This window comes from Argiope bruennichi, chromosome 9 (genome assembly GCF_947563725.1).
Source record: "Argiope bruennichi chromosome 9, qqArgBrue1.1, whole genome shotgun sequence".
NCBI classification, from domain to species: Eukaryota; Metazoa; Arthropoda; class Arachnida; order Araneae; family Araneidae; genus Argiope; species Argiope bruennichi.
The window spans coordinates 121861462-122005640 of NC_079159.1; the positions used below are offsets into that span (position 1 = coordinate 121861462).

The 144179-nt window shown below is 31.1% G+C and overlaps 3 protein-coding genes across 3 annotated transcripts; all 3 read right to left on the bottom strand.

Moving 5' to 3' along the window:
• Positions 1-1772: 1772 nt before the first annotated feature.
• On the bottom strand, positions 1773-30469 carry LOC129984794 (uncharacterized). Its single transcript, XM_056094750.1, has 5 exons — positions 29781-30469; positions 6904-7099; positions 5107-5235; positions 4939-5001; positions 1773-1933 (listed from the first exon to the last, which is right to left on the bottom strand). Exons 1-4 carry the CDS (start codon positions 30392-30394, stop codon positions 4975-4977), a joined length of 966 nt encoding a protein of 321 aa, XP_055950725.1. The 5' UTR covers positions 30395-30469; the 3' UTR covers positions 1773-1933; positions 4939-4974.
• Positions 30470-48625: 18156 nt separating this feature from the next.
• Positions 48626-110366, bottom strand: LOC129984793 (paramyosin-like). Its single transcript, XM_056094749.1, has 16 exons — positions 110126-110366; positions 94197-94253; positions 88157-88243; positions 86440-86606; positions 82047-82125; positions 79275-79520; positions 77737-77933; positions 76029-76161; positions 74458-74674; positions 67819-68059; positions 56739-56934; positions 55583-55711; positions 54411-54575; positions 53774-53980; positions 50858-51058; positions 48626-49859 (listed from the first exon to the last, which is right to left on the bottom strand). The coding sequence occupies exons 1-16, from the start codon at positions 110231-110233 to the stop codon at positions 49659-49661; spliced, it is 2631 nt and encodes an 876-aa protein (XP_055950724.1). The 5' UTR covers positions 110234-110366; the 3' UTR covers positions 48626-49658.
• Positions 110367-132872: 22506 nt separating this feature from the next.
• On the bottom strand, positions 132873-140491 carry LOC129983628 (uncharacterized). Its single transcript, XM_056093164.1, has 2 exons — positions 140368-140491; positions 132873-133251 (listed from the first exon to the last, which is right to left on the bottom strand). Exons 1-2 carry the CDS (start codon positions 140383-140385, stop codon positions 132955-132957), a joined length of 315 nt encoding a protein of 104 aa, XP_055949139.1. The 5' UTR covers positions 140386-140491; the 3' UTR covers positions 132873-132954.
• Positions 140492-144179: the final 3688 nt, after the last annotated feature.

Below are 144179 nucleotides of genomic sequence, written 5' to 3' on the forward strand. Positions count from 1 at the left end.
TGCGTTTTATATGCACATATTTTACTAGCAATCTTCGGCTAACAGCTGGTTCACCAGGAATATTGATTGTATTTAAGTTAAATTAAATCCCTTATATTAACTTTCATGATCTCCAGAAAAAAATATTTTTAAACTTCAAATTGTGATAGATTTTTAAATTCGTGTTATTTTATCTGTTTTATACTTGAACTCATTGTCCAAAGGAACCTTCCTTAAGAAGTCGTCACGGTATCACAGTGTTATTTAAAACGTGCTTATCTGGGCAATCAATAATTGCACAACATCTTTCACGATACGCTTGCTTATTCCTGAGGTTATAAACAGAATCTTTATCTGCCCTAATAAAAGAATGTTACGCGATTAAATATTTCATGAAAGAGTGAAAGCAATATCAACTTCAAAATTTCGATGAGATTGCAACATTGAGATATATTGTCGGAAATTACACATTAAAATATTTTTTTAATTGGCAGAATGCAAGAAAAATTAATTGGAAATTAAATATTTATGATTAAAAACTTTTTTTTTTTTTTTGAATTTTTAAACGGATTGTAAATAATTTTTGAGTCGTAATATTTAAGGAGATATCGCGGTATGATGTCAAGTCCTCAATAAATTTTTATTAAATCAAAATAAAAAAAAGAGTTTTAAAATAATACATATTTCCACGCTACAAAATCTATTTGTACCAAATGTGGTTACATTTAGGTGAAACGGCCTGACTTAGAACGGCAATATACGCACGAACATCTTCCTTTATTATTAGAAAAAATGGAAGCGAACTAGCAGCCTTTGGCGAACAGTTCAATCGGACAGTTTATCCACTTATTAGGTTGTTAAATGGTTATTTTGTTATTTGAAATGACCGAAAACACGATTTCAATCAGTACACTGCAAATTAAAAAAAGTATCTATGTTACGAAATAAAAGCTGAAGTGAAAATTCTACTACTGATTTAATGACTGGCAAAAATTGATTGTTTTGATATATGGTTTGAATTCTTTCATTTTTTAAAACTTTAAAAACATTTTTTCTCTATAAAACGTTTTTTTTTTCAACTAATGTATCGAATTGATTTAAAAATATTATTTCTTTTATAGAGGAAATTGTCCAGAAATGAAATTGATATCATTAAAGATATATTTTTTTGTGTCTTAAGATAATACAATTTTTTTTATTATCTTACAAAAAAATTTTTTATAATTCATAATTATATATCATAACGATACGGCTAGACTTAAAATTAAGGTACGATAGCCAAAACTGAAATATTTTGGGACGATTTGTCGCCAATTTTTTTGCAATCTCTAAAAGTAATCTGTTACCATTTCTGGTATCCATCCAGAATGGCAGTTTCTAGACAAGTTTTTGGACGATTGGCCCGATTTTGATGTGCTTGTGGAGAAACCGTTAATTAATCTGAAACTTTACCACGATTACTTATATCGAGATGGTCAAGCCTATTTATGCGCTCGATTAAACTTTTTGTTTGAAATTTGTTTCTTTATTTCATTTGTATCTTTTTTCCCTGACTGAATGCACTTTTTGGCGAAACATCTTCAACCATTAATTAGCTGAGCGAAATGTTCGATTTAACACACCTGTAAAAATATTCAATGAATGAAGCAGTCTGAAATTCGTAGGGTGGTTTGTTAATGTTTGAATGTTACTACAGTAAATAATACGCGCGATTCCTGTGCGACAATTTTAGCGTTTTATATAAGTGAATTCTGATAACTATTGTTTAAAAAGTAGCTAAATAAAAACCCAGATTAGAAAACTAAGAGACATTTATTATAGGGTTACAATCCAGCATTCGCATGCTTCTTCAAGAAAAATAATTGGTTCTCCTGTTTATCCATGATTGCTTCAGAACAGCAGACGAATACCATTACTACGGCAGCGTCTAGAGTCAGTACACCATGGGAGGAACCTAAAGAAAATAAAAAAATGGAGGCAGAGATCCTAAAAGACGTTTATTAAATTTTTTGTTATATAGTTCGTTTGTGTGATGCTGGAAATAACTTAATTTGCCATCTAACATTAATATTTCAGTACGAGGAAGACTCAACTTAGCTCGGTAATTTTTTTTTTTTTTTTTTGAGAAAATATTTAGATACGAATCACCTACTGATTAATTACATATGGATATTTTTTTCAATTAAACTTACATATGAACTGGTCATTTAAATAAAAAAAAAATCATGAATGTTCTTAATTTAATTTGTTATTCGAAACGATCTGCTATATTACAATATTCATTTTACAGTTTATTTATCATTACTTATATTTTTGAACGTTCTTATTTTGAGCTGATAGAAAAAGGCTCTAATAGTTAGTTACAATTTTTTTTTTTTTTTATGTGTGTGTAAAATCACGTTTTTTTTTTTTTTTTTCGGGAAAGACACTTATATAAGCTTAATAACCAAAAGTAATGAATATAAATACATAAGTAAAAAATAAAGCAAAACTCTTGACTCGAGCCGAGGACCCGCAGCACACGCGTCATTCTGACCACAGTTCGAAGCGGAAGTTGAATATACTATATACTTATTCTAATAGTTAGTTACAAAAAACTTTTTTTTGTGTGTGTGTATGTGCGTCAAATCTCGGGTTTTTAATAAAGATACCTTAAAAAGCAAAATCTTATCTAAATATATAATTTGATCCAAATCATTAGAGCCGAAGCACACGAAATAAATGTATACATATACAAGAATTGCCCGTTTAAAGATATACATAACTGGGATCAACTAATAGAAAAAAACTTTGTTTAATTTTGTTACAGGTAATTATATGGAAAGAACAGAAAACTACTTATTATTATTGAATGGCTTAATTTGGTTTAGTTCTATTAACGTCCCGTTCTAAAGTAACATTAGGGCCATTTTGGGACGGATTTCGTAATTTTGAATCGCGATCAGATGACGGGGAGGACACCCTTCTCCAAGCTTCCACACCACGCCAATGGGAGGACGTTTGGCCCCGACGGATTTAGCGTGCACCAGCCTCACCTACACGGCGGTTCTTGGGTGGAATCGGCTCTCGAACCTGATATCTTCTAGTTACGAAGCCGAAACCTATCCGACAGGCTACCGCGACCCTTGTTGTCGTATGAGAGAAAGAGCCTAGGGAGAAATATAGAGATTGATTTGGGCAATGTGACTTCCAGCCATGAAATTGGCGGTTTTATGGAGCATGTTTTGCTCGGGGTTTTTTTTTTTTTGGGGGGGGGGGGTTTCGGTACAGAGTTATAATATATATATATATATATATATATATATATATATATATATATATATATATATATATATATATATATATATATATATATATAGGTTTTTGTGTTTCTACCTGTGAGTTTTGTTCATATGTGTACATCTAAAATAAGAAGAGTTAAGGCTAATCACTGGTGTTCTTCTACGAACCAAGTCAATGTAATGTTTATCTAAGCTTATCGAGGCTATAGATAAGTAGTAATTTTAAATACAAATTTTGTTGTTCAAATTATTGATAAGTACCTGGGAATACAAGCTTGGTGCGATATTTTTTTTATTATTTATTATTATTATTATTATTATTGCAAAATTGCAGGTGGGATCCTATCCTATGGCTTGTTTAAAGTTATAAGCGAAAACTAATTAAATTGCTAACGTGATATCGAATATGAGAAAAATGCTTGGGATTCTCAAGCCCTTATGACTAATCACATCTGACACGCTTATGCAGGTCGTGTATAGCCATATGTCAGTATTTAATTATAAAAAACCTTTTGTGTGTAAAATCGCTTATTCTCAGGGAAGACAACTATATAGATACACCTTAAAAGCAAAACCTTAATAAAATTTGATCCAAATCATTAGGTCAGTTTCCAAGTTAAAACGAAATAAAGTTTTATATATACAATAATTGCTCGTTTAAAGCTATATTATTGTTTTTTAAATTTAAATTTCGTTGTTACATTATAAACAGAGAGTAAAAATACATACGTATACGAGGACCTTCGTATTCTCTCCTAGAGCATTCACTGGCTGCCCAATTGTGTTATCTTACACTGAATGATAACGTCATGCTCTTTTTTTATAGAGCAAAATCTACATTTATTCTGAAATTAAATCGCCATGATATACCTAATTCATATTATGTAAACATGTGGTTTGTTAGTAATTAGATTTGGATCTTTTATAAGAGAGTTCTTTTATATTTTATTACTAAGGCAAATATCTTTCTATTTTTTTGCTTATATTTTTAATTTGCGATACTTTTACTTCATTTCTTTTCCTCAATAATTTTTGCACGTAACTTTAACATCTTAGCATAATCTACTGTAAAATGGGTGGATATTTTTATATTGTAATTATCAATAAAACTTTATTAATATGCTAAAATCTTTTTTGTGAATATCATTTTTAAAATTTATTACTTTACTCATAGAAATAAGATAACATTATGAAATTAAAGCAGCTTTTTATAGATAAAAACTAACCACTTTCGACAACCATATATTAGAATATTAATTTATTAATGGCAACTATTTTCGATGAAAACCATCTTAAAACTCTAAATATGAGCATTTTAATTTATACTTGTCCAATAAGCATAGATCATCATGATTAATTAGTTAAACTCACACAGTGACAAATAAAAATTGGTGAAATCGGTCCAGTTGTTGAAACTGTGAACTGTTTCAAGCTCCTATATCTCTCGAAAATGGAGAGCTTTAGAAGGCACGTCATCACTGGTGAAATATCTAAAGATCATGAGCATTCACAAGAAACAGAAAGTGGCGAAATTGGTTTTTTAAATCTATTTTAGTTTTACGATTTGATTGCATAGTAAAGTCAAATATGGCTCTTGCGCCCATAAACCATACAGCCAACCGAAAGTTGATCATAGTTGGCACATTATCGTAGATTTTTATCTCACTGTATCACTTACTTGAAAAGAAAACGGTCTGGTGATATTCAAAATCCCTTAATCTTTACTTTTTTTCGTCAACGCCTGCCAAATAATAGAGAAAAACATTTAAGTATAGATTCGTTGTAGAAATAATCAAATACTAAAAAGGTTCAGAGAGAGAATGAAGATATAACAAGAATGACTCACCAATTCGACATCCTGTCTCAACCTATCCATCTCTTTCTTGAGCGACTTGCACTTGTTCTGCCACAGATCCACTTCTAGGAGGATGTCCTGTATGTTCCTCTGGGCGTCTTCGTAGGCCGACTGTAACTCCTACAAGGAAAGAATAATTTCGAGTGATATTTTTAATGGGTATTCTAAGAACCAGTTCATACTCTTGGATTCATTTTAATGTCATTCTAATAACGATGAAACTATCAACGTTACAAAATCATTGGAAATATCTGTGATGTCTATTTAATACTATGAACCTGGTCCAACCCTTCGTTGAAAAGTCTATACTCATAAGCCGTTTTGGGACCTGTTTCTGTTTCAAACGAAAAATCCAGGAGGCGAAATTAGCATTCTTAGTAATAACTTGCTTTACATCCTGCACCTCTCGTTTGAGAGGTGCAGTATGAGTATGAGTATAGTATAGTATAGTATAGAGTATAGAATTTCCACGGGAGGGTTAGCAGTGAAAAGTTAAATCAGGGCTTCTTGAATTAGAATATTCACAATTGATGAAGGAAAGAAGGACTGATCGCTCCAATTTCTCAACGCTTTCAGAGCAAATACAAAAGAAATTCATTGTGGGGATTGCATATTTATTGAAAATTTTGAAAGTACAAGCAAGCCATTCCTTCCCATTTCTATAAGGGTTGTCCAAATGAAAAGTGAAGACTTGCGATTGCGTCAGAATGACTGCAGCTATAGCAGCGTCACCGAACAGAGATATAAAGTGCGGTAGGAGGTGTGCACTGCATACGGCGTTCAACAGTGAAAGCTGTTTGTATTAGAGAAAACTGGTAGAAAGTAAAGTCGTTCTATACATGGATGCGTCCAAATCGGAACAGCGTACGGTAGTACGGTTGTTGATTCATCTATTGCCATGGACCAAGTTTGATTGATTTCTTGCTTCAAGGAAACACTATCAATTCAGCACAATACTGCAGTTCTCTGATGAAACTACGGAAAGCAATAAAAAGCAAATGACAGGACCTTCTCACACAACAAGTGATTCTTCTCCATGACAATGTCAGCCCATACTCTCCCGTGAAATACAGAGGACCTGAAAAAATTCCTTTGGAAAGTGTTAGAACACCCGCTGTACAGTGTGAATTTGTCACTCAGTGACTTTCACATCTTTTGGCCACTTAACTGCATTATAGGAGACACATTTCCATTCGGAAGACGAAGTAAAGGAAACTGTGCAGGACTTCCTCAAGAATCAACCACCATCTTTCCACAACAAAGGCATAGACCTGTTACCTAAACGGTGGAATAACGCCCATGCTAATTTCTTTTGATTTCCAATAAAGGCATTCTTTTCATTCAACTTGTCCACTTTTCATTTGGGCAATCCTTTTATTAGTTGAAATACACTGAAAGAATGCACTTTCTCTTAGCACTACTACATAATTTTATTTTACTTTTGCTATTTCTTTTTAGGGAATAAGGGCGGCCATTGTTTCTCAAATCGCTATAGAACAAATAAGGGTATTTGCCATATGCACAGGAATTGCAGCATATTGCATTTGCCATATGCACCTGCTTGAAACTGATTGTTTTGTTATACTATATCTATCCTTAAAGTTAGTTGGAAATCTTTTGAATCTTATTTTGCATGCAACACATGTAGTAGTAAAATCTTTTCGGATGGAAGTTGACTTATTTATGGATAATAATAAATCTTGATTTAGCTTCATGATTTCAAGAAGTTTTTTAATGCCTTGATTAAAGATAATGCAATACTCAGTGTAATAAAAATAAATACTTTACCAGCAATTGATTGGCCTGTCTCTTGCAAAGTTTTTGCAAGTCGCTCACTTGTTGAGAGGTGTTATCGACAATGCTACTGAGATCGGTCACTTCAGAATGGTACTTGGATTTGAGGTTGGACAATTCTGCTTGCAGCTTACTGCTGGCGCCCGAGATGCTATTTTCTAAAGATTCCACCTGGTTTTGCAACGTACGGCTGAAATAAATAGAATGAAAATATATATATAAACCTCAGTCGTCCAATTCATCTTGTCATTCAATGAGGGCTGAAGAAATCATTCTTATGTTGGAAGAAATACCCTTCTCAGATTAAAATTTCAGATTTTCCATCTGCAAGAGATCTAGTAACGTTCGAGGGATAATGATGAATTTGAACATTTTTCATTTAAATTAGATGCAAAATCTTTACACCTCGTTCGATTCATTTGTTATATTAGTATATCATTCTGAATCTATAAAATAACAGATGAAAAATGCATGCATAAAAGGTGAATAAAGTAATGGAATCTTCATATCGTCAAGATATTAGACAGTCCAGAAGAAAAAAATGTCCCACTTACCTAAGAAATATAATGATGGTCTTATGATCAAGTAAATGAAACCAGAAAAGTTTCTGAAATGTGGTTAAACATTCCGCAATATTTTTGAAGCATTCAATTCTTCTTTCTAATAAATTTAATAAAAGCCAAGCTAATGAACCCATTTTATTCAAATTTATTTTTTATGCACATTTTGTGATTTTATAGTATTATTCTCTTCTATTTCAGATTCTATACTTTACTACATAGAGTAATAGAAACTCTTTTTTTCTATCACCTTGATAATTTATTACTGCATCCTGGATCAAAATTTATCACTATAAGAAAATAAACACATATAGGAGAACTTTTCTACAGTGGAGTGTTTTTTCGGAGTTTAAATCTTTAGATAGAAACGATATTTTTATTTATTTCCATTTAATTATATATATTTCTATTAATTTTTAAGTAGTTTTATTTATTTTCATGTAATTATATTTATTTCTAAGTATTTTTATTTACTTCTAAGTAATTTCACTTTTTCTAATCATATTTTAGATGAATACATAAATTTTAAAATTCAAATTTAATCTCCAGGTGTTTTTTTAATAGATAAAGGTGTGAACAAGATTTGCAATTAAAAGATTGGGATTTATTCATGCTCACGCAATGGACACTAAAACCGATTTCTCATTTTAAATTTGGAATGAATTATCCTTTTTGCAGAAAGAATGTGATGTTACAGCCCAGCGTCAAATGATATGCAATTGCATATTAGATACCATTTGTTGACAAGCTTAAGTTGATATATGCGTTGATTTATCATTCTCATTGTCTCAATTGTAAAAGTCTTTTTATTTAAAAAAAAATGTGTTTCTGATAACGTTTACATTTTAAGAAGAAATAAAAGTATATGCCCAAGAGACACGAATTAATGTTGTTACAAGAAATTCCTTTAAAGTAGAAATATTATTTTCTGCTTCTTCGAATCCATTACTTTTAATGAAATTTCTTTTAATCTGAGATAAAACAAATATTACATAAGGAAAATTACCTATGAATCTCAGTCATAGATATTCTGAGGAAGATATCAAGTATCTTTGTTTAAATCTTGAAATGAAAAATCATTCTTCCTTCTATGCTTTTAATTTCTTTAGCAAAAATAGTTGAAAATCTTTTTTTTCTATCAGAAACGTAAAAAAATAAAATTAGTTCTTGATAGTTTGATTGAGGAAAAAAGAAACCACCAAAATCAATTATCGCATTATGTAATAAATATTGAAAACTCAAACATAAACACAAAAACATAAAACCAAAACAACAAAAAGATTAAAACCAAACCAACTATATACATATAATTAGATTAAAGACCCATATGAGATATCCCTCTTTTGTCTACAATTGTTATAAAAAAATTTTAGTACTAAATCGTATATGGTGTTTCACATAGAATTCATGAAATTTCACAGAGATCCACTAATTGTGCTCTCTCATTAATATAGTTAGAGTCATGTCAATCACTGCTAATTAATATAGTAAGAGTCATGTCAGTCACTGCCAATTAATAAGTAAAAGTCATGTCAGTTACTGCCAATTAAGGCTATGCTTCCTTTCTGGTCATGTAAGTTATTGTTGATCGGCAGTATGTTTTTCATTTACAGCGTATCAGTCAGCTAAGAATGATAATAAAAAAGTTATAAACTTGAACCCCTATTCGTGAACGAGGCACAATTCGTTCACGAATCTCATTCGCACTGCGAAAAGCCCTCATTAGGTGAAACAGTTTTTTCTAATAGGAATCCAAATAAAATATTCAGTGTGTTCCATACCGAAAAAAATACCCAGACAAGTTTATGATAATGTAATTTATTCCTTATAATCATGCTCTTTTGAACAAGAACATTGTCTAAAGACATTTGTCTATGGCTATGTTTCAAAATTTTTTCGAAAATGAGGCGCAGCATTATCGTTAAATGAATTTATAGCACGCATATCTACAGACTTATCAGGGTGTTGCTTCTCAACATAAGATACAATAATTTCTCATGCTTTTCCCATCTCCCTTCTTTGACTAGAAGACTGTTGCTCTATTGCGTCTATTATTTCTACCTCTAGTAACCAAATTTCTTTTTGTGATCCAGAATGCAGTTCTACAAGTTATTCGGTATTTTGGCTAGGTTCTTCCACCAGCTTATAAATACAATTTCTATTCACCTCAAGTCCCAAAATACGGGCAACAGGCAAAATCTCGTCGCTTAAGGCTCTACAAGTACTTGCTCAATCCCCTAAGGGTCTCGTGTGACAACGCTATCCGGCCAAAAGTTATTCCATGTGGATGTAAGGGCTCTCAACACAATCGGCTGATCCGGCATGCTATCTCCTCTCCGAAACATTGCTCGTTAAGCGAGTCACTTTTTTGTATTTCGTTGTGCGGATCTCTTCTTACACGAGATGCTCGTTAAGTGAGGTGTGATTGTATTCTTCTATTATTAAAATTTAAATAATTCGGGTATTAGAAAAGAATGTACTTCAGTGTTATCTATGTCTCCCCTAAAAAATGTCAGCGATTGCTCTTAAATTGCATTGGAGCATGAGCAACACATACAACTGAATACATATAATTGATACATATAACCGGGCACATACAACTGATTGTTTAGACAGTATTTCTAAGAGAACACAAAGAAAAGATCGCAATAAATGCTTATCAGAAACTTAATAGGAGTATAATGAGTTGTTACATGTTGTTTATTGCAAACTTAACAGATCTAGAGTCATCAGTATATCGATATGGCGGGCTAAAAGAAAAGGATACTCAAATCAGTTTGGTTTTTAAAGGTGGTTTACACGCGTCCAGTTATAAGACGAACTGTAAGACAACGCACGCTCAGAAAGGGACTGATTTATGTTTGCCACAATTTCTTAAGTTAGATTCGGCATTTCATACTTGGCTATAAATTGCCGTTTTGGCCTCCCTAAATTTTTCTTTCTCCCTGCGTATCGTATAAAAAAAATCAGCATACTGCAGAAAAAAAAAATGGCAAAATAAAATGTTTAAAAAAAAAAAAACCGGCCTTGCATAAAAAAAAGCAAAAAATGTTGGAATTAATCTATGAAAAGTGATCAATTTTTTCATGCCAAAAAACCCGCCAAATTCTATAAACGCATACGCAGTAAGAATAAAATACAATACAGTGGCCTGTTGTCCCGTCGGGACAAGTACTTGCCATGAACAAACAACATTTTTCAGCCTTTCTACGCATGCGCTGCCTACTCGCCGTCTTATAACTGGCCGAGTGTAAAACCCATCTCAAGATTTAACTGGGGATCGACTAACCAATGCCAATATTTAAATCCAAATATTAAAATATTATCTGTTAATATAATTATTCCCGCCAGATAGAAAGTTAATTTGTAAGATTGAAATATATTATCTTACTATTATTAATAGTTATTATTTATTATTATTACTATTTATTTAATAGCTTGTAAAATAAATAATAATAATAATAAAACAAATAGAGTATATGCCAATAAAGCCTCCCTATAGGTCAGAAACCTCCACATGGATCAATCCCAAGACAATAAAAAGAAATAAATTTAAAAATCCGAAATATTAAAACAAACTTTAAGTCAGTATAAATTCAGAGATAAAATTTATACACTAATTCAACAATTGTCACCATAAGGATTAGTTCTTAATGTTTTTACAACTGAAATTTTTGAACACAATGGACTGTTAATTTTGAGCAAAATAATTGATAAAGCTGAAAGTTCAAACAAATGACTTCTGTAAACCAAGTAAATTATATTAAAATAAAAAAATGAAATTTGCTTTCCAAATTTCAAGTTATCAAGTGAGAACATTTTTTTTCCGATGAATTGCTTAGAGCTAGAAAGCGATATTTCAAACTCAGAATCGAAACTGAGACGTTTTGCGTTGAACGTTGTGATTCAAAATCCAAATTGACACGTTCTGTGTTTGAAGTTGAGTTTTGCGATTGAGAATCTTCAACACACTGCATACGTTTAAGCTTTCTTCGTTCCCGTAGTAAAGTTATTTTACGTTCATGTTTAATTCTATCAGCTTCTAATTTTAAATTTTCACCATTCGTTTTTGTTGATTGAAGGTTTTGTCTCTGAAGGTTTGATTGAAGGTTTTGTTCCGACCTCTGTTTGCTCTTTCGTTCCCTTTCTTTTTTTCTTTGCAAGGCTTCATCGGGTGAAAGTTTAGAACGCCCCATTTATGATTTATTCATTGCCTACGCGAACTTCAAACTCCCCTAACCAGAACAACATTATGTTCTTTTTCCGTTCTCGTTTCCGTTTCTCGGCTCCTAATAACGTAAGAGACGTAAATGTGGTATCGTTCGATAGAGGACATCGAGTAAAGTGTATCGATGTCAGTCGTAAAGTAAGAGTTTTAGTAAGAGTTTTTTGCAAAAACGAAGTCGAAAATCTAGCCCGAAAATTCAAATTTTTACAACTTTGAGAGCCCGTATCTCGCGAATCACTCGGAGTGGCAGCATGAAACTCCTATTGTTACGTACATTTTGGCAAGTTCTATCCAACCATATGAGCAAATGTAATGTAACTCGTCCCCTATCGAGGACACGAGTTTCGGTAAAAATGTCATTCGACTCTATTCATTGAGACGAGTGTATAGATGGGTCGTACTCGTCTCTACGTTGCATAGAAGCTGATATATAACAACTTCCGGTCTGACCGGAAGTTGATATCATCGACATCCCGAGACCCATAGGAACTGTATGGTATTGATCTGACATTGATTTGACCAATACTAAGCAAAATACGTACTGTATATGCGCAATGGATCCAAAATTTGGGGGGGGGGGGGCTTAGAGGACCCCCGGGGGATACTTCTAAGTGAAGTAAACGAAAACCATTTGCGCATGTGCAGTAGATGACACCATGGGGGATCTTCTATAGCCCCGTAGGATTACTATGGTGAAAACCCCATGTCTCTAAAAGCAGGTCATCCTTTTATAAATGCATCTTTTTTCAAAGAAGCATACATAATAATAATACAATACTGGTAAAAGCAGGTGTAGCAGGTGATGATGAAAATTGCAATTTATGCTTTATTCATTGCCTACGCGATTTCAAGCTTCAATTATTCGTTGCCTACGCGAGCTTCAAAACTCCCTAACCAAAAATAATATCATGTTCTCACATGATAAAAAGTGAGAATTCTTCAAACAGTTTAGATAAAAAATTGAAATCAAAAATAAGATTCAAATGTTTTAAGCTCATCTTCAGGGATGCATCAATTCAAACTTCAAAATTTGTTAAATTAATTAATAGTCAAAGTAAATATAATGTTAAAAGAACTATAAATGAAAGCAGTTAGCTAATTTTCAAATACTGATTTAAACTTCTTGTTACATTATTAACACATAGATTAAGACATAGATATTAATTTGACACATTTTAATTTCATGTAAAAATGACATAAAAAATAAGAATGTGATATCATTTGAAATGAAAAAACTTAATAATCCCTATAATTTGAACTATTAGAGAATATTCAATAGGTGACCATGAGCAATCAGAAAACATTTATTAATTTATACAAAAAAGCATTTATTTGGACAAAAAAACTATTTAAATGCCATTTATTTTTCACCATTCATTTTATTCTATCTGTGGTATCTTAATTCCTCAGTCGCAAATCATTATAGTTATAAATATTTGTGAAATATGATGAGAATTAAAAAAAAAAAAGATTAACATATTTGGTGACTCATTCTCTTAAAAAGTTACAATGGCGCCATTCCGGCCATTCTCTGAAAGACCAATTAATTATTGAAGTAATTTGTAACGTTATTTTTGAAGTGAAATATTTGTCCTTTTGCAATTCTTACTAAATGAATTTATTCTAACTAAAATCATACATTCACTGTTCATTAAAATCACCTGCTTATTTTCTGTTCAGAACAGAAAATAAAAAATTAAAATCGTCTGCTCGAGCTTTTTGAAATCGTCTGTCTTTATTTCACTATTTTGTGATCTTATCATTCTAACGGAATTCTTTTTGATTTGTTGTTCTTTTCGTGGATTTCTCATGATAATTCGATCCGTTCGAATCAATGACTGGAATAACAAGAATCAATATCTAATTATTGGGATGATCATAAATATTACGACTATAAATATTTGTAGGAATATTATATTGGAGAATTTAATGCCATCATGGCGGAGTTACATATCGCGTCGACAACAACAACAAAAAATGTACAACAACAAAAATGAATTATTGAAAAGTTCCGCTGTGTTTTTACAGAAATTTTGTCCCTGTTCAGATGAAGAATTAGTCGAGCCAAGTAAGTGCACTTATTGCTTAAAATTTTTTTCTCTCTAATAACGAAGCTGTTAGAAATGGATGCTTTTTTTTCAGTCTCGTTGCTGCTTCTATTATGCTCAAAATTTTCATTTTTAATATGCAAGGTTCCAACGCCAGCTGCTAGCGAATCTTAGAATTTTTTATTTTATTTTTATTATTATTATTATTATTAAAAGATTTACGCCTAAGGCATTGCGTGCTGGGATTTTACTGCCTAAAATATAGATCGGCATAGCCAGTTTGCAAATGTTCTTTATGTCAGAATTCAAAGGAGATTCAGCAATAGTGATATATAAAAGCTCAAAAAAGAAATCTTCGTTGATAAAACAGTCTATATCAATAAAGTTCACTATTTTTTTTTAAAGTGCTTATTATATTTTATAAAGTGCTTAAATAAGGGTAACTATAAATGTTTCACATTTTTGTTTATCTGGTTAAAATATTGAATCAAGTGTAGCTGTAAAAACTTTCAATGAAGCAGCATGAAACGTTGAATGACGCTTTGTTTACATTTAACTGTCATCTACTGTTGCCAAGCTAAAACTCAACAATATGTACAATTTCTATGGCATATACGCTATCATTATACTATGATAGCGTATATATATATTTACAGATAAGATATATATATATATATATATACACACATTTTATCTGTAAATATATATATAGTATAATGATAGCGTATATGCCATAGAAATTGTACATATTGTTGCGTGTGTACATTGTGTGACATTGTATGTGTACAAAATTTCGAAAGTGGTGAAAAAATTATTCTTGTATAATAGTGTTTTCGAAATTTAATAATGACAAAATGACCGAGGACGTTGAAATTCGACTCAATTTCTAAACAATTAAAATTTGTCACAGAAAGATAAACATAATGTCGAAAATGTGTTTTTTGAACTTAGAGAAGTCTAAAACTTGGAGTTTCGTTAAAATCTCAATTGCGAAGTTTTTGTCGATTTTAATTTGTCGAATTTAATATTTTAATTGAAAAAAAAAGGGAAATGTGTAGCGCAGTTATGTACAGCTCATAAAGAATCGGTTATTGCAAGAGATTATATTTCCGGAATGATTAACGCAGATAATATTTCAAATTAAAATGAAGCGAAAACTATATCATTTCGACATATTTTTATTCCAAAACAAGCAACTTTTGTTGCCAATTTTAAAAGACAAAATTGCGAAACAAAGATAATAATATAAAGATATAGTTGCTACAAATGTAACAAAATATGTGTTCCAGGTTTACGTTGCGTATATTGCAAAGCATCAAAAGCATTTATTTATACACACACACGAAGACATTACAGTAAATTATAAAGAAAATAAAGGATGGTTAGGAACAGCATCGAATGGATTCTCAATCATTGAAGAATATACATATATATGATGTAAACGCCTATCGTCTAACTCACATCCAGTTTTGGCAGCTTACTCAACGATTCTACTTTAGAATAATGCCGGGTTTACACTCGGCCAGTTATAAGACGGCCAGTAGGCAACAGATGCATAAGAAAAGCTGAAGAATGCTGTTCGGTCCATGGATTGTGATTGTCCCGACGGGACAACAACATGCTGCTGTATTGTATTTTTTTCTTATTGCTGTCAGAGCATTTAGGACATTAATAGTAGTTGTTTCGTAAGCACGGCTAGCTTTCAATAAAAGTATCCGATTATTGGAATGCAGTTGTCCCATTTTTGTTTTATTTAAATCCTTATCCCTAATTTCTGATCTGCCGTTTTCAGTAAACACAATTTTAAAATTTAGATTCAGGTTTATGCATGTGTCTATCCATTTCTAACTTCTTTGGTCCCATTTTTAACTAACAAAATAAAGTTTTTTTTTTGTTTTTTTGTTTTTTTGTATTTGATAACATAATTACAAATATATCAAATTTGCTAAAGATAGAATTTCAAAAAAAAAAAAAAAAAAAAAAAAAAAGAAAGAAAGAAAGAAAGAAATAGTAAGTTTTTTTGTTAAATAAAATCTTTGGCAAACTTAAGACATGATTATAAATTTATAAGAAAATGGAATAAATTACACAAAAGTTACAATTGAAATAGGTATACAATTATTAGAATTTAAAACTAGATATTTAAGCTTCTTTGAAAAAAAAATTCCGGTATGATGCATTTGAATATCCTTTCATATTACATTGAAATACACTTTTTTTTTAAATCAACGATGTGTTCTGGAAGAAAATATGTGAGCATCTCAAACTTTTTTTTCCTCTCATGGCTTTTTTTATGAGTGAAAACCTTTTCAGAACTCATTTCCGTCAGAAAATTTCTGCTGGATCCCAAAGTTGGAAATAAATATGAAAATGAAGCATGAATGATGATAGAAGCTAATTTAATTAAAAATCTTATTTTGAAAATTGTGATGAAAGCTTCAAATTAAAGTATCTTCCTTATTTATTTTTGCTCACAAATGTAAAAAAAAAAAAAAAGACAATATGAATAATTGCACAGTTTCTGTTGGAATCGCTGCTCAAAGTTTTAATCAGTGGGAGAAGTTTTAATCAGTAGTCTTCCCGAAACTTTCTCGCATTCTCTTCAATAAAGGGCTTATTCACCCATTCACTCCTCCACCCCATACAAAATTGAGAACTTTGGGCAAGGTCACGAATGCCTTGCTTGGCATTGGACAGTGGTGAACAATACTTAAGAAATATAGATTTTTGACGAGGATCCACCGTTTTTACAGAATTTATCGAGCCAATATATGGACGCCTTTCTTGCCGACCCATTGAAACCAAACTTTCATCTAAAATTACAGTTATAGTCAAAAGTCTATATACCGAATTCTATCGATTTAAATTATTGCGTTTAGGAATTACTGCATTTACATGAACACAACCTTTTTAGCACAAAATCTGATAATATCTATAATTTAGATGCTAAAAAAATACCTAGTACCAAATTTTATCTATTTAGCTCTTTGTATTTTGTAGTTATCGAGTTCATTTGACTAGCCCGACAAACAGACTTTCTGTGACTGGATTTTGCTCAAATTTGTTAGAAATCTACAAATTTGGTCCCAGGTCTGTATACCGAATTTCATCTTTCTAACTCAAAGCGTTTCTCATTTATCACGTTCACAGACAGACCAAAAATGTACTTTTCGAATTCAGCGAGATCTGAAACATCAAGATTCATTGTTCGGATTTCTTGACGATTACAATGCCTCCTTTTTTTTTCTTCCCCTGTATATTTCATGTACAAGAATGAAAAAAGGTGTGGATAAAAAAAAATGATGATGAAAATAATGAGATGAATAAAAAAAAATGAAATGTAAATCTCATATTAAATTAAAGAAAATGGTTCGGTTTCATTTGAATGTGAATATATTATTACAAAATTTATATAAAAAAATAAGCAATTCGGATACATTTTCTCCAAAAGGACTGGCATAAATTATAGTATAACAGAATATATCCAAGAAACGAAAATTTAAAAAATAAGCTGAAAATGTAATATTATTTTTTTTTTTTCAAGAAGTGAATTAATTTTGAGAAAAACTTAATTTGGAAAATTTTGGAATTGAATTTTTTATACAAAGGAAAGAGAAAACAAAAAAGTAATGGGTAAAGTTTATGATAAATAAAATACAATGTTCTTTGTTTGCCTCCATAATAATGCTGTGACTTAATAATTCCTTAACCCTTACCCTGTATAAATTTTGTGAAGGAAAAATCCAATTGAGTTATGTAATAAAAATTATTGCACCGCAAACAATGTAAAAACACATAAATTATTATTCGATTTTTTGCACTTATAAAATTGTTTGGAAAAGATCTATTAAAAATAAATAAATAGCGTATAATAATATAATTCTGCATCAGTTCAGTAGTACACTTTTCAATCATGAGCAGGCCTGCGGTGGCCTGGTGGTAAGGCCTCGGTTCGTGAGCCGTAAGGTTTCAGGTTTAAGACCCGATTCCACCGAAGAATCGTCGTGTAAGGGGGTCTGTTGCAAGTTAAATCCGTGAGGGCCAAACGCCCATCCTCTGGTGTGCTGTGGTGTGGAGAGGGGGAGTGCCAGATCAGATGTCGTCCTCGTCATCTGACAGCGGTTCAAAACTGCGATGTCCGTCCCAAAATAGTTCTTGTGGTGCTTTAAAGCGAGATGTTAATATAACTGAACTAAAAAATCAATTTTAAGCACAAAAAAAGCGATTTAAATTCATCATCTTATTTGAATTTTTTATTACACTGTATGCGATTCTCTCAGAAACTTTTAAAATGAATTAAAAGTCATTATAAACCAAGCGCTTCCAAGTATTTTTTTTTTTTTTTTTTTTTTTTGCATTCTTGTATATCAAATATTGTTATAAAATTTTAAAATATACAATAAAATATTTGAAATGGAAGAATGCAATGCATTAAAAAAAAAAATTCTAATTGTGTAGAAAGATTTAGTGCTATTTTTAAAATAATTTTTCTTGCCAAAAAGGTGGTAGATAAATTCAAAAGGAAATTATTATCTTACAATTAATTAAATTAATTGATGAGTGGCTTTGCATAGTTTAAAATGCATTTCCATAGCTAGTTAAAAATAATTATAAAAAGTAATATCATTGAGAATTTTATTAGTATCACTATATTATCTGCTTCTGTTAGTATCCCTTCTTCTTTTTTTTTTTTTTTTTTCCCTACAATTTGTCCGAACAAATTAAAGTTTCATGTTTTACTTATCTCTAAATTGGCTTTCTGTTTGTTTCAAAACTATACTGGTTTCATCGTTGTATGGTTTTAACAATGTTTGAATTGGTTATTTCTGTATGACGCTGACGTCGAGATTTTGTGATAACAACCAATCGAAACGAGTCGTCTCGTAACTTACTTTTGCTTTGCACCAATCAGACCGATTTCGAACGATGACGTCTTTTGGAACTGGAGAAACGCAAAAGTACGTAATTTTAGACCGCCGTCGAAGCTGAATGGATGCAAGTTGTTATGCTATTTCTTTGCCGACGAAAATAAATGAATGAGCCTTGAGTCTGGCCTCAAAACAGAAATGAGTGTGTTTGTTTTCGTCTGGTTGGAAATAAGAAAGCATGGCATTTCAAGTCGCGGTAAAATAGCTGCAGAATTCAGCAACGGTATTATTATTAGAGGATTCGGCGGATACTCGAATTTGGGGTGCGTTAGCACCGTTTGATGAATTCAGCAAAATTTATTAATATGTCTACACAGACATTTAAAGCACTGAAAATAGAAATGCTAGTTAAAGAAGACATATTTGAAGAAAATATACAGGGTGTCTGATTACACAAGCACTAAATTTATGTCGATAGCTCTCACATTATTAAAAAATCACAACACAAGAATAAATTTGGACTCTTTTTCCTTTTATTCTGGTCATCATTGCATACTTAGCAGGCGCTGCCCTGCTACCGCACACACACTCGCTAACGCTACACGATACACTGAAGAGTTTTTTCCTTTGCCGCAAGAGGGCAGCACAGTGACAGGTCGCAACATACCGCCCGCCTTGACATAATGTTGTCAACACACACACACAAGGAAAAACTATGAAATATCACAATTCAATGCACAATGCTGAATAAAAACACACAAATTCAGATTTTAAACACTACACATTACAAGGTAATAACATTAATCACACAATAAAGAACACTAATATTAGATTACACATCAATAGGTAAAATACAAATTTTTGAAATGGGTCTTTTATAAACTCCAGATTGAGTTTTAACTTTTACAACTCTGACCCTTTTATCTTCACCCAGATAACACTCAATTATTCTACCTAATGCCCATTTTTGAGGGGGTAGGTTTTCATCTTTAAGAAGCACTAACTCATTGATTTTTACATTATCTTTTTCTACCTTCCACTTGGACCTCTGTTGCAAATTATTAAGATACTGTATATGCCATTTTCTCCAAAACATTTGAATTAATTTTGTCAGTTTTTTCCAATTGGATAATCGATTGTCTTTAACTTCGATTAAATTTGGCTCTACAACAGTATTTAAGGATCTACCAATTAAGAAATGAGCAGGGGTTAACACGTCATACACATCGGTATCGGACGACAGAGGTGCAAGTGGTCTAGAATTTAGAATTCCTTCTATTTGCGTAATAACTGTTAGGAATTCTTCATAGCTCAATTTGGAATTACCTAAAATGCGTTTGAAATGATATTTAAATGCTTTAACTCCACTTTCCCAGAGGCCACCAAAGTTAGGTGCTCTAGGTGGAATGAAGTTCCAATCAATTCCCTCTGTTGACAAATAACTAGCAAGACTATCGTCGGGTTTTACAACTAAATTGTATAACTTAGAAAGTTCCTTATTTGCTCCTATGAAGTTTGTGCCGTTATCTGAAAATAATTTCGAACATAAACCTCTTCGAGCCACAAATCTCTTTAAACACGCTATGAAGGCATCTGATGTTAAATCAGTGACCATCTCGAGGTGCACTGCCTTAGTAACTAAGCATACAAATAAACAGACATACACATTATGATAAGTGCCCTTTCTTTGATGTTTATAATTCACAAGAAATGGGCCACAAAAATCTACTCCAGAGCAATTAAATGGGAAGTCAGGAGTCACTCTCTCTTTCGGTAAATCGCCCATCAATTGTTTAACTCCTATGGGTTTAACTCTGAAACACTTAATACAATCATGCACTACTTTCCTACACGTTGCCTTACCTTGAACTGGCCAGAAACGTTGTCTGACATAATGTAGTAAAGCAGTAGGGCCTAAATGAAAATATCTTTTATGAAAGAATTCAATAATAAGCTTAGTTAATTTATGACCTTTAGGCAAAATAATTGGGAACTTACAGTTAAAATTTACATTACTATGTCTTATTCTGCCATTGACTCTTAGTAAACCAACCTCATCTAAAAAGGGGTTTAAACATTTTATCTTACTTTTGTCAAGAACAGGTTTATTTTTATTTAAACACCTTAACTCTTCTGAAAATTCCCTACTCTGGATTTCCTTTATTATGAAGGTTTCAGCCTTCCTAATTTCCTCTGTTTTCAAGGGACCCAGTCTCCTTTCAGTTGGACTCCTCAAGTTGTGGAGAAATCTGAAAACATAACTTATTACATGCAATATTTTAGTATAACTATTACTACAATTAAGAATATCAGTAACACATGAATTGTTCAATGTAGTAACTAAAACACTTTCACAGTCAATTTTTTTGAGTTCACAGTCTACATCGTCCTTTATCACAGAGTCAGAGATTTCTCTGCACGGATACTCACTGTCTTTTAGAAAGGCAGGGCCTTCCCACCACAAGTTACTCTTGAGCATTTTGGACGGATTTACACCACGACTGATAAGATCAGCTGGATTATCACCTGAAGAAACATGTCTCCACTGCTCCTGACACGAAAGGTCTTGAAGTGTGGCTACACGGTTTGCCACGAAGGTTTTTAACTGGGACGTCTCTTTTTTAATCCATGACAGCACAATCATACTATCGCTCCAGTAATAGATATTGGACACTTTCAGTCGAAGAGCCGACTGGATACGCTGCATCAATTTCACCAGCAGCACAGCAGCGCAGAGCTCCAATCTCGGGATCGTGAGCTTCTTCAGTGGAGCCACTCTGGATTTACTGGCCACCATCTTGACAACAACCTCACCAGCAGGTGTTTGGGATTTGCAGTACACAACAGCTCCAAAGGCAGCTTCAGAAGCGTCGCTGAAACCATGAAGCTCTATAGCTTCGACGTCGGAAAATGGAAGAATACATCTGCTCACCTTGATGTTGTTAATGCACTGTAACTCGGTTGAAAACTTCTCCCATTCACTATGATTTTCAGGAGGAAGCTGATCATCCCATTGAAGATTCAGAAGCCACAATTTTTGTAGAAAGATTTTCGCTAGTGAAATCACAGGACCAAGGAGGCCCAGAGGGTCAAACAACTTGGCTATTGTGGATAGAACTGTTCGTTTAGTATGAACATCCGTTGAAGTTATGGACACCTTAAAACGAAAACAGTCATTAGTATGGTCCCACGTGACACCTAAAGTTTTGTTATCACAGTCTGCAAAGTCGTAGTTGCATCCAGAAGTGGTAGACAACTGAGGATGATTGCCTCGCCATTTATGCAAGTTCATGCCAGCTCGTTTTAACATGGAAGTGAGCTGCTGTTGCATCTCTATGCATACGGGTAAAGTCTTAGCACCAGATAGCACATCGTCCACATAAAAATCTTTCTCAACAACGGGTGCTGCAAGGGGAAAATTGTGTCCCTCATCCCTTGCAATTTGAATTAGCGTTCGAGTAGCTAAAAATGGGGCACTAGTAGTACCGTAAGTAATTGTCGACAGTTCAAACGTTTTCACTGAACCATACTCACTGTCCTTCCAAAGTATTCTTTGTAGGTTCCGCTGACTAGGATGAATGTAAATCATCCTATACATTTTCTCAATGTCCGCAATAAATGCATATGGATGTTTGCGGAATCGCATCATAATTGAAATTAAGTCCTCCTGCACAATTCCCCCATTAAATTGTAAGCTATTGAATGATGTTCCATTCGTGGTTGCACTAGAGGCATTAAATACTACACGAAGCTTAGTGGTCATTTTCTCTGGTCTATATACACCATGATGGGGCATGTAATACACTGTCTCTGGTTCTGTCTCATGCGTCACGTCTCTCATATGTCCCAACTTTTCATACTCATTAATAAATTCTTCATACAATTTTAAATAAGTTTTATCACTAGATAGTTTACTCCAAAGTGAATTTAATCTTTTTAATGCTATACTTTTAGACTCGCCTAAACAACTAGGTTCCTCTTTAAGTGGGATTGTGACTACATATTTTCCACTAGGCTCTCTAAAATGAGTTTTAACAAAATGTTCCTCAGCGATTTTTGCCTCATGGGATTTAGGGGTCTCTAACTCAACAGTTTCTAGTTCCCAGAATTTTTTCATGGTATTGTTGAAATCTTCATCAATAATTAACCCACAATGAATTTTTGGGGAATCAAATTCCATTACACTACCGCAAGCCAAAAATCCAAAAACACTATTTTGAAAAAACAACTCTGCATTTGATGAGTAGATCTTTTCTGGCCTCAACAAATGATAGAACGATTTAGCACCTAGGAGACAATCAACTTTTTGGGGAACCATAAAATTATCAGCCAAATTAATATTAGAAGGAATTTGTTCTTTAACACTTAAATATTTAACTGGGGTTAACTCAGTGATTTTATCTACAACAAGAAACTCAAAATTTTGCTTAAAGCTCTTATCAGCATTTGAAATTTCAGCTTTAATAAATTTGGTAACAGTCATTGAGGAATTATTTAAACATGAAATTGTTACATTTATTTTTTCTTGTTTTAACCCTAATCTGTTTGCACACTCCGAAGTCATAATATCGGACTGACTTCCTACATCCAGCAACCCTCTAACACATTGCAGATTCCCAAATTTATCTCGAATATAAAATTTAGCCGTGCTTAACAATACAGTTCTCATTTGTTTATTTTCAACCGTACTCGTAGCTGAAAATGTCGATTGCACATTTTCATTAGTTGCGCAAGAAGTTGGATAAAAGGAATTAACTTCCGGGTTTAAAGTTGAACTTTCCCCTTTATTAACTATGGTACTAGTTTCGGTTTTACCACTCCCACTGAAACGATCAAACTCTCTGGGATAATGAAGTAACCTATTATGAGGTTTATTACAAAAGCAATTTCTTGCAGAACACTTTTTCACATTGCACATTGGTGAGAGGCATTTAAAACATAAGTTTTGGGATTTCACAAATGCAACTCTATCACTAACAGAAAGTTTTTGAAATTCCTGACATTTAAATATTGAGTGGTTGTTCTGGCACATAACGCATTTAGAATTAGTATTCGATAAGAACACTTTAGAAACATTTCTATTACGATTCTCAAAATTTCCTTTACCGAAATTCCTTTGCTCATTTTTACTCGTAACGATTGCGCGGGAAAACTCAGTTTTGGTTCCGGTTTTAGAAGCCACAAATAAATCACATTCTCTACTTAATTCCTGCACATTAAAAACAGATTCTCCTTGTTTAATACTGATATGACTTTTTAAATCTTGAGGAAGAGTGCTAAAAATCTGATCAGAAACCATTAACTCGCACAATTTAGAAAAATCATTCACATTACGAAGTTGAATGTAATACTCAAAAACAGATCTAACTCTTGAAGCAAATTGCACATAATTTTCTGTTGGCAATTTTACTGCACTTTTAAATTGTTTTAGACATTCTTGATAAGTTGGTTGAAATTGTTTTAAGACAATAGATTTAATTTTTTCATAGTCACTCAACTCTTCTTCTTTGATATAAACCATTAAATTGCCAATTCTATCCCCTAATAGATTTAATAGAATTTCCGCTTTAAATCTATCACTAACTGCTTTTGTTTTGAAAGCTTTTTCGAGCGAATTGAAAAAGAGATTAAAACATTCAGCATTTTTGGGAACAGGAATCGTCAAAACTTTGATACTCTTAATTAAATTCTCTAAACTAAAACTCTGTTCATTATCGCTAAGCTCACACGATGAGGATTTGAGCTTTAAAAGCTCTATTTCTTTCTCTACACGCAAAAGCGAAAGCCTTTCAATCTCCAATTTTTGTTCTAATGAACGCCTTTCGCTTTCGGCTTGATCAGAATTTTTACTTCTTTCGTCTGAAATCTCTTTAATTAAATTTTTCACAACCTCAATTCTTTGCTTATAAATGTCACTATTCTCAATTATACTTATCAAATCTACAACTTTAGCGGAAGATGTAAATTTAATATTTAATTCCGTACACAAACTCTTTAATTCGTCTTTCTTCAAACTAGACAAAGACATAATGAAAATTTAAGTAATTGAACACTTACCCACAATAATTATCCTTGAGAATTGGGACGAGAGAATACGCGAAAACACAGAGAACAGAAACAGAAAACACCACTCAAGCAACAACTTTCGTTTCCTAAGCCTACGCTAATCCACTTCGCATATTTTCACACACAAAAAAAAACGTAATCCATTGCTGATCGCTATTTCCACTCCTCCGAGACGGACCATATGATTACACAAGCACTAAATTTATGTCGATAGCTCTCACATTATTAAAAAATCACAACACAAGAATAAATTTGGACTCTTTTTCCTTTTATTCTGGTCATCATTGCATACTTAGCAGGCGCTGCCCTGCTACCGCACACACACTCGCTAACGCTACACGATACACTGAAGAGTTTTTTCCTTTGCCGCAAGAGGGCAGCACAGTGACAGGTCGCAACAGTGTCCCTAAATTCATGGGCCAAACTTTAAGTGTAAGTAAAATAATATAAAGAAGCATTTTTTGTACAGCAATATGGGATTGGAAATGAAAAGTGTAGCGGAACAAGTAAGTGTAAGTAAGTACAAGCAAAGCAGATCTATGAGACTCCAATTGACTCTATGTGGATCACAATGCCAAATTTCTGGTTGCTGCTGCAACTGTTTATGAAACACAGATATCCACGAAAGAATATGCCAATCAGTTGCTAGATTCTACTAGGCCTGTATCGATGCTGGTGATGGCATATTTGAACACTTAATGTATTATTAATTCTCTTCATTTCCTCACAATTTTGATTTTTCCGCGAAAACTTTTCATTCCTGATCCCTCATTGCTATACAAAAAAAAAAAAAAAGTTTTTTATAGGTATTATATCTGCGTTTAAAGTTTGGTCTATGAATTCAGAGACACCCTGTATGTAAGATATGTAAAACTGCTATGAAAAGTACTGCTTATGTTATTCGGCTTCACAATTTAATTAAAAAGGTAAATAATGATTGTATTCATTGGTATTTACATGACTGAAAATAAGCTATTTGTAGAAAATGTAACGAGAACAAGAAGAGAAAAATTAATGTCAAATAATGCACAAAGATTAAAATTATTATATTGAATACTAAATAATAAATGATGCTATTGAATAATAGAAATGCTTGTCATCAGCAACAAATCAGAACGAAAAGGAAGTTTTGCAATGAACCTTTATTATAAAATACATTAGAATCGCATGCACGCATTACATGTCGATTAATTTCACTTGATTTCTTTTTGAATTCCTAGAGCAAAATAATTATTGCAGATGTTCGAAATAAGGAGGAAGTAATTTTAAATGAATACATTCTTAGATTGTACGCGTCATCTAAGCGAAACTCAAAAAATTTCAAAACAAAAGTGTACGATTCCTTGCTTAGCACCAGCCGGTGCGATTCTCCATCCTTCTACTTCTAGAAACTTCTACGTCTAGAAAACGAGATCCTTTCCGTCGACAAAAGAAACTGTTAAAGTTTTTAGGTTGAATAGTTGTAAGAGAATCTAAAAGTAAACAAATAATAATTTCTTTCAGTTGATTTATAAAAAAATCTAAAAATCTGATCATTGTGAGTTTAATGATGCTGATATAATCAAAAAAAATTTAAAAATCAAAATGTCATGGTATTTGTTTTAATGACAAAAAAAAAGAGAGCAAAAAAAAAAAAAAAAAAACGAATATATAGCTTCTACGAATTGTTGCGGTTTGTTTTAAATTTGTTTCATTTCTACCTCTTTTTCTCTTAAAAGAAATAAAAAGGTATACAAGGTACTGAATTTTTTTTCAATTTTAGATGCCATGTAACAAATTAAAAATTTTTTCATTTAATGTTAGATCAGAAAATTTTTTGAATTCATGTTAACACTGGAAACTTTGCTTTCCAATACAGAATAAAACTTTGAAAAAAAATAAAGATAGAGAATAATAACAAACTTAAATGATAAGAAACTTTTATTAAAACTTATAAGCCTTACAAGATGCATTCTTACTATAAATTATCCTTATTATATGCTTATTTATTGATAAAGTCATATACAGAAAATTTACAATTCTATTATTTAAATATAGATTTCAAATTTTTTAAATGAAAAAACTATTTAGGCTGTTACTCTTATTTCTTTGCATATGGATCCGAAAGAATAAAAAAAAAAGAAATGAATTCGATTTCCCTGTTAATGATAGCTATTCAATATAATTATTAGGTAAACGTTTGATAATAAAAGATTTTAGAAGTACAAAGCAAAAAAACTTTAAAGAGATTCTATCTAAAATTTTCTTAATTTTGAAAGAGAAAATTTATTCATTTATACAAATTTATTTAATGTTTTTTGCAGTTTAAGCATTTAAATATAAAATTATACTAGAACACCAAAAATTCAGTAAATACAGAAAGATTTATAAACAACGCATTATGATATTGTTTATCAGTAGAGAAAGCAAATTAGTAACTCATATTATTGTTGACAGCTGACTCACGGTTGTTTTTAAGAAGCGAAAAGAAATCTGTGACGTAATTGAAAATAGTGCAAAAATATGTGATCATTGATTATTTCAGGATTATTTTGGCACTATTTTTTTCTTTTTCTCTTTCAAACTCACACTCCGATCTTGACTCAAAGCACATCCTTATATTTTCTTAAAATGTAACCCTCGTCCTTGTTCTAATGCAAACACAGAGCGTCTAAAGGTGAGCGAATGTGTCATTCGGAAAGAATCTGCGTGGACATTAAGGAAATTAATTGTGAGCAAATGCTCGTTTTGACATCTAAAAATAAGCCGGCCTTCCTATAATTAGAAAGCAGTTCTTCAACAGAAGCGCTATTTTTCTATTTTGCTTATTGTAGACAGATAGAGAAAACTCGCGGAAAGAAAATATTCAGTATCCTTTACTTTTAGTACTCGGCAAAATTATTAATTCTCTTTTTATAATATATTATTTATCTTTAAAATTTATTTTCTGGTGTATTGGTTATTGTGTTGAGAGAGGCGCTCTTCGTTTTTTGTTGAGGTTAAAAATGAATACATATATAGGCTTTTAAAATAAATATCTTGCAGAAATGTATACACGATGGTTGATAAATCACCTAAATAATTTTCCAAAGAGAAAACTAAATCATAACTATTACTTCAAATTTTGCAATTAGTTATGGAATTTAGAATCATCTCCAAAACACTGTTTTGGGATGCAGTTATTTTTGTAAAATATCATTGAAAAATTCGGATGGAGGATTTTTAAAGCTATATTTAGTTTGTTATATATTAGATAAGAATCGTTTACATTTTGCATAGCAATCTGAATACATTCGCGATTCGATCTGTTACGCTTCACTTATTAATCATAAAATGCTAATTATTTACCAGATGGAAAACTCCATTTATTCAAAATGTGTTATTATATTATTCGATTAAGATGGATTCTTAAAAAAGAAAAAAATATACAAAAAAATAATTATTTCGGTGTTAATACTTATTTTACAACTTTACGAAATAATTACTTCATATTATATTCATTTTTTTACACATTCTAGGAGGATCTACAAAGAAAGTTCATTGCGATTTACTTCTAAGATGTTACATAAGAAAAATATTCTTCTGGGGAACTATATTTTATGTTCCCAAATGAGTTCCCATAGGGGGATTGACAAAGAACGTTCATTGTGATTTACTTCTAAAGATGTTACATAAGAAAAAAAAATATTCTTCTAGGAAACTGTATTTTATGTACTCATTTTAAAGATAAAATGATTGTTTGTGTTTATTTAGACAACAAAAAATATATCTTAGTGTAAATTTTTCATCCGCTCTGAAATGTTCGTATAACTATTCCATTACTAAGATTCTAATATATATATTTGTAAAAACAAATCATAATTTGAAATTGATAAAAGGGTAATTTATTTATTACGACAAAAGGAAGTAGTATTCTTGGTTTGAGCAGCACCCAATAGAAACGATAATTAAAATTTTCAATTCCTGCCAGTGATTCAGCATTTATTAAATAAATACAAATAAAACTATTGCAAAAGTTGCTTGGTTAAAAAGTAACAAAGAATTGAAGTCTATTAAATTTAAAAGAAATTTTTTTTTTGTTTCTTGCAATTTCAAGTTAATAATTTGCAACCTGCTGAAAATAGAATGATTTCTTCAGTGTAATAAATAACAAACGACAGTTTAAAACCATTATTTAGTTAAATAAAAAAATAAATTTAAAAATTGCTTATTTTTCAAAATTCCACAAAAAAAAAAAAAAAAGATTTTTGTATTTATGATTTTAACCATTTGCCCTCGTATGACGTACTTGATTTATCATTCTGAAGGAAACAACGTTTCCACATTTTTATTAGAAAATGAGCATTATAAAAGCTGTATAACAGCTACATCTCATTAGTTTTTAAGAATTATAACTAAATTTTTGAGCTTCCTAAGCAGTAAAAGGAAACCTTCCACTCATATATGTGTAAATACGCATCTTATTACTTTTTGAAGTACAAAAGGTTAACTTAATAGTAAAGCTGAATTTAGCTGACATATATGATAGTGAGATAGTTTTGAAGGTATTCAATTCAGCCTTCTTTTTTTTATTTTGAAATTAAATAAGTTATTCTAAGTCATTCTCGACAACGATTACATACTCTGTTTTCGTTATTGCCGTAAAAGATATAATTAGAGGATCGCTCTCAAAATTTTATAATGGCATAGGTTATAATAAAAAAATTTGATTATATGGGCAGAAATACTTCAAAAAAGGGGTAGGATCTTTCTTTCATATAGTGTTTACTTGCATCAAGATGTTCCCATGGATCTTGCTTAATGTTAATAAGTCAAGTGACATTAGTTTCTAAGAAGATTTCAGTATTTCCACCCATTTATCTGGGATTTTTTTAATGTTCAACGGAGTCTATCTATCTGTTGCCAAATAATTTTTTCCTACTAATAAAGAAATTTTTTTCTTATTTTTCGCTCTTTTAACAAAAATTATTTTTTTTCAGATACCCTCCCCCTCCCCTCCGGCTTTATCAACTGCATCTTAAAATAAAAAAATTTTTAACTTATATAAATGATAAGTAGGATTGTTTTGTTTCAAAAGAATTTTCCATCTCTAAGTTTATTTAGAATGCAAACATTCTCTCACCTTTTCTCTCGCCAGTGGTGAGAGCTGGGACCGTTGGTGGAGGTGGTGTGACCCCCGCTCGTGACTTTCCTCTTGGTAGTCAGGGATGATTCCACGTCAAAGTCGCTGCTGTACTCTTTGGTTGTTTTGGGCAGCGAAAAGAAGGCGGCATCATCATACAGGTTGACGCTCTTGGGTCGTCTGTCCTCCCTTGACATAAATTCATCCGCCCTGCGCCCCTCCTCGCGGATCGAATCAGCCATGGCCGCCCTCATTTTATTTCTCCTATTGATGACATTCTGAACTTCATCATCTAATTCATATGAAGTGGCGTCCAGTCGACTTTCCAAACGACTGGACCTGTCCTCCGTTCGTGATGTCTGACGGGCCAACGATTCCCTTTTGCTACTGGTACCATCTCCGCCAGGGGTAGGGGAGGACGTGAGAGTTGACCCGGCGAAAGTGGTGAAGGCGAGGTCGGGCCTGTCCGATCTCAGCTGTGTCTTGGAGAGCGAATTGGAGTATCTTTTTTCAATGTCGGACAAAGTATCCGAATAAAGTCCCGTGCCGTATCGGTAATTATCATTGTAGATGGAGGTGTAGGGCCTGCGCCAGCTGCTGGTTGTGGGTGCCATACTGCGTTCGAGCGAAAGTGAGGGAGAGAGAATCGGAAGAGAGGAGTTTTACTTCAACTTGACTTCCACGCCAGGGAATGTTCCGCCTCCTACTCTTGCGACGCAGCGCTTTGTGCCTTTTTTTTCCTACCTCCTCCTGTTCAATTCTCTCTCTCTCTCTTTTTTAAAATCTCGATTTCCTCTTTCAAAGCATACTCCTTGTTTTCGAGCTGTAGCATTACTTTCCCTTTCGGATAGCTTTAGTTCACTCACTTTTATGAGCCTCTGTTGTTGAAATTGATCTTGACTTTCAGAGACTATAAAAGTGAGCTGAAAATACCATCTTAAAACCTTAGGGAATTTATTGAAAGGACAAGGTCACTTTGGAAATGATATAGAGGCTCTGCAAGAAAATCTCTAATTGATTTCAAAGAAAAATATTGGTTAAATATTAATAAATATAATTTAAACATTGCAGGTTCATTCACGTTTACTTTTTACTAGTCGCCTTTGGCGACCAGTCAGTTAGCCACTATTAATGCTCGCTAAAATTTTCATTTAGATATTTTATGTAATTTGGTTTCTTAACAGTCTTTTCAGCAAAATATTTTTGACTTCAAATTTTAATAGCCATATAATTCACTCATACTATTATGAAGATCTTAAGCCGTTCCATCATAGTACAACGTATCTCTCTCTAATTTTCTATCTGTTCCCATAAAATTTCAACAATAAATTAAAGTGGAAATAATTAAACTGCAATTAATATTAAAACCAAGTATGCTTTTTTTAACGTGAGTACTGAAACTAGAATCATTCGGTCTTGAGTGCACTACGGAATAATTTTCATAATTTATGTAATATCTCAAAGAATTATTTATCAAAAATTTCTCATCATAAAATTCAGTTTTCAGTTGTATCTTTAAAGGATATAAACGTTGTCAATAATAATAATATTTTGTTTTCGCTTGGGTCTCTAAATACACTTCAAAAGGCTATGAAGTCTAAATTTTATGCAGTCTCTTGGTCTTAAAGAATCATATCCTGCGAAATATTTTTGACACTCCAGCTTTTAAGTAAATAAATAAACGTTTTTATCTTATACGATCAAATCTGGCCGATTTATCAAATTTTGAATATTATAATTTTAGAACAATCAATATTTTCATAACTTTTGGCCAATCATTTTTAAGGAACCCTGGGAGTTGATTAGCCTATTTTCTTTGAGATAATCGATGAAATAGCCTGAAATCGCCTGTTTTTATAAAATAGTGGTAATCAAATTTTCATAAATCACTCAGTTTTAGTGATTCATTTAGCTGATTGTAATTCAAATCTTTTTTATTTAAAATTCGTTATTCATCAGACGTTCGTTATTATTGACTCAAGTTGCATAAAATATAATTATTTGCGATATTTAAACCATTTTGTTAACAAATGTGTGTCTATTACTAAAGGGCTATAAATTAGCTGCTGGACCCTGATTAGGGTCGATATCATGTATGTACTATACATGACTTAATTAAAATTGAATTATTGGTTTAATAATATAGCTATTTTAAAGCGTCAAAGAAAACTTCTCGTGTTCATTTTTTAAAGAAAATATCACATTTCTTATTTATTCCATTTCACATAAACACGAACTGAACATTACACTTTCCTACATTTAATTTTCAGTAAGAGTTAACTTAATCTTTCATTTTGAGTCTTTGTCTGCGTGTTGGCAACGCGCCGATAAAAATTGATTTTTCCCATGCGATTATAACTTGCTCGTGGAGGTTAAATTTTATTTTCATTTTGCGTGAAATAAATTTTTGGGAAATATAATACAATGTTTTTTAAAAATTCATTGAAAATAGAAACTTTTTTATAATTTATATGCAAAAACATTGATATCCTTCAAAAGATTATTTTTTTAATTCTAAGATGATATAAAAACCACTTTTGTGCTGTAATATGTTTGAATGCTTTCTTAACACGATTATAAATTTTCGCTTAATATTTAATCAATGAAAATTATAATTAAAATTCCAAGAATATCGCTCCGAGGTGCACATTCCCAGCCTCGAAAGTCTCTTTGTGCCAAGTTTAGTAGCTCTAGGTCAAACGGTCTGGCCTTTAGAATGCCAAGACACACACACACACACATACTCATCTTTATTATAAAATAAAGATTAAGAACATGGCGATGTTTTTATTTGTTTAAGAATTCGAACATCTCTGTCTATCGTTAGAGAACTTAGGCAAACTTTTTCTACTATACTGATCGATGTTTTTCATCAAACATAATATAATGAAAACATACCAAATTTTCTTACTGTCTGAAACATTCTGATTTTCATTATGAAGTGTAAGAAGAAAACATAAACAATTATATTTTCATGCATATCTGAATTCAGGAATGACTTAGCAATCATTTTATTCCGGATTTAATATTTTGATTGCCTTATCAAATGGAATCCTCAGATGCTTTAAAATTGAAAGTATCGCAGTTAACGAATATCTCGACCTATTATTACTTATGAAAATTCGGAGTCGATATAAGTAAATATACAGATTATAATGTGCTATCTGCAGACATTTATTAATGAGTTTAGAAATTTTGAATTTAGTGGCCTTTTTATACATTGTTCCTTAAAAATGACAAAGTTTTAGCTTTAAGCAAAACAATCATCAATTGAATCGATTTTAATGGCACGTTTATATGTTAAGAGTTTGTCGGTTTTTCTTTTAAAACTTCTTTCAATTGTTAATGATTGTCCAAGCTTTTGAAAATCTATTTAGATCAAATGAACATTTTAAAAATGTTAAACTTTTAACTTTCCTATGGAAGCAATTAATCTGATAAACATACTTTCTAAGTTTTATAATGGTGGTTTCAAATAAATTTATTCAAACAAATGCTATTTATGACTCAAAGAGTTCCGTTATTATCTGATTTAAATTATCCAAGCTTTCGTTTTAAACCCATCCAAATATAAATTTATTTCGTTATAAATCGAAAAATATATTGTTTAAGCAATAAATTGAGTGCTGATTTATTATTTGAATAGTCTGGGGTTAGCAGCGATGAAATAACCAGCATCAGTGGTAATGAGCTTTAAGAACAGATTAAAGTGAAGCATAGAAATTAATTGAAGCAGCCTTGAAATAAATTAAATAAAGGAGAAGAATGTCAAATTCGGACAATATACGGTTAACAAAATGGCGAGAAAAAAAACCCATCAAGTGATATTGAAACTAAAAAATATCAATAAGTATATTTATAGTGATGGATAATTAGTTTAAAACAGGATTTATTATTGTAATAACATTGTAGGTTATTAAATAAAAGCTAAGTCATATCACTGACTCTTCGATCCGCCCAAAGGCACACGGATAAAGAAAACTGAATGACCGGATCGCCGCAACAGCAACATTGGTGGGAACTGTGGTTGGGTCCTAAGGGCCATCACCGGCCCCGATACAACCCTTCGCGAAGGAAGTACGTCCTGTCATCGATGGGAGGAGCCAGACCCCCGCCTATTTATGTACCCTCCAGGGTGGCGAGATCCAACGACCATACCAGAAGCATTTCATTCTCTTTTCTAGGCGCTCACCCGGGGAGATTAAATAAAAGGTGAGCAAGATAAGCGTCAATCAAGAACTAAATCTATTTTATTACTTGCGCACTTGACTGGTTGTTGCCAGATATGTTTACTTAGACACACAAAAGCAGATAAATATGTGGCTGGGATCATAGTTCATTATAAATATTATTACGATTATAAAACGATGTTCCGGCCTTTTCTCCCGCATCTTCAGAATGAATAAGTTTCTATTACACTGAGTTTATATATATATATAATGATATTTTAATTCTAATTCAATTTACTTAATTTCCAAGATTTTATCTTAATTTAGCCCATAGTAACTTCATTCTAAAATTTATTTCTTGATTCAGTTCTACTGTCTCTACTTAATTAATTCAAGAGAAGCTATCTAAAACTGCTGAATCGGCTAAAAGCAGCCTAACTTTCCCACAATCCGCGTGAAGGGACAAAATACCGCTGACGAGACAAATTCTATTTTGAAAGATCCCTGTGTTTTTCCTTATCTCGTGGACGCGTATAGCAAGAATCCCTATCGAAATCTCATTATATATTAGCACTATGAAGAAATATTTTCCCTATTAATTTCTTAGGTTATATAAGACCAGGGATAAAATGTCAAAGAGCTTTATCCTCATTCCTTTCTGTGTCGTTCTGTGTGTTCATCGCTTGTACATAATACCTGCATCTTCAAGATGAAATAAAACGACTTCACGAAATAGAAAGTCTTTTCCCTGACTTCAAAATTGCATCCTGCTTCACTTAAAATAATGCTTACACACACACACACACACACACACACACACACACACACACACACACACACACACACGCACACACACACACACACACGCACACACACACACACACACATGTATATAAGCGCACTTTTTCAGCTCCGAATTAAACCTGGTAATATCTCGAATAACAGTTAACGCGTTTTACGCGCAAACCGAGTATATTTATGCCTATAATGTTCTTTGTTAATTTTATAATCTTCTTTGTACTGATTAAGGGTACAATGGCCGATGAAAATAAGAAAAATCGACTAAAAGTGCGAATTTTTTAATTTTATCTTTTAACAATAGATAGATTGTAAGTAATCGCTTGCAAAAAGAATTAATTTTGATAGCCTCATTAGTTTGTTAAATATTAAAGTCTTTGTAGTAATATTAGACTGTCATCCCCTTTTGTTTAGATCTAGACAGCAACAGTATGACAAGTTTCGTTTTTATACATATGAATACTATATATGCATTTGCATATATTTTATAAATGACATTAATTCTTTTTATAAAATTTTATATTTAACAGATGTAAGTTGTTTTAATTAATTTTCTGTTCTATATGAATCATTTAAATATTTCCCAGCTTTTTTGTAAAATGACGTTTTATCATGCCATCCAAATTTTAAAATACTACAGGCGCTTCATATTTTTAGTTACAACCCTGAAATTTTTCTGTTACACTGTATAAGCATGTAATGATATAAATTTGCATGAATAGATCATTTGTGAATGTTAGAAATTTTTATTGAAGAATTCGAGTAATATTATTACAATGATTTTCAAATTTTGCTTCAAAACCTATCAAGCGATTCTAGTTTTCATGTAAAATTTGTAATTCTAAAAAAGTTAGGCATGCAAAATATTGTGTACGATTAAAATATCTATCTGAAAAGTCTGAAAAAATAGATATATGTTCTATTCTAATGCGCATTGAACAATTTGAAGTTTAATAATATTGTAACGTTTTTTTTTTTTTTTTTTTTTTTACCAAAATAATTCAAAAAGTTACCGATGAATTTTGATAAACAAAATTTTTTACAACGTTAGATTGATATAATAAAATTACCATGCTATATTTCAGAAAAGTTTTGTTTCAACGTCCATTGTATCCTTCAATAATTCACCTACATGTGCATATAAATAATATTTTGAAATAACCATGCTCATATTTTTAACTTTTACAGTAACTCAGGGTTTTTATTTCAGTTTGTACATATATAATAAACGCCTTAATACTGAAATATTTTTTATTAATGCAGACACGAACGAGGCATTCAAATATTTTCTATATTCTAAAATGTACGCATTCTTTGTAATCGAAAATACACATATTCGATTACGAAAAGAAGAAAAGTATGCCATGATAGAAACTAGTGATTTTCAAATTCAAACATTTACTCAAAATAGTTATTTTAAGAGACTCGTCCCTCTTGAGCATAAAAAGAATTCGAATCTGACTGCGGTAAAGGAATGACGTCACTTTGTGTTGGGATTCGCCACACACCTTTCTGATACATTTCATCAACGAGATGCAGATAACTTAAGATAAATGTGGGCTGTGTATGTTCGCGATTGTGATGCACGTGAAATGATTCCAATATAAATATAATGCTCCCTCGAAGTAGTCTCGACAAAAAAGATAAAGCAAACACCATTATGTAATGAGCTGAGACTGACTATGGTAGGGGCATACGGGGCAGTTGCCCCGGGCCCCCACATTAGAGGGAGGGCCCAAATAGAATAGAAAGTTTATTTTTAGTTTATTTTACTTCAGTAATGAAGTTCGGTTCTTCATTACTGAAGTAGTGAAGCAGAGTGGGGCCCTCAAAGAAGTTTTGCTCTGGGCCCTTGTTAGGCTAAGTCGGGCCCTGGTAATGAGAGCTTTTTATATCGTCCTTCCTTTCCTGTGGTAGCAAGATTCAAAAGTAATGACTGACATTATTGAAAAATAAGGCGCTATCTTAAATGATTGAAAAAGAGATAATGCATAGTTTGTTTTTTTTTTCCTTGGAGCACTCAAGCTAGAGGTACATCGAGACGTGATATATGAAAATCTTCGCGTTCAATGCAAGAAATCATTTCCAGTTCAATTGAATCGTGCCAAAGAATTCACCCGTTCAAAAGGCTTATAAAATGATATGGTTCCCAGAATTATTTTAAAGTTCATGGTTCAAGAAGGTCATTTTAAACAGCTCTGCAGATTTCTGAAACAGTGCACAAGGGAATACACATTTTTGTTCGATCAGAAGAGTTCGAATATTCTCAAAAGTTGAATTCATGGAGCGCTTTAAAATTATCCATTGTGTACAGACGTACTCTCGACACCGTAACCCAGTTGTAACTGTAGTGATTGTTAATAAAGTTGGCGACAGTTCTGTGTATTGGATTCTTTTTAATCCTCGTTGCAGAGAGTCCTTGAACGGTGCTGTAATCGAAATCTCGCAGTCAGCCCACACGCCTCGAAGGTTTCGACGGAAATAGAACTCTCTCCTTCCTTGCTAGTAACGATGGCACGAAATAAAAATAACGACAAAGAAGTTTTTCTTTCATTGTAATAGGGTTGGTGCTTGTTTTGGCTGAATAACAGTGTTTTGTTTCCATCGGAAGATCAAACAACTATTATAAAAAGGCACAAAAATTGTTCAAAAACTCAGCGAAAAGATTACTTGTATTACTATAAGCCTACTAGGTTCGCAAACTTATTTTTTAAAAAAAATGATATATAAAATTTTTTTATTGGAGCAAATCGTTAAAACAGACTTGAAAAGTAACTATTAGAAGAAAAAAATAACACTCGTTGTCTTTAGTGTTATAAAAAAAATGATTATTTAAGGAAAATTTATCAAAATTTTCAATGTTAGGAAAAATGGAATAAGTTAAAAAATAATGGAAATATTTTATTTTTATTTCACCTATATATAGCTCAAAATTCATAAGATATTAAAAAAACCAGAAGATAAAAATTATTTTAATAAATAAAAATTTCATGAGCATTTGAAGTTGCTGTTATAGATTTGTCTATATGTCGAAATTTGTCTATGTGTTTGTACTTAAAGTGTCTGTGAGATATGTTTAAATGAACTATTTTAAAACATGCAGTCTATCACACTCTCAAAGGGTTTGGATAAATGGATACCAAATTTCGTGCAACTTTATTGAATTGATTTTGTGGTATCATGTTTCCCGTGAATCAATCGTAATGAAATATTCATTCTTCAGAAGTGCATTTAGATATTGTACTTGTAAATCAGTTCATCCAAATGCGCTGGAAACGAATGTAGTTTCTACGCTTTTTTAACAGAAATGCCACAAAAATAAGCTAACTATAACTGAGCAGAAGGAGATTTTTTATAAATACATCAAATATTATTTTGGAGAATTTTACGGTAAAAATAAAATAAATGACTCATTTTCGGTTAAAAATACCACTGTTTCAGATTTCACTTTTTATTTGTTGTGTATTATTGAAATTATTTGTCTATAGTTCTATCTTATTTATATTAAAAACAAAGTCTATTTTAGAATCTATGACTTTATTTTTAGATTATAAAAAAAAAATTCACATTTTTCTGGAAAAAGCCTCTTTGCAACCTAGTTGGATACCTTAATGTATGGAATATGATATTATAAATATTTTTAAGAATTACGAAAGAACTACGTCATCAAAAATTTATCCTCAGTAAAATAATTCTCATAAAATAATAAGAATAAAATTTTATTCTACTCAATAGAAAAAATAATTTGTCCTAAAATTAAATTATATTTGTAAGGTAAAAAGAATTATTTTACTATGGCAGGCAAGTCTTCGTTCAGATATGACAAAATGTAGAAACCATGAAAAAGACATGAATCAATCGTCCAAAATCCAAAAAAGAGTTTTTCGGGATTTAACAGAAATAATTCTGATGCTGTATTTATTATTAGATTGTAATAATTTATTGGGCAACTAATTGTAGTTGGTTCAGTATTGCACTGCAAATTACACATATAAAGGAAAGATTTTGAGTATTGGAAAAGAAATCCATAAAATTGTGTCTAGTTTCTGATTATGTAATAGCATCTGAGAAGCAGCAAGATGTAAAAGAACTGACATTTGTATAGCATCTTTTTGTGGTGCAGATTTGTCAGTTCAGGTGTCGTCCTCGTCATCTGACCGCGGTTCAAAATTATGAGGTCCGTACTAAAATAGCCCTAGTGTTGGTTTACAACGGGAATTACAAATTAAATTTAATAAATTACTTTTTATTAATTTTTGCATAATAAATCTTCAAACTACGATCACAAATTTTACTGTGTGATTCATTTAGCCTTGAATGCATGCATTCAATTCGAAAGGTGGGTATTTACTCTATCTATACAAGAGAAAGGAAAAAATTCTTTGTAATACTCAAAGAATGTGCAAGTTAAAATACAAAAAGACAAGCAATGTTTTAAATTCACGTACTAGAAATTACTTTTCAGTTTCAGAGGAAGGTCGAGAATGCTGAGGTTTTCCTGTTTTTCTCCCTTTCTGCGATTTAAAGGAAGATGTAGGTCAGTGAGAGCATTGGTTGTTATATTACTGGAAAATATTTCAAGTTCTTTTAGAATCTTCTAGAAGGCATTCCGGCTGTAAAGGGATCAAGTATTTACTACAAAATATCCATAAATAATAATTTCTTCTTAAAAGCGGGAAAAATAACAGGAAAAAAGCTTCCTTTTTCTGAGACGATCTCATTTTCTCGTATAAGTAGGATACACAACGAAAGAACTCCATGGAAAAACTTCCAACTTATCAATGGGATTTTTAGCTTATTTAATAATCTTGCTGGAAATAGAAAATTCGCTATGTCAGGTGAAAGAATAATGTTCTATCATCGCCCCGGGAATCAAGACAGGAATAGGTTAAAGATCGTAACTCGGTTCAACTTATTTCAATATCTGATAAACGACATCATATAGAGAGATGATCCGAAATCGATTAATTTGTAGAAGACGGAATTGCAATTGCATGTAAAATCAATCAAAGAATTAATTGCAATCGATATAGTGAAGCGGTTGTACCAACAATTATTAAAACATTGACAGTTTCAAACGTCAAATCGACTACATTTCTTGTACAGGAACATTACATTAGTACAACTGAATTTATGCAGGGACGATAGCAAAGTCAAGATCTCTCACGATAACGAGGAACTGCCCATCTTGGAGTTCCCTAGATAGAAACCTTATTTTTAGAAATCGCATTGAAAATATTAAAAATAAAATCAAGGACACTGAAATAAGATTCTAGCTTCGAAGAATTAGCATTCCGAACTCTAAGAAAAACAAATACATTATTTCTCACACTATGAAAATTCCAATAATTAATCATATATCACCGATATAATCACCAGGCACCACTACTAACAATGAATCATGCAAAACTAGACTTTTAGTGGCATAGCCTTGATTGCAAACATATGAAATCTGCCATTCATAATATTCTCAAAAAGTTGTGAAAGAGATTCTTTGAACCTTTTCTTGATTCTTCACTAAAGAAATCCAAAGAATGAAAAGGAGACAAGATCATTGTTGACAGGATGATTTTCTGCCGCCTACTCTTTTGTGAATACCGTTTCATTGATAAGAAAATGTTGCGTAAAACAGACTCGTTATATCCTATTTTTTAGTCATTTTATTTAAAAGCAAAATAAGTTCTAAATAATTTAAATTTTGTTGAAAAAAATTATAAACATAAATTAATTTGATACCTTTGAAGTCTATAATGTCTCAATTTTTTCTATGAGCAAGAATTGTAATTGAAATTGTGAATTCTAGTTCTTCTATTTAAGTTCATCTAATAATTTTGACGATTTCTTTCCGCTTAACATGCAACTGTAAGGATTTTGTTTGTTTGTTGTTGTTGTTGCTAACATGGTATAATTAATTCACATCTAAATTATAAAGCAGAATATCAAATACAATATCATATTTCATATTCTGTTTTAAATACAATTCGCATTTAAAGAATTCTTGATTCCGTGAATACTCTTTCACTCCATCCATTAAGTAAAAGATTATCAAGCTCTTTCCTCACATGGTTTTGATGAATTAACTCGTTTCGATCTTCATAAGTCAAAAAAAAAAAAAAAAAAACAACATTCCGGAATTATGTTAGAGTTCCTACCTGTCCCTTTGTGCGTGAGCACAAAAAACACAACAAACTAGAAAAATGAGCTTTGGTATGTTTAAATAAAAATTGTAGATAACAAAAATGTAATTTTGGAATAAATTCGCCAACTGCAAACATCACGTTTGCAAGCAGTTTATTCCTCCCACTGAAGATGTGCAATGGATTTCAAATTTAAATCGGCGTACGTATTTTATGAGCGTACTTGAACTATGAGTTGACACTGAACTGTAGATTCCATTAAAAGTCGATAATTCAATTAATACTAGGTTTGATATTTTAGCTCATTGAGATATATTAATTGGAAATTTACTTATTTGTGAATTATTCGTATTAAGATGGTTTTTTTCGTTGGATACAAGCAGTATTTAGTAGAATAATTAATGTCTCATGTCTCTTTATTTTATTGCTACTTAGAATGTGAAATTTTTATAGTATTTCTTGTCTTCAATCAAGCGTTTGTTAAATTTCTATAGGGGTGAAGCATTAAACATATTTTGGGGGAAAATCATTTAAAAATATATTAAAGCAGGGTTATCTGTTCAGATGCATATCCCGCGATTTCCTCGGGTTGGCAATCAGTTCATTTTCTGTTGCATCCTGCGTTTTTCGCCGTTTAGAGTGTTTATTTTTACAATTACAGATTTTTATTATATTATATTATTATCGTGTAACATATAGTATTAGTTCACTTTCTTTGAAAAATATTTGAACTTATTTGCAAACATTGCATCTAAATAGAGATTTTAAAGAATTACGCAGCCAGAGGGTTCATTTGTATCATTCTGTTTACAATTCTGTCATTAGCCACTGAAGAACCTCCCCCCCCCTCCTCTTTTATTATTCTGTCATAGTATTCCCGAAATATTCAATCATATTTTAATGAACATTCGCGTAAAGCCATTTTTAAGATTTTCTTCATTATTATAATCATTAGAGAACCAAAGGTCAGCAATTTATGAGTTGCTTTTTAAAGTTGTCGAAAATGAGTTTCTCTTTGTGTGCCATTTAAATAAATGCTTTTTATATGCTTAAAGCTTAAAAAATGTATTGTAATAATTGCTGAATGCCCAATTATTTGAAAAGTCATATTGTAATTGTTTGTGATCCGGCTATTTGTTATCCATGTTAAAATAGTAGTGATTATTATTGTTAAAAACAATAAAATCAAATTATTTTAAGCAAATTATACTAAGCATTCAAAGCATGTCAAATAGAATGCTGGTACTCCAAATATTTATAATATATTTAGCTTCTATGAATAATAAAACTGAAAAACATACTCCAATAATAGAGTAACGAATAACACATAGTTCCTAACGAGATTTATGTTGCTGAATTTCTTGAGAAAACTTATCGAAACTCGATGAGTATAAGCTTTCGTTCATTTTCAAATAATTGGGCAGACTCGGAAGGTTTAACTGATTTCTTAACTTACGTTTTAGACAAATTCATATTTGAAAATATCTGCTGGCAAAAATTAATAATTAATAATGTGTGAAAAATTAGTACATCAATAATAATTAATGTGTTAATTAATAATCGACAAAAGTCTCAAATATATTAAGTTTTCAATTTTTAATATAAATTCAAGTAAATTGTTTCTAATCTGATGATGTAAAATTTTCATCATTGAATGCGATTTAGTTCTCGATGTTGGAGATTTTTGTTTGTAAAAGATAAGATTTAGAATAAAGCAAGAAATAATTCACATGCAGTATTATAGGAACTTATTCTTTTACTTAATTTAATTATTTTATATTTTTATTTTTACATTATATAAAAATGATATATTTATTATTTAAAAAATTATTCTTAAGAATCTTAATTATTCGCAAAAAATTTTGCTGAACGCTGAATTAGAATATTTATGATAATTATAATTTTAAGTGTGACTCGTTTTACTTAACGGCTAAAATACAACTCTTAAGTTAAAACCGTTTTACAATAAATATTATCAATGGCTCATCGTGTCACTTCTTTAAAAGGTTTATTGTTATGAAAAGAGCATATCAGGTTGGATTCGCAACTTTGGTGATGCAATAGCATCACCAAAATAGATAATTTTAGATGCAACTAATTTCATAAAACATTACAGAAAGCATTCTAAAACTACATTTTTTTCGAAAGGTACCATATTGTAATAGTCTATTGGTAACGAATTGGCGTAGGGCCAATTTCATGCATTTTAACTGTGTACATTTCCGTACTGTTTCCAACAGTGAACTGAAATTCATCAAATGGTACGCACTAGATGTTTCTACTGTTCCGTTAAAACTTTAGAAGCGGTCATTTACAGCCTCCATTTTAATGTGCAACATCAGCTAGAAGTTTAGCACTGGAAAACGCCAAGTGAAGGAACGTGGCAGGTGGCGTGGGATGGAGAGACTTCATCCAACGCGCATTTTTTCCCTCCTCTCTAGATAAGCGTATTGCTGAAGAGGCACGGGTAAAAATACTCAGTTCCTCCATTCACCTTTCTTCGTCATTGGGGCCCCTTCAAGCCGATAACTTTTCGCTCATCGAATGTAACCGAACGATAAGAAATATACACACGTATGAAATTAAAAATTAATCATTCATTCACAATACCACATGAAAATCTATTGCGATTGGAAATAAGCTAAAAATATATGTGGCAATCGCCTATAAATAAAAAACGCTAACGTACATGACACAGAAATCGCTCTTATTACTTATCGCTGAATGGCAACAGAGGAAATGTAAACAAATCACCATTTCTATTTGTGTTTCATTGATTTTTTTTTACAGCTGCGCTTGATTTAATGTTTTGCTGATTAATGAAGCTACAAAATATTATTAGAAATGTTTTGGAGAGGAATAGTATTCCGTTAAATCAGAGGAGACAACATTGAAAAGAAATTTTAAAAAAAAAGGCATTAAGCAGAAAGTTTAATAAGAGTTAAAATAGTCTTAAATGTCTCTAGATGGATAATCGCTATGACTTAATCGTTATGACTAAAAAAATCTAAGCTTAAAAGCTAGTCGGCAAAGGCGGCTATTTATTTAGAAAAAAAAAAATCAACGAAATTCTTCATTTAGAATGTTCATGAGATTTAACTGAAGTTCACTTTTGGTCTCTGCAAGGTGTAAAAACGATACAATTATTTGATTTTAAGGAAAATTTCATGCTCAACTCGTGCAAAAAAATAAAAATAAAAGTAGTTATTTTATTCTTGGTCGCAAGAATCGTTCGTACATAGGGAAAAATACTGATGTATGAATCGTCTCACACAGCGAATTCACTGTCCCCTTTGCGAATGATGACTTGTGACTAAACAGGCGGGGGGGAGGGGTCTTCAAGTTGTTCATGTCGCCTATTCTTATGTAAATCCAGCTTCTAACAACCTATTGAAATTTTGATTAATATAATAAAAAAGTGTATTTTTATATACTCTGAAAATTAACGCAAGTATATAAATCGACTCATTGTAATCCCATTTTATCAGAAAATTAATAATTTTTATTATTATTATTATTACGATTTAGCACCACCTCACGTGACAGGGTTTCGTGGATTTTGTTGCTCCTATTTTCTCTGTTGGTAGGCTTGTTTGTTCAGAAAAACCTTTCGATAAATTCTACTTTTAGATGAATGACTAAGGATTTTTTTCTGTCAACATACAGATTTTATAGAAAAATTAAGGTGATCTATACCATATCTGACTTTAAAGCCTATTAAATTTTGACACGAATCGGTGACGAATTTAGGCAGTTTGTGCCCCTAGGTAATTCCCATTATGAGGCCTCTCTTTTGAATAAGGCGATAAGTTTTGTTTTAAATTTCTACACATTTTTTTAACATGCTAAGGATTTATTTCAGATTAAATTTTTTTATTTTATTAATTTCGTGAAGGCATATTTGTCTATCTATTATGATTCCAGACTGTTATGATCCACATTTATGCATAATATTATTGAAAAAGAAGTTCGGTTGTTTATAAATATTCTAAGTGAACATAAGGAAACATTTAGGAATCTGCTCAATTATGCATGATTAAATGTTAATGTTATCCAAATATTTCATCGCGCACGAATTTGCATTTTTTCAAACTTATTTGTTTGGCAACTAGGAAAATAAAATTTTTTGGATTAAAGTTTTTAAAGACTTTTTGGCGCTCTCCTCTCAGCCTAGTGGCCCTAGGTACCTGCCTAGTCTGTGTCGTTGGAAAGTGATAAAAAATACTTAAGAAATTCTTAAAAGTCTTTAAAAGAGTAACATAATTTTACTATTAAGATAATAAGAATTTTATTTCTTCTCCTTTAAGATATAATCCCCCGTTTAAAAATCTCCTATAATCGCAAGATTATAAAAAAGGAAGAAATTTTTTTTTTTATAAAAATAAAGGGATGTCTTTTTTCTTTATCCCCCCCCCCTTTTTTTTTACAGTTATCGTTGCAGTATTTTGGAATTTTTAAGTCTTATTGTTCGACTAAATTCTTTTATTGAATTTTTATTCGAATGAATTGTCTTTGATGAATGAATTGTCTTTATTCGAATGAATTGTCTTCCACGTTGTTTGAATAATGTAAAGAGGATTTGAAAATTCATTTTAAATTTAAATTTAATTTTCAAAAGTAATATGCTACTTTTTTCATCTAATTGCTTAATTAAATATTCATCATAATAATAGTATAACCATTTTTTTTTTGGAAGAGCATCTGATATTTTAAATAATTTTAGTGATGATATATCTTATACTGATTTCCGCATGGCCTTTGGCTAGATCGGGGTATCGCACAGTATGCCTATTATGGTTTGAAGTTTAAAAATATTTCGTTGTAGAAGACATTAATACATAGTTGCACAAAACGTCTTGTACTGATATTTGTTATTTCATATTTAAATAATACAAAATTTTAAAAGTAATTTTAACAAAATTTTAAATAAATAAAATTTTAAAAGTAAACGCTCCAGTTAAAAATAGAGTAAATATAAGTCCATAGTATAATTCTTTAAAAAAAGTATTTAATTTAAATTTTAATCCTGCATATAAATTTAAGTACCTAATTTACTAAAGCAAATACTACTAATTAAAAAGTGTCAGGGGTTTTTTTTATGAGAATATTATTTTTAGTTCAAAAGTGATTATTTTTTATTAAATACGATTTCTGATTTTAAAAAATTCTTCCAAATCGAACACACTGTAGCAAGTACTTTAAAATTGAATATATTGAAGGAATCAAAACTTATGCAGTGTCTGTCGTTTTTTTTTTTTTTTTTGCATAATAAGTTTTGAGATTTGATTAACAGCGTATCAACGGTGTTTTCTCCACGAGAAACTTAAATTATACGTTTGTTAAACAATAGAGGGATCATCGAACTGCATTTTTTAAGCAAGAGCTTCTTTTCCTTTTCTTAGCTTGCCCTATTTTTTCATTCATTCTACTCGCATTCACAAATGTAAGTCCGAAAAAAAAAATTCTTTTTTATACGCGAAGCGTAGCGTCTGACTTGCTTTCACTAAAGTAGGTGGAAATGAAGAAACGCTTTGGATTGCCTCCAGTCGCGCTTAGAACCTTTTGTGCCTGAGCAATTTGGAACCAAATTTCTCAGCTAACACTTACCTCGTTGGCAGGACTGTTATTAATAGAGCGAATTTTTTGTCCTTTCCTCTAAAACGATTCAACCGAGGGAAGACTTTTGGAGGTGAGATGCCATTCGATACTCTACAAAGTCACGAGCGAAGTACATTTCGAAACTAGGTTACTACATACTGTATTATCTTTTCGTGTTTTGAAACATTTTTTACTTTAATATCCTATTAATGCAATATCTTTCTTTTTTTTGTTAATAATAGTGAATTAGGAGCTTAAATTAGCTTTCAGCACCGGGAATATTTGAAAATAACATTTTAAATGCATCCTACTACTTAGAATAATCTGATTCAAATTTCTACAATAACTGCAATATTGTAAATTACTTATCTCTGAAGGTTCCTCGATAAAAAAAATAGCTGTGATATCTTTTTATCTTCTGTGAATAATAAAATATCTTTAACTTCTGTGAATAATAAAATGAATTGAATAAATGATACAGTTTTCAGCGAAATTGTGTCCTCTACCTCTCTATATTCCTTCCGAAATTCCACATTCTTCGGATATCATGATTTCTTGAGTAGATGGATTCCTCATAAAGAGAACCTAAATTATTGGTTTTAAAAAATAAATTACCAAACATTTATTTTTTATTTATTTATATTTGCCTTCAGGGTTTTTATCAAGAATATTGAAATTATAGAAATTGGGGCCGTATGGTTATTCTTGCATGTAGTTTTTGATTGATGGTTAATTTGAAAATTTTTTCAATTGTTACGTGATATTTCGGACTATATTTACTTTCTACTGAAACGTCAAAAACTGCTCAGGGATAATGTGAAACTATTTGAAGAATGCAAATTTTGTTTTATTTTCTACATTTGGAAACATGTATTGTTTTTAAATTTGAATGGCGCGTTAATACGAGCAGCAAATTTTTTCCAGAATGGTTCATTAATTTTTACAAAATAATATTTTTAGCGATCAACACAATCATGCACAATCCTGATTTAAAACTAAAACACTAAACATTTGAAATAATGTGCAATATTGGTTACACTATAATTGTTAAGATTCACATTCACTTAATTATATGCTTTTTGATGAATGATAATGCTAATAATTATATTCTCGCTGGCAAGTTAATTGTCAAGTGGTTTTCATGAATGATTTTAATAAATCATTTCGAATTATTGTTAAAATCCCTTTTAATCCTTTCTAACCCTTTTTATTGTAATTATATATATAAAAAAAATGCATGCTACGTCATATGTTATGAATTTTAAATTAGGATTTTGCGTGTTAAAAACTTTATAAAAATGCTTTCAAGATTTGAATGCATTTATTTACAAATGCGACATATTTTTAAGATTATAATTGAAAATGCATCTTCAACACGTACAGATGTATTGAGTTTGAAAATAAAAGCAAGAACTGACTTCCGATATAAACAAAAGAAAAAAAAAATACTAACTGGTTATTAGCTACGGTCACGTCGTCCTCGAAGGGTTATTGTGCATTTACTACAAACTAAGAAAATCATTAATTCAAATTTTTAGCTTTCATGCAATTCATAGAGATAAAAAGCATTAGCTTCCAAAATTAGCTTAGAAGTTAATATTGATGCTAGCAGAATCTGTAAATAATTCCAAAAACTGAAACAATTAAAACAAGAAATAATCATCGAAAGTAGTATCGAAAACTTACCAAGTCTTTGAAATGTACATTTGATTGCCACGTGAAATTAAATATAGGCAGGAGCGTCATGCGATAACAAGTACATATTAGTGTCATTTGAAGAAAAGTTTACTTTTAAATTTGAAAATGACATGATAGAAAACATGAGAAGAAAGTGACGATACCAAATGTCTTTCTTGTGCTTGTAGAAATGGTGTGAACAGGATTTTTTGAAAAAAAAAATTCTTCTGCTTAACATACTTTTATTCGATAAATGGAGGAACGTTGATAAAACTTGCTTAAGCAAGAGGCATGAAATATATAGTCAAAACTATTAGAACATCATTTAAGAAAATTATCAGTGAAATTTGAAGAAATAATTATAAAATTATATCAAGGAATCCTTTAATATATTTTGTAGTCTCATTTTTTTCCGTTAGAAGGAATGAAAACCAATAAAACATAAGATTAATATCTCATACAGACAGAACAAGATAAATATCTTTATTTTAATTTAAAGAGTTACAAAACAAAACGAAAGAGTACAAGTACTAGGAAAAGAATACTTTATGGCTTAACGCCCTCCAAGTTTTGATCCATCAAATGTTCACCGTATTTGATCATTTGTCGTCTGCCATGCATTGGCAAGCGCAAAGCAAAGTTCTGAGCACAGACATTCTCCTTGATCTAGGACTTGGTCAAAGCAACTCGCGTGTGAATGTCAAGCACATCTGTGCAGTTGTCGTGGGACTTACAAGGAATGATTAAAGGGTTCGACTACCATAAAGTATTTTACACCGCCCAAGTTAGAAGTTACAAAAACTTAATGAGCATTTAGCTAAGCTGCTTCAGCAAAGGTGTCTTTAAAATAATTCATAAGCAATAAAGAGCTTTTAAAATGTTTTCAATCAGTGCACTTAATTCGTTTCCTCTAAAAATTAATATCAACGCATGTAAATAAAATAATTTCACCATATGAGTGCGTAACAACCACAAGTCAACAAACACAAAAAAATATACAAAAAAAATGACAAGACATAACAGCAAATATCTGGTATTTTTTTTAGTAGCTTAAGTTATTTATCACTCTCGGAAAAGCTTTATTTTAGTGTGAATAGCTCATTTAGTCTGTTTTGTTAAAAAAAATATAATTTGAATATTGCTTCTCCGAATAATAAATAAAAATGCTGTTTGAAGAAATTTGTTTGATACTCCATATCAATATTTATTCTCTCACAAGCTGTTACAATATTTGAGACACATAATGCTCAGAGGTTAAACAACAGAGTGTCCGAAAGAAACTAGTAAAAGAATGTTATCAATCATTTGAAAAAAAAAGGGGGGGATTATAAAGTTTTAAATAAATTTTCAGAGGTTGTATGAAAAAAAAAAAAATCTGTGAATTTCGCGAAGTAGTTAAACGGACGGATATTTTGTCTTTGGTTCCTTAATACTCTCATTGCAACCTTTGAGCAGAAAAGAAGAAATTGTCCAATGTGATAGCGGTTGGCAAATACTGTTTAGTAATTGCTGGTGGTGGTTTCCTCCGTCACGAACACCTGGCGGACACCTCCTGGCACCTGGTTGGTGGTAACCCAAGATCTGTGTTTGGCTCTGATCATAGAGAGGTTGCTTTCAGCTGCCTCGGCTCTGTCTTCTGCAGCTTCCAATTCCCTCTGGAACCTGCGCACTCTGCTCAAGTTCTGTTGAGAAATGCCTTCCTATGAGGGTAAAAAAATTAGAAAATGTATTTAAAAGCGAGAATAAATAATATGGGAATTTTAAAAAAAATTAATATTTCTAAAAATTCAGAAAACTGAAAAAAATATAATATTTTCTCCACGTACAAGCAAATATAAAAACTGAACAGTAAACTTATCTATGGTGATCCTCTTGTAGGAAATATCGCGGATGAGTGAATATTTTGAAGTTTAAGCTTAAAGAATACTTTAAACTATGCAGGACATTTTTACGTGCGTGTGTGTGTGTGTGTACACGTGCGTGTGTGTGGGTATTTAACAGGTCGGATACAAAAGGGCCGAATCTCTATCTTCTGAGTCTCAAGAATAATAACAAAGAAACATTAAAGAGATAATAAATTTTTTTGTTAAGATTATACGTGGTTACAGTTTGATAAATGCATATGGGAATAGAAAATAAGTACCATATAATATTTGAGAATTTTATATTTTCTTTCCTCCATAAAAGTTTTTTGATACCACAAACGCTTTTCTCAGAAACGAAATGGCACGTAAAAATTTAATACCATAATTTTTAATGCGAACACAATAGTTCATTTTATACTTAAAACATTGAAATAGGCCTAAATGAAGGGTTACAAGATAGTTAAATATTCGTAGTATTAAAAGAATTAACAGATATAAAAAAAATCTGTATAATTTTTAAAAAATTCGATTTAATTTTCGATTATGAACTGAGAAAGAACTTCGAAATAACAAGATTGAATGTATTTGACATGATAGTTAATATTTCAGAACATTATGTTAGAATTAACTTATTTATTTCTGTAATCAACAATTAAACGTAACAGTTTCTTTAAATGTTTTTATCAGGATCACGATTGGTCTTCGAGGAATTTTAATCGTCTGTTTTCCAGATACGTTTAGAATTTTCTTTATGTTAGTTTATGGTACGAGAAAGGAAATGCTTATAGAACGACAATGAGTGTTTTGAAATTTTCGATAGGGGGATATCTCACCGTTTCATCGAGTTGCCTCTTGTACAACTTGACCTTCTCGCTGAGCTTCTCGACGGCGTCGTTGAGCATGGTGATGGTCTTGTGGTCATCCTCCGTCTGCAGCATCAACTCCCGAAGGCGATTTTCTTTCTTTCGCATGCTCTTCTGGGTCTCGGAGTGGCGGCGTTTCTCTTCTTCCATTTCGATTTCCACGTCCTTGATCTGAGAGAAAACAGCAAACATAAAGCTTAAAACTTAATTGTAATTTATGAAAAAACGAGACTCTTGAAGTGATTACTATTGAATGCAACACAACATTGTCATAATAAGGAAATTTATCATTATAAACAATATCATGTAATGATTTCACTAGAACTACACAAAAGGTAAAGTTTCCCAACTTATGAATACTTTTTTAAAGATAGTACTTGGAATTTTGTACACTATAAGAATTTTGTAAGATTTGTTTAAAAACTTTAAAAAATATTTAACCCATAATAAAATATAGATTGATATAATTATGAGTTAAAAATATGAGTTAAATATTTAACGTTGTCAGAATAAAATATTTAACGCCTTTAATCAGCTGTTTACTTCTAATGAGTATGAAAGTCGGTTTATTTTAATAGTATAAAAGATTTTTCTACTATCGAAATTTAATAACCTTCGTAATAAAAGGATTATCCCTAGAATGCATGATTTTTTTTTTTTACCGAAAAATACGTGTGTGTCTGAATAACTGCATATAATTTATGAAAATTATTTTTAAAAATTTTAGATTTATTCTTTAAAGGAAATTTTAACAAAGCAATGGAAATGTGTCAATTTACTATATCGCGATTTAAACAATATCCCAGTGACACAAATCGCATTATAACAATTTTTTACCAATATATTTTTTTTACAATGCAAAGAATATTTTGATAGTATTTTTAATGGTAGAATTATTCATACAACAGCCATGTTGATATTTTTCTTTTTGCAGTTTAATTCTAATGCCGCTCTTGCCATAAATCGGTCCTTTCTATTAATGTTTATCAAAATGCATTTAAAAAATCATTTATCAACACTCATTGTTCCCCTTTGAAACAGTCATGTGTAGCTTATAAATGAAAATAAAAACGTGTAACCAAATGGCTACACAATGTATTGTAACGTTAAATGTATGCTTAATTTTAATGATTTGTACATTGAAGTAATTTCGATCAGAAATACTTTCGAATTCTAAAATATGTATTATTTTCGAAATGCTGATACGTGCATTTGTTTTTAGCTAGATATGACAACAGGTGTGAGCCAAAATAAACTCGTCTCCTCTTTATTACTTTTTTATCTCAAGGCTCTTTAATATTTTAACATTCAAAAGCTAGATATGACAACAGGAGTGAGCCAAAATAAACTCGTCTCCTCTTTATTACTTTTTTATCTCAAGGCTCTTTAATATTTTAACATTCAAAAGCTCCTAGTATAAGAAGAGGGAAGGTCGTATGAAGAATTTCTTAACTACCCAGGAAGTTGGCAACGAATACACTATGCTCAAAGTTCTCTCCGGAGCATTCAAATTTACATTAGGAAGAAAGAAGGTGTCATTTGAAGAATTCGTTAAACGAACAATTTCGCTATTCTCTGAATTATCCGCTAGTTGCAAAGACTTCATTTACATCTCGATTCATTCATTTCATAATATCAAAATATTAATTAAATGCTAATATACCAGTTTTTAATGTCGGGTTTCAGCAAGTAACTTGATCATTGCTGTACTGTTTTATCTTAATTTCATAGTGAGAGTAAAAATCTTTAAGCATTATCTCTTCACACTCTATTTATAGTATAGTTTATATATTTATAGTTTATTATATTTATAGTATAGTTTAACAGTTATAATTTTGCAGATATTTTTGTAAACATTCTCGCATGAATTTTTGCATGATATTCTATATATAACATATATTTTATAAAGAACTGTTTCTTATTTCCGGTGAAAACTAAATGAAAACATTTTATACCGCAAGACGTAAGGTTTAACTCAAATTTCTTTACTGGTTAAAAATTTACAAAAAAGAAATCTCAGCGTTCTTTAAAAATAAAGCTATTTTGAATAATCAAAATGGTACGTTAAAGAATTCACATTAATACAAGTCAGGCAAATTTATACCTAAGAATAATTATGTTTTTTTTTATATGCATTAGTATATGTATTTTAGGAACAGAAAATCATCACAAAGAAATATAGATATATTTTTGAAAATTTGTTTCCTTCTATATAACTAGCTCTGTCTTTAGGATACCTTTAAATATTTTTTTGCACTATATGACATCGATAATTCTTATACCTTAGAGAATTTTTTCTTTTCACAATTTGCATTAAAAATGAAATTTATCAAAAAACTCCTTAAACTTGTTCTATGAAAATATTATTTAATAATTAGTTATTCTCAGTTCTTATGTTTTCAAGCAGATATTGCCCCACGGGGGTCATCTCGTAATTGAGGATGAGAAGCTTCCGGCATAGTGGTTAGTTCTCGCTACCTTTGTGGGTACACGGAAAAGATGGCTCCTCTACTTCCTTAGCGAAGGGCTGTACTGAGGCCGGTGATGGCAGTTAGAACTCGACCATAGTTCCCGCCAGTGTTGTTGAGGCTGTTCCAGTCATTCAAGTTTTTCCGTGTGCCTACCGACGGGCGGTTTAATTTAGTTTAGTTATATTAACGTCCCGTTTTAAAGTAACACTTGGGTTATTTTGGGACTGACCTCGTAATTTTGAACCACGGTCAGAGGGCGAGAATGGCACATGAGCTGTACTCCCCTCTCCAAACTTCCACGCCAGAGGGCCGGCGGGTCGGGGAAGTTAGTTTGTGATTGCGATTTCAAGCAAATATTGTTTTAGCATTCATTTGAAATAAAGAAAAATGTTCGATTTGCAACTGATCTACGTACCCTGGCCTCCAGCTTGCTGATGACCCTTCGTCCTCCAGCCAGGGCGTTTGCCTCTACTTCCTCGATCCTGACTTGGAGATTGTGCACTTCCATCTCGAGAGACTTCTTGATGGATTCGATCTTGACGCAGCGCTCCTGCTCTTCGGTCAGCTGATCTTTGATTGTCTTCAGCTCGATGATGGTACGGTTGTACTTCTCGTCAACCACCTAAAGAGAACAAATAATGTAAGACGAAAGTATAATTAGTCAAAAAGCGTAGAGAAAAATTAAATGGAATTCTAAAATTACATCATTTTTTTATTAGTCTAAAATTTTTAACAAATTTGTTGCGATAAAAATAATCAGTAATTTCCAAATAAAAATGCTCATAATTGAGGAAATTGTTGAGCATTATGCCGGAAAATTCCAAAACAGAAGGAACTTATTTGATGACTTTTTTAAACATTACTTACAAATATTCATATTTTTTAGGAAGATGATGCGCAAAAATTTTCTTGGGAGGTGGAAGTTAAGTATTACTTATTTAAGAATTTTTGTATTAAATTCAACACTATTCAATATTTCAATATATTGAACACAATTTCTCATGACAACACAAATTAAAAACCCACTCCATGAGAAAGTGTTAAATGCTTACCCTGAGTTCTTTGGACACTTCTTCGTAGTCTGATTGCAAAGTGGTGAAGTCGCTTTCCAGCTTGTTCTTGGCTGCGGATAAGTTGACGTTGATGGTGGTCAACTCGTTCACCTTGCTGTGGGCCTCCTCGTACATCTGCTCGGCTTGGCGCTTGCCTCTTTGGGCCTGTGAAGAAGACATTTTCACATATAATACAGAAAAGATATAATCTGGCGATTACTATAATATGTAAATTAATGTTACTGAATCTTTTTTCCTTTTATCTCTTAAAAATAAAAGAAAGATATACCAAAATTTTTTGTTTAACTTAAAAAAACTTCACGAAAAAATAATTTATATAGTGAACACACAAGAACTTTAAATTTACTTTAACAGCGTTTATTATTATTATTATTATTATTGTTATTATTATTATTATTTAAGATAACGAATTCTGGAATAAAAAATAAGGTCATACCAAAATTTCATTTTCGCCCATTTGGTTGCTACATTGAGATCTTTGATACGTTTATTTTATTTTACTTTTTGTGCTTTTTGTATCGTATTTTTATTTTGAAACGTTGTTTTTTAGAAAATTATTATTCAATTACATTCATTCGCGATATACTTTCAAAATTTTCTTTTACTTGAATAATTTTAAAATGATGGCGTTTGTGTGTGTGCTAAATTAAATCTATTACAAAATAAAATCCCATAAAATAGTTTCAGAGAAGAGGGAGAAGGGTGAATGTAGAAGAGACAGGAAGAGTGACAATCACTTTTTTTACCTTTAATGATCAGAGACGACCGCTAGTTCTGCCTCCTGGATAGGGTTCTAAAAATTTCATTTAGTCATGCTAAGCAGTTTTCAGTAAAATTCTGAATTATTTTGTAGCGATAAGTAGTTCAAAACTTTCTTTACATTTTAAGTAATTTTAGGTAACAGGTTTCCAAAATCTAATGCCCCAAACAGAGTGTGATTAACATATAATTTTTATCTTTAATCGTGTGAGACAATTATATATATATATAAAAAGCTCGTCTAACAAGAAATAGTTCTTTACGATAATTGCATTCGGAGTCTGTAGATTTAAAGCCTTAAGTGCGAACTATCATTGTTAGACATTTCAAATTACTATGATCGAAAAAATAATTTATAAGGAAAGATTTTATAAAGAAATCCGATGACTCACTTGTTCCACGGTAGATCTCATTTCGTCCAGTTCCATCTGCAAAGTTTGGACACGTCTCTGGGCAACTCCCAGTTGGTCGATGGCTTGCTGCAGTTGTCGGGTCACTTCGTCGTAGTGAGATTGCAACTCCTGAAACAAAACAGCGCTGCCAATAGAAACTAATTGATCAAGAACCAAATGATATTCAGGATGATGAAGTTTTCTTCCCCAATTAAAATCACATAAGACATTTAACGCGTCATCTACAATGGGATTCAAAGGTGGGCCATGGCTCTATTCAATTTATACCATAAAGCTCATAGGAGAGTTAATGCAATGGTATTTTTGAATAAAACCTTAGATAATTTTGATATCAAATAAGAAAATTCACCTTTGTGAAATGATACAGAAATTATGGTTACTTTTCACAGTAGCGTTGATATCAGTAGCCAACTTGTCAAAAAATATTCAAAACTTTTTAATAATACTTTTAAATAAACACATAAGATTTTATTTTCAAAAGGGGGAATAAAGACAATTCTTCTAAAATTCTCTTTTTTCCCCCTATCTTATTTGTTATAATATCAGTTTTAGGCACAATATCCTAAACAGATAAAAATTATTGTGCGCAGTTTTACGAAAAACCCTTAACCTTTAACATCCATTGTAGATTTGCAATATTAATTCTACTCTGATATATATTTTTCATTATTTTAAATATGTTTTCTATACGAGCAAAATATTTCAATTCATTTCGTGAATTATATACAAGTTAATTAATTATACATTATTCGAGAAGCCAGCTATACAATGTTAGCGACAAACATAAGAAATATTTTTCATTGCTTTATGGATTTACTGTCCTTTTATAAGATTCTTCGTTTTCTGTTTGTATTTTAAACCACGACTCAATAAAATGAGGGGGGAAAAAACCCTTTTTTATTCCTCTTAGAACTTCACCAACGTGCAAAAATATTAGTGAGCTATACTATAATAGTTTTACAAGAATTTTTAATAAGTTCGAAATTTTTCCTTTAAAGATATAGTTTAAGAACAACACCTTCATGGATATAAAAATGTGTGGTGCAGTATGGTCCAGTGTGGTTCCACTCATGTTTTTACAGTGCCTATGTAATAGAATGAAATAGTTTCAGCAAAGGGAGACATCAGCATTTACCTGCATTTGGAGGGCCTGTTTCTTGATGGTCTTCTGAAGGTCGAGGTTCTGCTTGTTGGCGACGTCCAAAGACATCTCCAGCTCTGTGATTTGCACTTGCATCTTCTTCTTGATGCGGGCAACCTCTGACTTCAGTTTGGCCTCTGCCTCGGCCAGCCTCATGTTCAGCTGGTCTACTTCGATCTGGTACTGTTTCCTGTTAGAGATATAAAATGGAGGCTCTAGAATCATACTCGTTTCAAATAAAGGATCATTGAATGCTCTATTTGATGTTCCACACATCATTGATAAAATGTGAGATATTTTATTTATTTACAATAATAAAATTGAAACCACACGCGATTCAAAACCTAAAATTTATATATCATTTATTCAAATTGTCTTAAACAAGCTTGCAACGTGATATTGGAATCAGTGAATCAAAATAAAGACTCTAAGCAGAAACGGATTTGTGCAATTTGCATAATGAAGCCATGCTGAATAAATGCAGATTCTATATTTTTGGTATTTTTTTCATGTTTTAGTTTCTGATTTCTTTTCTGAACCGAATGCTGCTAAAATGTTTAAAATATAAAACAGATGTACAAGAAATAAATTAAAATCGTAACTATTATCAATAATTCTGGAATATTACAAAGGCTAAAAAAATGAAAACTTTTTTCATATTAAAATTTTTACCAATGAAAAGGGATTAAGTAATATTTGACTTTAACAAGGAGGAAAGAAATGTTGAATACGCATGCTACTTTCAAACAAAATCGAAAGTAATTTTCGAATTTCATTTAATTTTGCAATATAAGATTTGTATGAAATTAGCAATAATGGTAACGCAACTTATAACTTTTAACATTTAAAGATTAATAATGATTAAAAACATGTAAAGTTTTCAATTAATTTTGAAATAAAAAATATGATGGAATGGCACCTGAAAACTTTGATGATAATTTGAAAGCATGTGTCCCAGTATAGAAAGTGTGAAAACTTCAGCTCATCTGAATTTCAAATGATATCAAAATTTTTTATTATATCTTACTAGGAAAACCGCTCTATTTTATTTAAACCAAAGTTTACGCAATTACATGATGCCTTGAATGGATCCTGGTTATCTTTACAATCAGAACAAGACAGAAATCGGAACACATATATATAATACTCCTTACAGTGATTTAAATATACATGTTTTACTACAGGAAAGGTAAAGAATACAAGAAAGAGTGATGGCACCTGTCTAGAATATTCTTCAAATCTTCGTTTGAAGTCAAAGCAAATGAATAGCAAATTTATTATACCTATTAACTATCAAGATATGACTAAAACTTTTAACAGGGAGAACATTCAATACGTGAATATAAGTATTTTGTTGATGGTTTTACATAAAAAACGAAATACAATATTTTCGACTGATGAAAGTTGATCAGCCGTTGATGATAACAGAGTACAGTTCAAAATTTTCAATTTTTAATAAAAAAAAAACTTTTGAATCGAATGTAAAAGATTCAAACATACTCAGTACGCAATAATTCTTATAGCTTGCGTCATTTTTATAATTAAAAGAAATTAAAAACATTATATTTTAAAATTAGATCGCTGTTTTTTTTTTTTTTGTTTTTTTTGTGGATAAAAGTATAGTTGAACATTGTTCTTTAGTTTGCTATATTTAATGTCAATAAAAAAAATTAAAACATACTCAATTAAATCTTGCCAATTTCCCTGCTCAAGGTTTGTGAATTTAAACCTTAAAACAGTGAAAAATGCAATTGCATTCTTTTTTTTTTTTTTGTTTAAAATTTACTTATCAATTTATATTATGTTTCACTTGATTTGAAATAAAAATATAAATAAAAGTTCTCCTCTCACTACATTTTTTGATACTTTTCCCATTGATATCTTTAAACTATTGGCAGTTCATTTTTATTAGAATTTTTTCACGGATTTAATACAGTCTTCTTAAAGACAGTTTAAAATAAACTTTAAAAATTGTAATAAAATATTATTTTATTCTTGTAATGTATTTTAAAAAAGGCGTTAACAAATATATACAATAACAAGACATTCAAATAATATTTCCAGATTCTCATAATTTTTGGATATTAAGTTTATCAGTGCATGAAATGAGTCCCTCGATTTATTAATTAAATAATAAGATGAGCTTTCATTTTACACGATATTCATGTTTTTAATCAGCTCATCTAAGCATGTCCGCTTTTAATTATGTGTATATTTTCCAAATGAATTCGCTAAAAGTCTGAATCTTAATATTAGGATAAAAATTATTTCCAAATAAAAAAAAATATGGCATAATGAAATAAAAACACATTTTTTATATCAATTCATGCATTATGAAATAAAATATTAAAATTTTTGTTTTAAATTAATTGAATAATTAAACTGTTACTGCCTGTAAGAGTCATTTTTTTCTCGCATTATTTTCAGGTTCTGTACCCTCAAAAGAGAGCAGAAAAATTCCATGTAATTTTTGGACAGGAAAAGTATCGAATATCACTCGAGGATCGGAAGTAGAACAGAGGTGCTCTGTTTAAGGCTGTGGGTGCAGTGGAACGCTCAGGAAAGTTGCCAAAATGCAAGATTTATATTTAACTGACGCAAACCAAGACTGAGGTAAGTAGAAACACATTGTCCTTGGGGGGAAGCGCAGCACTATCAGATTCAAAAGTTTGTACTTGTTGTTTCTACTGAATAGAAAGAATTTAGTGGAACTGGACTACAGAAAAATAAAGCAGAATGCAGGTTCACTAAATAGTAAAATGTCCCATTCAAACTAATGCAAGGATGTTCTGATTTTATTATCGTTGAGTGGTAAACAACTGTTGGAAAAAACCAATAAAGTTTTTATTACAGAAGTTTTAATAAAAAAACTTCTATAATAAAGACTTAAGTTATTAAATTTTTATAATAGAAGAACTGTGAAAAGATATGCAGTCATTATTCACGTGCTATTGTAGCTTTTAGTCTACAATTATTGACATCCTTAATTATTTTTTGGTTAAAAATTAATTATTTTGCTATATTTGGAGAATGAAAGTAACTAATGGACTTCAAAAGTCCATTTAAAACATTTCAATACATTTAAGCGTAAACAAAGGTGAAGAAAGAAATTCTGGAAAATTTAGAAGTATTGATTAAATTTAAAAAAGCATTAAGTCTAAATTTCAGAGCTGAATTTTGTGGAGAAATTCTTATATGAAGTACATAAACACAATGTATTAAAACTGCCAATGTTCATTTATTAGCAAAGTAATATCAGAAAGTTCCACGTCAAGATCTCAAAAACATATGACATTCGAACAATTTTTATAGTTCTTTTTATCTTTAATTTTGTTTTGAAAATTTATATTAAAGATAGAATTGACAATATATGTTGTAAAATAAATTAAAATATCACTAATTATTAAAATATATTCTTTCAATCGTGGATTTGTATCAGTCTTAAAATGATTATTCATTATTTTAAGAAACACGATTATTTTTTAGCCTATACTGTAAACAATAATTTTTAAATCTGTGCTTTAAAGCTCTAATAATTTTTCAACGACAATACTCAACTAGAAACATTATGTACGAAAATACGATACACAGAATTTCTTGATTTTAGTATACCAATCTGATTAAAAGGACAACTGAAAATGCATTTTATTAATTCATATGGGGAGTTTTTAGATAACAGTCCGAATTCATTTCAGTTAAATATATTTTATTAAATGATAATAAATTTTAACTCAAAAATAAATCCAATAACTTTGTCTTAATTATGTGAAATTCTATAACAAATGATTTTATAAATTGTGATTGTATAGTAAGCAAAAAATTATTTAAAAAAATTATGTCGTTTTTATTTTTATGTAAAATTATTTTTATGAAAATGTTAGTTCATCTAACCCGATATTTTTAATTATTTCATCTTGTCTTTATATTTAACTTAGAAATATTTTGGTGTCAAACTATAACTAAGTGAAAGGTGTCTCCATACAATTAATATTACTGGTATGCAAAGAAGTATTTGAAAAAATGTTTGCCGATATTATAAATAAACATCTTCAATAATAAGAAAAGAGAATTAAATCTTTAAAAAAATGCATACATAAAAGAGGTGCTTGTGAAGCGAATAAAATCCACAACTGTATGTTATGAAGACAATCAGTAGTAGTTATCAAGGATACAGAAAAATTTAAATTTTCGTATATTTCTTTATTATGTTAAAAATAATTTGTATAAAAGAAATTGCATCATTTTCATTTCCATTTTATATAGTGCTTGAAACAATTTCTGATAAAATTTCCAAGAAATTATCTTTTTGATAGAATAATAATCTATTCTTCAAAAAAAAAGTGAACATTTTGGTTTTAAAAATGGGCTTATTCCAGAAATAAATTGTTTGTAGTTTTGAAAAAGAATTTTCATCAGATTTGGTTAAATTAAAAATCTGTACATATAAAACGCAAGCGTATGTGGTACAGAAATCGCTGTTATTACTTATTGTTGAATGTCAATAGTCTAACATAAACAAATCGCCGTACGAACATTCAGACTGCTTCATGAATGTTTTTATAACTGCGTTTAACTCAGCGCTTCACTAAATAAGGAACTGTAAATTATTATTAAAAGTATTCAGGAAAGGGTTCGTTGTGTCTCTAAAATTCCATTCGATCAGAAAAAAGAATATGTAAAAGAAATCAAATGTGCCAAAAGGAAAGCATAATTATACATAAAAATAAGCTTAACCATTCCAAACCCCAAAACCATCTCTTAACCCAAAAATAAGCTTAGTAATTGCTGTGACATATCTAATGACTCTTTATTGATGACTCTTTCTTGCAAAACTGTTATTCCACAGCAAAGGTGGTTTTTGTATTACCTTAGAACTCAAAAAGTCATCATTTTAATGATATTCAGCACAATTTATTTTTCTTTATTTTTAATAAATTTTTAATGCAATTTAAATAATTTAATACATTATCTATAATAATATTCAAATGTTTGTTAACAATATTTAATGTTATTAAGAAATTCAAAATCGTTCGTCAAAACATTGAATCGCCGGTTTTTGGCAGTATTAGAATTAAGAAGAAAAAAAAAAAACACCTGTTGTATTTGGATATGAACCCAAAATAGGATTTTTAATTCCGCTTTTTTTCTCGTACATTATTTTAATTTACGCCCATAGTAATTATAGAAGATTGATTAAATTAAATAAAGGTTTTTCGATTGTATCAAATAACAAGATGAAATGTTTTTTAAAAATGTGTTCCATATTGATCATTCAAGAGTTAATAATCTGGATGAACAAATTGGTCGCCAGAGGCGGGCAGCATAAATATAAATTACTAATTTTTAATAAAAAATGTCTAAACAAATAAACTCCCAATCGCTTTTGCTTAGAGATATGGCTTAAACTTATTTCATTTTCTTTCGCTGTTTATAATTCCAGAAAGAATAAAACATAACTTTAAATATGAACAATGGTAAAACTAGGTCAAAAATCAATATCTGTTTATATCCAAAAATTTCTGAAGAAAGATGCGATCTTTCAGTTTAAGAATGTTATACCATCAATTCTACAGAAGCACAAAAAAATCATTTTTGCGGTTCAAGTGTATGATTCGTATAATTTGCCGAAATACTGAGCAGATTAGCTTTGTCTTACAAGTTTTAAAACATATCTAAACAATATTTCACTCACGAGTTCTGATGCCACAAGGTTAATCTTAAGGTGTTAAATCTTCAACTATGCATGAGTTGATTAATAAAAAAAATATTTATAGCATTTTATATAAAATATAGCTCAAAATTGTAAAAATGTATTAAAATGCAACATTACTTTCATGTAATTTCAGACAAATTGACGGTTTTTAGTGAATGTATTAAAAATTTTAGATTTGTAGTAAAAACTAATTTATATTTCTGAAAGACGAAATCGTAATTAACTTAAATAACTCATGAAATATTATACAATTTAATATTATATGAATTTCGATCTTGCAAAATTAAACAGTTCGATTTCTTTTAAATATGTACAATATTATTGCATTAATTTGTAATGAAAATTCGTGTTTCATTATCTGCCGGATATTTATTAAAACCTTTGAAACTTATCACATTTTTAGAACGGAAAGGAGTTTTTAAAGGAGTATTTAATGTTACGTAACATAATTTGGAAATAACAAGATATTTTCGTTTTTCAATCCAAATATAATCGGATTTGTATACAATATTTTCAGATAAAATTCGTTGAGGTTCTTGTAATGTTTCAAAGATATAAAGTATATCATAAAAAACAGTTAATTTTTCTATTGTTATTAGATATAAATTATTAATTTGAGATTGTTCGAGTTTTGTTTTTAATCATAGAGATCTAAACTGCCTGGATATTGGAATTCTAGATCTCAATCTAAAGCGGTAGAAATATTTTTACTTTCCTGACAAGCTAAGTATTCTAACATAAATGAATATCTTAAAGGGGTTGGAAGAAGTTAGTCCTTTATTAGAAGCGAAGGCAAAATAAAACCAGAAGTAAAATAAAAGTTACTCTGTCACATGAAATAAAACGTTTAAACGAAGACATTTTATAATAAAATTTTAGTAAATGTTAGTTTGAATGTTTTTCCTTCATTTAGTTATATTGTTAATCAACTTTATTCTTTCTTAAAAATTATTTATCAAAAAGTCACAGGCAGTGTGGTAATCAATAAAAGAAATGGAAACTAGCTAAAAAAGAATTTAAAAAATAAAAATGACAAATTTTTATGTACTTTATAAATGCTATAAATCTTATTTTTACCCAAAATTATTTGAAAAACATTTAAATCGGAATATTCAAAAATATCAGTAGTAAGTTTTAAATAGCCCTATATTGCATAAATATGTCATTTGTTTACAGACTCTGCTCTGTCTTCCACAATCCCAAATAACTTCAGAAGTGAATTTAGATATATTTGATATCATTGATGTCCTTCGAAAGTTTAAATTTAGCCTATTATTATAATTTGTATCTGAGTTTTAGATATAATTTTAAGAAAAGGTGAATGCAATATTTCATAAAGCATTGCTTAAAATTAGAAAGACAGAATATAAAATTTATCATTGTTGAATATTACTCCATTGGATGGAAATGTAAAAATCTCGATTCCAAAAATAATTTGATAGTTCCGAAAGCGATTGGTTAAATAAAAATACTAAACATGTATTTACAAATTCTACACATCATAAATACGTGCCAATTTTCCAATTCTTGAAAGTATATTGTAATTATGGAAGTGTAATTTTCTTTTAATTATGTCTTCGTATGGATTAGGGTATAAAAAGAAAATGAGAAGAAAAACTATCGATTGATGAAACAATATGATGAAAATATTTTCGCAAAACAGATGAAAAATATGATGTATATTGTTTGGTAAGCTTTGATAAAAACATTCAAATTTTATACTATCTCTCTTTCTCAAAATTCACTTTATACTCATTCTATTTGGAAGAATGTATCTGAAACATTTTTTTATTACAATTTATAAAGATATTATAAATTTACCGCTCCTCCCTGCTGAGATGTTCCGCGGAGGGGTTGACGATTATGACGTCATTTCGAGCCGCTTTTACAATGACGTCATCGCTGGGGCCCACCAGCCGCACCTCCACTGGCTGCTGGAGGAGTCGCTGGGTGTCCTCCTCCCTCCTCCGAGCCTCCATCTCTCGGACATGCTTCGTGTGGTGGACATCCAGCTCCATTCCAGGACAGTCCGTTGGACGCAAAACAACTCTCTGGAGCACACCCCCTTAGGTTCGAAGAGGTGACTGCTCTGCTCTCTCCGCGTTCTACGCTTTCCCCACTCTCCCAGCTTTTTTTCTGATGAATCAGCTGGTGGCAGCACCTCCCCGCTTGCCTCGGCAAACTTCACTCTCACCTTTACCTCCTGACATCCTCTCCGCAAGAATTACGGTTATTTATTCCTGTCTTCTCTTTAAAGAGGAAATTCAAGTTGTTTATAAACATCACGATGGAACTCGCCTGGGACCCAGATATTCGAGAAATATGAAATGATACCCATTTTTTAAAAAAAATCAAGTGCCTCCTTTTTGCCATCTCTATAATTATCCATGCTGCGAAATGAGATTTCTAAGTTCCTTCATCATCAAAATACCTCTGCCTGGCGCCGGACGAAATGCAAGCTCATGTCGTTTTTTCATGGGCGCAAAACTATTTAAAACTCCGAGAGATTTCAATATTCAATATAAAATATTTCGGGGGGGGGATTCGTTTGGAGAAGAAATAGAATACATTTAAAATAATCCGAAAGTTTTAAATCCATGTTTTGTTCAGTGGAGAGTGTCTCTATTTCCTTTTCATTGTCGAAGTTTATTGGGCTTTGTGGACATGGGTGTTGATCACTTCAACAATTGCTTGGATTACAGTTCGGAACTATGAAGCCCTAATCAGTAATAGTCAAGTATTTACACTAATAACAATCTGGAATGTATATTTTTTATAAAAAATTTCATCTCGTTATTTGATAATAACTTTAATTTCAAGCTAAATTGTAACGCGATTGAAAACAGTCAATACACTTCAAGTATATTACGAAATAAAAGCGGAAGTGAAATTCCTTCTTCGTAATTAATGTTCAAAGAAAGCCTTTTTCTAAATGTTAATTTTAATTTTGGCAAAAATATACGATTGAATGTTTTGATACATGATTTGAATTTCATAACATTAAAAATTAATTGTTATAAATTGAGTTTTAAATTTAGATGATTTGTTAAAAATAAAGAAACTCTTATACAGAATGAAATAGATATTATTAAAAAGAAAATTTTTTGAGTTCTAAGATAATACAAAAGTTATTTTTCTGAGATAATAGTTTCTGAAAAAATAGTTATCAGTTTTTATGAGTAATTCCTCACAATTACCAACTGGCAATGGTTAAACCTTTTTTTGAGCTTGATTAAACTTTGTTTGAGCCTAATTCTTGATTTCTTTTGCATCATCTTTCCTCTGAGTAAGTAGTTTTCAGTGAAAACATTTCTAATAATATCATTAATTAGTAAATTGCATTGAAGTTGTGAAAACGTTTAATAAATCAATCTAAAACGTGATTTATTTACTTATACTATTTGACTGTTGCCATTCAACAATATGTAATAAGAGCGATTTCTGCATCATGTACACTAGCGTTTTATAATTAAATACAGATGGCATGAAAATTTTGAGTGATTTACGTTTTATAAATAGGAAACAATTTTGCCTTTTAAAGAATATCTAAATTCCACAATGATAGAAAATTAACCAAAAGAAGAAATATTAAAAATGCGGGATGTTCATTGAGAACTTAAACGGATTTTAACGTCTTCGCTATGAAGATTAACACCTGTGACTGGGTTCATCATATGATAAATGTGAACTATTACATATCAAGTAATAATTACTAACGAGTCACGCAGTAGCCAAGAATTTAATAAAAATCAGTTAAAATTAAATTTATTTTAATTCTAAATAAATACTGCTTAAAAGTTTACATTTATTAATAGAAAATAAACTATATGATAATTAGAAAAAACCGATATTATATACAATAATATCGTAATAGGAATTAATGACATTTTTTCTGTTACGTAGAGTCGACTTCTGGAATGGTGTCTGCAAACGATATTGAAGTACTAAATTTGCAACATTAAACAATGGAATAGTTTTTTTTTCAAATAATATAAAATACGGATATATTTGTATAAAATTTAAATGAAACTATGTCATGTTATTTTTGATTAAAAAATAATTTTATTCCGAGGTTCATTTCTTTATGCCTCCTTTTGCTATTTTATTTACTGAAACTTTAAACATCGAAAATTCAAAGTTCGGGTTATATAAAATTTTATAAAATAATCCTCAGCTGTGTGAAACAATTAATTCTCCCATTAGTAATTAGTTAAATAAAAACAAATTCTGCAAATTAAACGCCTTTAAGAAACTTAAAGATACTCATTGTATTTTGAGTACATGCAATATAATTTAAGAGGTTTAAAAATTTATGATGGAAAGCTTTTAAATAAATGCTGATAATTAATAAAGTTTCTCAGGAAACTTATTTTTGGTAATCTGTCACCACTCTGCAATTCTCACAGTTTTTTCTCAATTTTTTTTCCAGCAATTAATTTTAAAAACTAATTTTATTAAAAATATAATGCATGACAAAGTTCATTTATGGTAGAATTTATTTATTCCATCATCAAAGAGGGATAAATAGTTCGAGATTTAACAGGACTTTGAATCAAATGTTTTAGTATTCGATAGACAGAATTTGATTCATCTGACTGGTTTAACTCGAAGAAACTCTTGAGACAGGCCAAGATTCGATTGCAATATAAAAGCCGACACTCCGGATTTTAAATGGAGTCAATGAAACCTGACACGCAATTTCTACTCCAAATTTTCTATCAAATTTTGAATGGAATCGATTCAGGGCAGTCTGTCTGTCCGATTTTCCAAATATGAGTTCGATTATTAACATAAAATGACGAGTTAAATAGAATTTAGATTTAACATCGAAGGTATTGTTATTTACCAAAATTGGAATCCGTCAAGGGGTTATCCGTCTGTCAACGTGTACTTTCACAAGCATGTCAACGCGAAAACGAAATGACCTATACATATCAAATTTAGCATGTGATTCTGTAACTATAACTGTAGTTCAGTGTCAAATTTTGATTTCAATCAGTTGCAAAAAGCATGTTTGAAACACAAATTCGATTTTCGGATACTGTTCACCGCATTTCAGAGATTAATCGCCAAAAAAGCTGCCAAGGATGACACGATAGATTCATTAAAATTACTAATTTAACGCCAGAGGTTAATATTCCATATCTATAGTATGCCAGTGCCATGTAAGATATTCTCTGCCTTGCCCAAGGCAGAGAATATCTTACACACACAATTTTTTACAGGATTGTAAGGATAACACCTTTAATATAGAGGATGCGAGAAAGATTTGGGGCGACAACTTCCGCTGAGTGCATTCTGGACGCAGCTTTGAATGTAAAGGGAAGATTTTTGAGGTGGTCTATTAAATATAGCACTCACCTGAGAGCCTCCAGCTCTTCCTCCTTTGCAGCCAGCCTCTTCTCGTAGTCGTGTCTCATCTGAGCCAGTTCCTGGGCAAGGCGCTGGGCCTTGGCCTCCTCCTGCTTCCTGAGGGATTCGGCTTCCCTGTAGGCTGCACTCAGTTCTTCCCTTTCGGTTTCCAATCTCTTGATCTCGAGGTCCATCTCATGGATTCGGCGGGTGGCATCGCTCAGCTGGGCCTTGCAGTCGCCGAGGTCGTCTGTAGTGAGAGAATGCCAAATTCAAAATGAAATCGCATTCAATTTTATATACCAATTAGAAAAACAAAACAAAAATAAATAAAGGACAGCAAAGTTGAAATTGTGTATTAAAATTAATGATTAAGCCAAAAGGAATAGAAGTAAATAAATATGGAAGAGAAATTTACAATAAGTTTTATTTTTAAATGACCTCTAACTTTAACCACTGCCAAACGCAGTGATAGGAACTCATGATGAATGAATGTGATGAATTTGTGCATGATGTGATGAATTTGTGCAGAATATCTTAATATGAAAATGCATACTGAAAACAGGAATGGCAGTTATGTAAAAAAATGCTTTAATTGGTACTAAATTTGACTTATATATTTTTGAACAACTAGTTATTTTCTTTATGTAACCATGTCACATAAAAAGTCATCTTCAAAGTTTATGTAATTATTGATAATTTATGAATGTGAAGAACATAACTTTATTGTGCTCTTGTTACTATTTTAGATTTTTCTGAAATATACATTTAACATTTTTAAATCAAATCTGGAAAAATAAATCACTTTTAAAGAGAATGAATTTATTCACGGGTTTGAAAAAAAATTAATTAAGAATGGGGTCGAAGAAACGTGTACTTTCTTTTTTTTTTAATACAAAATTTAACGTAAATAGTTGTATAATCTAGGGCAACATAAAACAGCTAACTATGGCATATAATGAGAAAATAAAATATAGCAATAAAATATAGCAATAATTCTTTATCCTTGAATAAGAAAGTTTATTTAATCAGAGACCTAATAAGTTTTTTTATTATTTACAGTAAAATTATCTTTATAAAGGAAGTGCTGTAAACGATAAAAAAAAAAAAATTCACACTCAAGATTTTGACAAATTTCTAAGTTTTAGATATCCCTGACTTTCAAAAATACATTTTTAGCATTATATCTGTCTGTAGTAAAGATAATTTTAAACGCTATGAGCTAAAGGATGAAATTCTGTATAAGATATTTCCATTCAGAGAAATCCATCCAGAGAAAATCTGACTATCAGTTTAATTCTTCGAACATAAATTAACATGATGGCTGCAAAACAAAAAACGTTGTTTGACTAAACTTCAGTAGACAGATTTAACATCTTTAGTGTAGACATCTGTCAAATTTTCAACCAACTCTAACAAGAAGTTGATCGTCTGTCGCTCTGTGCTTTCAGAATCATATAAACGGAATAGCTCAAAAACACAATGACTTAAATATGTCGAATTTGGTATGTGATTTTGTGACTACTTTGGTGTAGTGTTTTTTGATTTGGTGTAGTTTTGTGACAAATTTATATGTCAATCGGTTCTGAAAAACGCATCTAAAACACAATCGGATTTTCGAGTACTATTAACCACATATCAGATGTTAATTGGGAAAAATTAGCCAAGCACACGATAGATACCGAAAAAATACCAAATTAACGCTAAAGGTTAATATTTTGTAAATATTGGATGCCAATAATACCATGAAAGACATTCTCTGCAATAGCATCTTTATTATAGAACATGCTGGAAAGTGTTGGGAAGACTTCTTCCGTTCATAACACTTAGTGATTTTTCAGAAAGAAACGACTAATAGGCAAAGGGAAAAGAGGAAATTTTCAAAGCCTGCCGAATTTCTTAAACAGTTTATAAGATAGGTTATAATGTTCATTTATTGTATTCCCGATACAGTAAATATTGGTATCTAAATTATCAAGATCCAGTATGGTGTAATAAATATTAATAATAAATATTTTTAATTAATATTTATTAATAATAAATATTTTAATTAATTAATATTTATTAAATAATAAATATTTTTCCATGCAAAAATATATTTCGTACTTGGTTTGTTTTTCTTCTGAGCATGATTGGGTAAGAATAACAACATTCTCCGTTGATCTATTATCCTCAAGGACTCTGAAGATTAACTGATTTAACGATTAAAGATATTACAGGTGCTTTGTCCGTATCATAATGAGTCTATGTAAAACCAGAGGGAGTAGTTTCTCCCAAAATTGTATCGAATACTTTCTTAATAAACTTAAATTTGTTTTTCGGAAGAGTTTTTTTTTCCATTCAATTGAAACCAAAATTTGATAATTTAAGACATTGCGTTATTGAGTTATCACGTTTACACGCTTCTGAAAGGACAGATGGACAGATCCTCGTTGGATTTGGCTCAAAATTTGACGGGCGTCTAAACTATAGAACTGTGCATCGAATTTTATTCATCTAGCTCAGCGATTCTCAACTTGTGGGGTGCCCCCCCCCCCTAGGGGGGCGTGAGAACACTAGAGGGGGGGCGAGAATATCCAAGAGAAAATATTGTTTTAAAAAATTGATTAACTGACTGAAAGGAAAGCACACATACAACATAGGAAACAAAATACATTTCGACATATTTAATAACTTATTAAAGTAAAACAACTTACTTAATCAAAACATATTATATTAAAAACAAATTTAATAATTATTAGTGACTTTCTTGGGCCTGTTTTGCAAAGCAAAGTTTTTCGAAGGAAGGCTTAATATTAGAAATAGCCACTCTCAGCTCTGTTTTTATATTTTGTCTTCAAAGAAGTCACAGCAGAAAATCCAGTTTCACAAAAGTTAGATGTTGAAAATGGTAATAGAATGTGAAATGCCCTTGTTTTTAGGGCAGAAAAATCATTCTTACTCCTGCTCAAAATTCAAATAGCGATTTATTACTATATTGTCTTTTAGCTTCGTCACTTATCGTGAAGTCTATGAATGTTTTTCCCTCATCAATTGAGAGTCCTTCGGAAGTCTTATGAAATGGATCCCTAACCCACTCGTAACTTGCTATCAGTTTGTCGTCAGCAAGAAAATACTTTTTAAAATTCTTTACCAGCATGGCTAAAAGATTTTCAATGGTTACAAAACAACTTTTACATGTTCGTCTTCAGCCTTGTAAGCATTGTTAGGTTTTTTGCTTTAAATTTCTGTTCCACAATTCCAATTTTCTACAAAAAGCAATAACTTTATCACTCGTATCCAACATAAAGTGGGTAAAAAAAGTTTCCGTACGTAGCTATGACTGTTAATAAAAGTTTTATTTTTGGCAAAAAATATTTTGTTATGAAAATGAAAATTTTAAAATTGGTTTAACACAATGTCATTTATTATTTATGAATATTATAAAGGAAAAACTATGACGAAAATTAAATACTTAAATTGAAAGAATTAAAAAAAAAAGCCATTAATAAGGAACAAAAAAGTTTCCATACGGTATTTATATAGTACATGAAAAACCTTTTTCATGCTGACCACCTTGCCTTTAATGATCGGTAGGCCTTCCTTTGGCCTTTATCACTTCTCTCAAATGTTGTGGCATATTCCCCATCAGTTTTTTTTGTTGTTTCTGGAGAAATATGACTCAAAATGTCTTGAATGGCCCTTTTGAGTTCAACCTAGTTCTTTGTGTCATATTTTTTTAGTTCACGACCGATTTCTTCCAATAACTGTCCTATAAGAATCAAATCGGGTGACTGGGCAGGACTATGAAGCTGTTTTTTAACATTATAGAGATATTACACTTGACAAATCTTGGAGGTGTGCTTAAGATCGCTGTTGAAAAATAAAGTCTATTCCAAGGGACAGTTTATCTGCATTGGTTAAAACGTTTTATTTTAGAATGTCAAGATGTATGTACCCATACATATTTCCATTTATAAAACAAAAATATCCGATACCAGCAGCACTTATGCACCCTCATACTATATTCCAACCATCACCATGCTTCACAGTTCCACATAAATTCTTAAGTAACATATGCTGTTTTGATTCCCTCCAGATCATAACTCGATCATCTGACCCAAGGATATTAAATTTTGATTCATCACTAAAAAGGACCGATTCCCAAAAAGATAGGGGCTTGCTTATATGCTTCTTTGTAAACTCGAGACGCATTTTCTGCAGCAGAGACTTATAACAGGCTTCTTACGGACCACACATCCATTATAACCTTTTCTTTAAAATGACATTTCTTACAATTTAAGTTGCGAATTTAATGTTGTAATTAGCCGTTAAATCAGTTGCAAGTTGAGCTGCACTAATCCGAGGGATTATTTTGCACCTTATACATGATATTTCTTTTATGAGAGCGATTTAACTTCGTAGTTCTTCTGGTTCGATCTCTATCCTCAAATGTTTACACATCAGGGTATCTTTCAATAATATAATAATATCACTGTAGACTTTGGTTTGTAAGTCATTTCACTGATTTTTTTTCATAACTAATCTATTTCTTCACAACCGAATCACTAACTCTCGAATGGATTTCTGAATTTCCATTTTAAGACGATCAGAGAAACATTGGAATTAAACAACTGTTGTTATGTCGTATTCTTCACTCTGACAAACCATCAAACTTCGAATATTTACTGTGGATTAGTTGTAGAGCACGTCAGGAGGAATTTGCATATTGCGTACGGAACTTTTTTTGCATGATACTTTGTCATTTATCTTAAAAATTGCAAACAGACTTGCTGAGTTTTGTAAAAAAGAGAAATTTATTATGAAACTCCCTTTTAAAGACTCATATTAACAATATATAAGTAGTTTATAAAGATAAAAAGCAAAGATTAGAAATTATGCAGTTCATTTATATTTTAGTCTTCTGTACGGAAACTTTTTTTACCCACTGTATATATATTTGTTCCTTGGAGTTGAAGATTCAAGTTATTTAATTTCTTGAATTTGTCGACCAAGTACCTCAATTTCATCACAAATAAACCATCGCAAAAATTCTCGGCCTCCGGTCTGTTTTCTTCTGCTAGGAAATTGGCGATTTCTTCTCTTTATTCATAAACACGTTGCAAAAATTTCCCACGTGATGACCATCTTGCCTAGCAATAAAATAGTAATGCTGAATGTATTGAAACCCATGTCTTCACAAAGTGCGGAAAAGATTCTCGATTTCAGGGGTCTCATTTTTATATAATTTACTACGGTTACAACCATAGTTAACACAATATTCAGACCAGGATTCATTTCTTTCGAAGCCAAAACTTCTCTGTGTCACGCAACTTCGAGAAAAACTGACACAGCATACATCTTCGGCTATATCGCCAATTCGACGAGAAACAGTATCATTTGAAAGAGGTATGGACTGCAATTGTTTTGAAAAATTATCTCCAAACATAGTTTCTACAATCTTAATTACTGCTCTTCACCAATTTATGTGAGGTTTTTTACATATGGCTATTTTATATGAACTTTGTAAGATGCAATTAAAGTTTTTTTATTCACAGACAAAGTTTCTTTAAAAATGATTTTTGCTTTTTATATGATTTTAATTTTAATTCGAAGAATTATCTGGGTTTGTTGACGTACTCACTATGAAGCGTTTCCAAATGTCGTTTAAGTTTATTAGATTTCATGCTGTCTGCGGTCAACATTTTTGAGCAAATGATACACAGGGGCCTTTCTTCTTCATTTACTTCACCACTGGTAAACCCATAATTTAAGTATTCTTGAGAATATTTTCTTGATTTTATTTTCGGAACCACTCTCGTCAGTGTACTTGTTGATGCTTGACTATCGTCTAATGCTTGCTTACTTCCGCTTAAAAGTTTATCCATGAGTCTACATAAACTTACTGCCTTGAATATTTAATATGGTGAATGGCAATTAACACGAAAATATATATAACATACACATTCACTATAGATTCGATAGCGATAAAAGGATCGACTCGAATGTGATTGGCTGGAATTGAAACTTGCGTTATCGAACATTTTCCTTCTTCCTATGAGAAAACATTTGCTCCGCGCATGCTCGAGACGGCATAGGTCCTGTGGATTCCCTTCCACAAACATTGCTTATTTTTTTCACTTCTGTTTAGTCATGCTTCTGTTTTATTTCTTTTATTATTCGAAAAAAATATATTCCCAGTTTCTAAATTTAGCTCATCCCGTCTAGGTTAACTTTCATTAACGAATTTTTTTACTTTCATATTCTTTTAACGTTATCTCCCTGTTTGGCTTTCATTTTAAATATAATATTTAAATTTTCCCCACTTTCATTTGTTTCATCTGTTTACTGCCAGCTTATCCAAAATGCAAGATGTGGTTTCTCGCCAACGTTGTCTCGCTTTTACTCTTGTTTTGGCAGTTAGTTAAAAATAATTTAAAAACAGAATCGAAAATACTCAATATACATTATTGTGGTATACATTCTTTTGTAAGCGGGGGGCGAGATGAAAATTGATTGAAAACTGGGCCGCAAATACTGAAAGGTTGAAAAACGCTGATCTAGCGCCTTTCGTGTTGAAGTCAAAGTCGAGCATCCGGGCAGACATATTTCCTCTGAATAAAAGTAAAGACGTCAACTCGAATACGGACGAGTCGCAATCAGTCTTACCTGCGAGCTTCTTGTTCTCCCTGGCCAGTGCTTCCTTCAGATCCTTGAGCTTGTCGAAGTCGTGCTGCAGCTTCTGAAGCTCGGCCACCTTGGCTCGGAAGTCTCTCTGTGCGGCCTCCAGCAGAGCGATCAGCTCGTCCACTTTGCTCTTCAGGTCGTGATTCACCTTCTCGAGCTGAGAGACTCGCTTCTCCAGGTTCTGGGCGTGGGTAGTGGCCTGCAAAAAGCGATTACATTCTATGTAATGAGTACATGTAATGATATTTTTAAATCTACTTTGAATATTAATTCATTTCCAAATTTTATCTTAATTTAACCCATATTAATTTCATTCTTAAATTTTCTCTTAGTTCCTGATCCAATTCACACTTTTTTATTTAATTAATTCAACACGCTCTCTATAAAACTGCTTACTTCTGATTTTTTTTTTTTTCATGCTCCGAGTACAGGGATAAAGATCCTTAATGTTTACCATATTCTTTTAAGGATACCTAAATTTACCTATCCTAAATCTACACGTGTAAAAAAATCTCTCTAAAAATCTCATTATAAAATCACTGAGAGAAAAATGTCGGCCTTTTTTGCTCTTCTATTTTTGTGTTGCGACGCAGACTGATATACTTCTGACTATATGTGCTTTGTACATAATATGCTTTCCGGAATGGAATAAATCAAAGTTCAAAATTTTCACAAGTTTCTTCTATTTGGCCACGCATTTGCTAAAATATGTTTTACATTTTATATAATATATGTATATTGTTCTGGTCACTGAAAATTTGTAATCTTCTTTTAATTATTGAATTTATTTCAAAGCTGGAAATCAAGTGCTATTGTCCTCAACTGGTTAAATTATAATTGCATAGGAACTCCAGATTTTGATTAGTATCGAAGAATCATCCACATCTTTTTATACAAACAGTTTAAATTTACATGAGTTGGAATATTAATTGATATTGCAAAGTAGCAATCCGCAGTTAACAAAATTGTAAATCCTCTAATTAGCTTGTTAAACTGATATTCACGTGCTCTGAATGACATCACGTAATTTCTGAGCAGTGCATAGTATCATCTCGATTGGAATTTAACTCTACTGACAGCAACTAAACCTATTATATCAGACTTAGTGTATTGCTATTCTATTAGAGTTTTCGGATTGAATAGCCTGTTTGGAAGGGTGCTGGATTCGCATCCCTTTGGTTGTGAGCTTGAACCCCACTGGCCGAAGAATCTCAGTGTGCATGGTGGTTGGTGCACGTATAAATCTGTCATAGGCACAAAGTCTTGCATTTCGAGAAAACACCATTTGGGATACTGGATCAGAGATACTGGTTCTCTGATTCAGGTCTAAATTACGATCTGTGGATGAGTGAATGAAATGTATCAATGAAGTCCGCCCCGTGAAAAGGCCTGTGACACATAAGATGCACTCTTGGTCCTAGATGGCGCTACTGAAACAAGAGACGCTAAAATTCGGCTTAAAATCGCTGACTTAGTCAGAGGGTTAGTCTATGAGAAGTTCTATAAGCAACAACCACATCAGAGATTTCAAAATTCAAGGAAGTCTTCCTCACCTTCTCGAGATCCATGATGAGGACCTCGACTTCGCTCTGCAGCCTGGACTTGTGCTTCTCCAAGGCGCTGCATTTGTTCAGCAGGGCCTGGAGCTGTTCCTCGTACTCGGCGGTCTTCTGGGCGAGGCGGCGTCTGCATAAAAGAAAGAAGCACAGCTACTTTAATAATCAGTGCAATGTGTCAAGATGAACCAAACATACTGATACATTTCCGCTTTTCTCGTAGCCAAGTGCAGTTCTTGCTTGTTAATAATCTAGTAAGCTTAAAGATATAAAAGGTAAATATAAGAGGAAATTTATGTCTTATTTAAATGACGCCATAACCTCCAATCATAAGCAACTATATAAGAATTATGTATTATGATTTCTTATTCATTTCTATTGTATTTTCAAGAAGATTATCAAGTAATGCTTGGAAGACCCAGGTGCTTTGCAAAACAGGTGCCTGTAAAAGACAACATGATGTGAGTTTTACAAAAAATGCATCAAATAGAATAACTGTTATTATATCGATGTACTAATTGGGGCTTATAAGCATAGAAGGATTAATCTCTAAAAACTGTTAAACATATCTTCATTAAAACTTTCATAAATTCTACGTGAAATTTTATTGATTAGTTTGTCTGGCTTTTCGTATCTTTTCAAATGTGAAAATAAGATGTATGTAATAAGCAAAGGAAGATTAAAGACAACTTATGATGCCATGATAGATCATTGAAATGTTATAGGGAAGCAATTTATGCACAGGTTAAACATTCGGGAGCAGGACAAATGTGACAATGTAAATTGCAAAATATTTTATTTGTAAGTGATTTATTTTGTTCTGATATTATGTTTACCCGATATTAGCTTAGGTAAATATTAAAAAAGGGGATGAATATTTTGCAAAATTCCAGAATATTATTCCCCCCCCCCCGAAACGACAGAGTCACTAATAGATATTCTCTTTTAAAATCTTTGGTTCTATTATATATCTTACTGATCTTTTTTAAATTTTTCAGAACAGTAAAATCTTTGATTCTAACTCTTTCCCAAAGATTTTGATATTGAATAGAATTTTATTTCCTTCGAAACTTCCGCATTAAAACAGTTGTACAACAACAAATATGAACATATGAAAAATGGAAATATTCTTTTCTTCGATTATTCATTCAAAAAGAACCTGATGTATTGTTTTCAAATCTTAAAATGTTAGGCATGGTTTTTGAACTGAAGCTATATTTTAATTTTAAAAAAATACATATTAGAAGTAGATAATATATCAAATCCTTATTACCCATCTGTTTCGTATTTCTCGGCGGAAATTCGAAGGTACGAAGTGTTTTTAATATTATTTCTGTCAATAGGATATATTAAAAAAATAATAATTTTGTTACTAAGAGCATGATTTGAACACACTTTATATGCCCATTCTGGAGGTGGGTAAATTATTATTAAACACGAACATTTCTTATTTACTCTGACGCATCAAAATTTTTTGCTCAGTTATAATATTTCAAGTATATGTAGTCTTCAGTAGCAGTGTGCTTGAGAAAGTTAGTTACACGCACTTACGCCTTTGCAGTTTCACATTTGTAAATTCTATTGAATTTTGAAAACTTTCCTTTATGTCTGGTTCAGTTTCTTTTAACCGTGACAGTCATCTGAAAACAATGGTACTCATTTAATAAAGACACAAACAGGTAAAATTAGAAAAGGGTCAGCCTACCTGAGCTCGTCAACCTCATCGGCATGTGCCGTGCATTCAGCTTCGTACTTGGACTTCCAGGTGGCAGCTTCTCCGTTGGCCTTGGAGAGTTGCCTCTCGAGGTCAATGCGGGCTTCGGACTCCTCGTCGAGTTGAGTCTTCAGGCTCTCGACCTCAACCTCCAGAGTGTGGTTGTGCTGTTCTAAAGCAGAGCGGCGCTGTGTGAAGAAAGGGATCTTTAGAAATAGTGCTAGAAAGGAAGTAAGGATCAAATCTGATCCTCAACGCAGTTTTTTAATTATTTCAAAACTATGAATGTATTTATAATAAGGGCAACTTAAAAGTAACGTAATAAGTAGTAGAAATCCTTATACTTAATAATTAGACAACTTTTCATTAAATTGAAAATAAAAAATTATTAATAGGGAAAAAATATTTTCAATGCTAATAATAAGTTTCTATACGCATTTCCTGAAAAAATTTCCGGAATAAACAACTCCAATATGTCTTATATTTAAAAAATGATCAGCTGTAGTTAGGTTTTGAAATTTTTCAGCCACCATCGAATAAATAAAATAATTTACTTTACAAAAATTTTCTCTTCTTTGTTTTTTCAGTTTACTGTTTCTTTAGTAATGAAATGAATGCTAGAAAACGATCATTCATATAGATATGACAAAATAAATAGGGAAAAAAAAATGAACGAATATTTTGCCATGGGAGATCAAAAAGTAAGATTCAGCTCTTGTTGTTCCTAGAACAAATTATATTTCTGTGATAAACTTGGGACTGAATTTGGTAAATTAAACTGAGTGGAATCAGTCTAGGTATCTCGAAGTTCTGGGAAATAAATCACTGCTGCGCAAATTTTTATACGTTTTATAAGCGAGATTATAGTAGCTTTACTTTCAATTGCAATATTATTTTGGAGTCACAGATTGACTTCTGAAGAGTCCCGTGTTACTTGAGCTCCAATTTGGTATCACTCTTCTTGGTTTATAACAAACTAGGGGCGGCTAATGATTTTATTCAAGACATCAGAAGCTCACTGACTTGCATGAAATTACGTAAAAACATATTTTTTTAACATAAAATAGTTTTTGATGGCTGCTCAATACTATTACATTAAAAGACTATGAATTTCAAGTAGTATCATTCCTATAGTGTTTCCTATCTATTAATTAAGTGAAAAGGTGTTTTTTCGAATTCTTTCCGAAACGATTGTTTAATAAAAGCCTAAAATAAAGTAAAAAGTAAAATGTAAGTATATATACATAAATATATATATAGTTTAAAAAACAAATATGAAAGAAAAGCGTTTTTTAATTGCTGTTGAAGTTTAATCTGTTTTCTAAGGGAATAAATGTAACATTCTTAATGGTGTATTAAAAACAACTAAATAATTATTTATTTCAAATGAATTTCTATACTTTACATTTTAAATTTTTTTATATATATTGAAAATTTAAAATTTCATTGATTTTTTCAGCATTACTAAAAAATAAATGAGAATCGGGTATCTTGAAAGGAATATTTTTTATCCGTGGCGAATGACTCACCCTCTCCTCGTCTTCCAGCCTCCTCCTAATCTCTTCCAGCTGAACGGCTAGTTGACCCTTCAGGTGGTTGGCATTGTCCAAGTGCAGCTTGTACTCCTGCACCTCTTTCATGAGTTCGGTGTTCTCGGAGGAGAGGCGGCTTCTCTGGGAGCTGATCTCGGTCACTTGGCGGTTCAACTCCTCGATGTGGATGTTCAAGTCATGGATGGTTATCTCGAGCCTCTCCACTGTCTTTTGGGCGGCAACCTGTAGAAAAAAGCACGGCGATCAATCGATTAAAAGATCAATATCGTCAATCAAAGGTACTTGAAGCATCCCATCAACAATCTTCTGTCAGCTGACTGTTTTCAATAAAAAAAGATTGGATTCATGCCGGGTTTACCCTCGGCCAGTTATACGACGGCCAGGAGTCAGTGTATACGTAGAAAAGGACTGATTTATGTTTGCCGCAATTTCATAGGATAGATTCAGGCATTCCATTTTTGACTATAAATTGCTGTTTTGGCGTCCCAGAAATTTTCTTTTTCACTGCGCATCTTATTAAAATGATGGATATTTACACAAAGAAGCATGGTAAAATAAAAAAAAAAAGGTCAACATATCTAAATTTGGAAAACTTTAGAAAAAAATGGCAAATAAGATTTAAGAAAGCATAACATCGCATCAAGGAGCAAAAAATGTCGGAATTGATGTATGATAAGTGATCAATTTCTTCATGCCAAAAAAAGTCGCCAAATTCTACAAACTCATGCGCAGTAAGAAAAAAATACAATGTAGCGGCATGTTATTGTCCCGTCAGAACAATTACTTGCCATGGACCGAGTAGCATTTTTCATCATTTCTACGCATGCGCTACCTTCTGACCTTTCTATAACTAGCTGAGTGTAAACCTGGTATCAGAGTAAAAAGGGTAAGGCAAATCTCTAAGATGAGTCATTGGAAGGAAAGCAAATTTAAAAGGCGTCCCCAATTGAAACGCATTTGATTCTCGCCGTTTTGATTCAAGAATAGGCTTAGTAATCATTTGCAATAGTAAAAAGACTAATAATTGAAGTTGGCGTCTGTTAGTTATGCCGTGTGTGCCGCTTACTGCATCTAGCATCTGTGAAAATGATCGCTGCATATCACGCAAAAATATCAGTACATATTGCGATTAGAGGCTCTTCTTCCAATCAGAAGTGAGCTAAAAACAAACAGTGAACGGTTACGAGAAACTCGTACTTAAAGAATGGTTGCTTTATAACAATTTTAAGTTCTACCTCAGTTGAAAATAGTCTTGGCTCGGTTAACAAATATTCTATGATTCTTATATTTACTTAAAATACCTATTCTTGGATACCTCATGTAATATTTGTAAGAACATAAAGCAAAGCATTTCCGAGACTGTTGAGGTTAAGAATTTGGATAATCTGCTATAAATAAGTCTTTAGAAGTACAAAATAGAATCATATCAAATGAGAATGCGTAAGTTTGCATGGATTTGCATAAGATGGCAATGGGAGGAAAACTTTGAAAAATTCAGGAAAATCGCAAAGCAGTGTTTGCATTTTTTTTTTTTTTCTTTTTTAGGATAACTAATTATTTCTATACTTTATATTAAATTAATCAGAAATTCGATTTATGATCTAAAATATTTCATTTTTATTCAGTTATTCAGTTCTTTTAGTTAATTTTAATCACTCAAATTTGTTATGATTTTCGTGTAACAAAGAGATATTGTTTATATGCTTTTTTTTTTTTTTGCATTGTGACTTATTTCGATATTCTTAAGTCTAAATTATGGAAATATATGTATAAACAATATCTACAGCATATAGATATTGTTTAGTCTGCTGCATACAGTCTGTCTCTACTGAAAGCTCATTTCTAGTCAAATAAATTATTAAAACTGTTATTTCTTTAACATTTATCTTTATAGTGCCCATTAAATATTTCTTCAAAACCGCTTGAACACTAAAATTAAAAACAATAAATAAACTAATTTAGTAACCTTTCTTATTTTTATATTAAAAAATAAAAATAAATAAATTTAAATAAAATTATTTAAAATTTAATTTGTGTCTTTTTAGATAATATTAAGTTTCATAAAAATTTTAATTACTAAAATTTAACAAATTTAATAAAATATATCAATTGCCTGCTTAATTTCAATAAATATTTTTTTTCTTTCAAATAATTATATGTCTTTGAGATAGAAAGGAAGATTTAGAAATTATTTTATGTCACATTGTGTATTGTTTTTTTAATCCAATTTTGAATACATTATAATTTTCAATTTATTTCTTGCATTTAGAAAATAAAGAAAACTTTATTGCCTTCTTTGAGACAAAGGCTTGATTTTCTGGGCAAACAGAAACAAAAATTCGCGTAATCAAATATTTTTCTGCCTTAATTAATTTCTTCGTTTCTCTTTGACCGTTAGCTTGCTTCTTAATAATGGCAGGTTTTAGAAAACTTTATAGCTTTCGATGAGTTATAGTCATAGGACTTAGTTTGGTTTATTCACTTATAATTTTTTGATATTATGAAAATTGCTGCATTGGTGTTGTTGTCTCGATCACAATGTTTCGGAAGGTTAAACAATAATTTAACAAACCTGCTTCAAAATTTTATCTAACGGTAATTTTTATTTTAATCTTCCAGATTTAACTCTCACTTTACTTTAATACAACATATCTGCAGGAAATACATACATTTTTGCTAATTAATATATATGAATGAATTTTCTTGCTTTGTGTTCGTTTTGTGTAATTAATAAAGAAATACACTTACTTTGTCTTTGTTAGCCAGCTCAACTTGTGAGAGTAAATCGTATACTTCAGCTTGGAATTTTTGCTTTTCCCTTTCAATCCTACATTAAAGAAATGAACATATGAAGAATAGAACAAATGTCTTCAAAAAAGATTTTGCACCATTACCACTCTGTGTGGATTGCATCGATACGAAATCTTATATATTATTTTAATAAATTCATAGCTTCATATTCTGTTTGAGAGAATTCATTTCAACAATGCATTTCATTTCGTGACAATTGCTTTGAACTCAACTTAGAGGCGGACAGATGATAAAAAGTTACACTAGTTAAAATATATGGAATTAACCTACTAAGTTAATTTTCAGCTTCAATATTTCCAAATTCTGATTTTTTTTTATCGCCGTAGATACATTATATTTTTGATAAAGGCAGCCAAACATTGAACTGAGTGAATATTCTTTCCCAGTGAAAGATGCGTTAGTATCTCACGGATGTAATTCTTCCTCCAATGTGCGGTTTTCAAAACAAAAGAAACAAACAAATTTTTTTCCCTCCAAATTTTCAGACATTAAAAATCTTTTATAGCGGAGAGAAAGTAGAAGTTCTATATTTCTTACCGCACATTCTTCCATATCTTAAAACTGGAAAAACTATCAAATGGCAGAAAATATATGTAGGGTGATTATGAAAAAAAGAACTATCCCGTTATATGAGACAGTCACAGGAACGGAATAAAATTTTAGTTCAAGGTATTTTGAGGTATGCGCTCAAGAAACATATGAAATATGAAAAAACAACAATTAAATTCTAGAAGTTCCGGTTACAGTGGCAAAATTTCCAAATGACAACACCAAGTTTTTTCATTCGAATGTGTTCTCCATAGAGAAAAACAATAAACAGCTTTGGAACGGTGCCTGTAGCACGCAAATCACCAGTGGCAGACAGACTAAGAATAAAAGAGAAAACAGACAATAACAGAAAACATTTTATTGTGTTTCATAAATTTTCTACTTGACCTTCTTCAACCACATTGACACTTTGCATGCGGCAGATGGTACCTAGAACTAAAGCACGTGCCATGCCGAAAGGATCTGTTGAACTTCACATCTTTGGTAGGCACTTCACAGTTGTTATCTCTTTTCACCTTAGTCAGTCCAGCGCTGTTGATTTCGTGCTACAGACATTATTTCAACGCTCTTTATTGTTTTTTGCTATGGAGAACACATTCCAATAAAATAAAGTTGGCGTTGCCATTTGAAAATTTTGCAACTATAACCGTAACTGTGTTTTTCATATGTTTTTGAGAGCATATCTCAAAATATCTTGAACTAAAATTTTATTTAGTTCCTGTGAATGGTATGATACAGTCTCATATAATGGAATAGGTTTTTTTTAATTATCATCTTGTATGTAAAAAAATGTGATCCCAGGTCTCAGAAATTTCTTCCACATTTGAATCATGTGCATAAAATGAAGCTGCCTTTCGTACCAATATGATTGTTACTCAAAAGCAAACTACGAAACGCCAATGAAGGGCCGTATAACGGTATGACTATTAAAGAAATGTTTGCTGTTGCTTTCCCCTCATACATAGATTTAAATTAACTGGCAATATACTTATTAGCGCATTCGCTGCAACGACTCACACTTGATATTCGGATCGTCTATCCAGACAGATGCCCCCTTCTTTTCTGTCTCTTAACTACAGTTGAGAAGGAGTCATCTAATAAGATAGATGGTTTGGTACAATTAGATATTATCTGTAACGCGCAGGAGGGTAATCCCTCAGTCAAGGTATAAAAGTGTTCGTTGGGAAAATGATATGATATTGATTTCTTACTTTTATAAATATTTGAAATGAATATGAAAGCCAATACGGTTATAGTTTTGTTAATTTTTCTATACATTAACTACTTAATTCATACTTTTTGTATATTTTTTCTTTATGCGTTGTTTCATGTCGCAATTTTGGCTGTGTGATATCCACGTAAAGGAAACAATTATAAATGACTTCGTAAAAAATAGAATATTATTTGTATAAATTTATTAAAAAACATAACTACATACATTTGTCTGTTTCCTTATTAATGTCTATCATTTTTAAATCGGGTCTTTCGCCAAAAAAGAAATTTTCAAGGATTAAAAGAAAAAAAGCAAAAGAAAGGGGGAGAAGGGGGAGGGGGAGAATACTGCTGAAAAATAGAAGAATATACAAAATTACTTTTATGCAATTAAGACCTTAAAAAAAAGTATAGGTCTCTTTTTTTTAACTAAAAGACATAAAGTAATCATTATATAAAAGAATTTCTACTTTCTTATCTTGTTCACAAATTTTTATCGCTTACGCACTTGCCAACTTTTCAAGTGGAAAAGAGACAAGATACTCCTTTTATTTCTGTATGTTTCGCATGATTTTTGGATCTAAGTGTTGGAATGAACAAAGCCATCACCTAGGATATCATATATTATTGCCAAGGATCAACATGTAACGATAATTCTCTTAACCTGTGAAGAACTTAGGAGTTAAATTTTTGATAGATTTTCCAAATGAGGAAAACTATAATGATTTCTTTCTCGTCCATTTTTGGAGCCCCTCACAACTGAGGATGAGAAGCTTCCTGCATGTGGATGGTTCTCGCTACCCTGATGAGTACAGAAAAAGGTGGGGGTCTAGTTGCTTCCATCGATGACGGGTCGTACTTCCCAAGGGAAGGGTTGTATGGTGGCCGGTGATGGCCCTTAGGATTCAACAACAGTTCCCACCAATGTCGCTGTTGCGGCGGTCCGGTTTTTCAGATTTTTCCGTGTGCCTTCGAGCGGATCGGTTTAAATTTAAGATTTTCGTCCAAATATTTGTTTTCTGAGGAATTTTGAATGGAATTTAATTTTTCGAGTTAATAAAAAGATTGTCCTTTCATCTTTTAACCGAAATAAAATTATGCAGAAATGAAATCGATATTATTAAAAATGTATTTTTTTTTAATTTGATGATAATACAAAAAATATTTTTATGAGATAATAATTTTGCAAGATATAGTCATTAATTTCCATTGATAAGTCATAGTCATGTTTCCAAGATAACAACATTCGTAAAGTGTTTTGGTTATATTTGACTGTTGCCATTCGACAGTATATAATAAGAGCGTTTTCTGTGTCAAGTACAAGTTAGCGTTTTATATATATATCGACGAGCGGCAAGAAACTCGGACAAAGTTATTGCTCATAGAATAGAAGTTATTTCTTTTTAATTTGTATATTCATTCCTTTTTCTGTACCACTTTAATTATAAAATATTTTATAATATATCTTTTAGTTTATGATTGTTTCTTGGTCTTTTTTTGCAATGTCAACCAAAAGATCTGCGATTTTACAATTGTTTAAGAAAGGAAAACGACTGTGTGAAATCTGCCGTTTGCTTAATGTGCCACGGCGAACAGTGTGTCATACAATCTGCAGTTTCAAAGAGCTTGGTAATGATGATCGACGTCTACGAAGTGGGAGAAAGCGTGCGGTGAACACTTCCAATAATCATAAGACCTTCAAAATGCGAATTCAACGAAATCTGAAGGTTCCCATGATCGCTCGTGAAATGGGAATAAGTGGCCAATCAGTGTGGCGAATGGCAAAAGCAGAGCTTGCACTGAAGTGTTACAAGTTCCATATATTTCATCTTCTCACTGAAGAAGATAAACTCGTGCAGCTCCAAAGATGCCGAAAACTTTTAAGACGGGAAGCAAATTAGGACGGGAGAGATTCCTTTTCACTGATGACAAGCTCTTTACCTTCCAACAAGCTCATAACTCAATAAGTATATTAGCAGGACATTCTAGAAATTGTTATACCTTCCGTGGGCCAAAAAGCACTTTGATAATGTAAATTGGCGTATCAACAAGACTTAGCACCAACTCACAAGGCCAAAAAGACACTAGTATGGTGCAAGGGGCATTTTCCAGACGTGATATTGTCTGGAGACTGATAATTCTACCAGCCAGATATCAATCTCATGGATTACAGTGTAAGATCCATTTTGGAATCTGGGGCCTGCACTAAATCACAAAAAAGTTTGGACTCTCTAAAGCAATCTCTTCGGCGGGAATGGGATAGATTAAAGGCAGAAAACTTGAGGCCCATTACTGAAAATTTCAGAAAGCGTTCGCACCTCTGCATCGCTGCAAAAGGCGGCCACTTCGAAAACGATTAAATTCATTTATTAGTAAAAGTCTACCCTTATTATTTATTATATTTTGTTCATTTATTTATTTTTAATAAAATTATATTAAAAATTGTTTGTCCAGGTTTTTTTGCAGCACCCTGTATATAACGCTATATATTGACATTTTAAATAAATTTGCGCTCTTCTTAGAGCATTTATAATGGAAACAAGCCTTCTGCTGAGTGAAAGACACTCACTTTGCCTTAGACTTATTGGCCTGGTCCAATTGGTCCTGCAGTTCCACAATGGCCTCCTGGTGTTTCTTTCTGAGGTGGTGTGCGTTCTCCTCGCTCTCCAGGTGCACGTCGTCCAACAGTTTTCGCAGCTTTGACAGCTCCAAATCGCGCTTTTTGTTCATCTCCAGCTAGATAGCAGTAAAAAGGTACAAATAGGCGCATGTTAACTTTACAAATTTGAGTTCTTTATTCTATTTTTATTACAAATTCCCGAATACCACCAAGATTAAATTGATAGAAACTTTGTGACGATTATAGAATCAGATCACTAAACTTGATCTTTCTGTAATCACTTGCTTAAAGATCTTACTCAACAATCAGAATCGCTTATAAAATAAATATAATGATCATTTTTTTCTATTATTCATCAAAATTTTTCTTTTAACAGGCAGTTAAATAAGTATTTTTTTGTTTAACTGTATGCATATTATTTTATGTTTCGTGATTATTAGATAAATTGTAAAACCAATAATTATTTTACTTAGTGTTTTAAAATATTCTAATAATTCTTGATGAAGTCAAAACTGTCTTTTGAAAATTATATTCTATCTTTTTCCGAGAAATGGCAGTCGAGAGCAACAGCTACTTCCTAACAACAAATTATTGTTATAATAGAATCAACAAAGTTCAAAATCGAAGTCGTCAATTTTACTATCTTTGGAAATTTTTTTAAATAGATAAGACACATGCCAAAAAAATTTTGTGGCATATCTATCTACAAACGAGCTAAGTAAATTCATCATTGTGTCGATAGTCTGATATTTCGTATTCAATTAGTAATAAGACTATTGTTTCTTCCCTTTTACGTTGTTACAAATTTTTAGCAATTTTTTAAAACCATTTTCATACTGTTTTGATCATATCTTCTTTAAGTAATTGTTGCTTTACCTAATGCTTTAAAATGTTTTTATTGAAATACCTAATGCGAAATTCAAAAAATAAAGTTATTTTTTTTTGGTTTTTTTTGCTTTATATGATTCTTTAAAATATCTTTAAACGAAATATCTAAAGTAGAATTTAAAAATTATTCTTTTTGAAAAAAATTTTAGAGTTATTTTATGCCATAAATAAAAAAAAACATATACCAATTCTAATTTGAATAAAAAATTTAAAGAAATATTTCCACAAATTTATACTCTGTGTCGAAATGATATAACAGAGCAATCTTACCGCACAAAATTGCTGTTTTAATTTTGTGACAAAATCATGTTTAAAAATGTCGATAATCTTATTATGACAGATTATCGTGATGACAAGATACCACAAAAAATTAAATAAAGTTTGTAGATAAAGTAATAAATATTATTGATGAAAAATAAGCCAAAGGAAAGTAACATTTAATTTAATCAGGTGTTTTGGTTTTTTTTCACATTTTTGATTGCATAGATTCTGTTGATTTCATCAAATTTTCTTTTTATATTTAACTATATTTTAAGTATGTAATAAATATGAAAACACTTTGAAATTGATAAAAATTAGATCATATTTTGTAAAAATTTCAATCTAAGACCTTTTAAATTTTCACATAGTTATATAAAAAATAACATACAAAAAATTTCGAATAATTAAAGAAAATGAAAATTTGGTGCTTTTGAAATTACAGTCCTAGTTAAATGGAAATGTCAGTATAATATACAACGAAAAATTCTTATTTTCTTCAGAAAATAATCTTTGTTACCTGACTTTCGCTGCTACCTTCAGCTTCTTCTAATCGTTCTGAAATTTGCATTAGCTGGACGGTAAGATCAGATCGTTCTCTCTCAATCTGTAATAAAATACAGTAAAAGGCTTCAAAAATCATTAAATCTACTACAAACATCACATTAAAATATGCAAAAAGTAAAAAAAATTAAATATCTTTTTAATTTTTAATTTTAAAACTTTCGTGATTCTAACATTCAATGTATGTTTTTGCTGATGCTATCTTAACTTTATTTAGCTGATACTATCTTAATTTCTCAGTTTAACTCTTGCTGGTCAACACAATTAATCAAAATTCTATTTCAAAGTAGAGTTATCTGTTAAGAATTATTCTTTTTCCGAAAGAGGGCGCTGCATCGCCTCTCAAATAATCTCGATTTTTAGAAATGCATCATTCGAGTATGTGTGTGTGTCAGAGATGACTAAAAAAAAAAAAGCCGTTAGCGGAAATGGTGTTTCCTGTTCTTCCCTTGGTAGTTGTTGGGGTGAGTTTTGGTTTTGGTTTCTTATAACTTAATTGCAAAACCACTTTTTGATGTCAGAAGTAGGATTATTTGAGAGGCGACGCAGCGTCCTCTTTCGGAAGAAGAATAATTCGTAACAATCCTACCGACTACGCCACAAAAAATGGTTTTGCAATTAAGTTATAAGAAACCAAAACTCACCCCAACAACTACCGAGGGAAGAACAGGAAACACCATTTCCACTAACTGCTTTTTTTTTAGTCATCGCTGCCACACGCAAACATACTCGAATGATACATTTCTAAAAATCGAGATTATTTGAGAGGCGACGCAGCGTCCTCTTTCGGAAAAAGAATAATTCTTAACATTATCTTTTTTTCAAGTTTTACAAAAAAATTATTGTTGCCTACATATATAATAAATATGCTTGGTATTACGAGTTGTCCACAAAATTTCCAATATTTCTTATTATAAAATAATAGGACTTATTTTCTATATATAAATTAAAATTTTAAGAAATTATCCTCAATTAGGTTTCAAATTCCGCCTCTATTAACCTGTAAAGCAATATTTGATTCAGTGCTCTAATAATGTATAATGTTCCGATCATCTGCTTTTCTTTAATTATTATTTAAATTTTGAAATGAAAATATGTACCATTATTATGTATATATGTACCATTATGCATAATAAGGTAATGGTACCATAGTACCATTACTTTATTATGGATAGAAAATACTTCCAATGTGCAACGTATATGCTAGATAGAAGGGAATGGTAATAATTAAAACACAAATAATGCTATTATTTGTAAATAATCATTAAACAATGCAGGAAGAGAATTTAATTAAGCAGCTGCTTCAAATTTAGCTAACTAAAAAAGAGAAAAAAGAAAGCAGCTCTTTCAAATTTTTTGAAGCAAACTCTTGAAATCCCAATTAAAGCGTCTTATGTAAGTTGATCACGGCCTGCTGCATTGGACAATTTCTCCCATGAAATTGTATTTTCAAGCCAAGCCTTATTCGCTACATTTATTTGTTTCCCATTCTTTGCTCGCTACATAATAAAGAGTGCATCAATAAAAATTCCATTCTGATGGAATTTTTCTTAAGATAGAAAAAATTATTCTTTTTTTTCTTTCCCTTTGAACAATCATGCAATCAATAATTTCACATATATTTTCTCTCCGCCGATAAGAGAGTAAAAATCGATGAAATACCTCTATCCCAGGTAAATTCTTGCTGATTAACCGTTAATCAGTTGGGGACAGTTTCTGATTATCTTGAAGCAGGTTTGAGACGCGCTAGGATAGAACCTGTTACCTTTGGGTTAGCAGTCCAGTAACTTAACAATTATACCAAAACAATCGTTCGGGTAGAAGAGTTGTTACTGGCTTATATGCGATTCACCACAATCTTTTACTGGGAAAGGCTTTTAAGAGGGAGGCTGAGGAATCACGTTTACAAAAGTTTTGATAACTTTCCAGACTAAATATAACTGTTATTCGATTACGCATCACGACATAAACTGGCTGTCTATTACTGTCCTTACAATATGCGAGTAGTAAAGTGTAACTTTTTTTGGAATCCATTCAAATTTTGTGTGATAAGGCATCTGGTGAGGTGACAGAACTTCTTATCAGAACAGCAAGCATTTTCTTAATCAAAAAAGTATGGTAAAGTGATCAATCCAGTTAATATTCATAGTCTCCGGTGACGATTATTCATAATCATCTATAAGTTTAGCGGTGAGTATGGTTAATCACCGGTAATCATATATAATCACCGGATTAATCACATTTACCATACAGAATTTGATTTGCTCTCCTGTATGTAACATGCATATGAAATATTATCTTCAGAGAAGTTGCAAAGGCTTACATTTTGTTAAAGTTCTTCGTTGTATCTGGTAATGATGTTCTTTTTTACACTTGGTTCAGTTTTTATGATCCGATCGGATGAAGGACAACGGAGGTGCTATTGACCATTCTTTTTTACATATCAAAAAATGAAAAATGTCAGATTTTTATGTTGACATTCACTAATTTGATAACTGGCTTAAATTAGGCTGTTTCTGCTTTTTTTTTTAATATTGTATTTCTCTGAAGGAAAAGAGTTTTGCCTTTTACAATTTTAAAATTTAAATTGAAACATGCATTTATACGTTAGATCAATGCACAATTTTTTATAAAAGTCACACTGATACAGCATATAAGAAAAAATGGAAGTCATCGGAAATCAGTTGAACGTAATTGAATCATAAAATATGGCTTTACCACTGTATCTTTAATCCTGGTATATTTGTTTAGCCTACAGAAAATACTAATTTTCAAGATTTCATTAATACCAATATATATAGTATATATATTCACCTCACAGACATTCTCCAAGATTGCAATAAAAAGCTTTTAAGATATGTTTTCTGCAAATAAATGCAAAGAGTACCATGTCTGAATCACTTAATGAAAGAGATTAGTGAAAAAGGAAATGTTTCTCGATCTTTTTGAATAGGGCCATTTGAGGCTTACTATTCATAAATTATTTGTGGCCTAATTTATTACATTTTTTCCTTGTCTTCCTTGCATGAAGCTTCTCAATTAAAAGTAAAAAAGTTCATAAATTCAAATGGGTTTTGTTTATGTAGCCTTCAATCAATCAGCTTATCAACTGGCTTTAAGTAGATAAGCCCCCCTCTGGATTTTTCTTAAATATTTTCCGTTGGTAGGAAGGAATCTGCCAAGTTTTTGGAAAAGTTCCCATTTTTTTTAACCCCGCCCGCAAAAAAAGAAGAAGAAACATGAGGAATCCCTGCTTCTAATTTTGGTCATGGTTGAGGGTGGATGCCATGTATATTTCGGGGAGATCTTCCTCCGTGATTTCTCTTGAGGATGAAAAGCGAGGACATCTCTCTCGCGATTATTTGGCACTATCGCCTCAAAAACTCTTGTCTTCTTCTTGGCGCGTGAAGGAGGACTCCTGTTTCTTGGCACTTTCTGTCCGCCCTTTGGGTACGATGTCTGCGACAGGGACATGCTCCAGCTAAGAGGGGGTGGGGGAATTCATTCATTGAGATAGTGACTAAGAAACGCCTTCAATACTCTTCTGTCTATGTCTATAGTTTTAGTTTTGGATAAAATAGAGGAGCAATTAGAATTAAAATAATTAAATCCAGAGCTCTGTTACAAAGCAGCCAGATGTCGGTGTGTTTTAAAATATAAGGAAACAAATGAGATACAACAGGAAAAAATACTGATAACGCCCCCCCCCCCTCCAATACATTTTCCACAACATGATTCGATTTTATTTCAATATTGTCGTATAATGAAGAGCATTTAGGAGCAGTAATACCTATTGCCACATTGTTGATATCGAACTATAATTAATATTGTTTCTATACAGTAATGTCCGCTGCCTAATTGGCTCATAGTTGATATCGAACTGTAATTCTGTTTCAGAACAGTATAATACGTTGTTTTTTTGGGACATATTTGATATCGAACTTTAATTAATTTTGTTTCTATACAGTAATATCCGTTGCCTTATTAAGGAATATTTTATATCGAACTGCGATTCTGTTTCGAGCAGTATTATCCGTTGCCTGATCGGGACTTATCTGATATCGAACTATAACTCAGCTGTCAAAAATTCGTCGTATTTTTGAGCAGTCGCCTTTACATGCGTATGAAGAGACATTCTATGATTTGACATATACTTTCGATTTCAGTGATAATATTATATGTTAAAATTCATCAATTTAGCTTGCTACATATGTAAGTCGTGCTCACACACGATTCACGTGTGTGAGCATCTTTAGAAGGATCTTATACAAAATTTGACACAGATTTTAAACTTTTGAGACTAAAATTATAGGCTAGAGTTCAACTATCCAACTTAGTGTATTTTTGAATAATCATATTCACGGGCATATAGATAGGGTTACAGATAAACTTCATGATGTCGATTTTCGTCTAAGGTATCACATTAATCTATAATTTAAAATGCAAAGACCATGTACCAAATTTCATTCTCCAAGCTTGTTCGATTATTGCCTTCCTATAAGCACACATAAATAGTCTGAAAAAAAGTCAAGTGAATAAAGTAGAAAATAATCAAACTCCTGAAGTCGAATTATTTGATGATTACTTATATGAGAGAAAAAACTAAACATTTTGTAAATTTATTTGCTTTATATTTTAGCATTTACCTTATAGAGTAATTTTATGTAAATTATGTTAATACGTTGTAACCTACACCTCTAACTATTATTTATTAAACTGCATTACAATTACAACTTTTTAATTATATGACGCCGACTGAACTATATTTATACCAGAAGCTTTTAGTCTATTTTTATGCAACTCATTTTTTGTTATTGTTTCTTTTATTTTCTGTCAGACACTTTTATTCATTTTTCGCGTTGAAAGTTCGGCGAAGAAAATAATACTGAAAAACTGTTAATAGTAACAGATCCATGTAATTTAGGCAAAGTGATCGTTCATTGAATTTAAAGACAATTTTATTTCAACCAGGAGTGCAACCTAGAACAATTTATACTTAATTTAAGTAAAAATGCTTTCCAAAACCAATAAACTCGTCATAAGATCGGTATGATTAGTATGAATCATGTCACGTTTCAGTATCACATTAACAAGATGATTAAAAAGTGCACAGGAAGTAAGGTTACAAAAAATGCATAGTAAGGACTTTTACATTTGAAATACAGGCATTTTTGAAACACACAATTGTTTCGTTTATATGATATAGAACTAGAATTGTTTTTTCAATTTGTTTAGATAATGATATGAAGTTCAAATCTTTTAATAGAAGCTTTCTGTATTCATCTTCTTCTTTTTTTTTTGGGGGGGGGGTTATAGTTTGATAGTGGTCTTGTAGTGGTTTTGCTATTGTCTTCCTTGAATTTTGAAATAATATTTTGCACATTATTATTTTTATTGGCATTTCTTTATTGATATTAATTCTTGTTTTCAAAAACCTCAATTTCTTGGGATTTTCAGGTCAAGAGGGATCAATACTTGGACGAAAGTCAGATCCCTCACAGAAATAAATCCCTGTCTGAGGGTGACCCTTGATAAAGTCTTCAGGCCGGATTCGTCATTTCTTTCGTTTTTATTCCATTTAATTCATTCAATTCTTTTTGTTTTTAAACTTAAATTCTATTTATTTCTAATTTGCATACACTATAAAATGAAGTTCTGAATGAAAGAAAGTTCGTCGGATTGTGGCTCATTCATTCCACTCTTCCCTAATACTCTATATTTTTGATTATGATTATTTAAATTTTGATTATGGGCTTTAAAAAATCAAATTATTTGAAACTTGAAGATTAGAAAACTGATATTGATTTTGTTTAGGTGTAGATGGTATATTTCCTTAAATGATATGAATATGGAAAACTGTGAGAATCCTTCCCTGTAGTAAACAATGAAAATCTTTAAAATGCATTTATCTGAAAGACTTCATTTAAAAGAAGAAAAAAATTGAAGACACCAAGGAAGAATACTAGGCATAAATAAATCCACTAGGTTTTACTTACCCTCTGCCTAAGCTCTCTTTCAGATTCGAGATCTTCCTGTAGAAGTCGGATTTTGTCCTGCAAAAAAAGACACAGAATACGTGAGAAAACTTCAGAAACTATTCATAGTATCTTAAGAAAGAGAGATAGAACCTATAAGAAGAGATATTAAAAGTTTTTATCACTAATGATAAGCATTTAAACTAGGAAATAAAATATTTATTAAGTTAGTTACTGAATATAATAAAGGGTTTTAAGCTAAATGCAAACTATGATTGGTATTTTTAGAATTTACTAGGAAAAAAATGCCCAAGAAGTTATGATGCAATGTTTTGAAAAAATCGCATGATTTGTTGTGTTGGAATATTAGATATAATTTAATAAAATTTAATAATATAAAAACCCCGAAAAACCATATACAGAGAGATGTATTTGCATTTACAAATCATCACAGAAAAAGTCTGAACATGCATTTTTCTTAAGTTTAATATTGCGTTATAGATAACCTATTGTACAATGAATTTGCTGTTGGTCTATTTTTACATGCATTTTAATACAGTTTTCAACACTGAGGCCGAAAACGAAAAAAAAAAAAAATGATGGTTGGTCGCAAGTTATATAGTTGAGTTCAATTAGATTTTATTATAATTATCAGAATCACATAAAAATGTATATGTTATTTTTAGATAAAAATCGATTAGATTGACATCAAAAATGATGTTCCATTTCCGTATCCCTAGATTTTACTAAGCAATTGCTGAAATCAATATCATGGTAGTAAGAAAAATAGGTAGAAGAGAAATTATGTGCTGGACATGTTATTTTTTTTTCCAACAAAAAATAGTTAATATAACTATGTTTCCTCAAAAAATAGTTTAAATATATTAAAGCGAACTCAGGTTATGTCATCATAACACAAAATGTGAAATAATATATCTGAGAGGTATAAAAAGGAAATCCGTACATTTTACAGAGGTTTTCGTTGTTTATTCTAATTGAAGTAGTACGGCTACCTTATTTTAGAAGTCGTACCTGGTCCAAACAATTTGGCACAAAACAATTGAAAACACACACACACACACACACATCTTGTTGATTTGAATTTATCATCAATGGGATCAATCTTACTTCATTTGAAAAGTATTCTTTTTCTCGCATATAATAGTATATTACTGATCATAAGAAGCATTTGCAATCGAAAGTTCTATCGAAATTGTTGATGCTTGTGTGGGTCACATAAAATCATTTCATTAAGTTTGAATCTTTAGAATCTCTAAAATATCAACATGAAATGCTATGCATTTGATTATGTTCATACATTTTGATGATGCGTCCTCATATTTGTCAGAATATTAACCCTTTGCACTCTGATGTGACTCTCAATCACCATTTAAGACGGTGCACTGTTTTGACGTTTTATTTATTTATTTTTCAATTTTGACTCTTAAAAATGCCTACAGAATGATAAAAAGATGTAGATTAATTCTTCGGGGAAATTAAATTTAAAGCAATTATATGTATATTTATTTTTCAGAGCAATAGACAAATCCTTGTATAAAGTGAATAATTATGCATCGAATTACTTTTCCGAGTGCAAAGGGTTAAATATCCTTTTTTTTTAATCATTTGCAAACATTTCTTATTTGAGGAAGTAACAGTTATTACTATTTGTTTAATTAGCAATTGATAATTAATATTAGCTAGTAATATTAGTTAAATATTAGCAATTAATAAAAACAAATAAACGAAATTTATTTTTAAAAAATTTAAAACTTGATTATTGTTGTTTTTAATTGATTTAATCTGAAATCAGAACTTTTCATTATGTTTTTTCTTTACACTAAGCTCAAATTAAAATTTTAAAACAGTTCAAAATAAAATCTTACTTTAAAAATAATTAAGCTTTCGATAGCTTTAGAAATATTAATAATTTTTACTATGCTAAAGCCAATTTTTGTAAAAAAAATCTGTTTAGGATTCCTTATAAGGTTTCTAGTAGTAAAATCGTGATTTACTCGATTAATTCCTTTATTCATAACTTGACATTTTTGCTTCCTTCAGAAAAACTCTTTTTTAACAAACTGATAGAAATTTAAATTGCTTCATTTTAGTAGGCTTACAAAAGTTTTGTGTGTGTGTGTGTGTGTGTATGTGTGTGTGTGTGTGTGTGTGTGTGTGTGTGTGTGTGTGTGTGTGTGTGTGCATAAGCCGTCTTAATGGAGTCACATATCAAGACAGAATGAAAATCGCAACTGTTTGCATTACGGAACACCTAGTTGCAGTTGATCTTCTGCATTATTCTAATTTCACTCCTTTTTTATTCTTCAAGCGAGTTAATTCCAGCATCCAACTGACACAGCGCAATTGACGTATCTCATGCAAACACTTCAAATAGCGTGTTAAATGAATATACTGATAAAAATATATATAAAAGAACAGAGAGCACAAAAATTGAAAGATCGCAATAAGTACACCGAATCTATTTCCTAGTATACGAAATATCTTTGTAGTCTATGCTGATTAAATTCATCAAAAGTGAGTGAATTAAATTAGGAAGCAAAAACTTATTATTATATATCCCAAACATAATTACAAAACATATTTTCATATCCAAGAATATGAACAAATTCTTTTATTTCTTGCCTTTTAACAGTGCAAGAAAAATTGGTGATTAATTATTTGATGAAACTACGGAAAACGGTTTCCGTAGTTTCCTCACTTCAGGAGTAATTCAATCAAACTCTTATAGTTAATATGAGTTGCACTATGCTCCTCGAAATATAAGCGAACTGTATTGGAGACTCTTGTATAGCGGAGTCTCCGGTACAATTTCCAATGAAAGCAAAAAGGTTTGCGAGTATATTCCATTTTAGGTAGATTCCTTAGGTTTCAAAAGGTAGGAAGACTACCTGTCGCAATAGCGTGCATCTTGGGTGCGTGTGCGTATGTATTAAGATGACTAGAGTAATTTTGATTGGATTTTAACCGATTTCGGATATGTTGTAAGAAATGTAAAAACCTCGGTTGAGTTCGCAGATGGACCATCTAGTTCAAAAAGAATAAAAATGGAGAGGAATTGAAATTTTCATGTTCTTATAACTTCCTTAAAATTGAAAATAGGAAAATAAATCAAATTAGGATAAATTAGCATCTTATTGAGAGGAATAACTTTTGTTTTTAAAGTTTCTTTTTTTATATAACTGCAACTGTTTAGAAGTAAGGGACTAAAAAGCGATTTCCAACCGCCTAATTTTGACTGTTTTGAATATCAATAATTATGTTGCTAGATTAAAGTTATTGAAATAGAACTTTCAACTTTATTTTATTTTCATACTTTAAAATTGTTTCAATGCGCATGGATAAAAGATTAAGAATTTGAATAAAATGAATAAATTAAAAAATAATGAAGGAGATAACTTTTATAATAATATTATGTAAAAATTATTAAACTAAAAATTTTCAGAAGCTGAGAGTATTTTAATTCTTTTTGATATATTTTATTACAATTTTTATCTTGGAAACGAAAATGTCCTTGTGTTTCTTTTATTTTATGATACTTCAGTTAATCAAACTATTTCTATTTGCTTCAGCTAAAAGTTTGAATTATATTTTAAAGCAAGGTTTTTGAAATAATTTTTTTTCACTCCCGAGTTCCTTTTTAGAAAGCCCTTCAACCCCCAAAATTAAAAAGGAAGTGAGGCAAATTTAAACGGTAATGATAACTAAAAAGAAATTCCTTTAAAACTTTTAATTTACGAAATTTTCAAGAAATCTTTGAAATCGAAATAGTTTTCTTCACTATTTTTTTTCTATAAATTTCGCACAATCTGAAAGAAAAAAAAAAAAGATTTTATGAGAAATTCTGTGAATCTGTCCATACGAACCCGCTGACATCGCATTTCAAGAAACCCTGTTCTAAATAAAACTACAAAGAGTGTTTTAATACAAATATGTTTCAAATGTTACTTTAGAAAAAATTGGGTATAAATTGAGTTATGAGATTACCTTGTGTGCATGCTGTTAATAGTTATTTTCGATCGTTTCTGATATTATATCAGTTAAGTGTTGTAACATAAATATATTGTGCAATTAGGACACTACAAGGATATCGTAACAATATTCAGCAATATCCTTTACTGCTAATATCTAAGCTTATTGATTAACATTCATGTTAACAGAATGTCACTTGTTAGTTACTTTTCTATTCAGTTTAAGCACAGTGAAACGTATTTTTGTTACATCTTTTCTACAAAAATAAATATTTGGGGAAGGCAGTTTTTCCCGTTCGTAAATATATGAAACAATTAGTTGTTGCAATTAGCTATTACTCTGCCTTTTGCTTCGTTCTGGGCCAACTCCAACAAAAGAGAAAGCATTACTCAGTATCCCAACCTTTGTAACAGCTTTAGTTTGGGGAAAGGTGCGTCATTTGTTACCACATCACTTGGAAGCGTTATTTTTATTTTTACACTGAATGACAGCGATGACTCGGCTTCGACATGCGCTTTACACCGTTTTAAAGTTTCGATGCAAATGACGAAGAAATTTATTTTTGTCGTGAAAATTACGTATTTTAAAGATCTATGGAGAGAGCATGTATCAGAAAAATGTAACAAGCACTATTCTCTTTTTTTTCTGAAAAATTTATCTACTAACTTTAAGCGAACATTTTAATTTCTGTCAATGGTACATTTAGGTACTTAGCAGCTTTAGGCACTGCATATTAAGACGCCTGCCCACCTTTTAATAAAGTGGCTAATATAGATTTACATTTCAACTCTTTAACATGCTAATAATTTATTTTAAGGTATTTTCTTATTTTATGAACCATGCAAGAATGCATTAATTTTTATTTAACTGTCATCACTCCAGACCGCCCCACATCCCTGTTTCTACAAAATGAATCTTATTGAAGGATATATCTGGTATCTAATTTTCTAATAACTAAATGAACTCAATGAGGCATATCGAGACCAGAGCAATTGTATTTGAAATTTTAATTTTATTCTACAATTTTTATAATTTTTAGAATTTACATTTCTTTTAGTTTATTTATTTGGCAATTAAGAAAATAAAGTGTAATCGATTTGCTAGCGACCCTAGGCAAATACTGCCTTGACAACTGTTTTAATAACTTTTGTAGAATGAAAAATTATAGAAATGCAAATACAAAATAAATATTTTGTGCTGATGAAATTTGTTTATCTTCAGCTTCATAAAATATATATTCGAATGAAATCTTCACTTTTATATTTGAACTGAAATTAAGAAAATCGCTAATCGGCCAATTGAATATTTCTTAACTGAAAGGCCAGATGAAGTGATTTCAAATGAAGAAAATCTAATCTAAACACTGAAAAGAAGGTTGTTTTTTTTATGACAATATGAAATAAAAAGTTGAGAATCATAGTTAATGATGTAAATACAAAAAAAAATTTTAACAAAAAAAGTTGAATACAAATTAGAAAGAAAAAAAAATTTCGTTAAAAAAATGTTATTATTATTATTAGTTTTAAATAAATTCAAAGAACGCAGTCAAATTATTTTAGGTTTCATGCTTCCAGATGAAAATGTGAATATTCAGAGTATGAATACTGAAATTTTCTGAATATGAATATTGAAATTTTCTGAATATGAATATTGAAATATTCTGAATATGAAAATATGAATTTTCGAAGATTATGAATATTTTGTTGTTGCTGAATGTTTTATTATACATCGTCAAGTCAAGTGAATTACTTTTATATTATTGTTTCCAGAGCTCGAAAATTCTTCCTCCTTTTAAAGTCAGCCCAGATAATAGTCAACCTCGAAATATTTTCAAATTAGTACTATATCATAGAAACACATAGATTTTCAATTCGTGTGTTTTTACCTTTCACAAACCTTTTAAAATCCTCTTTTTAGATGAGGGAAAAATTATGGAAGTTAAATACTAAGGTTTTGTATTTAAATTTTCTTGAAAATTTTAGTTTTTATTTAAAATCCTTTTATGATGCGGAATCATCTCAAAAATCGAAATCTCAATCCGAGACATTAAAAGTTCCTTGTGAAAGTTCCGACACCCGAACTATAAGATAGGATTTCTTGTGAGCCTTGAATTCACCATCAGTATGGTTCATACCTTTCAGTGGCATTTGAATGAAATCCTGATTTCATGATCTAAGAAAAAGACCATAAAATATTTCTCCATAGATTAGACTTGGAATCTCTAGGGTCTTTTAAGAAGAAATAGCCAAATCTTACCTTTGTAATAATTTTCAAATCATTTGGACGACCTGTTTACACATATACAAATAAAGAATTTTTAAAGTCTTATAATTATAATATTGTTCATATTTTCGATTAAAAAAACTATTCCGTAAAATCGCTATAAGCAGTTTAATCTATCTTTAAAAATATTTATGTTCTCCCGTTTCTTCTTATTATTTTATTTCGATTCAAGAAACAATTCCTAAGCTGACATGAGCTGCACCATTTAAATTTAATATTATTCATGTTAAAAAGCATTTGTCCATGTGTGACACCGAAGAAACTGAGGTGAACACACGTGACTTTGTGTAGGGGAGAATATCCCAGGATAATGTAGTGAACGCTTATAAGACAGTTAACAGCTAAACTTCACGAGCAATTGCTTTTGTATTGTGGTCTGGGTTGCGAACCACTAGGTCCCAGGTTCGCTCTATCCTCGCTCGTAACAATCTTTCACAATAACAAAAGTAAGCGTAGTGGGTGAAAATATTCATATGTCTGATATATAAATCATACTCAGTATTATCAAATAGATAGATTATTTTATGAAACATGTAAGAAAAATCGCTCCATCACAAAACAGCGAAGCCACAAGCACCACAAACATATGCGGCAATTTTCAATTTATCAATGTGCCAAATTATTTAACGCATTGTTAATAGAAAGTCAGAACTTTAGCCTCGTTTCGAAGGCGATTCTCCCTCAAATAGCAACGCATAATATGTTACAAGCAAATTATTTCCCGAGTTCCTGTCATAAAGCACGAGCACCCCCTCCTCGCAGGAAACACGAGATGAGTGAGTCAAAACATATTGCGGGGGTGAAAGTTCTGTCTCGTGTCCAAATTTAGAATCACCAATAAGCATCGCACGCTCACCTCATTGGCTAAATCTTTCATTTCCTAACACTGGAATTCGGAAGTAAATCTTGTATTCTAGAGTTTAGTATATCGTGTTCCCTTCTTTTCCCAAATCCAATATCGTGCAAGTTTCGTCTCCGGATCGGTGGCGAAATGCCCTCCAGATGACGGTGGATTTGGAATCAATACAGGCATTTGTGGGATGCCCTCGTTTCTCTTTTAAACTCCGGTGGAAAATAAATATGAAAGAGAGGATTGAAAAAAAAAAAGCATGATAAGGTTGGTATGAGAGGAAAGACGAATTGGAGCAGTGAATATTTATAACCACATTCAACAAATGTTTGGATTACCGCTTTTTTTTATTTTTATTTCGACACTTTTCATCTTGTTTGCATTCTCGCTCTCACACAAACTTTTTTTTTTTTTTTTGACATTTACTATTTTTGTCAGCTGTAGTTCTTCCGGGGAAACATAGTTTTAGAAGGGAGTAATTTTTTTATTCGTTCATACATAGAAATAGCTTTCCAGAATTTTTTCTATGTTTAAATAAATAGTAATGATAATCGTAACGAATTGCATATATATATATATATATATATATATATATATATATATATATATATATATATATATATATATATATATATATATATATATATATATATATATTCAAAAGTAGTGCTCTTTTAAAACTTAGATACCAAACCAACATAATAACTTAGATATGCACAAACTAGCATCCGAATCCTTTAATTTAATTTTCCATATCGGGGACCTACTGTAAAACTTACTAAAACTTGCATCATTGTGAACTCGGGTAATTTTTTTTAAAAAACAAAATTACAAATATTTCTAATTTAATTTTTTGGTTTAAAAAAATCTTTTTCCAATATTAGGAAATACGAAACTTAATTTTCCATAATATTTATTATATAGTTAAAATATAATTGTAGATATGAAATATGTTTGTCAAAATGATTTCCAGTTTAAATTTTAAAAGTTTCAATAGTTAGCCGTTTAAATGTTAATAATTTTAATTTTTCAAGTTGAATTGAAAGAGATAATCGCTAACTTTGAAATTAAAAAAGAAAACATTATACCAGATAACAATCCGGAAGATATATAAAAAAAAAAATCTTACATTTAAATGTGAAGGCAAAAATTAAAAATTAAGTATTCTGCTTGATGTAACGGTCCGAAGCATTTTGAAAGCTCTTTCACATAAATCTTTTATAAACCAAGTTAGAATTGTTTCATACAAACAATAAATCTGGAATCGAATAAATTCACTGTTGTCCAGATACTTGGGCATAAAAATTTCTTTTAACCTATTGACCCAGCATGATACTCTAACCTCTGAAGATCTGAATGAGCTCAAAGTAATAACAGATGCTCTTAAAAATATTTTTCAAGGACTCACTGAACTTTCAGAAGCTGCGTAACTTATCACTTCCCCTCCACACACCAGAAACAAGAAGAGGAATCCTCCCCGCCCCCCCCCCAATCCCCGCAAAAAATGGTGGACATTGAGTAAGGCAGAGAACATCTTAGAAGATACTGGCGTTCAGTAGTTATGAAATATAATTTTTACCATGAATTCAGCATTTCTAATGAATCTGTCGTGTGATTCTTGGTGAATGTTTTGGAAATTGACATGCACTTAATATCATCCGAATTTGTGTTTTAGGCACGCTCATCCCAAGATTGAAATAAAATTTTGACACAGAACTGCAGTTACAGTCACGAAATTTGATTATTTAAATTACTGCGTATTTTTAATTATCAGGTTTGCATGCTGCTGAAATTACAGACGGACAGACGTTCAACCCCTGCCTGAATTTAGCTTAAACTTTGATTCTATAGATGTTAAATTTGTGTACCGAATTTTAATTATTTAGCTGCCTTCGTTTTGTAGTTATCGTATTAACTTATATTTGAACATCCGTATAGATTCGTAGATAAAAATCTACAAATTTGGTGTAAAGACCATATACCAAATTTCATCCGTCAAGTTTATGAATTATCTTTGTCAGAGACTAACAGGCAGACATATTCCATTTTTGAACTCAGGGAAGCCTAAAACGCGGAGATTCGTCAAAATCTCGAAATCGAATTTTTTGACGATTACGGTACTTCTTCTGTAGTTCGTATATGAAAAAGTAAAAATGCAGCGAATACCGTGCAAAAGAAATCTCATCACCTTCAACACACTTCTGCATCCCAAGTCACGCCCCTTCGGTATCACTCGTTTCCATCTGTATATTTTCTGCCTATCCGTGTACCCTTATCAGTTTGGTGTTTCTTCTTTTAACATTTTAATGATTTAAAAACTTAGAATTCAAGAACTCCCCTCACCCTCCCACAAATTAGTATATCTGCTGACAAGCATGAATTTGAATAGAAATTCGATGATATATTGACTAAATTATATATCAAAAACGCGAACGATAAAGTTTCGCTTTAATAAAATTCTGCAAAACTGGCAGGACAACGGTAGTCCAGTAGTACGGTTTCGGCACCAGGAGGTTCCAAGTACGAAACTCGATTCCACCGAAAAACCGCCGTGTAAGCTGGTCTGATGCAATTTAAATTCGTCGGGACCAAGTGACTTCCTGCTGGGATGGTTCAGAAGTTTGGAGAGGTGGGTACCATCTCAGATCGTCATCTGACCGCGGTTCAAAATTACGAGGACTGTCCCAAAACAGCCTCAATTCTACTTTGAAACGGAACGCTAATGTAACGAAACTAACTAAACTAAAGCCAACCAATCCGGCATAGTTAGGGATGGATTCTTAAACTATTAATCCAACTCCAAGTCAAAGTTCAAAACATTTTCAATTACTTCTTCTTTCTTAGGAGGAAAATAATCTTTATTTGAAGAATTTCGATGAAATTTTACAAATGAGTACATTTAATCAAGGTGTTTAGTTTATTATTGGTGAACGCTTCATTTTCTTAAGTAATTTTATTATTTATATGTACACATTTCAGGAACATATTCATCATTCATAGATGAGTAGTGTCATATATTTACAGTTTAAATAAGATCGCGATTAGAAAATGATGTTAAGAAACTCGGGATTAGAATAAAAGAAAATTGGAAATGAAAGTTTCCGATCATAAGTATTTAGGAATACAGGCGAGATATTTAAAAAATGATAAAATTTTGATAAAACCAGTAAACACAACTTATATGAAAGCAAAAAAGAAAATACATCCTTCATTTCTTTAACTGATCTACGAAACAATAGTTATTGAAAATAAAATACTAAAATATATTCTATGTTCTGATTAAGGAATAAGACTAGAATACGTAGATAAGAAAAAAATGGAAGTAAAAAATATAGAACCTGTTTATTTTTAAACACGTCTTGACATCAAAATATTGTATATCATGTGCAAAGATCGGGCAGTGCAATTTCTTTGATTTCATCTCAAAAGGAATATAATAAAATATCTCGTTGCATTCCTTAAAAATGCGAAGTATTCGTAGCTCCAGTCAAATTCACAGTTTTTTATTTCGTAATAATTAAGTTTAATATTTATCCCCAATTCCCTTTACTCAAATTAAGTATTTTTTTAAAACGGAAAAAAGAAAGATATTGCTTTTTTCACAATAAAGGAAATGCTTTTCTATTTTAATCAATCTACTTGCAATTGATGTAATAAATTTGATATTTTTCATTTCAAAATTAGAATGGTAATTAAAACAAAACTCTGCCATTTAAAAAGGAACAAATCTTCGGGCATGAAATTTTGGATTAAAAAAATATTTATCTTTGGTCATTCATTTTTTCATCATATTTATTTCACTTCCCATTATAAAAAGTAATTTTAACCCCCTTGTTAACTTTTCAATTATTAAACTGTTACGACTTAAAAAATATATTTATTTAATTTTCTTAATTCTGCACATGCCACAACCTTTCGGCATTTCCACATCTTAGAAAGTTATGAAATGTCTGACCTTTTCACTTATCTACTTTTTTAACATTAGAATTGTGCTTTTTTTAAAAATCTAATGAGACGTTTATGTTATGTCGTATTTACAAGATTGTATAATATTTCTAAATCACTTTACATTGTATATGAATATGTTTTAATGTTTTAAATAAACTGTTTGCCTATAAATAAATGAATAAAATTATTTTTTTATCGTCATCAGTGAGCGTAAAATGTAAAAGATCCCAAAGGATAGGAGCTACAAATCATGAAAGTTTGTTAACAATAACCCAAACAATTTAAGATAATTAAATAGCTAAAACAGTTCTTTTAAGATAATAAATTATTTCTATCCATGTTACAAATAATATACGAATAGCAGTATACAATTATCTCCTGAAAAAATGAAACATTAAATAAATTTTTTAATGGTCGATTTCTGTAAGTTATTCAAATTTTTCAGTACCAAAAATATAATTTAATTATTCGTAACAGAAGCATTTCTCGAAAGGAGACAGTGAAGTTAATTCGGGCCACGGTGACCTGATGGTAAAGCCTCGGTGTCAGGTTCGAACCCCAATTACACCGAAGAAGCATAATATAAACGGGCCCAGTGCACGCTAAATCCGTCGGGGCCGAACGTCCTCCCGCTGTTGTAGTGTGAAAATTTGGATTTTCACCAGCTCAGGTGTCGTCCTCGTGATCTGATCGCGGTTCAAAATGACCAGATCCTTCCCAAAATAGCCCTAGTGTTGCTTTAAAACAGGACGTTAATATAACTAAAACTAAATTAAACTAAAAAGCGAAGTTAATTCACTTGAGGTAATACTCATGTGACATCTAAAGCTGAAAACTAACTACAGACTGTTTGGCTTTTTATTATAATCTATGTGCACTTAGCTTTCTTAACTTAATGCGATATCTATTTCAATATTAAATGAATACGGTTCATTTTTCAAATATAGCGTGAACCTGAATTATCCCAAAACGTTTTGTATTATTGCCATAACATTTTATTTAGTTTATACAATAAAAATTATAGCAATTAAATATTATTTTTAGAAATACAATAATTACAATCCTTACATATCATTATATATATATATATATATATATATATATATATATATATATATATTGATATTGATATATTGGAGCCCTAAACAAGATAAATATTAGGGAGATATTAGAGATAAGATAAATATTACAAAGTATTAATTTAAATATTTGAAATGTTTGAGTATTACGTATAATTTTTTTGTCCAATTAATAGTATTTTCTAATGATTTAATTGTAGTTTTGTAGAGCATTTACAATCGGAATGTTTAAAGAGTTCAGTTTCACAATTTATTGATATTTTTTTTAAAAAGGTTTCGTTGAAGTAAAGTCGTAATCTTCCTTCGAAGGAAATTTTTGATTTTTGGTCCCTTATTTGCAGGCATAAATTTGATGATTTTTGTCATTACTCATAACTAACTTCAAAAATACTAAATGTTGGTTATCATTTTGTTGTGCTGTTTGCTTGATATGATTGAAGATTACCTCGAATGTTGTGTTAACTGACATTTTAAAGAAGGATTCGGCAAATGTTTCATACTTGTAAGCACTGATATGGTAAATGTTTGTCATGACTAAACATAACTGTCTGCAGAAATGTTTATTTGGTCATCTATTTGTTGTGTGGCATTCCCGGTAGAATGAAAGATCATCTCAAGTTTTGTGTTAACTTAATAGACATCTTAAGGAAGGATTCGGCAAATGGTGTTGATTTTACACATGCGACAGCTGCTCCCCAAAACTGATTATTGAGGCACTACATAAAGTGGTTTTTTATTAAATATTTTTTAATTGCGATAATAAAAAATGTCAATAAAGGAATGGTCACTAATAATTTATTTGGACTGATCCAATTTTCCTAGTGAAAAGAAATCATCTTATCCTATAATTCTCGGCCTGTCCAGCGAAACCACATTTCATGTACACAACATAGACTTTTTACTGCAGGTTTAACCAGTGAGAGTGGTCTATCTCCAAAACTTTCTCTCTAATAAAGGTGTTATCACCCTCCCCCCCCCCTTCACATATAAATGCAAACTTTGGACAAGGCCTTTCGTGCCATGAGTGTCCATATTTTTATTTTTTTATGTGAGAAAATGAGCTCTGTAGCATAGTAAAGAAAATCGGTGTTTGTGAATTAATTGCATCGCATTGGCGAACAACGCTCACAAAATACCGATCTTTGCCTAGATCTAACATTTTTATTAAATCTAGTGTGTGACAGCAGGGTTTTTTTTTTTTTTTTTTTTTTTTTACAATTAATAGCTAGAATGCTGTTAATTCGATTTTTCTAGCGATTACAATACTTTATACGATAAAGTAAAAATTATGTTAGTTATATAATTTACGATTAAGCAATTTTTAATAACAAATTCTTGCGAAGAAAAGTTTTTAAAAGTTAAGTCCATGTGGTAAAATAATTTTACAAGGTAAAAAATTGTCGAAACTGCAAAGTGTGTCAAATTTAATATTCGATTTCGCCATTTGATGATTTATTTAAAGAAATTATAATAAATAAATAATAAATTATAGCAAATATCAATAATAATTCAAAGTAAGTAGAAATTATAAAAATAAAAATAAAATACTTTTTCATGAATCTTTGACGAGTGTCATTTTATTCAAATATCCTTGCAAATTTTAGTTCATTTAGAATAATAAAGCAATAGCTTACAACACTGACATTGAATGATAAACTTCTTCTTCGTTGTTTTTCCCATCCACTCTGACTTTAAACTGAAACAAGTTATCTTCTCATTTACACATCAATGAGATAGATAACACCAATTACAAATGATAATAATGAAATTATAATAAGACATTTACAAGCTTTCATCCATATGGTAGAAATATAAATTTGGAGTTCGTCTATACTTGCGCATTGACTGATTTCTCTATACTTTTGCCCTAGTTTGTTCGTCTATGCTGCTCTCTATGCTATGATTTCTCTGCATTTTTTCCCTATCCTCGCTTGAGGTTAAAATTTTACATTTTAAAGTGATATGGAGATTACACTAATTAAGAGGACATTTGTTGTTTGTGGAGACGTTATTAATATTTAGAAAGGTCTGTTTATATCGAGAAAAGCTTAAACTTTAAAAAAATATGTTGATTTGAGAAATTATGTATAACGATTATTTAGACAGTAATAAAATGGATATTCTTTTCATAATGAATATAAAATGAAGCTCATTGTTCATCCATATAAAAGAACTTCAATGAAAAAATATATATTACAACCATATTAATAAACAGAAATATTACAATCACATTAATAAATACATAATAGAACATAGGAAAATGATCAAAATAACGAAAGGCGATTTATGTAATATAAAAAGAAAGGTGGCGAAAAATATGACAATTTTTATTTGAAAACTCCTTATCTCCTTATCCTTATGAGACTCCTAACTCCTTATATATATATATATATATATATATATATATATATATATATATATATATATATATCGATCATTCATTTATTTCTTCTGAACGCAAGCAACGAAAATTTTTACCCCAGTTTTTTAAGCTAGATTTTGCTGTTAATAATTCAAGTTAAGGATAAATTAAATGGATAAGGAAAAAATGCCTACGACTATATTTAGAATATAAAGTCATGTTCTAAATTGAATTTTTCAGATTTATTTGTAAAAACTGCCTCCAACATCATTAGCAAATAATAATCTAAAAAGGTAATCTAATCTAAAAAAATATTTTGCTTCAAGGCATTTAAACTAACTATTGCGTAAGAAAAGGGAAGACGACGGAGTCCAGTAAATGTGTATCAATTATAAACATTATATTATTGTAGTTATTGTAAAAATTAACTTCAAACAGAAATTTCTTTCTATAAATGTAATGTTAAAATATAGTTTTGAATACATAATTTTGAATGTTATTTCATAGTGAGTTATCTATCTTAAAAGGAAGATAAAATATAGTACAACTTTGTCTTTTTGTTTTAAGTGATATAATGCTTCTGATTTTAAATTTAACAGAATTCATCTTAAAACATCGTTTTCAGTTATATATTTGGAAATGATTATAACTACTATGGCAAACTAAAATTATTCTTTTTGAAATTGCGTTGTAATCCAATAACTTAACATAATTGACTTGACATTCTATTATTTCATGCAACTATTTCACAAACAAATTTATTGGCATTGATTCGAACCACACTAAACATTCTAGTAAAATCATTTTCCGGTGAATTATAATAAAAAAAAGAAAAGAAAAGAGGAAGTTCTAAGTTTTCTCTAGCTTTTAAAATTTACAAAAAACATAGCTTGGAGTTTTCGATAACTAAATATGAAACTTCGAGTGTAACAGATTAATTATTTATAACCCATTTTTTGAAACAAAAATGTATTATTCCTTAAATCGATACTGGACAGTACGGAGGACCATCTGACAAGAAAAAAAAGAAAAAGAAAAAAAAAATCGAATGCTAATTCTTTTAAATCAACATTCATTTTAATACTTTAAAAAAATAAGAGAGGTAATTTTAATACTTTGTTCCTAATATCGTCCGGATATTTTCCCCAAAACTTAATCTTAATTAAAACAGGAAGCAATCATTCGAAGTAATACAGCGGCTATAAATTTACCCAGAAACTCATACGGTATAGCAAATCCATTTTTTACTGTTCATAACAGAACAAGTCCTTTTTCTCAGATCCAGTAGTTATCCAAATATCTAAGATGGGAGACAGTGAGATATTTAACAAGTTCCGTTACCAAAAATATCTGAAGCTGTTACATTTCTCATAAATGAAGCAATGCGCGGTGGTGTTGGAAGCAGTAATAGAAAATCCGTTCTGAAGTTGCTGCTTACCTCGAGTCTGGTAAAAGCACCCAGATCGGTTCCATATTCGATGCTGAGGTCCCCGGCCCCTCCGGCGGTGGACCGGTACACGAATTTCGAGGTCTTGACCGAAGACATCGCTCTGTGGTGTGAAGTCTGAAAGGCGAACGGACGGTGGTGGTTCGAATGTAACTCCTGGGTATCTCCGGAAGAACGGCGGAAAAGGAGGCACGCGCGCGGTGGTGTTGGAAGATGAAGTGAAACACCCCCACAACTGAGTTTGGTCTTAAAACGGAGGGATGTTGAGTCGCACTCTCATGTTTCTGTTTTCAGAAGCCGCTCGCCCGCGCGCAGGATGCCTTTTATGGGGAGCCACGGAACTCGGGGAGGTGGGGATTGGTCATCCCCGGTGGGGAAAGAGTCAGTGTCAGACGCCCTACCGGGAATGCGGAGAATTTCATTCTTCTCAATTAGTAAATAAAGGTGTTAGGGGCAGAGGGTCGGATCGCAGTACCTGATACTTGGGGGATTCTGTTTCGGATAAATGATAGGGGATTCATTTGAGGATGACAGTTCTCTTTTGTAATACTTCAAGGGCTGCGCCGCGTTTCTGTGACTCCCATTCGTCTGTTAGTAAATAAAAGATCTACAGGGTCCAAATGAAATTCTTTTATGTCGGTTTTTAAGTGAGCGTTTCTTACAACGTTTTCCAATTCTTTGTTCATTAGTTTAAAAGTATAAATAAGTTGTTGCATAAGCCAACATAATTTTAAATGCCAATGTTGCTTTTCTTCTGTTCTTTTTTTATTTCCCCCCTTCCTTTTTGCTATTTAAATATGTGTCTCTATTATGAAATTCATTCAGAATAATTTTCAAATTTTAATAACCTTTCTTTCAATTTAATTTTTACGATGAAAAATTAAACTTAAGATTAATTTTAAAAAGAGAGAGAGAGCATAATTCAAAAATTATTCCAGTTTGTCCAAATTTTCAGCAATAATCTATACTTATACAAAGCTCAGTGTGTGTGTGTGTGTGTGTGTGTGTGTGTGTGTTGGCGCTCTGCAGGCCAGATCGTTCGACCTACAGCTACCAAATTTGGCACATGCAAATCTTGGGAGTCGGGAATGTGCACCTGGGGTCCCATTTTTTGAATTTTTAATTCGAATTTTAATTATTAATTAAAAACTAACTTTCTCACCAAAAAATCTTTTTATCTCCCCACCGCCCAATGAGTAAGGCTTCAGTTTTTTCCCCACGCTAACGAAGATTGGCTTAACTTATTTTCTGCCGATTATTTCAAATGATTCTGTTTGTTTTCTCAGTGTTTGATGCATTTAAAATTAAACATTGTTAATTAATCGATCTTCCAAATTCATTTTGAAGTACTTTTGAATTAAAATAAAACACAATAAAGGAAATTAAAGATTTCTAATCTGCGTAGCATTACCTCAACTGGCGTAGAAAATTCACGCATTTGCGATACCGTAATTGGCATTGAAAATTCACGCATGCGCATTGTGTTCTGATTATTGACAATTCTATGTTTCCGACCGATTATTTCAAACGATTCTGTTTATTTTCTTAGAGTTTCATGCATTTGAAACTAAACATTGTTAATTAATTGATCTGTTCAGAATGAATCTGAGAAAATGTTGTAGAAAACTTCTTGAGATATTATATAAATTAAGAAAGATATTCTTTAGTACCCATTAAATTTAAATACTCAGCGACTCCGTTTTCAGTACTCATTTTTTTAAAAAAATGCTTCGTTTCAATAAAAAATGCTCTTATATTAATCGCAATTTAACCATTTCTACTTTAATTTAAAGCATAAATTCTACGGGAGCTACCAGAAAATTGGAGAGATACATATTACGTTATGGCAGAAGGCCTTTATAATATTATGAATGAATTATATGACTATCAAAATTTGAAGCTTAAAAATATTTTGATGAAGAAGCTATTTAAATAGGAATTACATAAAATATTTAATTAAAATTTTAACGAGCATTAAGATTGGCGAACCGGCTGATAGCCAAAGGTGGCTAATCTTTAATAAAGTACAGAATAAAATATTTTACTGTCATTTCAATGAAATCGGCTGTAATATTTTTTTTTTAATAACGCCTTCTTATCTTTCGAAAGTATATCTTTTTGTTGTTTAGAAATTTTTGAAAAGCACATTTTTTTTTTTTATCTTTTATCATTCATTCCTTTATTTAAAAATATATAATAGTCTTTTTTAAAACACATTAAATATAATGTACGCTTCCTTTTGTGTTGTTAACCGTCCAATATTTAATTTATTCATCGAAAATTCAGAATAGATTATTTCAATGTAACTTTAGTTGATGCTTATTCTTTTCAGAAAATAATACTATAAATGTTTATATAAAATGGTTTATTAATTATCTTGACTAAATATTTGGCCTAAAAAGTCTTTTTATTAGATCAATTCACTGAACTAATTTAACGGTTATCAGCTGAGGATGAATATTATCGTAGGGGCCATAAGAATTTAATTTAAAGATTATTTTATGCATATCATTGTGAATTGGATGGGGCAATTCGTGTATTTTGGATGACTGAATGATTTATTATTGTAAACTTATTTATTATACATTTAGTAAATATATTTATAATATTTTAGCTGACATTTACATATATACATTACAAAACAATCAAGTATCTTTTATATATATTAAATACAGACATAAAATATATACATTATAAAGATGCATCACTATATGGGTAGTTCGATTGATCTTACAATAATATTGTTACGCTGCCAGTTCTAAAATGATAATAAAAGAAAGATTAAAGACGATTTAGATGTTGATTATAATCTTTTAGGAAGAGCGTAATACATATTTAACTAAAAATGGCTGTTGTTTTTAAGTCGGAAGCGTGTTTTTCATTTTACTGCTTTTTCATATTTTTTGTTTAGGTTTGAAGTAATGATATGGAAAATGTTTATTGGGGAGAGCTGAAATCATAAATCAACAAATATTAAGACATTTTTTTAATATAAATTCAACAATTCGATATTATGTGAGGCTATTTTTTAAAAGGTCAATGTTATTAAATGCTTTTATTTAATTTCGTATATTCCATGCTTGTGAAAATAAAATTTTGTAATCGATTTTTCTTTCACTTTCTTTTCTATTAAAGCCTTGAAATTAGGCAGTTATTAGATATCGATAATAATATAATATTTTAACCACTTTAGAAATCATAATTATCAATTGGTATATTAATATAGCTAAAACTTGATTTTACAGCCCTATCATATTAGTTTTAAAGAAATATTAATTTTTAGATCCTCAAATGTTTGTGACTATGAATTATGAAATATTTTAAAGACTAAAAAGCAGAAAATAATAAAAATAGAAAAGTTCTAAACAATATTTTAATATTGCAAAGAAACAGGAAATATTAATTTTTATTAGAAATCAAACAATATTGTGAAGAAGTGAGAGCGCAATGTTCATTGAAAGATAAAAATTATAAATGTGTTTAAAATTTCGGCTTTCTTAAAAGATTTTTTTCAAATCTCACGGTTTTAAGGATATGTCGTATTCTACATTTCTTTAATATATAATAATAATCAAAATAAAAATAGTTAAAATTAAAATAATCTATTTTCAAAATAGAAATATTATTCATATGTAAGACATTATTCCAGTAGAATATACAGAAAATATATTATGACAAATTAGAATAATATTTCTTATTGGAAATCTAGAATGTTAGCAGTAAGTAAATTGTTTTTCTCGATGGAATTTTATAATTACATAAAATATAGAAATAAGTTTAAAATAAACTAGTCGGTCTGATTCAAAAGTTAGCATTGCAAAACCAGCGTGAGAGTGTTCGATTACCGAATAAAACTTATATTGACACTTTTTTTAAAATCTGGAAACTAAAGAGTAAAAAGTAGAAAATAATAAATTTAAACAGCATTTTAAAAGTGATTAAAAAAGGAAAAAGTTATCCGTGTATTAAAAAATTAAATTGTAATTATTATATTAAATTTACTTAATTAATTTTATCAGAATGAAGTAAATGTTTAGTAGGAGAAATCATTTTATCAACGATTTGGTGGCTAAAAGATAAATCGTTAAAATGTGAAGGGCAGAAGGCAATAGGAAAGACTATAAACTTACAATGAATATCATTAAGAAACAAACAAAAAAACCTTCATTGAATAAGAACTGAAATACAACATAAATGTGATCACTATTTCAATATACTTAAAGTTTTTAGATATGCCTTTATGATAATGAAAGTAGTTTCCCTTTTTAATACTCTGATAAAAGCGTTTTTTGAAAGTTTTTTTATAATTATTTTTAAATAATCTCACTAAAACAAAATTAACCATTTTTATGTAGACCTGAAATCATTAGAATAATAAGTTCAAGTTCTTTCATTTAATTTTAAATATCAATATGTTTTCTTTTAACGTCAAAAAAAAAAAATTAAAAAGTACACCAGGAAATAGCTAAAGAGAGGGAGAGAGAGAGAGAGAAGATTGGTGAATTATTACTTGTGCAGAAAAACTTAAATTGATTTAGAAGAGACAGTTTCAGATCTGTCGATATTAATGGATTTGAAGTGAAAATTTATAACCAATTAACATCTACTATATTCTATGGCACAGATTTCTCACCTCACGTCATTTATCTTTCTTATAGATGATTTCAGAAAAAGACTGTCATATGCAGTTTTGTCATAGATCCGTTGGACGCAGCTATGACAAAACTGCTCTAAGTAAATATAATGTAACTATCAGAATTATAGCTTTTCATAATATACTGGTTTAAATAAGACTATGCTTAATGTTGGTATTGCATTTAAGAGAGGGCCAAGATCATATTGTACAAAATATTCAGTAAAAATAAGAAATCTTCTCATATTAGGGATTAAGTTATCCATCTAAGGCCAACTACAATATTAAATAAACCTTAGTAAAATGAAAAATATTACAGGAATCTAAGCCACAAAAACCAATTTTTCAAATAAATAGAGCAAAATTTGTTTCGCACACTTTAAAGTTGCTATAAAACATGTTGAATGGTTTCCTTGGTGCTTTTTTCTGTCCAACTGAAGCCAAAATTTGACTTAGAGCTACATCTTTAATAATAAAATCGCATATAATTTTTTACATATTTAACAGCAAAATCACATTCCTGATTTCATTTATTTAAGTCAATGAGTTTCAAAGTTTGAGAATTCACATACATGCCAAAGTACAGACAACAGACCAACCCTTTGACAGATTCGGTTAAGAATTTGAAAATAGTCTACAGTTCATATTCCAAAATTGTGTCCCAAATTCGCGTGTTTGTTTTGTTACGTTTCGGAGTTATTGTGTTCACATGAATGCGAAAGTACAGATGACAGTCTCTTGACAGTTTTGAATCAAAATCTGACAGCACGTCAGATACTAAATTTGTGTATCAAGCTGACCTTTTTTTTAAAAGTTTGAGAATTTCTTTTAAAATTTGGTAGAAATCTTCAAATTTGGCGTAAAATCCAAATTTCATCTCTCTAGCTCAGGTTTTTTCGAGTAATCGTGTTCGAAGACAAACACAAATGATTCCAAAATTTTGGCTCGAGGAGATCTGAAACGTGGCCGAAATTGGTTTCTTTTTATGGTAATTACAATAATTTGTATCAAATTTATTTTTAAAAAGCATAGAAAAAAATCATCAATGATAAAGTAAGAAAAAGCTATTAGTCTTTCTAGTAATATTTACCGGTGGCCTGGTGGTAAGGTCTCGGCTTCGGAACCGGAGGGTTTCAGGTTCGTGACCCGATTCCACCGAAGAACCGTCGTGTAAGGGGGTCTGTTGCACGTTAAATCCGTCATGACCAAATTTCCTCCCGCTGGTGTGGTGTGGTGTGGTGTGGAGAGGGGGGTGCCAGCTCAGGTGTCGTCCTCGTCATCTGACCGCGGTTCAAAATTACGAGGTCCGTCCCAAAATAACCCTAGTGTTGCTTCAAACGGGACGTTTGATATAACCAAACCAAACTAGTAATATTTACCTCTGCCTAACAGATTAGTTTATATTTTTAAATGTCTACTTTTGTGAGTTAAAACCCATGAGTGTTTTGAATATCACGAAAGTTTCCATCAATTATGGATCAATCCAAATCATGTAGTTAAAGTTGAAGTTATATTTTTAAATCATAATTTGTAATTCAGTTTTGATGTTCGTAGTTGTTATCTATTTTGAATTTCTCTTTTCATTTTCAAAATAAACAGGATTGGCAGCATGGGTCGAAATTAATATTTATTAGCAAAATGAAAAATAAATAAATAAATATTGAAAAGAAAACAATTTTCTTGCTTAATAATGTTTATTCTTTCTAGATGAATTTATTACATTCGTTATTATCTATATCTAGTTCATTTTGTAATATGTTGACATAACATCTGCTGTAAAATTCCACATGTTCAACATCCTTTCATTATTCAAAGCTGTGTGTGTATGCGTGCGCGGGCGCTAAGAAATTTAGCAATGCTATTTTTTCAAAATAAATTTAAATATATCTTTTTTTTTTTAATTTTTCAGTTGTTTTTAAGTGAAGAGATTAAACATTTCATAGAAAACTGAATTCAGTTTTGAATCTTTAATTAATAAATATAAACAAGAATCTGGATAAAAACGTTTCTTTGAAATTAAATTTTAAGATTTGAAAAATATAACATCCGAAATGAAATGTTTGTGAAAAATCAAAATTGATTTCATTAGCATTGTTATGAATTTGTGATACTGCTTCCCATCGCAGTTTTACCAGTAGTTCTAATGGATATTGAACGAATGTCGACTCAATGATCCTCGGCCTTGGCGACACTGGCTATAGAATTGGAAATATCAGAAATTTCATAGAATCTTGGTAATAGCTCCATTAGGATGCAAATATCAGCGACTTTTCTAGAAATTTATTTGCCCAGTCATAGGAACTATAAAAAAAATCCCGAAAGACAGAGATGATATTAGTCGAGTACTGAGTCAACAAAAGCAGCAACAGAGTCGAGAGGCATGAACACATATGCGAAGTCTCTCTCTTGCGATTTCTCTCTGAGCGCTTTTTGTTGTTACTGTCAAAAATTATATATATATATATATATATATGGCTATGATTCTAATATTTGCTGCTTGTATGCTGTATTTTGTTGTTCATAAGCTCATATAGAATAAGCATCGGTATTTGTTTTTGAGCCTGTCGGATTTTTAACTGCATAACGCAGCATGGAATTTTGAGAATTTCTAGATTAATATCAATAATTCTTTGGTATTTATAGAATATTTTCTCTAAATGTATGTTTTAATCAGTCTAACTTCCTGGTGCTTTTTTTTTCCTCTTTAATATTCATTGAATCCTTATTGTTGTGCCAATCAAAATTCAACAACTGATTCGATTTTCTCTCCCCTTTTTTCAAGATCAAAAATTTTTCAATTAAGTTTTTTCTGTAAATTTAGTCTTAGTGGTCTTGCAAATTTTGATGCCGAACTTTTTAGGATTTTCACGAATTTTATTAAATTAAAAATATGCATATTATGCAAAAAAATTATTAAAATATACAATTCAGTTTGATTCAACTCAGTTTAATTTTAATTTCAATCATAGACAGTTCAGCCTTTGATGCTAATATAAAGCCTTTTCGAAAAATACCTTCGCCATTAAAACCTAATCACTACTTAGCATATTCTTGCATAGCGGTTTTTTTTCTTGGGCCAACGAAAACAGCAAGCAAAGGATAATGAAACAGCTTTTTACTGAGGGTGGAAAGAAAATCCTGAAGTCTGAAATGGCATCTTTCATAAGCTTCTCTTGATCGAGAGAAACAGAATTCCTGAGTTCAATGTTTGCATCGCGTGTTTGCTGGATGGCAGTCGGTAGATGTGAAAGGGTGCAAGGCCCTTGTTTTTGTTTTCTCCTCCACCCCCTATCATTCTTGTAGACGACAAAAGGATGAAATGGTGCCAAGAGAAGTGCTCCAAAAGAACAATCGGAGATACAAACAGCTGTCTCGGGATGTTAATGAAGTCAATCGATCATCAGCTGAGTAAAAACGTACGAAAATGATCATTATAAAATTTAAGATAGTTGTAACAGTCTTGTTCGATTCTACTAATGAGAATTTCTGGTAAAACATAAATTTCAATTCAGAAAATGGAAATTGGAAAAATTCCTTTAAAAATGTTAAATTGCAAAAAAAAAAAAAAAAAAAAAAAAAAATGCTAAAATACAGACCTATGGCGAGCATTTTTATAAAGTCGTAGAAAAAACATCGAAAATAATTAACTTCTGTTAAAATCTTTGCAATCAATTGCTTCGAAAAAATGACAGTTTTCTGAAAAATTCACGAACTTTCACATCTCAGCCATTCGAATGTAATAAATCAAAATAAATAAATGAAACATAACTAATCTAAAGAGTTAACTGTTATGAAAACATTCATTTTTGTTGCTTTTTGGAAAATTTTGTGCTTATAAGTGTTCTAGATTATTTTTCTTTACCCAATTCCCATCCAAACTTGTTGAAGATAAAATCGCTTGGGGAAAATGAAACACGTGAAGCTAAATTAAGCAGATTTAACTTTTTTTTATGGAAGGGGGCAATTGAAAAACTTCTCAACCTTCTTACTCCTTCCTTCTTTCTGTTATTCAGTATTTAAATGTATGCCTTTTAGGACAGTTGCGTACAGATAAAGTCAAAAAAGTACCGAGTTTTTTCAATTAAATTATTTCAAATAAGAAACATTAAAAGGGAGCCTTGCATGTATATTGCGGTCATTTTAATCGTTCTCCATAAAAAAAAAATATGAGCATTAAAATTCTTCAGTTTTTCAATCCTTTCTGGGTTGCTAGCTGGAGATTACAGCACGATAGATTTAAGTAATTATAAAATGCACAGTATAAATAAATGACGAAGAAACTTTTGACTACTTAATGATTAGAAAGGTTACAATCGATTAACACCCATCCTACACACACAAAATGGCTTGCTTAAAATCCTTCACTCAAATCGAAAGATTTGTGAATTAAATAAATTTCGAAACTAATCTGATATGGCTTCTCAATTTAATCTAAATAAGAACATTAGGAACTCCATAGATGTTCTCATCAACGCTTTTGTCTTTATTAAAAAGATTTAAACAAAGTTTGCAGATTCATACAAGGGCGTGGTGGCCTGGTGGTAAGGTTTCGAATTCGGAAACGGATGGTTTCAGATTCCGGACCCGCTTCCACCGAAGTACCATCGTGTGAGCGGATCTGATTCATGTTAAATATATCGGGGGTCAAACGTCCTCTCGCTGGTGTGGTGTGGAAGTTTGGAGATGGGGTGCCGGCTCAGGTGTCGTCCTCATCCGTGGTTCAAAATTAAGAGGTCCGTTCCAAAATAGCCCTAGTGTTGCTTTAAAACGGGACGATAATATTACTAAACCAAACCAAACCAAACCGGATTCATGCAAATGCAGTTTTTTTTTTTTTTAATGCTTAATATATGGCAAATATATTCTGTCTGTGGCATTAGGATGGAACAGGTGTGATTATTCGCAATTTTATTTAGTCATATAAATGATCCATTTGTAAATTAGACTAGGGATATTTTGGGCTGACCTCGTAAGCTGCCTTCTGATCAGATGACAAGGATGGTGCCTGGGTTGGGAATAATCTAATAATTATTAAAATTATTATTTTGCAATGTCATTTATCAGTTTTATTACACATTACTTCAAATATGATTCTCAGAAAAGTGGAAAATTCTCAATTCTTTTTTTTTTCTTGGGAGGAAAAAAAAAAAAGACTAGGAAATTTTGTTCCAACAAAATATTTTGCGGCGTTTAAACAGGTTCGAAATTGGAATTCTTAAAGAAAATCAACAGTGACATATATCTTTTTTCTAATCATTTTTCGTCATTACTTTTTCTAATTATCATATTGCTGATTTGTCAAGAATAATTTAAAGATCCTTATATTATGGAATTATGAAAACTCTTATCTCGTATTAAAGTTTTTAACCTCATAATTATTTTGTCACACTCTTCTAGCTCCATCGTATTCGTTTTTCAAAAAAAAAAAAAAAAAAAAAAAAGTCTTGACTTCTTTACTACCTTAATGCTTTGCATATCAACTTTCAAGATAGTTTTCAGCTAATAATAATCTACTCATGTTATTTATTCTAATAATATGAATGACAAAAATTTATAAATTATATGAAATACTGGGCAGATATTGTTCTCCAGAACACGATGGGACCGCGGTGGTCCGGTGGTAAGGTCTCGGCTTCGGAAACAGAGGATTTCAGGTTCGTAATCCGATTCCACCAAAGAACCGCCAAGTAAGCGTATCTGGTGCACGCTAAATCCGTCGGGGCCAAACGCCCCCCACTGGCGTGGTGCAGAAACTTGGAGAGGGGGTGCAAGCCCAGATGTCGTCCTCGTCATCTGACCACAGCTCGAAATTACGAGATCCGTCCCCAAATAGTCCTCGTGTTGCTTTAAAACGGGGCATTAATATAGCTAAACCAGAGCACGATGAGCATGAATTTTGATATGTGATCTTAAAACAAAAATTAAAATTGTATATTAAGTTTGGACAAAATTGTAAACAATTTGATTGAGCCGAAATGGGGCATCGCGAACGAAAGTTATACTTGTACTTTCCAAATCATCATTAACCACTTCCCATACACTGATGAGAGTGAACTTGCTTAACAAATTACTAAATTTTTAATTTTAAATCTTTAATTAAGAGAAAATAGCAAATATTTTAAAATGCAAAAATTATTTAAAAATACTTTGATGTCTGAAATGCACTTATATTATTAAAGAAATTGAAATGATAATAAATGTCCCAAATTGGATGTGTCATCCAATCAGAAAGTAAAATAAATTCATAGGTCAAGAAGTTAAGAATAGAAAAGACGCTTAGTCTTAGGAGAGATATAATTAGCAAGTTATTACAATCCATTCCATATAATTGCCTTTTTCTTGAACTATCTTAAAGCATCTTAATTTTCAAAACATTTTTTTTTTAAATTATTAGCCTCATAGTAATTTAAGTAACTTAATTTCAAAATACAATTTCATTATAAAAGATTAATTTTTATTTAGGAATATTTTTGTATAAACAGTCTGATTAAAAAAATATTCATAGAAACTTTAAGCAGTATAATTTGGAATATGAAGAAACTGTATGATATTGCATCAGATAAATTTATATTTATTGTTGACAATTTCATTTAATACATTAAATAAAATAAAAATTTATTTAATTGATAGATTTGATTTTAAAGATGATTTAAAACCATACCTAAAAAGCTGTGCATGGTATCAGAAAATACCCGTTTTCTCATTTTTTTATATATTTTAGCATACCTGTTAAAATATTTCGTTACCTTGTCATTACTATGTATATTGCTCTCTGCCTAATATCTATCTCAAATGAAATTTTTAACTCTAATTAATGAATAAATACAATGAAGAAGGGAGTCAGATGTAAAGATGCTATGAACCTATCTATGAGACTGTGAGACTAAGAGAATTCCATAATAGACACTCTATTATCGTTACGAACTATGCATCAAATCATTAGCTTTCTGAGAAACTTTCGAATTAAAATAATATATGAATTGAATGAGCATAAGAATTTGCTGTGAGAAAAAAAATTAGCTTCAGAAAACAACATTTTTAGAAAATTATATTAAAAAATGAGAAATGATAAACAACCACATTCATAGGGCAGCACCTGATGTAGTTATACATCGAGAATGTATGAAAAGTAAACCATGATAGGTGATGAAATCCACAAGCGAAAAAATTTATTTGTCGTAAAAGCAAGCAAAATAACGTATATTAGATTTGATGCAAGGAAATTGGAGTTTGTATCCCTTCAAATTTTTGTATACATTTTTATAACTCGCATTTAATATATTTTTTAAAAAAGAAAACCAATATACAAAATCTTGAATTACTTTTCAAATTTAAAAATTCTGCTTTTGATTCGGCTAAAAAAAATGCCAGATTTTTAAGATCCGATTTATTTTAAGCGGAGAATAACCACAATAGTTATGTTGGAATTGTCAGTAAAATGGCATGTGTCAAGACACAGCTGTGTTCAAATTTTTCACTACCTGTTACTATAGTTGTAATATAAACCAAAATTTTCCCTTCCGTATCTTTCATTTCTGAACTTATGCATGAACTAGTGATCCCTCACCCAATGCAACGCGACACAAATGTTTGTTACTAAGCTGGAATTCTTCCGGATTTTCGCGTTTGTTGCCGAAATTGCCTGAATCACTGGGAATGAGCTCCCGAGGAATCTATTTTGAATCGTCGGAGGTAGCCGTGCTGCCGTGACTCACGCGTCTCAGGGAAATGTTTCCAAAAACGAGACACCTTTGCATCTTCCACGCCCGCTAATGATGACAGCTTCCCTCGTGCACTATTTTCGGATTCTGCTAAAATAAGTGGGCCTGTCCCCGAGCGAATTATTAGGACAAAACTTGCTTCGGGCCACGGATGCGCGCGATTAATCGCACTTTTTCTCTCTTTTAATTAGTTCACTTCCGACACTGCACCGTAATGAATGGATAAAAATGATGAAGTTGATCAACTTCTGGAGGGGGAGGGTTTTCCCCTCTTTCTTTCTTTCTTTTTTTCAGAACATGTTTCGACGTTGTTGTTGTAACAATGAGATACCTGAATGATGATAAATCTTATAGCAGCCTGAAGGCTTCTTGCAACTTAATGTCTGTCTTAACAGTATAATATCATTTTTACTTCTCGTATACGAAGTATAGAGGAAGAATTGTAATCTCCAAAAACTCGAGGTGTTGACTCATTTTTACGTTTTTGACATCCGAATATCGCATTTTTTGGTAAATGTCTGTCTATCAGTCAGTCCGTCTATCTATTTGTCTGCGAAAAAGATGACTTTAAAAGATTTGGAGCTAAACAGATGGAATTTGGTATATGGTCTTTACACCAGATCTGTAAATTTCTATCAAATTTTGAGCAAAATATATTCGGAGGAAATCTGTCTGTCTGGCTGTTCGTGTACTAATTAACACGATAACTACAAAACGAAGAGAGGTGAATAAAATTAGATACGCAACCACCTGTAGTGTAAACACCTCTCAAAGTTTGAGCTGAATTCAATTAGAGGTTGACCATATGTCAATCTGTATTTAAGAATGACATGATAAGTTCAGCAAAGGTTCTAAATTCGTGTCAACGATTAATATTGCGTAAATATTGTACGTCAATGCCATGCAAGGCGTTCTCTGCCTTCCCCAAGGTCGGCAATTTGGGGAGGGGGTGAGAGGTAACCCTTTTATTAAAGAGTATGTGATAAAATTATGAGGAACCCACTCCAGCTGATTTGAGAAAAATGTTTTACATGATTTATCAGACCCTCGGGAGGCACCCCGAAATGAGAGATGTTTCCGGCATGGTGGTTGGATCTCGCCACCTTGGAGGGTACACAAATAGTTAGGGGATCTGACTCCTCCCATCGATGACGGGACGTACTTCCTTCGAAGAGGGTTGTACCGTGGCCGGTGATGGCCCTTAGGACTCAACCACAGTTCCCGCCAGTGTTGCTGTTGCGGCGGTCCGGTCATTCAGACTTATAGTTTAAATCCGTGTGCCTTCGTGCGTTGGAGAGTCAGTTGGTTGACTTACATGATTTATCATGAAATGATATTCTAATCTGATTTAATTTGAAATCATACAATATTTTTTTTTCTTTTTTAGTCAGTACCATTAGCATTTTTCTTCGGGAAAATTTTAAACCGAGGTTTTATTTATTTATTCATTTTTGCATAAAAACTTTATTCAAATCATTTTAAAGGATATCTTTAAAATCTCCAACATTCTTCTTTTTATTTCTCCGTTTTTTAAGGGTAGGGGAGAGTATTGATAAATTTATAACAATCAATCAGGGCATAAGCTATTGAGCGGAGATTTTAAATTGGGAAAAAACTATGTCTAAAGCTTTACTGCTTTCGTCATTTCAGTAATCCTTTTATGACTATCCTAAGCCTTTTCTACTGAGTGGTAATTTTTTTTCTACAAGGTTTAAAAAAAGTAACATGAGGCATTTTTTCACATTTTTTTTCGTAAATTGCTTGAAAACGAAACATTTATTTCTTTAAATTGTTGTAGAACATAAACAGTCTTCGTGAAATGAATAACAACATTATATATCTTGCTATAAAACTATACATTGTCTCTCATTAAAATCCGTCTGTATACCAAATTTCATCCCTCTAGCTCGAATCGTTTTTGAATTATCATGCTTACAAAGAGATTGGCACGCAGAATAAATATATAACTCCAAAAGATGTGATTTTTGGAGAAGCCTAAAACGTAGAGATTCGATAAAATCTGGAATTCTACCTTTTCGACAATTGCAGTATTTTCTTTTTATATATGCTTAGTATACGAAAAAAAAAATTCACTGAATGGTGGAAAATGTTGTGTTCTTTTATTATTGCATACAGGAAGTGATCAAATTTTTAGCTTTTGGGCGTTTTCTAATTCCGTTTTTTTGCTACGTTTTTCTAAATATTAAAAGTTCTGTAAGGAATGCTATCTCTTTATATAAGAATTATCTACAGGTCTTCATCACGCTATTTTAGCGTGTGTTTTTTTTAAGGTGTAAGAATGATGAATACGAGCAAATCCAAAAATGTTTACGAACGTGCATGTAGATAGCGCTGATTTCTTTCTTATCGTTTATAAAGCATATATAATTTTTAAATTTTATATTTTACAATGCTTTATTTTTTTCATTTAATAAATCGTCATACATTTCAATCCGATTTTAATGATTACTTTTATTTGATCGTTTCTGAACATTATATAATTATGGGACCGCACACTTCATATTTTATTTACATTTGTTATGCAGGATTGTTGCAAAGATGAATGAGCTGAAGTCTGTTATTATTTTATTTATTTCTTTTCAGCATTATTTTTAACGTGCATTTGATATTGCGCTTTTGCAGAAACACGGATTTCTTTATCTTCTGTATCGAATTGTATCGTTTTTGAGATCGGTCCATTTTCTTTTATGCAATAATTCTACAATATTTTTTAAATTTCAAGCGCGCTTTTAGTTTAAATTCATTTAATCACTTAATCAAGGTTATCTTACTTCTCATTGTTTATGTTTGGTAAAATTCATTGTTTTAGGAAGTTTTTCTGTTCAAGTCTCTATCGTCTCTCTCTGTCTCTCTCACCCTTTTTTTTTTTTTCTTTCTGTCAGTGGATCACTGTTTATTTGTTTTAGTAGTAATTACCTTTTATTTCCGTGTTCGTGAACATTATGTATAGAGAAGTTCCCACTATAAAGAAACAGATCTTTTAATGTTACCATATTTACTGCTAAAGTGTACTACAAATAATAATTTTTTTGTTTGTTTCTTAAGTACTCTGCCAGTATGCATAAGATTCTCTGTCACAGCTTTCGTCAGCTAATCCGTTGTTAAATATGAATAAGCCTTCAAAAAAAGATTTTTTTGTTGTTGTTGTTGACTTTGGGGTTGGACTGTGTGTCTCAAGGACGACTTAATGAAAGTAATTGCAAGATCCGTGGAAAACCAATGATCGCTGTTTGTGTAAGTATTATGTGCGTTAGCCGATCTGCTTTTTCAAGAACCAAAGCTTTTTCCTCTGTAAAGTATCTCATGAGATTTCTGAATGAAAAAAAGAGCTTATTCAAACCATCGGAAACAGAGTGAAAAAGTTTCTTCTGCTCAGAGATGAGGCAACAATTACAGACGTGGCTGTCTCGGCATTTGGAAAGAAAGAAAAGAAAAACATTCGGAGTAAACTCGTGTGGTCGTTGCAGAAATTCAGTTAATTTATAAAGAAGATATGTTTTTATTATTCAAAATTAAATGGCAGTAAATAGAGATGATAATGGCAGTGGAGAAGGCAACCCTAAATTATGAGGGCTTTTCAAAATGTTTTCATCTACTTTTTTTTTGTTACTTTTAAACTTTTTTACAATAGATTCAAAGGCTGATGATTTTTTTTTCATTGAAAATATTGTTAAAGATTGTTTTATATCTTTATTGCTAGATTTTATTATAGTGCTAGTTTATCAACTCGCATATAACTAGGCCAGCCAAGAAAAAGATTAAATAACTTAATTTATTGTTAGGAGCTGCTCTATCCTTTTGAATGAATTTAAAAACTTGTATTCAGAAAATTTTTGATGCTATTAGTTCAGATTAGAAATATTTTTAGTTAATTATATATATATATATATATATATATATATATATATTTGTCTGTATTATGCATAATTACATTTTAACTTTTTCTGAACTTTCGACAACATTCAAGATGAGAAAGTTCAGTATTCCGATTTGATATTTCTCCTTGGTCTCCTTAGATATGATCAAAAACTTCAAAGATATTTTTAAACAGTATGTAAATCTATTCAAATAAAAACTCTTGTCTTGTTAACACCATTTTATTTTCATGCACAATTTGAGCCACTTCAAGCTGACTATCACAGATTAGGACACCTCTCTCAATACTAGCATTGGGTGCCACGTCCCGAACACAGAATACCGTTCTTCAACTGAACGTTAAGATACAAAAAGAATGAACAAAATTTCTCATGCGACAGAAACGCCGTCTATGGGGGTGAACCTGAAACACAGTATAAGATATTTCTCAAATGTAATGCGACGTATCCCAAATAGAATAGCTTTTTGGCATATCAGTCTGCCCAGTAACTATGATCCAGCAATGCAGAACTTTCATTATACGAAATTAAATTTGGAATAAGACAATGATATTTTTTATTTGCTTGTTTATTTATTTTCCTCCATTCTGATTTCCTCTCTTCTATCCCACGGGAGGGAGCACCCCGTAATTGAGGATCAGAGGCTTCAGATGTATGGGGGGGTTGGTTCACGCCACCCTTGTGAATACACGAAAAAGTGGGGGTCTGGCTTCTCCCATCAATTACTTCCTTAGGGGAGTGTTGTACCTTGACCGGTGATGGCCCTTAGGACTCAGCCACAGTTCCCGCCAGTATTGCTGTTGCGGCGACTCAGATTTTTCCGTGTGCCTTCCAGCGGGTCGGAGTAGTCAGTTTGTGGTTCCTCCTTTCTCTTTTACTGCATTGTTGGTAGTATATCCATCTAATTATGATTTTGAGCTTCAAACTTCCAGCATTGGGGTAACCATAGTAATTGAAATGAAATACCCCATCGAAAAATGAAAAAAAAAAAAAAAAAAAAAAAAAAAATTACAAATAAGTGGGAGTGATTTTCCCGAAAGTATCTTGCATGCTGTCCAATAAAAACATTATGCCCCGCCCCTCGCATAAAATTGTGGACCTTGGGCAATGCCGTGAAGACCAAGAATGTACAGATTTTTATTTTCACACACGAGAGGCGGGCTTCATTTGCGTTGAAGAAAACGGTACTTGTGTATTAACTACATGGCATTGGTAAGAAATAGGTAGAAAAGATAGATCTAACGTTTTTATTGAATCTAGAGTGCGATCTATACCACTTAACACGTTCACTGCCATGAGGTGAGTCACACTGTTTTCTAACTGTACTGAACCATTTATTCAATTAAATGACACCCTTCTCAAGTATCATTAAGAGATAGTAAAGAAGGGGGTCATCTAATTAGATAGATGGGATGAGTATCTAGCTTGAGCCGTGGTAGTGAACGGGTTAATCATTGATATTAAGTTAATACACAAGTACCAGAAAATCGAATATGTATTTTGGATACCTTTTTTCCGATTGAAACCCAAATTCAACACAGAACTACAATCGTTGCTTCAAGACCGAATTTCATTTCTTTAAATCATTGCATTTTTGAACTATCTGCGACAGACAGTCAATCCCTGAAAGAGTTCCTTCCCAAATTTGAGACATGATTTACATTATAGATGCTAAACCTGTGTAAACCTGCCAAATTTTTATCTATCTAAATCCGTACTTTTGTAGTTATAGGTTCACTTGTGCTCGGATAAACGGACTTCCTCTGAATGCAATTCTTTCAATTTTTTTAATAAAAAGATATAATTCCGACTGTGAACATAACAACTCCAATCCGCTTTTTTCTCTAAGCTTGTTGTTTGCAGTCAAACCCCGTCCGATACGTATATGATCATATATCTGCCACCTGACCCACTTTAGGACCACCTCCGCCTGTGAAAGTCGCTAAGATGAACCCCTCAGATTGTCGGTAAGATGAACATACATCAGAGAATCCTGGAAAACCACAAGAGAGGGGAAAGAGGACAAAATACGCCTGTCTCAAGAAACGGGCCGTCGGTACGGGGCTTAATAGTAAAACTATTAATAGCATATTTTGGCATTGGAAAGCGCTTTTCAACTACTTTTGATATCTTTTGTCGCTTTCGGAATTTTTTTAATAATTTTTAAATTAAAATGGATAGGGAGCAATATTTTATTCAAGAAATATGTGTATTTGAATGGCAAATAAAATAAAAAACTGCCGATTTTCTAAAATTTCCGTCTTATCGCTATTTAAGAAATACAGAACATTCAACATAATTGAAAAATTACTCAAAGAAACAGACTGGCCAGCTAAATGAAATAGTTCATTGATTTCTGTCAAAAGTTAGGAGTGTAGTTCCAAAAATTTGTTTTCCGAACTCGGAGAAATCTGAAACATCGGATGTGTCGGTTTTTGGTGATTATCGTTATGTTCTCTATCCATGCTTCGTGTACGAGAAAGTAAATAATGAAAACCTAAGTTCTGCATCCGGGTCGTTGTTCCGCTCTGGATCGTTCCTTTCAGGCGTTCATTTTCCCGAAGAAAAATTCTATGTTTGTGTTTCTCGACGTGAACTCTGAAGCTTTTGATGAATAACGGCGGCGCCCAAGAATAAGTTCCTGCCTTAGTACGGGGCTCCCCCGTGCCTCGTCCAATAAGCAGATCCTTTCAGCATTTCCACTAACCTTGGAGCCAAGAATCCTACCAGCCAGCGTATATGCAGAAAAACTAAACAAAGTTTTAAAAGAATTCTTTGTATTACTTATTTTTTGTTTCGCAACCTATTTTACAGAAATATTACATTTTAAAATTAAATACATTGTAAATATTAGAACAAATGATTCCAAAATTATGCTTTTTTAACTATATGAATACATCGTTTTATTTAGAGAGTATATCGCGTTATTCTTTAGTAAATTGCGTTTGAGAAATAAAGATATATTTAATGTTTTTAACGGCATTCATGCTTTTAAAGAAATGATTGCGGGTTTGTTAAAAAATATTTCGATTTTTTGTTGTTGCTGCTTTCTCAAATTTAAAATTTCATTATTTCAAAATGTAGATTCATTGTCAATTTCTAATTTTGCTTTAGAAGAAATGTATCATTCGTGGACTGCATAAATCAAAAACCTTTTAGACTAAAGTAGAAAATTGGTTGTCAGATTGTATCATTTAAAAACTATTAATAGTTCTAAAAAGAATTCATTTATTAGGGTAGGAATTAAAATGCATTCTTGAAAAGGCATATATAGAATGTGCTTTTATATATATTTTTAATAATCCTTTGCTTTCATTGATTTTTATATTGAATGCATGTAATGAAACAAGTTCAATCGATAGCATTGTTTTTATGAAACTAGCAGATCATTCGCCGGATGTCATTTCCAAAGACGTAGAACTTTTCCCAAACTAAGTCAGAAACCATCAAATCGTGAAAACTTGTTATCTTCTTTCTGAAATATAATAGATCTGATGAAATCTTTATTGACTAGGAATAAACCTTGTAATTACTGTTTTTAATTCCTGCGATGAACCAGATAGTTTCTTAAAATTAAACATTGCTTGCGTGGATTTCCGATTAGGCAGCTGACTAGGGGGGCACTAGAGAAGGAGGCGGGAGGGCACAAGTAGATCAGTCGAAATTTTTTATTTTTCTTGTATAAAAAATAATAAAAAATCTATTAATTATAAAATGTTAGGATAGTAATAACACTTAATCAGGTCACAATAGGATATTATAATACTTAGGATTATAATAATAACAATTAATCAAGTCAAGTTCCAATATGCCTCATAATGTTCTCTTAGTTATTAGAAAAAACCCAGTCTGCTGAATTTTAATAGATGATATATATATATATATATATATATATATATTCTAGCTGAATGAAACCAACCATTTGACATATAATTGCAATTGAAATTACAAACTCATATATCAAATTTGTTATATTTAAGTCATTGCGTTTTTGAGTTACCACGTTTACGTGCTTTTGAAAGAACAGACCGACAGACACTCAATCCCTTTTTGGATCTGATTCAAAATTTGACAGGTGTGAACTATATAGATGTTAAGTTTGTGTACCAAATTTTATCTATCCAACTCTCTCCGTTTTGTGTCTTTTGGCATTTTTTTTACACATTCTTTGATTCATTTTCTTTATCTATATACTTATAATAAAGCTCAATGTGTGTGTGTGTGTGTGTTGGCGCTCTACAGGCCAGGTCATTTGACATACAGCTACCAAATTTGGTACATGTATACCTTAGAGGTCGGAAATGTGCACCTGGGGTCCCTTTTTTTGAAATTTTAATTAGAATTTTAATTATTAATATTATTAATTAAAAACTAACTTTCCAGCTAAAAAAATCTTCCATTTTTCCCACCGCCAAATTTTTTGCCAAAAAAATCTTCCATTTTCCCCACCGCCAAATGAGTAAGGCTTCATTTTTTTTTCTCCCAACAGTAATGAGGCTAGGGTTAACATTTTTCGGCGGATTATTTCAAACGATTCTGTTTATTTTCTTAATGTTTTATGCATTTAAAATTAAACATTGTTAATTAATCCATGTTTCAGATTCATTCTGAAGTACTTTTGAATTAAAATAACACAGAATAAAGGAAATTAAAAATGTATAATCTGCATAGCTTTACCCCAACTTGCGTAGAAAAAAATTCACGCATTTGCGTTTCATAACTGGCGAAGAAAATTCACGCATGCGCATTCTGATTGTTGCCATGACAATCGTTATCAACAGAAGATTTAAATTATTTTTAGGTTAGTTGCATGCTTTTGTAATTAAATTGTATTTATGTTAGTTATATATTTTTTGTATATGCTTATAGTTTTAAGTACATCGTTTTTTAAGTAGTTTTTTTAAACCCGTTTTCGACCGATTATTTTAAACGATTCATTTTATTTTCTTAGTGTTTGATGCATTTAAAATTAAACATTGTTAATGAATCGATCTGTTCATGATGAATCTGAGAAAATTTTGTTGACAAATTCTTGAGATATTACATAAATTATGAAAGATATTCTTTAGTGTCCATAAAGTTTAAACTCTCAGTGACTCTATTATCAGTAATCATATTATTAAAAAAATGCTTTGTTTCAGTAAAAAATATTATTATATTAATTGCAGATTAATCATTTACACTTTAATTTAAAGCATAAATTCTACGAGGGGCAACAGAAAATTATAGATACATCACGTTTTGTTTCAGTCACGTTATGACTGAAGGCCTTTATAATATTATGAGTCAATTATATGACTATCAAAATTTGAAGTTTTAAAATATTTTGCTGAAGAATCTATTAAAGTTGGAATTGCGTAAAATATTTAATGGTACGACCGGAGTTTAACCCCCTGCTTGTCGCAATTTTTAAAATCGCCAACAACGGCCTTGCGAAATGTTCAAAAGCAAAGGAGCAGATGTTCAATTATAGTGCATAATAAAGATTGCCAGCTTTGGCGCGTTATCGCAACTTGGCGAAGAAGGGGGTTAAACTCCGGTTCAACCTATTTAATTATTAAAATTTAAACGAACATTAAGATTGGCGAACCGGCTGGTCGCCAAAGGCGGCTAGTAATAAATAAAATATGGTTATTTATTCAGAAAAAATGAATAAGGTGGTCAATTATTGAACTTTTTTATGATTAAAAGAAATGAAATAGCAATGCATAACTCATATACTAAGAGTTTGAAGAACTAGTAACTAACATATAAAATAAATTAGAATTTTTGAAGGCCTACATCTTGAAAATTCTCAAGTTAATTTGAGATAAATACAGTTTAATTGAGTCATTTGATTCAGTTTGTCTCTATTTTTATTTAATTGCGTGTGTCTATTAAAGCAAAAGAAAATCTCACGAAGAGGTGCAAATTGATTACATTTTTGTTACATGACTTTTGAAAAATACTATAATCTTTTAGTTTTAAATATTTTGCATAGATCTATTTTAACGTATTATTTTTTTTCTTTCGATTTAAGACTTGAAATAGTAAAGTTAAGGATCCAACTAAACATCAATAGTCGATTATTACTCTATAGTACGTATATATTACTATATAGTACATCAATTTTCGATGTAGCTGAAACTTTGCTTGATAATAATAGATAAAATAGATAAGCTTATAAATTATCATTATTTTTTTCATATGATTATAAAGTAGAAATCAAAATGTCTGGGGGGACTAATAATGAACTTACTTCACAACATAATAGAATGATAATGACCAGGTTTGATATGCTAAATTGAATAAATATTTTAATATGCTGAGAAAAATTTGAGTTACATCAAAAAGAATATACATGTGTGATATTTTTGAAAGATCCCTTCGTGTAAATCTGTAAATAGCTTGAAAACATAATACATTCAGACTTTTATTAAAAATGTTTTATTAAATAAAAAAGTACTACAGTTAAAATAAAAACTAACTACAGTTTGTGTGCTATTCATTTGGCAATAATCTAGATCGTATTTACAGTTTTACAAAAATAAATATATCCTTTGTGTGAATTTGTACTGGAGCGATAAACGCTTAATCTTCTTCATCATCATTTGGGAAATCGAAATCCTCCTCCTCCCCTCCCTGCTTAGAAGAGTCGTTATCATCATCAGGTTCATCACTGTCTCCTTCCGTTTTCTTCTGATGAGGCCCTACGGCGGGCATTTTCACGTGATAACCGAAGGGTGCGAATGTCTCCTGGCCTCTCGTTTTGGAGGGTCCTCTGAACACTTTGATGCTCACTCCCCCAAGCTCGTCTATCCCAACTTCATCATCTTCCTCCCCGGTACTTCGGGTCAGCACACCCAGCAACAGGAACAGCACGCATACCTGAAAAGATAAAATTCAAGAAATATAAACTTGCGAAAGCTCTTGTTAGAAATATCAGAAATAGAGAGGAGTTGCTTATTCAGTGCACGAACAGCTAATGGAAATGGACGTTTGAATGTGATACATTTGCTGAATTTGTTTTGTTTGAATTTACATTGTTACATTTGTTTGAATGTGATTGCGCGTTTGAACCAAAGATTAAATGATGCAAGATTTACTCACTGTGGAGTACAAGAGTGTTTTGAACACTTTCTAAAACATTGTTCATTAAATCTATTTTCCTTTTATCATATCCAATTAATATATTCGTTGCCAGGAATCATGCCGGTGGTTCGAACCACTATCTTACTCTCTCTCTTAATTGTAGTAGAGAAAAAAATATCTAATTAGATCGTAGATGAGAATCATAGCCGATTCATACGATAAACAAGGAATAAAACAAGGAGATATAAACTAAATCTGTGTGTTCTAGCATAGCCGTTTAGAGACATAGATACATTCTTCTTGTGTTCAGCCGACCACCCCGCCACCACTAAACGTAGCAATATCGACAAGATTTGTTGTGGCCGACTGCTATTTTAGTCCGTCAATAACACTGACAGATTCATCAATTTGACATTCTCTTCGAGGTATTTGGCTCCTAGCCACAAAGTGGTCGATCAATGACCTTCCTCCTCATCTTCCCGTTCGTCTGTCTTCCTATTAAACAAGGAACAGGCCATCACTTAAAGAAATTCTCCTCGGAATCCTCAATATTTCTCCAAATTCTCGTTTCACAACAATAGAAATCCGTAAGGCAGTTGGTAAAAAACTGACCATTTTTAACATCATATCTCTCAGAATTTTAAGATTACCTAGTACCATCGGCACTGTACGTAAGTCATTTTCAACTTACAGATTATTTCGGAATTCTGAGATTTCTATGCATTAGAGATATACATACCGTCTATTTCCAGACGACCATGGTTCTACTTGCATCAAATTCTACATTGAATGAGAACTTGAACTTTCTACCATAGGTGACGCATTTTTATGATTTTTCCCACCTCTCTGCAATTATATAAAGTTCGTGTGTGTGTGTGTGTGTAAACTCGAAAAATCAGCATAAATTCCAATCTGTTTTATTATAACAAAAAGTCGCAGCAAATATGTGCAAACGTTGTAAAACGAAATATTCAAGATATGACCGTAATTAATACAAACATCAACGCCTATCCCATGGGAAGAAACATCTAAACACTGACTAAGAGATTCTTCGAAAAACTTTTAAAGAAATCAGATAAATCCATTGATAAGAATTCCGTTATTTTCACATATAAATGCGCATATATGCTTGCATTTATTCAAATCAAAATTTAAAAAAAAATAGAGAAATTTACGACATTTTCTATCTAATGAAAATATACTAAATTTAATTTCGTCGATTTCTTATTTTTAACCTAATTAGAATTTCCATTTTCTAATTTTATTTTTATCAGCTATAAGAAAAACAAAAAAATTTAACACGTCACATGGCTTGCCACTCTGGCCAACATGAATTTCCCATTATGCATTGAATATGCTGGAGAAAATTATTTGTAGCAGACTAGTTGATTTCTTTAATTATTCGGAATGCATATATTTTACTGAGGTCACCGGTGACCGCTGATGTGGAGTAGCGCTTCGTCTTTGTATGTTTTACAGAGGGGACATTAGTAGAGGAGCAAGGGAGGAAATTGCCCCTCCCCTGTCGGTCAGCGACAAATTGAGAATTTCATTGACAAAAACAACATAGTTTTGGAATGATTGCGGTAAGCTTGGAATTAATGAATATGATAATTTAAAAATCCTCTTAAAGTTAATATAGTGAAAATAATTGAAATATCGAAATAATGGTTTAAATCGGCAGAGAAACTACATTTAGCATAGCCGACAGAGTGACAGGTGAATAAGATACATTTTGCAGAAATTTTTTGGTCTGCCGTCTAACAAAACAATGCAAGAGATGTTGATGACGTACGTTAAATCCGAAGTGATTTTCTGACACCTGATTCAAAAATTATTCATTCAGCTTCTAATTTCTTCTATATTTGATAAAATAATCGATAAAATGGCAAATGAATGAGATGACTCACTTTTGTCAGCTGTTTTTTATTTTTCGGCTAAGATACCATCATCGCTTATGAAAAATTAAATACTTGCTTTCTTCCACAATTTCGATTACCTGTCAGTGGAATTACTAGGAAAATTGAAGCATTTATATTATACATGATAGGGTATGAGGCGGCTGTTTTCCCTGTTCAAAATTCAATGAATTAAACGGAAAGTAATCGATATTTTATTCATCCAGTTGTTCTTCGGCAAAGAATTTTTAATTTCTTATAATATACTATATTTATTTCATTATGATAATTCTTTGATTAAAATCTGATTACTGAATAAAGAAAATTAATAAAACAAGCAACTATTGCCGACATTTTTTTTTTTCCTTCTTCCAATATTTATTCTAAAAGCTACTTCGCTATAATCAAATTATGTGAATTCACAGTAAATTACTGGAGTAAGTATATTATATAATTCTAAATTAGATTTATTTAACAGTGAAATATCTACACAGTGTAATTTATCAGGTTACAATTATTTCACTAACAAAATATCACTGCAATTGTCAACAAGAAATAAATATATGTGATACGGTACCTTTTTAAAGAGTTATTCAAGTAAGCACAGAACTTGTTAAATATATCCTGAGTCAGATTCTGCATTCAGTATTATAACCATGCAATCGGAGAATGTATTCCCTTATGTTAGCATTGAAATATTTTACTTCAATGACACGTATTTAATCGAACTTTATTTTCGCAAAAGCACTTTATTTTCATACTAGAAGAATATTTTTCCTATTTTGGTATACTTATTTGATTTCTTTTTCTTTTACAAACTGAAAGTTATGAGATTAATCTTTTTTTAATAAATATCTGATACGTGAGTATTTTTCCCGGCGGAAATCTGGAGGGTCTTCGTAAATAAAGCAATGTCAGGACACACTGATTTAAATTGATAGTGATGAAAGAGTACCAGCTGGGGGACAGAACCACTGTTGAGGAGGTGATAAGGAAAATAAAAAAGAATAAATTGAAAATTAAATACTTCTTTTTATATTTAAAATGAATAATTATATCATACAGGTATATCGGAAAGTATTAAAATATTAATAACACATGTTTTGTAATTATTTTAAATTTCATTTTTGATCAATAATTAATAAAATGCCTATTTTAGTTCAAAACATGAGTAAGCTGAAAATGTTTTAAAAAATAATTTCTTAAAATTCATGTTGATTTCAAGTTTAATTAAAATTAAGTATTTCAATGTAAATTCATGACATTAGTTTTCTGAATCAAAATATAAAATACACGTAAATATTTGTGACTTTCATGTTCTTGACCCATTTCCTCCAATACTTATCACTGACTTATAATTTTTATTAAATACTAAATGCTATATTATAATATTCTTAGGAGTAAATATAAGACAAAGATCGTGCTAAACAGGCATATTACAATTTCTTTCTTTCTTTTTCTCGTAAAAAATATAAGCAGTGCTGGAACAGCATTCACATTTCATCACACCCCTGATTTTGCAATAGTTATTTGATGAAGTCACTAAAATGTCTTAAGAAATCATTCGTCTGTAGTGCCATCTGTTGCTGTCGAGAGCAATTAGTAATTATATTTGGAAAGCACGAATCACTCTATTTTGTTTCCAACGAACAACAACTCAGAAATAAATATTAGGAAACTCCTGATCCTACTACAAAAAATGTTGATAATACTAACAGAGGTTTCTAACTTCTTTTGAATCAGAATTATACCATTCATAGTAAGATGGCAAATGTGTTGGCATTTAATAATGTGAAATGAATTAGATTTAAATCCGTTTCCATTTAACAAAGGAATGCTAGTCTAAAATTATTAAAAAAATATGTGTATTTTCCGCACCGGTGAAAACAATTTATCTAAATAATTGATAATAGAAAATAAAAATGGAATATAGGTCATAAAATTTGCACAGAACAGGAAATTATTTTTTTCCCATTAAATTTACTAATTTTTCAAATATGAAAAGTAAATTATAAAATTTACAACAAAATAATACATTGCGGAAAAGAAGAAACAGATTTCTTAATTAGTGGTAATTTAAAGAATGTTGTTCCTAATTCTAATGATTTTTGACACAAAATCATCATTTACCACTATTCGTCTATCACTTCACCGTGTAAAAATATATTGATCATAAATTTGAGCTAAGCTACTCTGCAGCCAAAAACAGTCACAAGTGATCTTTCAGCTCAAGTTCAGATTCATGGAACAATATCTTTTAAAAATAAGTCGACGCAATTTTACTTTTTTTATTTTTAGTTGTATAAAATGATAGAAATCTCAGTCAGAAAAACGTAAAAACGACTTTAATAATATCTGGAGGATGAGTTATAGTTTTACAATCCTTGAGTCTGACATTAAGTTTTCTTGCATGAAAGGGCACAAATAATAAATTATGGCATTTTCCCCCGTCAATTTTTTTTTTATTTATCCGAAGTTTCATGCTTACTCAACTCTATTTCTAACCACTTATTTACCTATGATTGTTGAAATAATTCATTCCATTTCAGAACATGGTTTAGAAAAATGAATTCTTTGTAAATGAGAATATTCCATTTCTTTATAAAAGTGTTCTTTTGAAATTTTGTGACATTTTAGTAAATATCCATGAAATTAACTAAAAATAATAATTTTTTTTTGTACAATTCTGATTATATATTAGTATCGAAATTAATTTACGAATGATTCTAAATTTTAAAACAGGTTGCTGAAATGAAAATCGTACATTGTTTCTCCCCCCCCGCCCCCTCTCCTTTAAAAAAATGTTTAGCTTAAGCTTGAAGACACTATATACGAATTTAAGGTTGATTATTAAGTCCCATTTAGAATTCGTTAAGTATCAATCCAGTTTCTCCAAACGATTTGTCTCCGTTTGTTTAAACAAAATTTGCTTGAAATTAAAAATGCTTTTCTAGTTTCTTTTATTGCATGTATTACAATACACCAACCTCTGCAACATTAATCGGTTTATCATATAAAAAAATCTACTTTGTCATTCATGTTATGAGAGAAATATTTATAATTCCAACTGAAAAAATAAAATCGAAATAAATCAGATGAAAAAAGATATAACTGCAGTACACTCCCGAGTATCCGGTTAGTGACTACCCGGCCTAGTTTTCTTTTATCGTTATTATATTATTCATATCCTTTAACTTACTTTTTCTCTAATAAATTCTTGAAATGTGCAATGCAGTATATAAATATATATAAACTACCAGTACAGAACCTTCTATTTTAACTCGAACACGTTACCAGCAACTGCTTCTATATTTTTACCGGGCCGCGGCTGCGTTCACATTGGGATAAATAGAGGGCTTAGTACTCGGAAAGAAGTGAGGAAATACGTATTATAACGGTGAATTATGGATAAAAATTCTTCTGGTATTGGTTGGCAAAGAAATGAATTCATAGCACTCCGGCTTTTTTGTTATCCGGGCAGTCCTTCTGCCATATAAGGCCGAATACTCGGAAGAAAAAGAAAAGCATTAACTATAAGATTTAAAAGACTAATTTTTTTTAATCCATTTATGTCACTTATTAACAACAAATGCACTATGATAGAGAAGAAGGGAAATCTTAGATCAGCGGGTCTTAACCCTGAGAAACTTAATATTTTTGTAAGAAAACAATCAAAATGCTATGATTATAAATCATTAACGCTTGTTAAATATTCCTTAAATAAATATGTATGTAGGATGGAGAAACAGAATGCACAAAGTTGATTCAAACTGGAGGAACTTTTCTTAGTATTGTTGCAATTTTTATCTTATATCTTTAAAGGAGCAATTCTTGTATACATATTTATTTCGGGCATCACGGAAACGGCTATAACGATATGGATCAAATTTTATATTTAGATAAGCTTTTGCTTATTAAGTTTATCTATATAGGTGTCTTTCCTGTAAAACCACGATTTTACACACACACAATATATATATATATATATATATATATATATATATATATAGCTATTAGAATAAGTAATCTAAAATATAAGCAATACGAAATTAAAACCCAATTTCTGAAACAATCTAAATTATTTCGGAAACGAAACTAAAAATATTTGGAAATTAAAAAATTATTTCGGAATCAAACTAAAAAATTAAAAACTAAAAAAAGTAGAAAAAGCATCATTGTATTTAGAGAAAACAAATGCAAATACTACTGAAACACAGATGAGTCTAGTCTAATTAGTAATAAAAACCAAGTTAAAAGGAAAAAAAAAATAGAATCAAAATTAAACCAAAAAAAATTATTATTTATTTATTTGGTTTAATCTTGATTATATTTTTTTCCCTTTCAAATTGGTTTTTATTACTAATTAACTATTAGAATAAGTGTATTCAACTTCAAATTGTGCGCCATGCAGTATAGTGGCCAGAACAACATGAATGACGCGTATGTGGTGGTCCTCGGTTCGAGTTGCGATACTTGATTTATATTTTTACTTATGTATTTATATTAAACTTTTTTAAGTCTATCTATTTAGGTGTCTTTGCTGAAAAATAACGTGATTCTGCACACACCACACAAACATTTTTTATAACTAACTATTAGAGCCTTTTTCTATCTACCCCTATGCTGACTATACCATATAGCGCCATCTCGGACCCGATTTCACCATCGTAAAACTGAGTGTAAGTTCAATAATATAAGTAAAAATAGATAAACTGTAAAATGAATACTGTAATATAGCAGATTGTATCAAATAACATAGTGCATTCATGATTTTTTTTTTATTTAAATGACAAGTTCATATGTATCCAAGATTAAAAAATATACATATGTAATCAGTACTAATCACATTCGTATCTAAATATTTTCTCCAAAAACACACAATTTTACAAAAAATCAATAAATAAACAAATAAAGGCCGAGCGAAGCCCTGTCTTTCAGATATTTGCAGCTAGAAATGTAGCAACAATGCGGTGATCATTCTATAGTGAATCAAGACAAAACCGAACCGACTTACCTTGATGCAGGTGCCCATAGCAAACTTCGAAATAAATCACGCCTCATCTTCGGAGAGGGTTTTAGTAAGGCGCATCAGTCACGCTCGGTCGAAACCAGGACGTCGAGAGCAACGACTTTTCCCGCCGAAAAAAACAAAGGCCAGCCGAATTGTCCTGCAGTGAAGATGCGCCTCGTCGGAGAGTGGTGGGGAAAGGCTTTCGAACAGTTATTTCTTAATAGAAAAAGCAGCATCGCCTCCAAGTGCGAGCAGCCGGTTGGCTATCAGAAGTTCTAAATATTAATCGTTCAAGTGACAATAGACGAGCAAATAAAAAAAGTATAATATTTGTAATTGAATTCGAATTTATGCAGCTCCCTCTCCCCAAATGAATAAATCTCCTAATATTTAGAAAGCCATTTTTGCCTAATACATCTTTAACAATACAAAATTAAAGACCAAAAATCTGAATTTCATTAGATTCAAAACATGACTCTAATTGTATCAGTATCATCTTTAACATGACGCAATGTATCAGTATTTCAAATACATTGAAAATGTATTTCAAATACTGGTGCAATTCTTATTTATTGTTCTTCATTTACTTACAACTAATTCATTTCTTGGTCTTTTATAGCAATGAACGCTTTCACTTATCAAAAATTAGCTAATCTGATAAACTTAACGCTTTCCATTTTATTAATTATTTAATTAAATTAATAAGATGGAAATTTAGATAATCGCTGAAGATGGGTTGTATTTAATATAACATAAGCAATCTGAAAATAGAGAAATAATTGCTTGCACTTACCAAAGTAAAATATTTTTTTCTTCTAATCCAAGATACAAAAAAAGTGCAAGAATTCCTTTCCGCGCCAACTATCTGGTGACTAAAACAAAAATAGATCCCCCCCCCCAAATTGAAACTTAGGAAACGCCAAAGATCTGCCCCATAAAATTGCAATATAACCTTCAAAGCGATCTTTATAAACATACATGATCAAATAAGCAAACAAAAACTTATAAAAAAAAGCATGAATGTCCCGGCATCCTTTATGTCTTTGATCGTCAAATTCTATGATTTTCGCGCCTTCATTTTTTGAAATGTTTTCAGAAGTTCGAAAAAGGTAGAGTAATTCGAATTTAATAGTTCGAAAATCAGTGGGGTGGGGTGGGGACACGTCATTTTATCATCTTGTGCAATTGCTAAGACAAATATCACTTCTTTCTTCTGGCTGAGGTTTTTGACCAGTATTAAAACTCAAAACACCCCAGTCCAAAAACTCTCATTCAGGTGCAGATGAGATTGTGCTCCTAACAACATCCCGGCAAGCGGAAGGGCTCATTGTATCTCCTGCAAATGGGCCCACTTGCAAAAGCTTGAGCTGGCTGTTTTGCATAGTATATAATGCTTACATCCACAACAAAAAGCTTATTCCTAAATTATTATTATTATTTATTTTCACCAAACTGAACCAATCTAATCCTTTTTTTTATTTATTTAAATGGTCATTTTTGCGTCCCTTCCCTCTATCTGTGCCCTTGGCAAGAACCGCTCTATGCTCCCTCGAAGGCGTGGTGCCAAAAATGGCAAAATCTGGATTTGGCCTTCTACTATATATTTAAAATGATGGATGCTTTTATTCATTGACAAGAAAAGCTCAGTGTGACAGTTATGTTTGGATCCAAGTTATACTTCACAATTTTTTTTTTTTTTTTTAGATTTTCTGTTGGAAATCTGCTTTTTCGACATTCTGAACTTATGTCATTTCACAGTTCGATTACTTGTGAAAAACAGGATTCGTAGTGAAAAATGGATGCAAAAAGTAATCATTTTTAAAGTACCTTAGTAAAGATTACACATATTTTTACATTCATAGATACATGAACTCACATATTTTCAAAATATAATTTTTTTTTTGTTTTATAATAAATTAGTTGTAACAGAAAAATTTTAATATTTTTTTTAAATGTTTGTAATGAATTTCTTTAATTTTAATCTTTGATAAAGAACAATTTTTCATGTTATATCATGTTTAGTTATATTAACGCCCCGCTTTAAACAAGCACTAAATATAGTTTGGGACGGACCTTGTCATTTTGAACCGTGATCATATCACGGGTACGACACCCGGACTCTCCAAACTTCCACATAACAGCAGCGGGAGGACATTTGACCCAGATGGATGTAGCGTACACTAGACTGGCTTACATAACGTTCTTCGGTGGAATAGGGAAATCGAACCTGAAGCCTCCGCCCCGAAGGCGAGACCTTGCCACTAGGCAACCGAGCCCCCCATATTATAACCGAAATATTCTAATATGACATGGCGAATTCTAATATTGCTTATAACTCTGCCTAGAGGCTGAATCAGGCCTCATTACTCTTTTGGAACTTTGGTTACTAGCTTGTAGATCTTTGGCTTTTTTGGTCGTAAAACGAATAATATGCAATGCATTTTTTTTTAATTCAACGTGTTATTTGATACGACTAGAAGGAATGAATTTAAACGAATCACAATTATTAAGGTGTAAATTTAAAAATGCATTATACTACGAAACAAAAGCAGAAGTGAAAATGCTACTTCGAAACAATTCACACAAGGCAATTTTTTAATCTTCATTTTAATACTGACAAAAGTATACGATTCGGTGTTTTGATGGGTAAGTTTGAATTTTATCATAAAGCTGCTTCAGATTGAAACCAAAGTAATTTCTAAAAATATTAAAAAGTAAAGAAAAAAAATTGCACGAAAATGAAATCGGTGTCATTAAAAAGGTATTTTTTTTTTTTTTTTTAATTTTAAGATCATTCAAAATCCATTTTTTAGGGAAATAATAGTTGTGGAAGATATGAACATTAGTTTCCATAAGCAAGAGCGATATTCGGCAAGCCTATTTTTGAACTCAATTCGTTTGATGTTTGTTCCTAACATCTTGACTTCTTTTACATATTCTTTCCTCTGATTGAATGGAGTTTTTAGTAACACGGCAAACCCACACCCGAGAAATTCCAACACTATTTTGCAGCTCTCCTTCATTAGTTGAGCGAAGTGTTGAAATAAGTGGAGCTGTAAAAACGTTCGATGAAGTACTATGAAACGTTTGTATGATGGTTTGTTTACATTTGGCCATAAGGTAATTATTAGAAAATAAGTACTATGAGCGATTTCTGTGCCATGTACGTTAACATTTAATGTATTTATAGATGACAGCGTTATCTTTAAGTAATAATTAACACAAGAAAATAACATTTGAGTTACAAGAAAACTGAATAGAATCAATACATGTTAGTAACACTGAAGATTTAAATAATCGATAAATTGGACAAAAATGGTTTAAAAAATTGTCTGTACAAAACATTGAGACGGAGGGTTTTCAATCATGTCCTAAACAAAACTGCACACACACACACAAAAAAAAAAAACGTAATCAATTAATTATCATCAATTACATTTAGTTCAGAAAGCTTAATTCATCACTATCTGATAAAACTGTAAGAGCTGTCAGATCAAGTTATAGCTTTAATAGTTATATTTTCGAGTTCAAAATTTTTTAAAAATCGTAAAAAATATAATGAAATAATTTTAATGTCTTCATTTTTATGTCCTCATTTGTACAATTTTAAAAATTTACATAAAAAGTAACCGACTAAAAGAAAATTTAATGTATCAATACCAGATAATGCAGACAGATTTTTATCAGATTCATTTTACATGTTCTTAAAAAAAAAAACAGAAAAAAATGTAATGAAATAACTTCTATATCTCAATCATCTTTATTTCCGTATATGTACAATTTTAAAATTATATACATAAAAATTACCCGACTTA

Coding starts and splice junctions, on each gene's coding strand:
- LOC129984794 (XM_056094750.1), bottom strand. CDS start 30,394: ATGGCACCCACAACCAGCAGCTGGCGCAGGCCCTACACCTCCATCTAC. Junction 7,100..29,780: donor CACCACTGGCGAGAGAAAAG/GTGAGAGAATGT, acceptor TATTTATTTCAG/CCGTACGTTGCAAAACCAGG. Junction 5,002..5,106: donor TGAGACAGGATGTCGAATTG/GTGAGTCATTCT, acceptor ATTATTTGGCAG/GCGTTGACGAAAAAAAGTAA.
- LOC129984793 (XM_056094749.1), bottom strand. CDS start 110,233: ATGTCTTCGGTCAAGACCTCGAAATTCGTGTACCGGTCCACCGCCGGA. Junction 54,576..55,582: donor TGAGATCTACCGTGGAACAA/GTGAGTCATCGG, acceptor TCTTCTTCACAG/GCCCAAAGAGGCAAGCGCCA. Junction 53,981..54,410: donor AAGTGTCCAAAGAACTCAGG/GTAAGCATTTAA, acceptor TGTTCTCTTTAG/GTGGTTGACGAGAAGTACAA.